The sequence below is a fragment of the Halichoerus grypus genome, chromosome 14, assembly GCF_964656455.1.
Source record: "Halichoerus grypus chromosome 14, mHalGry1.hap1.1, whole genome shotgun sequence".
Lineage (NCBI taxonomy): Eukaryota > Metazoa > Chordata > Mammalia > Carnivora > Phocidae > Halichoerus > Halichoerus grypus.
Genome location: NC_135725.1, coordinates 47,390,153 through 47,533,328, shown reverse-complemented (window position 1 = coordinate 47,533,328; position 143,176 = coordinate 47,390,153). Strand labels below are relative to the sequence as shown.

General features: G+C 41.7%; 13 protein-coding genes and 1 pseudogene across 13 annotated transcripts; 2 read left to right on the top strand and 12 right to left on the bottom strand.

Annotated features, from left to right (window-relative positions):
• The first annotated feature begins 35,964 nt into the window (after positions 1-35,964).
• Positions 35,965-36,603, top strand: IFNE (interferon epsilon). The gene has a single exon (XM_036082656.1). It carries the CDS (start codon positions 35,977-35,979, stop codon positions 36,601-36,603), a length of 627 nt encoding a protein of 208 aa, XP_035938549.1. The 5' UTR covers positions 35,965-35,976.
• Positions 36,604-48,141: 11,538 nt separating this feature from the next.
• On the top strand, positions 48,142-48,474 carry LOC118529715 (protein S100-A6). The gene has a single exon (XM_036082657.2). It carries the CDS (start codon positions 48,192-48,194, stop codon positions 48,462-48,464), a length of 273 nt encoding a protein of 90 aa, XP_035938550.1. The 5' UTR covers positions 48,142-48,191; the 3' UTR covers positions 48,465-48,474.
• Positions 48,475-50,811: 2,337 nt separating this feature from the next.
• Positions 50,812-51,590, bottom strand: LOC118529736 (interferon omega-1-like). The gene is given in 2 exon segments (XM_036082687.1): positions 50,812-51,173; positions 51,176-51,590. Coding segments are annotated over 2 exon segments (777 nt in total).
• A 3,883-nt stretch (positions 51,591-55,473) lies between these two features.
• Positions 55,474-56,037, bottom strand: LOC118529713 (interferon alpha-1/2-like). The gene has a single exon (XM_036082655.2). The coding sequence runs from the start codon at positions 56,035-56,037 to the stop codon at positions 55,474-55,476; it is 564 nt and encodes a 187-aa protein (XP_035938548.1).
• Positions 56,038-61,185: 5,148 nt separating this feature from the next.
• LOC118529710 (interferon alpha-1/2-like) lies at positions 61,186-61,748 on the bottom strand (annotated as a pseudogene).
• An 8,070-nt stretch (positions 61,749-69,818) lies between these two features.
• LOC118529711 (interferon alpha-1/2-like) lies at positions 69,819-70,382 on the bottom strand. Its single transcript, XM_036082653.2, has one exon. It carries the CDS (start codon positions 70,380-70,382, stop codon positions 69,819-69,821), a length of 564 nt encoding a protein of 187 aa, XP_035938546.1.
• A 5,128-nt stretch (positions 70,383-75,510) lies between these two features.
• On the bottom strand, positions 75,511-76,074 carry LOC118529712 (interferon alpha-1/2-like). Its single transcript, XM_036082654.2, has one exon. It carries the CDS (start codon positions 76,072-76,074, stop codon positions 75,511-75,513), a length of 564 nt encoding a protein of 187 aa, XP_035938547.2.
• An 8,789-nt stretch (positions 76,075-84,863) lies between these two features.
• On the bottom strand, positions 84,864-85,427 carry LOC144380124 (interferon alpha-1/2-like). Its single transcript, XM_078062178.1, has one exon. The coding sequence runs from the start codon at positions 85,425-85,427 to the stop codon at positions 84,864-84,866; it is 564 nt and encodes a 187-aa protein (XP_077918304.1).
• A 5,111-nt stretch (positions 85,428-90,538) lies between these two features.
• LOC144380146 (interferon alpha-1/2-like) lies at positions 90,539-101,748 on the bottom strand. Its single transcript, XM_078062204.1, has 2 exons — positions 101,648-101,748; positions 90,539-91,196 (listed from the first exon to the last, which is right to left on the bottom strand). Exons 1-2 carry the CDS (start codon positions 101,746-101,748, stop codon positions 90,539-90,541), a joined length of 759 nt encoding a protein of 252 aa, XP_077918330.1.
• Positions 101,749-105,880: 4,132 nt separating this feature from the next.
• Positions 105,881-106,444, bottom strand: LOC144380123 (interferon alpha-1/2-like). The gene has a single exon (XM_078062177.1). The coding sequence runs from the start codon at positions 106,442-106,444 to the stop codon at positions 105,881-105,883; it is 564 nt and encodes a 187-aa protein (XP_077918303.1).
• A 5,106-nt stretch (positions 106,445-111,550) lies between these two features.
• LOC144380145 (interferon alpha-1/2-like) lies at positions 111,551-122,769 on the bottom strand. The gene is made up of 2 exons (XM_078062203.1): positions 122,669-122,769; positions 111,551-112,208 (listed from the first exon to the last, which is right to left on the bottom strand). The coding sequence occupies exons 1-2, from the start codon at positions 122,767-122,769 to the stop codon at positions 111,551-111,553; spliced, it is 759 nt and encodes a 252-aa protein (XP_077918329.1).
• A 4,129-nt stretch (positions 122,770-126,898) lies between these two features.
• On the bottom strand, positions 126,899-127,462 carry LOC144380122 (interferon alpha-1/2-like). Its single transcript, XM_078062176.1, has one exon. It carries the CDS (start codon positions 127,460-127,462, stop codon positions 126,899-126,901), a length of 564 nt encoding a protein of 187 aa, XP_077918302.1.
• Positions 127,463-132,786: 5,324 nt separating this feature from the next.
• LOC118529706 (interferon alpha-like) lies at positions 132,787-136,912 on the bottom strand. Its single transcript, XM_078062202.1, has 2 exons — positions 136,812-136,912; positions 132,787-133,484 (listed from the first exon to the last, which is right to left on the bottom strand). The coding sequence occupies exons 1-2, from the start codon at positions 136,910-136,912 to the stop codon at positions 132,827-132,829; spliced, it is 759 nt and encodes a 252-aa protein (XP_077918328.1). The 3' UTR covers positions 132,787-132,826.
• A 4,128-nt stretch (positions 136,913-141,040) lies between these two features.
• Positions 141,041-141,604, bottom strand: LOC144380121 (interferon alpha-1/2-like). Its single transcript, XM_078062175.1, has one exon. The coding sequence runs from the start codon at positions 141,602-141,604 to the stop codon at positions 141,041-141,043; it is 564 nt and encodes a 187-aa protein (XP_077918301.1).
• Between the last annotated feature and the right edge of the window lie 1,572 nt (positions 141,605-143,176).

Genomic DNA, 143,176 nt, shown 5'->3' with positions numbered 1-143,176 from the left:
TATTATTGAAGACATTTATATTATCTGCCACCTAATGTTTTATTTTACTTTTTTTTTTTTTAATTTTACTTAGTTAACATACAGTGCAATATTGGTTTCTGGAGTAGAATTCAGTGATTCATTGTTTACGTTTTAAATGAAGAGCAGTGAGTTGTTATTTTTGATTTACATTTTCTTTTTACCAACAGTTTTATGAAATCCAAACATCCTTGGTTCTACTCTGCCCATCCATTGTGTTTGAAAAGCGCCTTGTCACCTATTTGCTTTTTCCAAGTACAACCCAGGCCACTGCTTTGTTTCAGGTCTTTAAAAAGTCATCCTTGCAATACCAGATATTTTGCAATTTAGTAAATGGAACAGTTTGCATTCTCTTCTGGATACCAAACATGACAGAACCAGAGTTGAACCTCGTTAAAATATTCTTCATCCCTTTTTGAGTATTTTTTCTTGCTAAAGGCCAGCACAAGATTTCTAGATTCTAGAAAACTAATTGCAAATTAATAAGGAAAAAGATTGTTCTTATATCTCTGTCTTAAAAGGGTAGCATGTGTCTGTTTGTCTTAGAATTCCATGCACTAATTAAATCCATTAATGGCTGTCATCAAGATTTGAAATTATTTTGATTTTTGTGTTGCTTGCTTTTCAGAGTGAACATTCTCAGGGTGACATCAGTGATCAAGACATCAGGCTTTTAGTAAAAGATAATTCCTATCAATGCAAGTAGAAACATAATTAAGAATATGTAAATGGATCTTCACTGTCATAAAAAATAAACATATTTGTAGGAACCTAGTCCTGTGAAAAACAAAAATCCCAAGGGCAGGGGCTTTCTCACCATCTGGGGGATGAGCACTTTTTCCTTGTGGTTACATCACATTACCAAGTGCTGGTAGAAGAGTAGCATGAAAAGCTAGTGATGACCATTTGAGGATGATGCTGCTCCTGTGGCACAGACAGCAGCCCTCTTAGTGCACTGCCAAGTTCATCACTGGGTGGACTCGCCTCCTCTTCACCCGAGCTGGGCTTGTGTCTTTACTTCTCCAGGTTTTCTTTCAGTCTCCTTGTTTGTGCTCTTCTGTTTCTTGAGTTTATTTGAGATTGTTGCAGGCTTTTACTGGGAAAATGATTTATACCCTTGAAAAGTATTTCCAGAACACTTCGAGTTGTTTAGAGGAAATATCTAAAAATGCACACATTTACTCTTTTTCTTGTTTCCATCTATTAACATTTATCTTTCCTTGGTGAATATTAAAATTAAAGAATTTTAGCCCTAGACAGGACCTTGGTGATACATTTAATGAAAGGGTAGCATAACTGGGCAAAGTGCAGAGGAAAAACACGGTAGATTTCCTCGTGAATCATATTTGAGTTGTAAAGCATCAATTCTGCACATTCTCTGCAAAGAGAATGAAATAGGAGTGATGATGCTTACCTTGCAGGGAATTGGGAGGATTAGAAATAATCCAATAACATGCATAAAAGCCTAAAGTAGAAACAAATGACAGCCATTGTTGTCTCTCCTGCAAACTGTCCACCTCTCCTCCCCTAATCCCAGGTTACTTGTGCAGAATGACCTTCACTTCAGTGTCCTTGATGTGGTCAGTCCATATTCCTTCCTAAAGCCTCCTTCTGTGTTCTAGCTCTTCTTGGAGCCTTATAGTCTCTGGATCAGAAAACTGCCCTGTCATCATTAGTTGCTCAAGGCATTAGATTTTAATTAGGACAAAAGCCTTGGCAAAAGCCTATAGAGGTTGGGCCCAGTTTGCCAGTGTGCCTTCATCAGCAGCACCAAAATTACCTGCAAGGGAAAATTTGAAAAACAAAAACGCAGCCTCCAGTAAATATAACTGAGCATGCCTTAGTCTGTTCCTTTGTTAGAATAGGGCATGTATCATCAGCGCCATCGTCATCATCGTTGCCATTGTCATGGCACTGCCTGAGCAGAGTCTTGAAGATGAATTCTGGTTTGCCAGATAGAGCAGGGGCATGTTAGGAGGGTGTTACAGGTAGGGAACAACAGTTGCAAAGGGCTAGAGACTCAGCATTCCAAGGGAGTGCCTCTTAGGTGATGGAAATGCTCGGGAGCCCTTGGTTTTAGGATTACTTGGGAGATTCCCCCACCACGTGTGCTTTGTCTGACTTTGGTGGTATTTGGCTCACAGGTGACCATCTAGTCGGATAATAAAATGTTTTACATTTTAATTATATGTTTAGACAGTATTCCAAATATTACTGACAAATAGGGAAATGGAGTCATTTACAGTTTTGCTGTGAATCAACATGGTGGATCATTCCTTTGAGTTCAAGATGCTTCCTTTTGGATGGATCTTTTTGGGTTCATGAGGCAGAATGGTCATTTAGAGGAATATGTGAGGGGCAGGAGAAAAGGTACGAACAAAGTGGAGCTGGGGATGTATCTGACATGCCAAGGAGATGGTGAGGACATAAATCTAGCCCCAGAGGGAGAGCCACGTTGGTGAGTAGAAAATGAGGCTGGTGAGATTGTGTGTGTTAGTATGGGGACAAAGACAGCATGCAGACCTCAGGGAAGATATGCTGAATTTTGACTCTGACATTTACTGGCAGTATAATTATAAATTAATCACTTAACCTTTCTGAGGTTTCATTTTCTCAGGTATAAAATGGAGATAATTTTCCTCAACAGCTCTTCAGTTTAGAGTTAGGATTTAATAACAAGATAGATGTAAAGTGTTTGACACTTAATATAGTCTAAATTCATCTTCCCTTTGGTTTAGGCTTTTGAATTCAATGGGAAACTCAGTCATTACAAATATTTAAGATATTTGTACTTTAAGATACGCACTATACCAGACCGTTAAGGGTGGTGGCTATCCAGTGATTAAAGGGGTACCCTTGTGCTTAGCTGGGCTTTGGGAGGCACCATGTACTACTGATAAGTCACTCAGCTCCACCTGTGATTCACAATAGCCCCACATTCTCTACATTTTCACACATGAAAGTATCGCTCACCCACAATCAGAGTGCTTTAGTTTCTTTCCAGAAGTGCTGACAGGGTTGCACACATCTGTCCCGTCTCTCACAGCCCTGGCCCCTGTAAGACCAACAGCACACATTTTTTAGGTGACTAGCTATGATTGAAGTGATGGTCCATGGCCATGAAGTCCAGAGAAAGAAGACATAGAAGAAAGACTCATAAACAAAGTCATGACCCTACTGTAGAATAAACATTTCAATTTAATAAAGTACTTATTTGTAAAGGCCTGATTAAGGGCCAAAATCTTTAGGAAAAGATGCCAGTTGTCAATCCAAGCCAATGCTTTTACACTGACATAGACCACAGGGTGGTGGCTATAACAATCTTCAAAAGGATAATTGAATCATAACCTGAAACAATTGGATTTTTAGTAAGTAATGGCATTAAATGAAATTCTAGGAATATGGAGTTTAGGATGAGCATAAGGTAGCAAAGCAGGATTTCATATTCCATGTGTATGGAATGTTCTAAAATCTAGTTTAATTTTTAGGTCTGTAGAAAATTTGTTTTTTCAGGGCGCCTGGGTGGCTCAGTTGGTTAAGCGACTGCCTTTGGCTCAGGTCATGATCCTGGAGTCCCGGGATCGAGTCCCGCATCGGGCTCCCTGCTGAACAGGGAGCCTGCTTCTCCCTCTGACCCTGCCCCCTCTCATGCTCTCTCTATCTCATTCTCTCTCTCAAATAAATAAATAAAATCTTTGAAAAAAAAAAAAAAGAAAATTTGTTTTTTCAGAAAACTGATTTTAAATGTGGCATGTACACTTTTTCCTTCTTAAGCTTAATTTTCTTTTAAGGTTTAATATAGTTTAAGAAGTCTTCACAGTGGGGCTGTCTTTTGCCCTCTTAGAAAGAACCAGCACAGCCTTCCTTCAGACCCCTTCAGCCCCATAAGGCAAATGAACTTATCCAGTGTCACAGGGTACAATTCAGTGTTCAAGGAACATCAATCCTCAAGTAAATTGATGCCACAGATTCTTTAAATTGAAGTTCCAGGTGGTGGCTTTAGACAAGGATTAACTCAAGATCTCTCTAATCAGGAGTCTACATTTTTAAAATATTTGTCCTCTTCCAGAGTTCCCTATTTCAGTGAAAGTCGCCTCCGCCTATCCAGGAGCACAGACTGGAAAACTGGGTTTTTGTTGTTGTTGTTGTTGTTGTTTTTCTTGGTTCCTCCATTTCCTTAGGCCCTCAAGTCCTCAAGCAAGTTTTTTCTGTTCTGCCTCTCAAATATATCTCAAATCTTTTCTTTCTCAATCAGACTGACGCTGTCTCTGCCTGGACAGCCTTGGTGGCCTCTGATTAGTCTCTGTGCATCCACTCTGGCCCCTCCTGTCTGTTCACCATGCAAGAGCAATCCGGTCAAAAGACAAGTCTTAAAAGTAAAGCGATACAACATGTTGAAATTTAAAACACATGCACATACACACACAAGTCTTGTCCTGTTGCTTCCTTATAGCCCTCTGGCGGCTTCCCATTGATCTCGGTAAAATAACCCAAATCTTTATTCTTCTCTCATTTAACAGATACAGATTGGCCTTTCTGCTAAAAAGCCTTTTTCATCCCATTGTGTCCTGGGGATGCAGAGACAAATCAGTCTTGTCTTCGACCCTCAAGGAGCCCATAGTCTAGCAAAACAGTGCTTGATCGAAGTTTACTTGTTTATTCATAAATATTCACTGGTATCTTATAATTTACCAGCATAGTTGCAGAATGAACTTAGGTGTCCGTTGACTTTGTTATGCCTTTTAGTGAAATGGGCGGCTTGAGCAAACATGGCCTATACTGCTCTAAGGATAATTTTGATCCAGTCAGTCTGAATCCAGAGCACATAGTTCTTTCTTAATCATTATGCTATGTGAGTCATCTTTCTACAGTAATACTGTGTAGCAAGCAACCAGAAAACCCGAAGGAGTTCAGCACTAAGTGTTTATTTGCTTACACATTGGAGTGGTCGGCTGAGCAGCTCTGTTCGTCTTGCTTGCTCGCACGTCGGGGTTGGCTGGCTGTCGGTTGACCAACGCTGGCCTTGGCTGGGGTGACCAGGGAGACTTTGCTGTGCTATCTGTGTCTTATTTTTCAGTACAGTAGCTGGGATATGTTCTCATAGTGATGGCTAAGGCTCAAGATAGAGCAGGTCAGTTCAGTCTCACAAGTGCTTTCTAAACTCTGCTTGCATCATATCTTGCTGACATTACAAGCTGAATAAAGTGAATTACACAGCTAACTCCAGAGTCAGAACAGGTACTGCAAAGTTACGTGGCCAGGAGTGGATTCAAGGAGAATTGAGGCCGTAATTGTAATCCATCACAATGCCATGATTTCTCTTAATATACCTTGTGTGCAATTTGAGCATAGGACTTACCAAATTAAGTGGAAATATATAATGTGTTAAGGGTTTACCCTTTCTTCAATGTCCGACTTGGAAAATCCACTATGGACAGAGACCCTGTCTTCAGCACAATGCTTGGCATAAAATAGATGCCCAACAGATGTTAAACTAGCAGAATTATTAGCAGGCTGGTGACCTTGGGCTGTTGACTTGAGATAATTAAATGTACTCAGCCTCAGCTTAATCATTTATAAATAGGAAATAATAATAATACCAACTGCAACCACTTTTCTGAGGATTAAATAGGGGGAAAAATGTAAAAGCACATACTGTTTTCTCAAAAAAGACAGTTGCTTCTTCCCCTCCTGTCACCTTCCTTCCTTACTGGGAAAATAGTAAATGGTTTAATCTTGGCCTACTTTAGGCAAGAATTTGTAGGATAGAACCTATTGAACCCACCTATTGAAAATACCTTCCATATCTTCCAACTAAAAAGTATTTTTGTATAATACCCATTCTCTAAACAATTTAGGTCCCCTTGAAGGCTTACACCTGTTAAGCATTTGCAGTTTGTCTTAAATTATTATAATGAAGGGGTAGGTGTCTTCTTTTTCATTCCCATAGAAAACATATGAAAAGAGGAAAGGAGAGTTTAGAATAGGTAGAGGAGTGTGATTTGGGGCAGTGGGGCTCTTTGAGGGAGAACAAATCTGGTAGGCACCACAGTGCATGGGGCGCAGGGGGTGCATTGGACAGACAGATGGGAGGATAAGGCTTCCCAGCAGGAATGACAGGGCCACTGGGGAGGGCAAGAAATAAAAACCTAACCCTTTTTGCCAGTTCCTCTGCACTTTAACAGGGCTTAGAGGTTGTTTCTGATGCCTGATCTAAATATTCAATTGTGCTTTATTAATATACCTAAGTTAAAATATATATAATTTTAGTTTGTATTTAGTTGTATATATTTATTTTTATTTAATTTTTTATATTTAGTTTTTATATATAGTAATATAGTTAATTATATATTGCTATGTAAATTAATATATATCAATTATGTACAAATAAATATGTATTAAATTATATCTATAACTTTACTCTTTCCTGTAACCCCCAGATTTAGGGCAAACACACATCTGGCTTCTATCAGTTAAGGAGTAGCTTTAAGCACATCCTGTCAAATTGTCTCTTCCCAAAAGCAATACCAACACATTCAGTGGATGTTATTTTTTTCCCCACAGTTATGTTCTTGATTGGACCACAAATTTTTCCATAATACTGTACTTGAAAAATAGGACATTCTAGCTCTTTATACATAATCAGCCCCCTACCTCCAGCCTTTTTTAGAGAACATTTTTTTTTTTTAAATGAGGCATTATGTAAATTGTATTCCAGCTCTGGAAAACCATTGAGTATTAGTTAAGCCATTTTTTAATGGTTTGATTGCTGTGATTGAGTTGTTCTCATTCTTTATATCTTTGTACTAATTGGGGCTGATATAGCTAACTACCTCCTGTCCCCCACATGTCTGGGACATGCTGAATTTTCTGCCAGGGTGGTTTTAAATCAGCTATTCACAAATTGAAATCAGATTATTCATTTATAATGAATTTAAAGTTAGTTAAAATTCTTTGAAGAATTCTAGACTTGAACTTTATTTTGTTAATTACACACTTAAAGGTTTAAGATGTTTTAACAGTTTTTTTTTAAACTTTTAGGAAAAAAATTATAAATAGTCCCTGTAATCTCCAGGACATTTTACTGAGTGTTTTTCAAAGTTGAACCTTAACTGCTAAAAGCTATAATTAGGTACCCATAATATTTTTCCAGTTGTAACATGATTCATGGATAGGTTGTATTTTTGCAAGAAATTTGTCTGAGGCATATGTGGTGAGGAGGTGCATTTTATCAGTGACCTGATAGAAACCATGATTCACTGGATACATCAGAGAAATTAATGGAAAGAACCCAAGTTTCAACAGCATCTTTAATAGGGGAAGGGTATGGTCTTCTAGATTTTTAAATTATACATTGAGAAATTACCTGGTAACTTACAAAGTAAGTTTCTTTTTTAAATTTGCAAGTGAATAGGAAGAGGAATGTAGTGCATCCTATCTTTTATCCTTTAAGTGATCCCCATATGAAATAGCCTATATAACTTCTCAGAAATCTTCTGGATCTGCTGGGATCTGGCTGGTAAATCAGATAATCGCTAGGGTTCAGTTTTCTTTTGCATATGCAAAATGAACCTGAAAAAGTCACAAAAAGTATTGTTTTCAAATATGTATACCTTCTAAAATGATGCAACCTACATCTGCCTCTCAATTATGAACATTAGGAATATAAAAAAATGAAGTTTTGGGAGAAACTTTGATTCAATTAAATCTTGATTCAATGATATATTTTTTACCTGTATTTTGTAATCTATTTGTATTTGCCTTTAATTTTGATCCAATGTTCTGCTCTTGATGAACCAAAAGTTCCTAAATACCTTTACATTAATAGATCATGTTAATCAATTTGTACAAGAGCTGTATTCTGGGAAGTCAACTAGTACCTCTTCCACCAGTTACCTTGCCCCAGCACAGGTTTTTACAGGGTCTTGTACGATAGAATCCTCATAACCTCCTGTCCTCCCACAAGAAATATATACCACATATGGCATGTGTGTAAGAGAATGACCGTGTGTGTATATACACATATATATGGTTCCAGACTTAGGAAACATTGAAACTTTTGCTTCTGGTAAATGCAACTGATAATTAGCCCTGTTGAAGTGAGTGTGCTTCTTCTTATATGTACCTTGATAGGCTATGTAACTAATAAATGTTTTATCCTTATAGGTATATCTTAGGTGCATTTCTGTTTGTAAATAACATTTATTAGTATATTTATCAGAAACATAAAAAGAGGAAAACAAAAATAATTTATAACAATGTCATCCAATTATTTTTGAAATAATAAACCACTATTTGAAATAATAAATCACTCATGTATCCTTCAAGAAAAATTTATATGTATCAGCCAGGATATGTGTGTGTATATACATACTTTCATACTTAACAGTTGACCTTTAAACAATGTGGGGTCTGGAGGTGCTGACCCCCCCATGCAGTCAACAATGCGCATATAACTTTTGACTCCCCCAAAACTTAACTACTAATGACCTACTGTTGACTGGAAGCATTATCAATAACATAAACAATCAAGACATATTTTATATGTGTAGGGGTGCCTGGCTGAGTCAGTGGGTAGAGCATGTGACTCTTGATCTTGGGGTTGTGAGTATGAGCCCCACATTGAGTGTAGAGATTACTTAAAAATAAAATCTTTTTTAAAAAGACCCATTTTGTATATGTATTATATATTCTATTATAATAAAATATGCTAGGGATGCCTAGGTGGCTCAGTTGGTTAAGCGTCTGCCTTCAGGTCAGGTTGCGATCCCAGGGTCCTGTGATTGAGTCCCGCATCAGGCTCCCTGCTCAGCGGAGAGCCTGCTTCTCCCTCTCCCTCTGCCTGTCACTCCCCCTGCTTGTGCTCTCTCTGTCAAATAAATAAATAAATTCTTTTAAAAAATTAATTAATTAAAATATGCTAGCGAAGAGGAAATGTTATTAAGAGTATCATAAGGCATGAACTTTGACCTTAGCAACATAATTATGGATCTGTCTCTTCAGGCAAAGGAAACAAAAGCAAAAATAAACTATTGGGACTACACCAAAATAAAAAGCTTTTGCACAGCAAAGGAAACGATCAACAAAACAGAAGTCAACTTAAGAGAATGGGAGAAGATATTTTCAAATGATATATCCAATATGGAGTTAATATCCAAAATATATGAAGAACTTATACAACTCAACACCAAAAAAATACAAAGCAGTCAAAAAATCTGATTAAAAAATGGGCAGAGGACTTGAATAGACCTTTTTTTCAGAGAAGACATACAGATAGCCAATAGACACATGAAAAGATGCTAAACATCACTAATCATCAGAGAAATGAAAATCAAAACTGCAATGGGATATCACCTCATACCAGCCAGATTGGCTAATATAAAAAAAAAAAAAAAGAAATAATGACTTGGTGAGGATGTGGGCAAAAGGAAACCTTAGCGCACTGTTGGTAGGAATGTACATTGGTGCAGCTACTGTGGAAAACAATATGGAGGTTCCTCAAAAAATTAAACATAGAAATACCATATGATTCAGTAATTCCACTACTGGGTATTTACCCAAAGAAAACAAAAACACTAATTCAAAAAGATATATGCACCCCTATGTTTATTGCAGCATTATTTACAATAACCAAGATATGGAAGCAACTCAAGTGTCCATCCAGAGATGAATGAATAAAAAAAGATGTGGTATATATGCATGATGGAATATTACTCAACCATAAAAAAAGAATGAGATCTTGCTATTTGTGACAACACAGATGGACCTAGAGGGTATTATGCCAAGTGAAATAAATCAGAGAAAGACAAATACCATATGATTTCACTTATATGTGAAATCTAAAAAACGAATGAACAAACAAAACAAAAAAAATTCTTCAATACAGAGAACAAACTTGTGGTTGACAAAGGTGATAGGTAGGTAGGTAGGTAGGTAGGTAGGCAGATGGATAGATAGATAGATAGATAAAAGGGATTAAGAGGTACACACTTCCAGTTATAAAATACATAAGGCATGGAGATGAAAAGTACAGCATAGGGAATATAGTCAGTAATACAGTAATAATGTTGTATACTGACTGATCGTGACTACACTCATCGTGGTGGGCATTGAGTAACATATGGCATCGTTGAATCAATATATTGTACCCCTGAAACTAACACTAATGTACTCCAATTTAAAATTTGTTTAAAAGAATGTCATAAGGAAGAGAAACTACATTGACAATACCGTATCTATTGAAAAAAAATCTAACTATGAGTGGACCTGCACATTCAAACCCATGTTGTTCATGAGTCAGCTGTACACAGAAGTACTCTTACACAGCGTCATTATTCTGATGCCTTAAGCTTTGGTGAGGATGATAAAATACTCTATTGTGAGATTATATCATAATTTATAGTCATAATTTAGCCAATAGCAATCGTATTGATGGACACTCGGGTTGTTTCCAGTTCTTTGGCTATTTAAAAACAGTGTCACAGTGAACATCCTTGGACATAAACCTAGCGGCGCTTTTGCAAATGTACTTGTGGAATAAGTTCCTCGCTGGGAATTGTTGGAGCAAAAGAGCACTACTTTTAAAGGCCCGTAAAGCAGTGAACTCCACACTGCAGGATGACAGTTTGTTACTCTTCAAGTACCTCGGAGTGCAGAAATTGACCAATAGAGTTATGAGAGGAAAAATGAAACTGTAAGAAGTCGTCACTGGGATGTACAGTGGGCTGTAAATACGGTGGTAGTAGCCCGTAATTAACTTTCATCAGCTTTAGACTTTACTGACTTAAACTTTATGTCAGAATTTTTCCCCTGTCGTTTGACAAAGCAATCAGTACACATTCTCAGGCTTCATTTTAGATCAAAGGCCACGAAACAAAGAGGCCACAACCTTCCTGTGCTTAACTCCTTCTTCCAAATCGACCACGCCAAGAAGACTTTTGTGATGCTCAGAAACAAACTTGCATTTTTAATTAACGAGTGTGTTTTCCCTCCCTCAGGTGGAAGGGAAGATTTTGGAGAAGTAAACCACCGAAGAGGCCTGGCATTGCTCCCGTGACTTAGCGCTGGAGAGGAGGCAAGATGCTGGCATAGCTGTTGGACTGAGAACCTGCTATGCCAACATATTGCCATCTTTCTTGTCTGACAGCGGCCGTGGCCACTGCCTGCCACCCCTCACGAGTCGCCACGGATGTGCGCCCTTCCTTGCATGTGGGTTTCCATGACCTGGCCCTGCTCACCTCTCTGACCTCTCTTCTGCCATGCTGCCTGTCTCTCCATTTTAGCCCCAACTGGCCTTTCTGGACGTGCCTGCCTCTTTCTCATCGTCTGGGTCTCGGTGAGGGCATCAGCTCCTGAGAGAAGCCTTCCTTGGCCATGTTGTCTCAAATAGCTGTCACATGCCTTGGTTGCCCTTCGCCCCTGTACCCTGCCTTACTTTTTCAAAATATTGGTCACTCCCTGGAACATATTCGTTGATTTAAGTGTCTTCATCTCTCACATTAGAGTGTAAGCCCCTCGAGGGTTAGGGACCTTGTTTGTCGTGTTCAACCACGGAATCCCCAGAGCCTGACACACAGGAGGCCCTCGGTACATACTTTTGAAACTCCACCCTGACTTTTATGGTGCAAGAAAGATGTCAAGTGATTATATTTTCCCCATTACAAATGGCTTTGGTGAAACTCTGACTCACAAGTAACAATATAAAGAACTAAACAGTTGTTGAGTTCTGGACCTGCAACCCTCACTCCTTAGAGTCGTCAATATGGTATCATTGGGTCCACAGATTATATCCGTATATCATAATGAGAAAAGCGCGAGCTTCAAAATAAAGCCTCTGTGAGACTCTCACACTGGAGTTGCCTATCTGTGTGTTCTTGGACAAGTCATTTAACCTTTGAGCCATGGTTTTCTCAATTGTAAAATGAGGCTAATAATACTAATCCCAAAGGATTCTTGAGTCAAAGAGATAAGATGCTTTACCCAAACGACTCTTACTTCATGTCTGAAAAGTTAGTGTCTATAAAATTCCTGATACACATGTAGGAGTAGGCACCCAACAAATTTTAATTATTTTATTACCAAGAAAAAAAAAGTTAATTTTTTGGGGGCGTCTGGGTGGCTCAGTTGGTTAAGCGACTGCCTTCAGCTCAGGTCATGATCCTGGAGTCCCAGGATCGAGTCCCGCATCGGGCTCCCTGCTCAGCGGGGAGTCTGCTTCTCCCTCTGATCCTCTTCCCCCTCACGCTCTCTGTCTCTCATTCTTTCTCTCTCAAGTAAATAAATAAAATCTTAAAAAAAAAAAGTTAATTTTTTTTAATTAGACACAAGTAATCTGACATGAAATGAGTGGAAGTGCTATTTCAGAACCATAGCACAGGTGGAATTCTGTGTTAAGACACAAGAGCTCTTGAGACGCCAAGGAGTTAATTGTTCAAGTATCTCAAATTCTTCTCCTCTCTTGGTTAGTTCTCACTCCTCTACCTTCCTTTATTCCTGGAGTTACTGGTCTTTGGATCTCTTTTATTTTCTTTATTTCTTTTTTCTTCTCCCTCCCTTCCCCCCTTTGGATCTCTTTTAAAACAACTTTCATAGACTCAATTTAAAGAGTAAGAATATTTAATAAATACTATTTGTTGTTCATGTTTTTAAGCATTGAAGCTTTAGTAAAATGTTTTGCTTTTAATAAACTAAATTTTATTTTAATTTTGATGCTTTTCCAAGAAATAAAATAACTATTAGTACTCTTGACTCTCATTATTTATTGCCACTCATGGTATTATAAGTCTGAAGTCCAGAAAATGTGCATTAAGCTTTTATATCATGCCTCTGAGAGTATATTAATATGAACTATTAATTTAACAAAAACATATAGCACGAAAGTATGGCAATTTTAGTCCACAAGTTTTATATGCGTTCTCTTTATAGCTGAGGATGATTAGTTTAGAGACATCATTTAAAACTCAATACGATAATTAAGTACTGTAAGCAGTATCATGCTACTTTTCTAGTCTGAAGTATCTAACAGATTTATGGTTTCTGTCTTGATGGTCTGTGTATTCATTACCTTGTTTTGTTCTTTTAATTCTTGAAGAAATCAATACACAGAACACCAGCCCTGGGGGGTGGGTCACTGCATAAGCTGATGTTGCCCATGAAGATCCCACGCAGTAGCTGTAGCTGACAATTGACATCTGCATTGCCTTATTCATTCCCTGTCTTGCTGGTAAAAACATTGGTGCACAATCAATAGACCAGGACATACTGCTTATTTTAAGAACTGTTATTTAATACTTTTTTTTTTAACCTACAACTTTGTTCTAAAACTTGTTTCATGAGCTTGTTTGGGCCTCTTTCACCTTTTGCAGAGTTCCGTTCACCCTCATCTACATCAGTTGACAGAGCTATCCACTGCCCATTGACCTCAATAAAAGGTGAGCTGGACCCAAGCATGGAAATGAACATGGAGCTCACTTGGATCAATCCTCCACATCTTAATGTTGTTTTACTGTAACTTGCTAAACACCTGAACCTTCCTTTTTGATTCCAAGTGGTCGTTGGGACGCTGGGGCGGCGGGGGGGGGGGGGGGGGGGGGGCGGCGTGCAACAGAGGGATGACTTAGGCAACTTAGGACATAGGAAGAGCAAAGTGGAAGACTAAGAAATTACTATTCTCCTGTATCCAGTAATTTCCTTAAGTCTGTGGTTTTCAACCTTCAGCATTCATTATCAGTTACCTGGAGAGCTTGTTAAGAAATGCAGATCCCAAACCATCCCCCAGACATTTCTGATGTAATGGGTCTTGACTGAGACGCAGGTATCTTCACTAACAAGTCCCTTGATAGTTTGACAGTGTACTACACTTTGAGAACACTTGTCTTCAGTCTGAAATCAGAGGGCAAGTTTTTAAAAATCTCATACAGTTCCCAGTATGGAACTTGGGCGTGGTCTTGAAAGCAACCTGCTTTCCTGCTGCATCTGTGCTTATGGAAAACTGGAACAGGGTTTTGTGATTGTGTTTTCCTTATGCTCTGGGCTTCCTTATACACAAACAGCCCATATCACTGCACACAGGAGCACCATGGGCTGTGGCTGTGCAGCCTTGTTTTTAATTCAATCTTTTCTCCGCTGGTTCACATTATGATTTCCAAGATGTTTTATGTTCTTTTCTGATTGACTTGCTATCGACCCAAATCCTTTACCTCTAAATATATATTCTTCTTTAGAATTTATGTCACATTGTAAATGATATATGAGCTCCTCGAGGCTAGAGACTAGGTCTAATTATGCAGAAGGGGAGTTTTCAACATTATTGGACTCCCTACAGTGACAAACCTTTCCATAAATGAAAGGATCACATCTTAATTGATCTCTTTCTTAAGTTTAGATTTTTGTGGCTTTTTAAAAAGTGGGACTTTTCCTTTGTGAGACAGTGTGTATAGTAGAAACAACTTCAGAATGAAATGCGAAAACATCTAGGCTGTAGTCCCAGACCTGTCATTTTCTAACTCTATACATGAATTTGGGCAGAGCGTTTAATCTGTCATCTTATTTGGAAGTAATAGCGAGAGAGACTATATGATATATTACAAAGAAAAAAAGGGAAAGCAAAATACAGCTGTGAAAACAGCATGTAGGCAAACTGGGAGGGAATCTGCAAGAAGAAAGTAGTTGGAGATTTTTAGTAGTCATTACTTTTATTTTAAAATTTTTACAGTGTTTTACTGCTTTGTGTTGTTATTATCTAATTTAAATATGAGTAAAAAATATTGAGTTTTGGTTAAAAGGCAGAACTTTGTTCTTATCCAGCCTGAACCATTTATTTGCTAACTAATCCCAGTCAAAGGAGAAGAAATGTGATATTTTAGTTTTATCTTGAGGAAAGGTCCAGCTTCTTTTATGCTGTTGAAAGCCTAGAAATAGCTTATTGGCTTTTAAATAATGATGATACTGATTCTGTGACTCATATACCTTTTTTCTATGTCATTGGCTTATTATGAGATTCAAATTATTTAAGGTATATGAAGTTGCTTTGAAAATGGTTGGCAGTGGGGATGCCTGGGTGGCTCAGTGGGTTAAGCATCAGCCTTCAACTCAGGTCATGATCCCAGGGTCCTGGGATCAAGTCCCACATCGGGCTCCTCGTTCAGCAGGGAACCTGCTTCTCCCTCTGTCTGCTGCTCCCCCCGGCTTGTGTGCTCTCTCTCTCTCTGACAAATAAATAAAATCTTTAAAAAAAAAGAAAATGGTTAGAAGTTATATGAATTCCTAAGATATTGTTATTACATCCTTTCGGCGCCCCCCTTTCCCTTCACCACTACAAACGTTTACTTTTGAAGTGATTGAAATTGAAGTAGTTTATTCTAAACTGGCTATAAAGTTTCCATTCATAAGGTTCCAGTCATTTACCATTATACTTGTAGCAGCTAAACTGACAGGAGCTGTGGGCCCATCTTCTTTTAGTTCTGCTCATCTGGGAATGCAGAAGCACAAAAGTGGGAGGCCTGGAGCCTCCACTACACGGGATTTCCTACTCTATCTACACGTAGCTCGAAACCACATTCAAACCAAAGTACTACTTTTAGTTTCACTGAAACTAAGATGATGTTTTTATTGCCATATAAACATTTTATGTATTTATTTAATGTATGTTAGAAAAATATATGTTAGAGTCTACTTTTGAAAGTAAATTTATTTAGGGTGCCTGGGTGGCTCAGTCGGTTGAGCAGCTGACTCTTAATTTTGGCTCAGGTCATGATCTCAGGGTCATGAGATCAAGCCCTTCATTGGGCTCTGCCCTTAGCACAGAGTCTGCTTGAGATTCTCTCTCTTCCTCTCCTATGGCTCCTCCCCCCCTAAAAAAAATATTGAAATAGTAATTAAAAAAAAGAAAGTAGGGCGCCTGGGTGGCTCAGTCATTATGCATCTGCCTTCAGCTCAGGTCATGAGCCCAGGGTCCTGGGATGGAGCCCCGCACGGGGCTCCCTGCTCGGCGGGGAGCCTGCTTCTCCCTCTCCCACTCCCCCTGCTTGTGTTCCCTCTCTCGCTGTGTCTCTCTCTGTCTCTGTCAAATAAATAAATAAAAATCTTTAAAAGAAAGAAAAAGAAAGAAAGAAAACTTGTTTTAATATTATAAAAGTTAATTAATTTAAATAAAATGTTCACAAACTTATGGTAAGCAAAAACAAGAAAAATTATGAAAGTGGGCCCACATAGCCAAACTTTGGGGAATAGGAATTTAGGTGAGCAAGATCCTGCTGTGGAGAAGCAGGGAGAGCTTTATGGAATGGGATAGATGTTTCCTAAAGTTGCTTCAATGTACAGTTCAAATTGAGAAGTTGATATATTATTCTTGGATGAAGAACATTTTTGGTTTAAGTGAGAATGAATGGACTTCACCTGTGCATTGCATATATGGTCATATATTTAATTGCTTTTGAGAGTTACTTATATTTCCCTGATGTAAAGATCTTGCATCTTCTGTCTTTGAAAACAAAGCCCAGTTGGTAAATAAGGAAGTCTATTCATAAATGATTAGTCAATCTGAGCAAGTATTTGAGGATAGGTGTGTGGCCTTTTGTGGAGATAAGAGGGTCCTCAGTGCCAAACTGTGGCAGTTTCCACTGACAAAGCAGGAACATAATCTGCATATATACAAGTAAAGCAGATACTCTTTCTTAAATAGTCTAGAGAACTTTCAAAGTCTCATATGAGAAAATAACAGTGGGAGATTTGCCTTACAGTGCCTACACAATGTCATGAGAAATGCAAATTAGAAAACGTCAGCAAAAATAATTTGCTAGATTTGAAATTTAAAATCTAGAAGTCCAAAAAGATCTGTACAGAGGAGAACCATCAAGCATGCATGAGGAAACGAAACCAGGATGGCCTTACAGGAAGGTGATGTAGTTACTGGGAAGCAGGCCACCCTCATAGTTTGCATACTTTGGAAATATGTTCTATCTAAATGCCTAACTTCCCAGAAAAATGAGTGGTTTGACTTGCTGGTTCCAAAGTAATTACCTGGTCATGGAGATAATTTATAGGAGCGCACTCATGGAATTTGTGAGACCCAAATTACCTGCTCGTGTTTCCTGATCTGCCTTTTCACTTGCAAACCTTTCCTGATTTCTAAAACTGTCTAAGGGACCCACATACTGGACTGGAAGACTAGTCATAAAAAATTAGGTTGACTCTTTTGGTCGATTGTGGCGGTGGGGCATGGGTGGAGGAGGAAGAGAGAAAGAGAAAGGAGATCATCTTGGGAAGATTAAGGTCTAGTATATTTTTTAAAAGATTTATTTCTTTGAGAGAGAGAGAGGGAGAGTGGTGGGGAGGGGCAGAGGGAGAGAGAGTCTCAAGCGGGGAGCCTGATGCAGGGTTCGATCTCACAACCAGGAGATCACAACCTGAGCTGAAATGAAGAATTGGATGCTTAACCAGCTGTGCCACCCAGGCGCCCCAAGGTCTAATATTGAAAGAAAGATGAGCACTTGACAATGAAGAAAAGGTAAAAACAAAGCAAATATAACTAGTGGCAAGGCCACAGCCTGAAAAATAATTGAAATCCTACCTTGTAAAATTCAAATGATTATAGAGTCTTTCAATGAATACTTTTTCTAAATTTAATACATTCAAAATAATTGTATAGTGTTTATAATTATTTTGAATGATATGACTCTTGTTTGCATCATTACAGTATAAGAGGTCTATCAGTTTTTTGAGAATTATAGAAGTCCTTTACTCAACTTTCTATATCATGGCTTAGTTTTTTGCACTTATTTATTCATCATTCAATATTTGTTAAGCACGTTCCATGTTCCAGGAACATCATACCTTCCCATGGCTTGCTGTCTAAGAGAAGAGATAAGCTTTTGCAAGTATGATTATGACAAGGAAGTACTTTTGTGTGTGTGGAAACATAACAAGGCAACCTGATTTAGACAGGAAATGATGAAGGAAAATCATTCCAAGGAAGAGGTGTTTTAAGTTAAGTTAGGTCCTCCTAAGAGTGTTTTGTCAGGGGGAGAATGTATGTCTTACTTCTTTGTATATCTTCATGGTACCCAGGACAAAACCTTGCACATACATCTGATGAATATCTGTCATGATGATTATCAAGTGTTGTTTGATGTACAAAGTACTTCAAAGGGATTGGCTTTTATTGACTTGAGTTCTCTCTCTCTCTCACACACACACACACACACACACACACACGCGCGCGCGCGCGTATGAAATGCCGCAGTCCATTTTGCTCAGTGAGACTCCTTTCGCTGCTTAGGCTCTTCAGGAGTGCTGGATTACAGAAGCTGCCGCTGCTGCGGTTAAGCTCTGTTGAGTTCAAGGATCAGAATCTTGCCCAAGTTACCTGTGCGAGAAGGGTCCAGTGTGAAAATTCATGGCTAGAACTAGAAGGTGTCAAGAACCAAAGCAGCTCTGAGGAAACGCTGTTCGGCCACCTGGCGCTCCCTGTGTAGCTATTGCTCATGGCTTCCCTACTCCGCTCTGACAGGCAACTCCATTTTCTTCTTCAGGTCACATTTGTATTTTTACTCATTTTCCTCTTTCTCGTATCCTTGGCTTAGAAGGGGCTCTTACAAGTACCACCACCCACTTTTATGGACTCTGTCCCTGTCTCAGCTTCACCTCTCACTGTTAAATTCTCCATGTATTCCAGTTCCAATCACCAACACTGAGAAGCTGATGGGCCCAGCTCTTCTATGCCAGACCACATCGCGGGGTTCTACCATAGGCAGTCCCTGGGTCATGTACCACCTCTGGCGCATTCACCTCTAGCCTGGTTACCTAGGTCACAGGTATTGTGGACAGGGGTCCCTCTTTGTAAAGAGTGTGAACGGTGTTTACCTAAGTTCACCAAATGCCATCACTGAGTATCCACATACACTTACAAATTTAGAATTACTTTCCTACTCTCACATATCCTAATCAAACTTCCACAAACACTAAAATAACTTTATTAGTTAAAAAAACATAACCCCAGTTCTTGTTTTTCCCTTCTGTTTCTCCTCTTTTCCATGATGTGCTTTGTTCTTCAAACCATTCATTTATTGGACTTTCTCATACACACATAAGATTTAAGTATGCTGATGATGTTCCAGAAAAGATTAAATCTTAGAGATTCCTTTTTTTTTAAGATTTTATTTATTTATTTGACACAGAGAGAGATAGCACAGGGAGGAGGGTCAGAGGGAGAGAGAAAAGCAGGCTCCCCACCCCCAGCAGGGAGCCCGACGCAGGGCTCAATCCCAGGACCCTGGGATCATGACCTGAGCTGAAGGCAGACGCTTAACTGACTGAGCGACCCAGGCGCCCCTAAATCTTAGAGATTCTTTGTCTCTCCTCTTTCTTAACTTTTCATGATAGAGCTCACATAAATTCCCAATTGTTGGTGTTTGCCCTCTCTTTTTCCATCCCTTATTGCATTGCTTCCAATAATTTTTTTAAAGATTTTGTTTTTATTTGAGAGAGAGAGCAAGCACAAGTGGGGGGGGGGGTCAAGGGACAGGAAGAAGCAGACTGAGCAGGGAGCCTGATACAGGACTCAAACCCAGGACCCTGACATTATGACCTGAGCCGAAGGCAGATGCTTCACCAACTGAGCCACCCAAGTGCCCTGCCTCCAAGAATTTTGTATTTTTACTCATTTTCCTCTTTCTCGTATAAACTGTTTGGAGAACACATGAGACTCAATCTCTTCATTTCACATTCTACTTTAGGCCAGGTTCTTTTGACATTTACCCCACAAATGAATTCAATGTTCAGTGATTTGCTGAGTTAGAGAAGTCATGAGAAAAAAGAAGCACTTTCTAGATTAAAGGAATCAAGTCTGAGATCTTGTGAAATTTCCAAGATCTTTCAACTTTGATTTAAATCTGAAGTTATGTAATACACAGTATCTCAGTAAAATACATTATGACCATAGCATAAATAGCCCACATTTTTAATTTAATCTTTAATTTAATTTAATTTAACTTTTCTTCATGTGCTCTTCAAGACATCCTTTTATGGTTGTAGCAGAATCAGATTAAAGCATCTCTTTATTTTGACCTTCTTTAATTTTTTAATTTAATTTTTTTAGAGAGAGGAGGGAGGAGCAGAGGGAGAGAGAGAGAGAGAATCTCAAGCAGTCTCCACACCCAGCGCAGAGCCCGATGCGGGGCTCAATCTCACAACCCTGAGATCATGACCTGAGCCAAAATCAAGAGTCAGATGCTTAACCAACTGAGCCACCCAGGCACCTGGCATTCTTTAATTTTTTTAAATGTTAATGGACAAGTTTTTTAAAATAGAAATAAAGCAGTGTGCTGATATGCACTCTGAGGCTGTTATGGCCTCTTGCCTTTAGCTAATATTTGTAATTCGTTGTTAATGTGTTTTGGTATGTAGGTTTATTCCCCAGCTCTTCTTACAAAAAAACATTACAAGAGAATCTAAAAGCTAACAACATGTTCTTTCTCTTGGAAAAGCCAAGAGGAATAGTGATAATTTAGAAAAAGTTGTAATGTAACATTCAAAACCAACCTTTAGGAATCCCATGAGGAGTATCTACATTTCACTGCTAGCTTTGATAGGTATTCAGTAAATATTTGTAAAAATGACCAACAATCTTCATTATTAAATCTAAAAAGTTTATGGTCATTTCAAACCCTCATAATCTAGATTTTAAAGGATTAACAAATACTTAAAAATCAAGTTTCCTTTTGGAGGAACATAAAGAGTAATTAATGACAGCACTGCCTTCCAGAAAAGTCTCAAAATTAACTGTGTAGCACTTGCTGAAACTTCATCCTTTGGAAAGACTGACAGAGGTATCCCCCTTGCCTTACATGCAGTGACCCCCTTTTCCACAGACCACATGCAGGGTCTCCAGTTTTATTTGGGTCAATAAACATACCTGAACTCCTTTCTCTTTATTTATTCAAGCTTAAATTTGCTTATCTACCAATAGATCAATGGTCTTAGTCTCTTGTTTTCTAACATCTTCAAGGGAAAAAAACATCTAGCAGTCATGGTGTTATTAAAAGAACACCATGAATTATTGCTATGACAACTTTAATTGTATGTTATGAGCAAATCAGATACCATCTTGAGAAGTTAAGGTAAATCATTGCCACATTAATGGTTTAAGACCAATTCATGAGGACAATGCTTACAAGGTAGAAAGTTCTTCCATTATTTGTCTATGAATTGGGAAATGCTTGCTAGAATTTGATTTTAGCAATAGATCATCTAGCTTCAACTTGGAAAACCTTTGTTCCACTGAGAACCAATGGTCTTAATTATTAATCTCTTAATAAATTGAAAAATAACATGTCAGTGTAATGTAAAGTCTGATGTAAAATTTTTAGAGTCAGAAAATTTAACAATGCTTTTCTTATTTTAAAAAAAGTGGTTGTGGGGTGCCTGGGTAATGCAGTTGGTTAAACCTTCGCCTCTTGGTTCCAGCTCAGGTCGTGATCTCAGCGTTGTGAGATTGAGCATCGGGCTCAGCACAGAGTCTGCTTGAGATGCTCTCTCTCGTTCTCCCTCTGCCCCTCCCACTTGTGCATGCTCTCTCTTTCTCTTTAAGAATAAATAAATATTTTTTTTAAAAAGTGGTTGTGCATGTACTTATATCTCAATAAATTACAAAATGCTTTGTTTGCAATGTTCTACTGCCCATCTTTTAATGCTCTCAGCTTCCTACCATCCTCCTTCCCTGTCATACGTATATGCAGTTTTTCTTCTCACATTTGTGTGTGATCTTCTAATTATGGCTGAATAGTCATGAATTAGAGATGGAAAATTTCAATTTTGCTAAAATCTAAAATTAAGCACTATACTGTGCAGGATCATACTTTTCTTTAAAAAGAAATCACTGTCCTTAAACTGGCTGGGATGGTAATGTGAAAGTACAAAGGATGTGGCCATGAGTTACTATTCAGAATTACATGTATTTTTTTTTTAATCCATGTAATGAATATAAAATGATCTCCTCCTTGGTCTCTGAAATTCCAACAAATAACTTCAAAGTCTTGTAGTACTACAATGCTTTGTATTCAGCACTCAATCCTGAATAACAGCTGACCAGCAACATTTCATAGTGCCCATTTCCCCCTTTGATGATATAAGGTGTTTTCTTTAAAAATGTTCTTTTCTTCTTGGTACATGAAGATCATGCCTGCTGATGGTTCAAAAAGAAACACAATTCTGAGAGCCTCGGAAACTGATGTAACTAAACCATCTTGAAAGTGTCAGTGCACCACCAGCCAGGCAGTCCATTCATTTCAGGGTGATCTTAATCTTGTTCTGACCTTCAGAAAGGGTGAGATGAATAGGAAGAGGATCCATTTATATTCCCAAAGTGAATGAATGGTTTCATTATATGACCTGACTGGATCTGCTGCCCAGTCATAATGACAAAGAGCACATTTGTTTCTGTGCCTAAAGACTTCTTTTAAAAAAACCTTTATTAACCTGCCCCAAATGGGAGAACTGTCACCACACAGGATGCTTATCAGAGGCATTGTCGTGGTTCCAGCGTCCCCCACCCGTGCCCCAGTTGCTACCTGTTGTTGGGTGTGTGTCACCATTTCCAAGCCATCTTTTCTTAGATTTCAAGAGAGGACACTCTAGGCAGCTGTCTCTCAGTTTTATATCTTTAGAATGACCTTCCTCACCTTGCGTTCACACATGACCCAAGGAACATAACACACAGATTGGGTTTCCTGGCTTCTAAGTTTAGCCAGAATAAAGTTTGACACTGATAGATGGGGTCAAACTAAGGCACCCTCAGGAAGTTCATCATGAAGATACATTGACCCAATGAATGTTAATAAGTGTAATTATGCCCCCCAAAATTGAAATTTAATTTAAGTAAATCTGTTAAATACTCCTCCCTCTTTGAGCTCCAGGCAAAGGTGTTTATTCTTTATAAAGAACTTTATAAATCTGCTGCACCTTTAATAAGATTTTTTTTAAGCAGTGATATCTTGTCTTAGTTTTTAGTTTATTTATTTAGAAGAACATCTTGTTTATTTGAGACAATAATTCTTATCCTAGGCCCAAGAGTATTTTTATCTGGAATTGAGGTGAACTTGGATTCCTGGCATGGCAGTCTATAGATCATTTGCTATTCTCCCATCTCACGGGTCTTTTGATAATAATCTGAGAACTTCCTGGAATCCCTTTAGGCCATAGTCTTCCCACTGGTGATCCTTCCAGTCCTGGTTATTGACTGTGTCAAGAGGAATGTGTGACTAGGTAGTCAGACTAAGTTACTTAGCAAACTCATTAATCTCTAGACCAGCTCAGGCACCAGTCTTCATATCTGCTTTCTGGTGGTTACACAAGGTAGCAGTATTGATTTTAGACAACTCTGTCACTTGATAATTGCTTAGAGCCCTGAGAAATGTCTGCTAGATTAAGAAGGCAAAGGGCAAAGTTTACAGCTCTTTAATATTTTATAGTGTACTGATTTATTTTTCTCTTTGCTCTACCAAGGAGTGAAGCCTGTTGAGATTGTCTCAAAACTCAGAGAATAATGAATCCCAAATGTGAAGAGCCCCGTGAGGTTACAGTGGTTTCTCCAGTGTTTTTCTTTTTTGGTACCTCAAATGTTTCTTCAGGAAAGGAAGCAGTGACAAATCTAAACTGAGAGAGTTGACATCAGGGACCAGTGGTATGGAATCTTAGTTCAGTCCCCATATCAGGAAGATTTCATAATATCAAATAAAATAAATATGAATTGGAGGAGGGGGAAGGACTCCAGAAGGACAGGAAACAAATTTTACCAATACTAGACAGTTTATATATGTTACTTTATTTAATCCTTATAACTGCTCTGCAAGGTTATTATTACACACCTATTTTATAAAAATGGCGGCTTACTGCAGTTAACTGGCTCTCCAAGAACTGGGCAGCTCACGTGCTACTTCAGAGCCAGGACTATCTCAGTGCAAACACAGATTCTTTCAAATATATCATTTTGTCCCAAAGAAACAAGACAGCATTCATTACAACAATGTGAAGTCCACTGGCACATTTCCTAAAATATATATTTTGGCAGATCTTTTTCTATAATGATTTCCATCTAGAATCCTTATTAACTTTTTTAGGTCAAAAGAGTAGTATCCATTAAGACATTGTATACTATTCTGGAAGAAATATGTTCACTCACATTATGTGGCCCATTAGATATAAATGTGGCAAAAGTTTGGTGCAAAAGGACCCAGGACCCCTTGGCACCCAGGACCACCCCCTTAAATACACACACACACACACACACACACACCACAGCTTTTCCTGAGCCTGGTTCAGGCCTTCCAAACAGTCATATTTACTTTCTTGAGCATAAGTAAGAATTTTAGGATTCTCACCTACCAGCTATTGACAAAAGAGTTATGTGCCTATGTGCCAAGGATATGATAAATAACTTCTCACATGTTATCTCAATTATTGCTATGTATTGTTATGTATCAGGCCTTCTCTCTATCTCAATTTTACAGATGGGGCAATGAGCTCAAAATTTTAGAGATGTGTGCAAGTTCACCTAGCTAAATTACAGAGCTAGAATTCGAGCCTGTGTCTATCTTGGTTCTAAAATTGTTCTCTTCCTTGTGACATGTTTACATTTGCCCTTCTACTCACAGTCCCTCTGCTTGGATGATATTTCTACCTTAGTTGTTAGCTGTGGTTTTCTTAAGACGCTGTAAAATGAGAAGCAATCAGGGAAATGAGAATACCTTAGAGTCACGTGGAGCTGGGTTTTAATTCTACTTATGACCTAACCATCTTTGTTGTGTCTTTGTTGTTTAGTTGTTAATCCTATCTAGTGACATTTTCAGATACTGTATTTTTCAAATCTTGAATGTCTCTTTGGTTCAGTTTTTTATTTTCCATTTCCCTTCTCATTGTATTTATGTTCATTTTCCATGTGGATCTTATTTATAATAGCTGCTTTAATATCTTTGTCTGCTAATTCCATCATCTCTCAGTCCATTTCTGTTAACCCATTTTTTTCCTGAATATAGGTCACATTTTCCTATTCCTCATAGGTATGGTAGTTTTATATTGAATGCCAGACATTGTGATTTTATGTTTTAGTGTGCTGGATTTTGTTGTATTTCTTTAAAGAATTTTGGGTTCTGTACTGGCAGGCAGTCATTGGTTGTAGATTAGTTGGGTTTTTTTTTTTTTTTTCCAGTCTTGTTCTTAAGCTCTTTCCAGACAGGTCTAGATGAGTCTTAAGGATTAATTTAGCTTCCTATTTGAGAGTGGCTCTTTTGGGGTTCTTTATTGAATGCCCTATGTGTTCAAGAAGGTCTCTTCTAGGTGGCTGGTGGGAACTTGAATGATTTCTGACCCCGATTGTGCTCTTTTGCTTCAAGCTCCATGATAATTATTTTCTTCCTCTGGACATTATACTTGTTGGGCCTTGTAGGGCTTCACCTGATGTGTGCACAGACTAGGATTCACCAAAGACTCAAGAGTACCCCTATGAAAATTTCTGGAACTTCTTCTCTGGATAGCTAGCTCCCTCATTTTGGGTACTCTACTCTGCACGTTCTGGCTGCTTTGGCCTCCCCAAACTCTGATCTCTGTTTCTTCAACTCAGAGAGATTGTCTAGGGAGGCTCCTCCTCCCTGCTGCCTAGTCTAGAAATTGCCTCCAATCAGAAAGCCTCATTTGCTGCTCATCTCCCAGGAATCACAATCTTAAACTACCTATCATTCAGCGACTACAAATAGTTGTTGCCTATATTTTGTCTAGTTTTCTAGTTGTTTACTGCGGGAGGGTAATTCTTGATCCTATTACTCCCTCATGATCAGAAGTGTAGGTCCCTGTGGTTGGAAATGTTATTTAACTTCTTTAAATCACAGGTGCTTTTTTTCTTTTCATTTTTAAAGAGGAGATAAGACCTACCTCTCAAGCATATTATAAAGATTAGAATTAATATTACTGTATTCTCTTTGTACTGCACAACATTTGGATTTAATATGTCTGTGTCTTGATTTCCTTATTTGTGCTGTGGGGATTGTAATAAGACTTAAATCATAGAGTAATTGTGTGGATTAAATGAACTAATATCTGTATTACATGGTTCTAATGTAACTTTGCCAAAAGTAATGCCTTGCACACAGTAAGAGTTATAAGTGTTAGCTAAATAAATAATTTTAAACAATTGTGGAGATGTTGTCTGCTGTCAGAAAGAAAATAATCCTACCATTAGCCAACAGCAAACACACGTGGAGTTCAGAGGACATACAAGAAATTTCTTAATTTTCCCCACTGAGATACTTTTCAGTTTATAGAGACCATTTTCATGGTTGTCCAGGGCTCCATCTCTCTTCTCCTGCCCTTCATTTTCCCTTGGTCTTAACCTCTTTTGCCTTCCCTGCACAGTTACCTGGTTCACTACTGGCTGCATGATGAAATGTTCCCAAGATCATGATGACCATACTTGCGTGCATCTTTGAAGAGCTTTGGTGTACCTTTTACTGTTGATCTTAGAAAAGATTAGGTTGTTTTAATTTTGTCAGAATGGATCATATATAGCAGAAATCTTTCTCTTGTTATCAGGACCACTTCTTATAACTTTGATGTGTTTGATGTGCTAAGCAATAGATGTTGCCTTACAATATTTTATCAAAGAATCCTGCTGAGGGTGGGGGGTAAAGAAAAGAAGGAAGTGATAAATACCAAATCCACAAAGCTTTCTGAGAAAATATGTATGTAGCGTATGTAATATATATTAAGTGGTGGCTATTATTTGGATATTGCCATGTGAGTGGATATGTAAGTAGCATTGTTATCTAACCAAGTAGTAATATAAGACTAGAGAAAATAGGAAGTCATTTGTGAAATATGATCAGGGAAATTTAGGTGGACTATATTGCCCCTGAAATTGATCATTTAGGTATAATCCAGACTCACCTGTTATCAATTCCAGGGTTGAATACTTCCACTACTCTCTTACTAATATCTTAGGGTCCCTTGTTTCATTGTCATTCAGTTGAACACCCCTGACAAAGTCCCAATCCTGGATGGACTGTGGCCCTTCTCTGCTTCTATTCAAAGCAAGGTAAATTGATGTTATCATTAACTAGGGTCACTAAGCAACCTAACCAGGTATATTAGTTAACTAATACACACATATACATTAAATATGTAATATAATTATATATTATTTTGATGCCTACCTTTTTGTCCATCCTTCCTGCTAAAGACCAAGCCTGCCATGAGTTCCATCTCTTTTTCCTCTCTCTACTGGCTTCTTCCAGTCAACAGGTTGTCTTTCTTACCCTAAAAACAAACCAAAATAAAAAAATAACAAAGCCTTCCAAGATTGAACATCCCATTCTTGTTTTCACTTTATTTTTCTCCTCCATGGAGTGATCAAATTTTGGATGGCATCACCTAATTGTTTTTTCCATTTCATCTTAAAAGCATTAAAATCTGTCTCTCACCCAGACTACTCTGTTGAAAATTCTATTTACGAAAGTCACTAATGACTTCCATGTCATTAACTCCAATGTATGCTTTCAAGTACTTTCTTTGCTTATCCACTCAGCAGCATTGGACACTGTTAGACTATCCTTCTTTCTTGAAAACTGGTTTCCCTTCTACTGATCTAGATACTCTATTTCCCTTTGTCATATCCTCTTCTCATTCCTTAAATACTCCTGTTCCTCGGGGGTTGATCTTAGGCTACTTGCTTTTGTCACTCTGTATATGGAAATTCTAAGCCAGGCGGTCTATAAATGGAAAGAAAAGATGCTCCCAACTGATCTTATTCTGATCCACTTTTTTTTTTTTAAGATTTTATTTTTCAACAGAGAGAGAGGGAACACAAGCAGGGGGAGTGGGAGAGGGAGAACAGGCTTCCCGCGGAGCAGGAAGCCCGATGCGGGGCTCCATCCCAACACCCTGGGATCATGACTTGAGCTGAAAGCAGACGCTTAACGACTGAGCCACCCAGGCACCCTATTCTGATCTACTTTTATGTTATGTTATGTGATACAAATTTTTATACATTACTGTTTTTCCCTTCTCATCCTACCTAATCCAATTCAGCTCTATTCCAGGGATCTTAATCGCTGGCTCACAGAATAGGCCTAAATAGTGATAGGAAGATAATAAGCAATCAATAAAAATTTGTTGAATGAATTAACGTCATGATGTCCAGTACATGTTGTGTAAGTGCTTTTAGAGCATGCACCCACTTGATCCTTCTTTCTTTGGATTAATTGACATTTATTGAAAAAAAACATTGATAGAAGATAGGCTTCATCTTATTTCCATCTGTGATTGATTAACAGGGGACTGTGCTTGGAGAGCTATGTTGAGCGTACTTGTCCAGGGGTCAGTGGAAAAAGGTGTTGCAATCTATTAATATTGTTATGCCTCATACAACATAATAATATCATTTATTGAGCATGGACCATGTGCCAAACACTGATAAGCACATTATTTCAATTAGAGGTCACAACAGCTGCATGAGACACTGTTATTACCCTTGTCTTTGCATTGATATAACTGAGATACAGAGATGTTAATAACTTGCCCAAGACCACACAGCAAATGGCAAAGTTGAGATTTAAATGTAGTCTGTCACACTTTGGAGGCCATGGACTTAAGCATCATGCTATACTCATAATGTGGAGTGGTGGTCTTTTCTTTCCCTGTATTTTTGCCATTCTTGGCCTAAATTAAACTATGAAGAGAGGACAGAAGAACAGTATAGGTGATGTTAGTATGGAGAAAGGTTACTCTGTCCTATGAGGCCTCAGTTATCACCTCTCAAAAATGAATTATTTCATTAAAAAATACATGCACACTCAAACACACACATACTTTTTTCCCCTTTTGAAATAGTCACAAAAGTTGCCAATATAGGAGAGAGAATCTTGGTTTTGTAACCAGTTCAGAGTAAGCTGCCAGTCTGATGCCCCAATATTCTCACATACTTTAATGTGTATTTCCTATAAAGAGGGACATTTCTCCTGCATAACCACAATGTCATCATCAAAACTAAGAAATTAACATCCTAGGGTACCTGGGTGGCTCAGTCAGTTAAGGATCTGACTCTTGTTAACCGTCCAGCTCGATTTCGGCTCAGGTCATGATCCCAGTTGTGAGATTGAGCCCCAAGTCAGGCTCCATGCTGAGCATAGAGTTTGCTTAAGATTCTCTCTCTCCCTCTCTGTCTTCCCATCCCCCACACTCACACACTCTCTCTCTAAAAAAAAAAATTATAAAAAAGGGAAATTAACATCATTACATTAGAACCATGTAATACTCAGCCTTCACGTTTAGATTTGTCCAGTTGTACCAATAATATCCTTAATAGCAAATGGACACTGTTAAAAATCACACTGTGGGGGCGCCTGGGTGGCTCAGTCGTTAAGCGTCTGCCTTTGGCTCAGGTCATGATCCCAGGGTCCTGGGATCGAGCCCCGCATTGGGCTCCCTGCTCCACGGGAAGCCTGCTTCTCCCTCTTCCACTCCCCCTGCTTGTGTTCCCTCTCTCGCTGTGTCTCTGTCAAATAACTAAATGAAATCTTTAAAAAAAAAAATCACACTGTGTGTTTAGTTGACATATTCTTTAGTTTCACAGAGCCTCCAGCAATCCACCAACTACAGTTCAGGTTTCCTACCCCAACACTGGTTCCCACAATGGTTTCCACTTGTGACTCTCTCCTTTGGAAAACTGTTAGTCCCTGGATTCTCCTGCCTCTCTCCCAAATATAGGGGGCATTGGTTTGCCCTGCATCTTCCTCTGTCTTATGGATCCAAAAAGAGTGATTGATTTTTCAGTCTGCTCAGCTTTTTTACTTAATAGGATAGAGTAATGACTTCTAAGCTCCTTAAATGCAGAACTGGAAACCAGAGTCCCTTTAGTCTCCTTTAATCTGGAACAGTTCCTGTCTTTCTTTGACTTTCACAACCTTAAACTGTTACAGGGCAATTATTCTGTAGAATGTTCCTTAATTTTGGTTTAAGTGATGTTTCCTCATGATTAAATTCAAGTTATTGGTGGAAATAGCCCAGAAGGGATGTTGTGTTATTTTGATTGCATCTTATAAAGTGGTGCATGATTTCAATTTGTCCCATTATTGATGAGGTTCACTTTGATCCTTTGAATAAGGATGGCATCTAGGCATTTTTTTAAAAGATTTTATTTCTTTATTTTGATAAAGAGAGACAGCGAGAGAGGGAACACAAGCAGAGGGAGTGGGAGAGGGAGAAGCAGGCTTCCCGCTGAGCAGAGAGCCCTATGTGGGGCTCCATCCCAGGACCCTGGGATCATGACCTGAGCCGAAGGCAGATGCTTAACGACTGAGCCACCCAGGCGCCCCGACATCTAGGCATTTTGATGTGACTGCCAGGCTTTCCACTATTTAACTCATTAAAACTAGTAAGTATTTAGGTAGCTATGTGAGGTAATGAATATATTAATTAGCTTGGCTATAGTAATCATTTCACAATGTACATGTATATCAAAACATCATGTTGTATACCTTAAATATATACAACTTAAATAAATAAATAAATAATAATCGAGTAATTTCTAAGGCAGTATTTTGAAACTTTGTCCACAAGAACTTTGCCTTCCTCACCCCACTTTGGCTGTGACTCTTCACAGAAACTGTACCCCCACAGATACTCTACTCACTTTTCTCAGGCTCCAGCACCACATGCCAGGTTAGCTCTCCATATGGACGCTTACCTCATCCTCTTTGAACCCTGGCATCCTGCTCCGGACTACCATGCATCCCTGCCCCTTCCAGCACAATGCTTATTTTTTTTCTGCCCATGTATTGGCTTTAGGACTAAATTTTTCAGGAAGGGAACAGGAAGCAGAGATTATAGGTCATTTAAGATCACTTCTAACTACAGCATTCTAGGACAGATAAATTAATATGGTTAAATATTTGCAAGTTTATGCTCAGAAAATGGGGATAAATGTGTGTTGAGACCACTGGGACAAAGGCCCATTCCTGAAATAATCACTGAAGCTGGGGAAAGTGAGGCACTGAGTAGCCTGGACAGGGCTAGATGTGTCAGATGGGGACTCAGGCCAGAAGCACAAGATCCAAGAGGAGGCAGAGAAGTCAGGCCATCCATAACAATAACCCTCAAAAAGGGAGAGGTGATGACAGTGAATAGCCAGAAAGCAACAAATATCCATTAAAGCAGTCAAGGCAGCAAAAGGGAAATACTTAACAATACTTTAATATGAGTTAGAGTGATTAGTAATCTTATGCATTATGGGAACAATTCATTTTTTCAAAGTAATAATGTGTTGCTGACTACATGTTATTAAACCACTAGATGCCATGAACTTTTTGATTTCTCTTGCCAACAGTGCAAGTTGATGCCAGGCTCTAAGTAATTGATGTTATGCTGCCATCCTTTGGTCGACTTTAAAATGTCTCCCTTACTAATGAACGATTTTGGTATGTTTTTAACATACAGAGGTAACCAGAATTTTAATTACAGCATTATATTTTTTAGATTGACAGTGTTAAATTTGTGAAAAAAGGTGAATAGGTAAAAATGTATACTTGTGCAATAAACTTAAAAGTCATTTACGAAGTCCATTCTAGTCAGATAGATTGCCACTGTTAGTTTATTCCATTTTCTTCAAAGACTTTGTCTTTTTTTTTTTAGACAGCTGACTGAGCCACCCAGGCGCCCATAGCTATACCACTTTATTTTTATAGTAGTTTCTTTAGGGCTTAAAGTATATATATCTTTATTTAGCATATTACAATTTATTTTCAAATAATATTACATATGGCTTAAAGTTCAGTGCAGAGGATATTACAACAATATATTTCTTTCTCCTTCCTCTCATCCTTTTTGCTATTGTTGTCACACATTTTCATGATTTAAACCCCACAAACATTGATACTATATTTATTTTAAATAGTCGATTACCTTTTAAAGAGATTTTTAAAATGAGAAAATATTTCATCTATATTGACTGATTATCAAGTATTTACCCACATAGTTACCCTTTCTGGTCTTGTTCATTCCTTTTGGTAAATCTAAATTTCTGTTTGGTATCATTTTTCTTGAATAACTACTCTTCTTCTTGAATAACTTCCTTTAATAATTCTTGTATCTCAGGTCTGCTGGCAATGAATTCTCTTGGCTTTCTCTTTGTCTGAAAAAGTATTTTGTCTTCAGTTTGGAAATATATTGTTGCTGAGTACAGAATTCCATGTGGAGATAGTTTTTTCGTTCAGTACTGTAAAGATACTGTTCCACTGTCTTTTGGCTTGCATGATTTTTGAAGAGAAGACTGCTGTCATCTTAATCTTATTTCTCTGTGCATCATATGTCTTCTTTTTCCCTGACCAATTTTAAGGTATTCTTTCTACCATTATATTTCAGCAATTTGATGATAATGTGCCTTGGTGTGATTTTCTCCTTGTATCTTCTATTAGGAGTTTCTTAAGCTTCTTGAATCTGTGGTTTTATCATTTTAATTAAATTTGGAAAAGTTTCAGACATTTTTTATTTCAACATTTTTTATCTCCTTCTGGGACTCTACAGAAATATCAGACCCATTCGGTATGACCATACAGGTGACTGATGTTCACTTAGTCTTTTTCTCTTTTATTTTTGATAGTTTCTATGGTGATGTCTTCGAGCTCACTGATACTGTTTTCTGCAGTATCTTATCTGAATGTTAATCCATCTAGTGTATTTATCGCTTTAGGTATCATGTTTTTCATCTCTAGAAATTCACTTTGCTCCTTTTTGATATCTTTCATTCTTTCCTCATCACATTCATCTTTTTTCCTATCTTGTTTAGCTTATGAGGTATATTTATAATACGTGTTCCAACCTCCTTGTCTGCTAATTTTGTCATTTGTGTCATTTCCAGGTCTTGTTTCTTGATTATCTTTTCTACTGTTTTTAGGTCCTATTTTCCTGCTTCTTTGTATGTCTGATAGTTTTTGACTGGATTCAGAACATTGTAAGTCCGACACTACTGGATTTGTGAAGTCCTTCATATATGGTTGGGCTTTGTTTTAGGACATAGTTGAGTTACTATGAGGACATAGTTGAGTTACTCTGTTTGATTCCTTTGGGGCTTGCTTTTACATTTTGTTAGTATGGATGGAGCAGACTTCATAGTCTAGGGCAATGTCCTCTCACTCCCAAGGGACTATCCTCATAAGGACTCTACTCACTGGTCCCTATTCTAGGAAATCTGCACTTTGCCTGGTGGAAACATGAAATATTCCCAGCCTTCTGTCCACCCTGGGGATAGTTGGCCCATTCCTTTCTGAGCATTCTTTCCCTGGTCCCCAGATCCTAAGTGACATGTGCTCTAGATATTCTTTAAAAACGTGTGTATGCATGTGTGTGTGCATGGGTTTGAGTGTGTATCTGTACACATGGCTGTGCATGTGGGGGGTCATGAATGGCATTCAGAGCCCATGAGACGGTAAAGCCTGGTGCGTGGGTCCCTTTTGTCTAAATCTAAGGATGGTATTAAGGGAATCCACTGCAAGCTTACACTACTTTAGAGAAAAACAATGGAGAACTATCATGATAGTGAAAAAAAAAGTGCTAAGTATTAAGCATCAGTGATTAAGACAAAGTCTTTGGGGACACCTGGTGGCTCAGTCGGTTAAGCATCTGCCTTTGGCGCAGGTCCTGATCCCAGGGTCCTGGGTTCAAGTCCCATGTTGGGCTCCCGGCTCAGCAGGGAGCCTGCTTCTCCCTCTGCCTGCTGCTCCCCCTGCTTGTGCACTCTCTCTCTCTGACAAATAAATAAAATCTTTTTTTAAAAGTGGTATAGCTGATAAACCAATAGTGGAGATAAAATGGAATCATTTTTTGTAATCAATCCCAAAAAAGGGGAAAAAATGAACAATTAAAAAATAAATAGCAATATGGTAGATGTAAATCCTGCCGTAGTACATTAATTATATTTACCTATGTGCATAATCACATTAAATGTAAATGTGACAAGTAAAAAAATAGTCATATATGAGACAGAACAAGAAAGGCATTTTTAAAAAGATATACAGTGCTGTGAGGATCCAGAAGAGAGATTATAGCTTCTTTTTTTTTTAAGATTTTATTTATTTATTTATTTGACAGAGAGAGGCAGTGAAAGAGGGAACACAAGCAGGGGGAGTGGGAGAGGGAGAAGCAGGCTCCCCGCTGAGCAGGGAGCCCGATGCGGGGCTCGATCCCAGGACCCTGGGATCATGACCCAAGCCCAAGGTTTGACTGAGCCACCCAGGCTCCCTGAGAAATTATAACTTCTTAAAAATAAACTCTAGGCTGTAAAGAAGAAGTAATCCTTAGTCCTTGCACAGACAGGTACTGGGGGTGAAGGAGGTGTGGGTGATGTTTCTGAGAGAGAAAGCATCCAATAAACACACACACACACACACACACACACACACACACACACACACACACACACCCTGGCTAGCTGTATTAAGGAAATAGTGAGTCATTAACCTTATCTGGAGTTCAGGTTCCCTCACACAACATTTGGAGCAACAGTGGGAGATAAGATTGGAAAGGTAGATTGGAGGCATATTCAGGAGGATTTAGAATATGGAACTGGGTATTTGCCATTCAAGAGGCATTATTTATTTAAAGATATTGATGTAAAATTTACCATAGTTATAGGTACCCTAGGGAATATACACTAGCCAACTGCCCCCGATCTGTTTACATATAACTTTATTATTTATAATGGTTACATAGCGGGGCACCTGGGTGATGCCGTTGGTTAAGCATTAGACTCTTGGTTTCAGCTCAGGTCTGATCTCAGGGTCGTGAGATCGAGCCCCGAGTAGGGCTCTATACTCAGTACGGAGTCTGCTTGGGCTTCTCTCTCCCTCTCCCTCTCCCCCACGGTGCGCATGCTCTCTCTCTCTCTCCCTCTCTCTTTCTCTCAAATAAATTTTAAAAATCTTTTTTAAAAATGGTTACATAGCATTTTTTTTTAAATTTTATTTATTTGAGAGAGAGCGGGCACAAGCGGGGGAAGGTGGAGGGAGCAGACTCCCCACTGAGCAGGGGGCCCGATATGGGACTCGATCCCAGGACCCTGGGATCATGACCTGACCCGAAGGCAGATGCTTAACCCACTGGACCACCCAAGCACCCCTACATAGCATTTAATTATATGGATTTACCAACATTGATCTAACCCTTCCCTTATTTTTGGGCCTATAGGCCATTTCTAATATTCTGCAGTTGCAATAATTTTATAACAACCTTCTTTTGCTAATTTTTTTCTCTTTCACATTACCTTTCATAGGCCAGAAACTTAGATATTCAACTGCTTGAATAAGATATGAAACAATTTAAGATTGCTCATATGTATTTTAAGGTTAATTTGCTCAAACATTTGTGCATTTTTAAATGTACAGTTCTACTTGAGGTTTTAAATTTAGTAGTCTGTATAGATTTTAATTTTCTCCCCCGAGTGCCCTATAGGGGCTGCTAAACCTCTGATAAATATTACTCAGATATATATTTAATATAGATATTAAAAGAGTACTCCTTTAAAAAATACTCTCAGTAAAAGAACTTTAATAAGCTTGACTAAATATTTAGAAAGCATATTGTGTTGAGTGAAACTTTGTATGTAATAATGAGGGTAATAGAAAATCATATTGGATGACTAGTCTGTAATTATCTGAAGGAACACATACAATGAAACAAGTTCTTTTGATTACTTCATCAAACAGCCAACACAATGGGGGAAGTGGAGGAAATGTCCCATAAACACTATGAAAAGGGAACCAGAAAACCTAACATGTAATCTTAGAGTAATGACAGCATTAGAAAACAAACCTACAAGAGAGAACACCTTCCAGAACTATCTGAGATGCGTGAAAAGCCAACATTCACTAAAGCTGGAGCTGTACTAAGTCTGTACAAAGATAAGTGGCATATTTGACCTTCACCATGATTAACAAGCATTTCTTTGAAATTGTGTTGGTGCTGCTGGCCTCTTCTACTCTCTTCTCCATCGGATTGAAACTGGCTCTCATCCAACAAAGAGTAAACAGAGAGAGTTTAAGACTCTGGAATAAATTGCAAAAATCATCAATTCAGCAGTGTCTACCACACAGGACAAACTTCCTACTTCCCCAGCAGTCTATGAATCGTCACTGGGACCAGAGAGGACAGGCACTGGTCATTCTTCATGAGATGCTTCTGCAGATCTTCAACCTCTTCAGGGCAGATATTTCTCTGCATGGTTGGGAGGAAAGGCACAGGGAGAATTTCCTCACTGAACTTCATCAACAGCTGGAATACCTAGAAGGGCTTAGAGGCCTGGAAGCAGAGCAGAAAAGTGGCATTCTGAGTGGTGAGAACCCTAGGTTGCAGGTTAAAATGTACTTCTGGAGGATCCATGATTACCTGGAAAACCAGGAGTACAGCCACTGTGCCTGGACCATTGTTCGAGTAGAAATCGACCGGTGTCTGTTCTTTGCCTTCCAACTGATAAGAAAGCTAAGAAAACAAGAAATGGATTCCTTGAAGAATGTAGAGCAAGAGCCAACTGCAGGCTTTAAAAGCATAGGGTAGGTGGAGGGGTGGGAGGACTTTTCCAGACACTATTACTCCTTTTTTTCATAAGTTGGTAGTATTGTTTGGGTTTTAAGTGTATATATATATATTTTTTTAATCTGTCCTTTAAGATTATGCATATTGACTACAATTGTCTGTATCTTGTAATGTCACTTTGTATTTTCTATTCATCTTAAGTTTTATGAGTTAAAGTAGATTCATTAACGTTTCATAATTGGTTCTTCAAATGGGTATATTTTCATCAAAGTTGACCAGGTAAATAAAATGAAATACGTCTCCACTGTAATAATACTTTTCTTAACATAGAACATCCATTCCAGTGATTCCTTTGCCAGAAATTAGTAGACACAATGAGAAATACTAGGGATAATGTGCACTGCGAGATTTGAAAATATCAATACACACTGAGTATTTGTTACAGGTGACACAATAGAAATAGGGCCAAAGGATGTGAGCAAGCAGATTGCAGAGGGAAAACAAATGCATGAGAAGAGATTCAACCTCACTCATAATAATAAAAAATGCAAATTAAAAGTGAATAACATGCCATTTATAACAGATAGGTGAAGGCCCACACTCTCTGGAGATTTGGGAGAGGGATGCTCTTATAATTTGCCAGAGCACTGAAAATTGGTAGGATCACTACAGAGGCAAATTGGGGATACCTATTAAAATTATAGTCTTTGATCCATAAATTTTGGGTTTGAAATTTATCTTATAAAAACACTTGCACATGTGTGTAATGGCTTATGTACAATATTATTCATTGCATCATTATTTATAATATCCAAAAACAGGAAACCACACAAACTCTTTTAATTAGAGACAGTAAAGTATATTCACACAAAGGAACACTACTCAGCTAGAGAAAATGATGAGGATGCTCTTCCTATACTGAAAAAAAAAGTAAAAAAAATAGGCAAGATGCAGAACGGTGTATATAAAATGCTATATTTGACATTAAAATGTAAAACAAATTTTACATTTGCCCTAACTTGTGTATGAACAAATAAAGAATATATAAGAAGTAAATTACAATGATAACCTGTATTTTGGGGAGGAGACACTAAGGGAAGAGGACAGGGCAGAGGTCGTTTTACAGCTTATTTTTATATTTTAATTTTTAGTCCCATGAACATTACAAAGTAAAATAATAAACTAAAATGCATCTAACAAGTGCCCAGTTATTAGAAATATGCATGAAGGAGGGGCGCCTGGGTGGTTCAGTCATTTAAGCATCTGCCTTCAGCTCAGGTTGTAATCTTGGGGTCTTGGGATCAACCCTGCTGGGGGCTCCCAGTGGGGAGCCTGCATCTCCCTCTGCCCCTCCCCCTGCTCATGCTCTCTCTCTCTCTCTTAAATAAATAAAATCTTAAAAAAAAGAAAAGGAAATATGCATGAAGGAGTCTTACCGGCAAAAGGAAGTGTTAGATGAAGATTAGAAGAAACAGAACTGCACCAGGCTTACCTTGGCGGGGAAGGGAGTGGCTGGGAGGAAGAGAGCCGGACAGAAGGGCCCCCACACCAACCAAGGGAGAGGGCTTCCACTCGCCAGAGCTGCCGGTGATGAAGGCAGTCCAGCTCCTCCAACCAGGAGCTCTCAGAAATCCTCATGGAACAACTGTGGGGCCAGAGAAACTGCCATTCAGTGAGACTTGGTGGCTTTCCTACAGTCACAGTGACTTTCGCCCAATGTAAGAAGCAGAGCCACGGCCCAGAAGTCTGGGTCTAGTTCCACTACTTGACGTCATGTTCTGCTTTAGATTCATTGCATAATTTGAGATGAAATGGATCCCTGAATGTGAAAACTTGCTGAAGAACAAAACCTATTTCATCCCTGTTTAATTAGTGTAAGTGTATTATTATTTCGTACATTTCCTTGACAAGTCTTGGACAAGACCTTTAAGGGGAAGTAACTTGCTCAAAGTAACGTAACAAGCCATAGAGCCAGCCAATGCCAGAACAAAGATTCTCAACCAGATCCACCTGACTCAGAAGGCTGCACTGTGTTCCAGACCCCACAAACCCGAACAACACTGTGCAATATCTCTGCAAAATAATAATGATAACAAGAATGATGATAATTTGCTCTGGCTTTCCTTATTCAAGTTCACACACTGTCTGCAGCCTTAAATTAAAGAAAGAATATTTTCTCTCCCTGGACATTTCTTTCCTCAGAATTGAGGGAAACAGAATGGAGGAGGTGCCAAGTAGAAATTCATAGCAGATAATACATACTCATATTTAGAAGCTAAAACCGATACTGTATATGCTAATGTTTCCCCAAACATTTAGCTTTATTAAGTTGACATCCTGCTTCTATAACTGTCTTCACTGCCTAATACAAAATAAACGTTGCTTGCTTTTAAATATATGTGCCATCTTAAAACTTTAAAACCAGAGCTCTACACTTGGAGATATTGAGGAAGATAAATACTTTAAAGAGACTAGATGAAAAAACAAACAAACAAACAAATAAATAAAAATAAAGAGACTAGATGCCCTGCTAGCAGGGCATAGGTGGGCTCAGAGTAAAGGTAAGATCATTTGTACTCACAGGCTGGGTCATCTGAGTTATCCTTGTTACACCTACATGTACTGAGCTAAATAGATTATTAAATGAAAAAGCAGGTTACAAAATAAACAAGTATAGTATCATCACATTTTCTATAAATAAAAATGTCTGAAAAAATGCGCTAAAATGTTCGCAGTAGTGCTACCTGGGTGATAGAATTTTCATTGTCTTATACTTTTTGAGTTTTAAACATTTCTCCCATGAATATGGATTCATTTTAGAATCAGGAAAAAAATTAAATGATTTTATTTTTGAAATTTAAAAAAAGAACAATAAATATGGCTCCTTGTAGAGATTTGGCTTAGGATACTTATCACCTACAATAAATTAAACCCCACCTCCAGTATGTATCAGAAACATCTGGAGAGCTTGTTAAAACAGATGGCATGGCTTCACGCCCAATGTTTTTGATCCAGTAAGTCTGTAGTGGGGCCTGAGTGTTTGCATTTCTAACAATTTCTAGATGATGCTGATGCTGTTGGTCCTAAGACTCCACATTACAAACCATGTCTCTTGTTTCTTGATAGCGTTGGTAGACTTTTAACAGATAAAGGCCTGGTCTCCTTCAGATTACTGATCTCATATTTTCCCACAATACCATCCTAGGTGGGAGATAGCTGATGAGGAGGGTTTTTTCTTTTTCTTTTTACTGCCTTTTCACAGCAGCAGATTCGATGGTCTTTCTCCTTCTTAAAGAAGCTGGATATAGAGATTATGATACCCCAAGTGCACCCCGTGACAGGAACTGTCTTCTCAGGAAAATGACCCAAACCAAGTTTTTGTCTGAAAGGGTTTCTGTTCCTCATACCTGTGATTGTATGAAATCAAACCTACAACCATAATCTGACTGGATGAGGAATATGATGTGAACACAAAGGAAATCAAACCTCTGAAAGATGGAGGTTTCTAAGGTAAAAGATGGCAGACTGGTTCAATAATCCAGAAGTATAGATGTTTGGTAAATACAGAGATTTGGGGGGCATTCTTGGAATTGCCTTTGGCTGAAATGAGTCATTTAGCCCAAGTTTTCTCCCCTGTATCCAATGACTGGATGTGGGAGGAAAAAGGCTCAGACCCCTCACTCCATCTCTGAAGGGTCATTGCAGCTTCATAGCCCCGTCCCTCACCCAGGTTTTGACTAAAGCCATGTTGTGACTGGCCTGCATTTCAGCTTTTCCTCTGTTCCACCTCTGCCTTCTCTTCTTACATGTGTTGTGCCCATAGCCCTCCCTAATAAACTCCTTGCATGGCAATTTTGTCTTGGAGTCTGCTTTCTCAGCACCTGACTTCCAAAAGCATAACCCACAGACCTTCCATTTGGGGCCATAGCAAACCCAAATTCAGGGACGCCTGGGTGGCTCAGTTGGTTCAGCATCTGCCTTTGGCTCAGGTCACAATCCCGGGGTCCTGGGATCAAGTCCCGCATTGGGTTCCCTGCTCAGCGGGGTGTCTGCTTCTCCCTCTCCCTCTGCTGCTCCCCTTGCTTGTGCTCTCTCTCTCTCTGATAAATAAATAAAATCTTTAAAAGAAAGAAAACCCTAATTCACATATTGCCTTGGTCAAGTACATATTAGCTTCCTAATATGTGTTACTATCTTATTCTTGCTATTTATGACTCCTTAAAATTTGTCACTTCACAGAAAACCCTTAGAGTCTGATTTGTCTAAATCTGTTTGCCTCTCCAGAGCACAACTCCTATCATGTCACAAACCACACTGGACTATGAGGGATTACTTCTCTTTCAACAAAAGTGTGACCTACTTCAGGGTGGGGAAAGGACTTCTTAACTCTTTGCCTAGCATATTCTTGAACACATAAAGGGACAATCTAAATATTGAATGAATAAGGACATTTAAAATGCAGTGTTAACAGAAAGAAGAGATAGACAGGGGCACCTGGGTGGCTCAGTCGGTTAAGCATCTGCCTTTGGCTCAGGTCATGACCCTGGGGTCCTTGGGCTCCCTGCTCAGTGGGGAATCTGCTTCTCCCTCTCCCTCTGCTGCTCCCCCTGCTTGTGCTCTCTCACTCTCTCTCTTTAAAAAATGTTAAAAAAAAAAAAAAGAAAGAAAAGAAATATGTAAATACCATATTGTCATGGTCATTTATATGTGTGAGAAGACACTCTACCTAGAGATGAGGAAGTCTTGTTTATGTGTCTGCTAAGAGGTTAAGTTCTTATTTTTGTTTTTCAGTTTCTCTACTTTTCCTGGATGGACAATTTGGATAAGCTATGTCTTGCAGTAAAAAATAAAGTATCTTTCTTTATCTAACGAAAGATTGTTTTTTATCCTTGTATGGTATGTGTACAATAAGATAATGACATGATATGTAGAGCAGAAGTGCTGGTGGGAGCCCTTCTTCTAATTGTTCTGCTTATCTGAGAAAATCCTTTCCTGAACCCACTCTTCATGGGCCTTTGGCCCCTGTCTGATGGTGATGGTTAGTCATGTTTTCAACTGCCAATTAATACAGAAACCATTGACACCAAACTTGAATGTTTCCTATTTTTGGTTCAGTTAAAAAAAAATGCAGTAGAAAAATATAAAACAATACATGTAAATAGTGTAAATGGCTCACTTTTACAGTTGTATAAAGTGCAACACTTCTCTCATTGTTCTGTTCAAAAGACCACTTGTCTTGTTATTGTCCAAAGTGGGTGGCTGCTAAATTAGTTTTTCCACCCACGATTACTAGAGATTTGATGACAAAATTCCTTATTTCTTTGGCTTGTATACTTGAAACATTATGGGTAAGGAAGATAGCCAGCATGTAGTATCTGGAGACTAGTAGCCAGAGTCACATTACAACGATGCAGGGAAGTGATCATAACACAAAAATGGTCCCATGGTTTTACCTTCAATGCAAGAAGAATCCATCTTCTTAGAAACCTGTTCAGACAAGTTTCAGTCACTGGAGGTGGAGATGTGTACCTCTTGGGAAGGGTGAAGCAAGGTTCAAGGAGAACAAAGAACAAGGTTAGCCTTGACCCATAAATCATGTGACTTTTTCTACCTAAGAGAGCTAAGTGCACATTGTTGTAGTGAAATTTATTCCAAGTTTCAACATAAGCCTTATAATTAATAAGGTATTTCCCTAGGAGAAAATTTAATTATTCCAAATAACAGAAATTCATGTGGGTTCTTGTCAGATGAACAAGGTAGTTATCAATGTGGATAAAAATATTTATGATCAAAATGGAGTTAATTTGAGAGCATTAAAAATTGAATTCTTAGCTGGTATATTATTCAGTATAGTGGACTTATTTTAGTAACAGCTCCTAATCTATTGTCACTCCTTGGGAGGAAGGTTTGAGTGGAAGAGAAAGAGGCTCACTGAAACTGGGAAGGAAATAAGCATATTTCCAGAGCAAATTATGGGATTACATGAGAAATACCTTGAAGGACCTATTTGTGCCCACTAGAGGGGGAAGAAAAAGAAGATGCACTCTCTGTGGGTGGGATAGGGTTCAGGAGCTGAAACAAAAAAGTCCTCAAAATACCTCTGACTAAGTGGATTTCTACTATGGGTTGAAATTAGAAGGGCAAAGGGAGGTGTTCGGACATTTCAGGGTTTCAGCTGTAGCCCTCTACAGGGAAATTGTCTCAGAAGACACACAAACTAGGGTCCTATGCAGGAAGGATGTTAGAGATTTCACCAACAGACTCATCTCTAAGTTCTGGGCAAAAAGTTCCTTGGAACACTTGGGTCCAGATCTGAGGCATTAAACATCAAAAACCACATGTGGCATTATACATACATGGGGTAGAGCACACGGTTCCAGAGGAAAGATTTCTTCCCTAAAGCATCTCTCTCAGATTGTTGTGTGCAACTAATGCCTAATATATTAAAAATAAACAAAACATAACAAAAAAACACTAACTGTCCTCATGACCCTGAGGTCAGACCTGAGCTGAAACCAAGAGCCGGTTGCTTAACCGACTACACCACCAACATGCCCCAATACATAATTTTTTTAATTTTTTAATTTTTTTAAAAATGATCAGCTTTTTTTTTTTTTTAGGATTTTATTTATTTATTTGACAGAGAGAGAGAGCACAAGCAGGGGGAGCAGCAGACAGAGAGAGAGGGGGAGGGAGAAGCAGGCTCCTCACCGAGCAGAGAGCCTGACGTGGGACTCAATCCCAGGACCCTGGGATCATGACCTGAGCCGAAGGGAGACGCTTAACAACTGAGCCACCCAGGCGCCCAATACATAAATTTTTTTTTAAAAGTCTGTCCAGTAAAGAACTATCAGGAAAATAAAAAGACATATAAAAAAATCTCAAAAAATATATTGATATTAATATTTTCAATATAAAAAACTCAAAAAAGTTTAACAATGCAATAGCAATGTCAGCAAGAAATACAGAAGCAATTTACAAAAGCAGATATAGCTACAAGTAGATAATATACATAGATAGCCTTCCTAGGGATCATACATATAAATGAAAAATCTGATAAACAAGATGGTTTGGAGATGGTTGGGCTAAGAGCACACACCTATACACAGGAGAAGTGTAAAATTTTCCAAACATGGGTGGTCATTTTGGTAAAATCTACCAAAATTTTTAAACCACTGGACCCAGCAAATGCAGTTCTGGATATTTATATTACAGAAATACTCTGTCCATACACCTGCCTAAATGTGTGCCTAAATTTATTTATTGCAGCATTATTTTTATAAAAGATAATTGCAGCCAAATTAATGTGCTCTTATAAAAGATTAGATAAGTAAACAATGGGCATTCCATATTATAGACTACTGTACAGCCATTAAATTCATTTACATAAAGAATATTCACCTGCATCCAGGCTCATGTTAAATACTAATGAATAGATTGTTTTGAATTTTTCCCAGTAGTTTGTTAACCTTAAAAAAATAAAACTGCCAGTTATTTACCAGAATAGATAGATTTATTCAGGAATAGCACAGAATTGCCATCAGGCACAGCAAGGTATAGCAAAACAGTAGGCAAGTTTGGAATAAAAAGAAGGAATGTAGGGGTACCTGCGTGGCTCAATAGGTTAAACGTCTGCCTTCGGCTCAGGTCACGATCCCAGGGTCCTAGGATCAAGTCCCCCGTAGGGTTCCCTGCTAAGTGGGGAGTCAGCTTCTCCCTCTACCCCTCCCCCCCGCTTGTGCTCTCTCTCTCTCTCTCTCTCTCTCTCATGCTCTCTCTCTCAAATAAATAAACAGAACCTTTCAAAAAAAGGAATGTAGTTTTATAGAGAAAAGTGGTGGGGGGAATGGGGGGAGCTGTTATAAACAAAATTCCATTGGAAAAAACCGGGAGCTCAAAGTATAGTGGCTTCTCATTGGCTGAATTGTGACTTATCTCTCATTGGCTGGGCTTTTGCCGGGGGGAAGAAAGTTTTCTTCCTCCTGCTGAAATAGTAAAGTAGTATTGGCTTACAAGGTCCATCTCCTCCGGTTGGATTTGCAATTGACTGAGTGGTCGCGATGGTAAGGCATGAAGAGTTGCCTGTGTCCGACCTCCCAGCTCCATTTTGGTGAGGTTTCTCTTTATTAATTTTCACATGTTGTATAGAAAAATCCGTGTTACTGATCACATTATTGATTGTGATAACTAGCTTAGAAACAATGTGTACAAAAATGTTCTGTCATTTTATTTAAACAGCAAACGTATTTATGGGAATCTAGAATAAGTACATAGTGCAAAATAAAGGAAAGGCAGGCTTTAAAATGGTGATGTCAGCCTAATACCAGTTCTGTGTTGTTATTTACTATCTAATCTGACACATCACACCATCCAATATAATTGGTTTTTAAGGGAATTTGGGGAACTTTTTTTCCATCCTGATTTTAATGACTTTGTTCTCTGGTGTCCCTTTGCTAAGAAGCATATTGGAATGGCTTAGGGCTGGTTAAAAAAAAAAAAAAAAAAAGCTTTATCTGTCTTCATTAAGGATGAATAGAACATGGTGCTATGTTAATTAACCAGATGCACTAAGGCATATGAATACCTAGAGTTACTTTATTTCTCAATGTTGACACACGGAGCAAACCATTCTAGTGACTGATGTTATTCTGCCCTCTAGTGGTTAAAATTGAAAATCCCTGTTTGACTACATTCCAGGAAAATAGCTTTAAGGCAGGATCTTTATGAAATTTTCCCCTTAAAAGGACAAGCCAAAAATGAAAGACAGCATGGAAAACTTGATGTATATACATCATCAAATAATCAGAGCAGAAATATTTTGATCTCATCATATTTCAGATTTGCATTGTTTTGCCCATTACATCATTCAAAAATTTTCAAAACTGCAAAATTTCAACTCGATTTTAAGCATTCACAACCAACAGTGGAGTTCTACAGATGCTTCCCCATGCCATTTCCTGAACAGAGTACCATATCTTCAAGCCTTAAGAGAGTAAGGTTTTTCAAAGGCAGAGAAAAGAGACCACACAACATATCCAAACATAAATAAAGCTGACCAAGTCTTAGTATTTTAAGTGCTTTTTATACACTATTTCCTTGAAGTCACTAGAATCTTTGCTGCTTTAGTTCAATAGCTTTCATCCAGTTCAGGCAAACACATTCACAGGCATACATGTATGAATGACACAGAATGGCTTCTGGACCAGCTAACCCAGATTCTCCCAGTGTTCACAGATGTTTCAACCAAGGTTATTTGTTGACCTTCTAAATAGTCAAGTGGCATTGACTACATCCCCCCATTCTCCAGCCCATTCTCTCGACATTGTTCTCCTATACTAAGCATTGCCTCACTTAGGATGGATGTGGCTGTAAACACATGTGCTATTCCGTGGTGCTTCCTAAACCTCAGCTTGCCTGGACATATTTCCATCTTTCTTTTGTAGATATGACCGAAGGAATAGTTTAAATAAGAAGCAGTATCAGAATGAGATCGATATACATCAGCTGAGAGCTTGCCAGGTCTATGACTCAAGCTGTGCAATTTTATTATGCACAGTCTCCTTTTCTAGTTCTTGTCTATAAAAGCATGTCCAGCTCTTTACTGGTCCATGTTCCCAAACTGTTACAATAAAAATGGGGGCTACTCATTCTTTGACTTACTCCAGCCAAGGGCCAGTCAACAGCTTTGGGGATAAGGATGAGGAGGCTGGGGGAGGGAGATTATACTTACTATTGATTCATCTACTTTATCTTAGTAAGTGGGGAAAGTGTAATACTCAGAAATCAAAATATTCTTTAAGTCAAAATTTAGCCACCAATAAGAAATTTTCTCTAACTCAGTGTGATTTTAATTTAAAAAACTCAATATTAACTCATAATTCACAATCCTTGCAAATCTTGCTTCTTCCACCAGGCCTAATGTTTACTCCATTTTTTCTGTCATCCCCTCTGCCCACACACGTACACCTTCCTCAAGATAATAATTACAAACTTTACTTCAAGAAATATCCTATATTTTGTATATATCAACACTAACCTGGGGAGGTCACCTTATTTTAGTTCAAGGAAAAAGACAGACATAAGGTCTCCTGCCCAGGGCACAGGTGAGCACACCGAGCATACCCTTGCTCTTTTGGATCCATTCTTCCTACTTCTTTGCCCAAAATATTCCCTCCTGTCCAACATAAAAATCCCATTGGCTTGCTTTAGCTTCTTTCCAGTTCTGCTTTTCTTTCTAGGCAATGCATCATCCTGAACACACAGGATAAAGAATCAATCAGACAAATTCAAGATTTTCTTTGGAGAGAGTCCCTAAGATAAGAAAGAAAGTGAATGAATTTTCCCATGTTAGTAATTTCTGTTTCTGTTGCTACCTAATAAGCTTTTTTCCCTTTTGTGTCTTTATGTACAACACATAATAATTATGTGTTGTTGAATGAATGAATGAATGAATGAATAAATACAAATAAATGAGGAGTATCAGGATCTTGGCAGGAGTGGTGGTGATTAAGCACTGCACATGAACTGACAACCTTTGAAGGCCACCGCTTGTAGATGCTGAAGATACTCGAGGAGATTTTTCTAGTAGTCTGCCCATGTTCTCTGAGATTTCAGAGTATCAGGGGAGGCCATTCCGTGCTACAGCATCTCTGGTATGGGAGAAACCTCTCAGGTGGTGGTAACATTCTTGGAATTGTCAAAATGAGCCATCTCTTTTTGCCTTTAAGTGAGTTCAATCTTCATCTTCAAATACACTTAGAGCTCTCTTAGAGCTAGAATATTTTGTTACAGCATTTATGTTAAGTGCCTGGAGATTCTCCCTCATCCTAAGAACTTAATGTATCTATTGGTCCTGAACAAAAATGCTTCACTGAGATTCCACCCCAGAATCAGTCTGGGAAATATAAGTGTTTCTGGTTTCTCGTGTAGGTCTCTCCTGGAAAAACATCACCTCTCTTGCACTTTATGTTTTCATTGACTCAGATACAAAAATTGAACACATGAACACATAACTTTTGAGAAATTCCATGCATTGGGATGGCTGGGTGGCTCAGTCAGTTAAGTGTCTGCTTTCGGCTCAGGTCATCATCCCAGGGTCCTGGGATCGAGTCCTGCATCGGGCTCCTTGCTCAGCAGGGAGTCTGCCTCTCTCTCTGCCTTCCGCTCCCCCTGCTTGTGCGCTCTCTCCCTCTCTTTCTCACTCCCTCTCTGACAAATAAATAAATAAAATCTTTTTTAAAAATTGCATGCATTGTTACAAAATAAAGTTATTATACATGGTAATGAAAACATTGTTCTATAAAATATAAATACCAAGCGCAAAATAAAATATGTAAAAACAAATTTAAACCTGTCAGATAATTCATATTTCTCTGCTCTTAAGGTCACTATTATTGATTCCAGGCTTCAGTTTTCGGTTGGTAGCGCACCTTCTAAAATGCATAACCACCTGGACTTTGTATAAAATCATTTGTCGCTGTTTTGTGAGAGCCTAGTTCTCTTCTGTTTTTCCTTAGTTTTCTTTTTTTTTTTTTTTTCCAAATAAAAGGTGGGTTTTGTGGGTCCCTGGACGCTCTCCCAGTCAAGCGCTCTGAGCCCAGTGCCCAGCCATGGCGTGCCCCCTGGATCAGGCCATTGGCCTCCTCGTGGCCATCTTCCATAAATACTCGGGCAGGGAAGGTGACAAGAACACTCTGAGCAAGAAGGAGCTGAAGGAGCTGATCCAGAAAGAGCTCACCATTGGTGCGAAGCTGCAGGATGCTGACATTGCAAAGCTGATGGACGACCTGGACCGGAACAAGGACCAGGTGGTGAACTTTCAGGAATATGTCACCTTCCTGGGAGCCTTGGCTTTGATCTACAATGATGCCCTCAAGGGCTGAAAATAAATCAGGAAGGTGGAGACACCCTCCATGTCTAAGTCAACTCCAGTGGTGGGTAACTGTTCAATAAATATCTTTTTTTTGGTCAAAAAAAAAAAAAGATGGGTTTTGTTTTTTTTTCTTAAGATCCTATTTATTTATCTGAGAGAGAAAGCACAAGTCGGGGGTGGGGGAGTAGACTCTCCTCGTAGCAGGGAGCCCGACGTGGGGCTCAATCCCAGGACCCAAAGATCATGACCCAAGCTGAAGCCATATACGCAACCAACTGAACCACCCACGCGCCCCTTCCTTAGTTTTCTTTACAGGTTTGTTAATGAAGAGAAAGCACCTGCTGATTACCACTGTGACAATTGCTTAAACACAGAGATGTTAACCCACATTTTCCCGGAAGTAACACCTTATTTCTCTCCTCCACAAACAAGCTTAGAGAGATAATCTTCTATACATGGTATCCCTAATTCTCATTCTTGTGTTTCCTCTTCAACCTACACCTATCTGGTTTCTGCCCCATTAAGTCCACTAAACCAGAACCATGCTAAGGTCACCAGTGGTGTCTGCTTGCAGGTCCACTGGGACAGTTCATCCGCACCTGCCCCACAAGCAACACTCTGACCTGTATTCCCTTCAGGAGTCTTGTCCCCATGTGACCTTTCAACTGCACTGGCCCCTCCTGCCTCAGTGCCCTTGCAGACTTTCCTCTGCCTGCCCGTTAAATGTTGAGGGTCTGCAAGACTACATTTGGGTCTCTTCTCATTGTCCTCTCTACTTAGAAAATGACTACATCCATTCCCTTGCCCTCATTCGCAGATACTCAATAAAGAATCGCAAATTGACACCTCCCTCATGGCATTCCTGTAAATTCTAGACCCACATTCCCAAATGCCAGTGAGACTTCTGCATTTATATGTCTCCCGGGCACCTTAGAAAGGACATCTAATATTATTTTTCCTTTCCAGCGTCATTTGTATCTAAAGCTTCTTGTGTAGGGACGCCTGGGTGTCTCAGTCAGTTAGGTGTCTGACTCTTGATTTTGACTCAGGTCATGATCTCAGGATTGTGAAATGGAGCCCTGGGTCAGGCTCTGCGCTGGGTGTGGAGCCGGCTTGAGATTCACTCTCTCCCTCTCACTCCGCCTCTACCCCCTTCTCCCGCTCTAAAAATAAATAAATAAATACATAAAAATAAAGTTGCTTGTGTAAGAACATCATTTTCCTTTGCTTCTCTTTGTAGTTTTTAACATAATTGAAAATGAAATAAACATTAGTACCATTTTTATGTATCCCTCCCTGTGAGACTAAGTTTCAACACAGCAAGAACTACATGTGCTTTATCTCTAGTTTTTTTTTTTTCATTTTTTAAAAAAATTATTTATTTATTTATTTATTTATTTATTTATTTATTTATTTATTTAAGGAGGGTACACAGGCAGAGGGAGGAATCTCAAGCAGACTCTGCTGAGTGTGGAGCCTGACCTGGGGCTTGATCTCACAACTCTGAGATCATGACCTGAGCCAAAATGAAGAGTCTGAGGCTTACTGACTGAGCCACCCAGGTGCCCTTTTTCCCATTTTTTTTTTTAAGATTTTATTTTTAAGTAATCTCTACACCCACCGTGGGGATTGAACTCACAACTCTGAGATCAAGAGCTGCCTTTCTTCTGACTGAACAAGCCAGGTGCCCCAGTTCACCTCTAGTTCTCGACCACAATTACACATTTGTCGTTTAGATACTCTATTTTGACATATACTCTGAATGGAATGAATGAGTAAATAAATTTTACTATCTGTTCTTCAATAACATTTACAAAACGATTTGGATTTGGATTTTAGAACAATCCAGTAAGTTTTCTTGGTAAGTATTTAATATATAAAACAAAGTGCAAATTTAATAACATGAAAAGGTAAATACATTTTGTAAATTTTAATGCAGTGAAAAGATAAACATTTCGTTATATATCATTTCTGATCTATAAATATGATAGGTGCAAGAAGAAATGAATGAATGAATGAATGAATGAGCCAGAAAGTATCAGGGCAGTCATCTCTTAGGAATTAATGATCCTGAAGCTGGATTTTTTAACATTTTTTTTTAAGATTTTATTTATTTATTTGACAGAGAGAGACACAGCGAGAGAGGAAACACAAGCAGGGGGAGTGGGAGAGGGAGAAGCAGGCTTCCCGCCGAGCAGGGAGCCCGATGGCGGGGCTCGATCCCAGGACCCTGGGATCATGACCTGAGCCGAAGGCAGACGCTTAATGACTGAGCCACCCAGGTGCCCCTTTTTAACATATTCTTGCTTCATACTATTAACGAAATATTTGCTGAATTAAATTCAATAACTTCTCTACTAAGGCAGAAATGAGAGCCCCTGGCAGTGGTGACCAGACATAGGTGCAGGGCGGGATATGGCAAATTTGTCCGTGAGAATCATTTCAAGATGACCCCAGGTCCCTTCCCTAATTCCTAACCTATCTTGGAAGTTGGCGGATGAAGACAAGGATCTCATGATTTCCGCTCTGACAATTTCCCAGGCGCAGTCGCTGTACTTCTTCTCTTCCAGGAGACGGATTTCCCGGAAGTACCTCTTCAGGGCCAGTGTCGGGCGGTCCATTCCCAGGGCGGAATCTTCCCGTCCCACAGCCCGCAGCAAACAGGTGTCCAGGTCTGGCAGCCGCCGATGGAGGCCAGAACGCAGCTGGTCCAGCAGGGGGAGCTCCAGGCAGCCGAGGAGTGCTCCGTGAGGAAGAGGTTGAAGGTCGGCGGGAGTAGCTCCTGGAGGACGGACGTAGCCTGGGCCTTCTGCAGCTGGCTGCCCTCCACCATCTCCCGCGGGAATCTGAAGGCGTTTCTGTCCTGCAGACAGAAGAAAGGGGACAGTCTCCTTACGTGGCTCAGAAGCGCGAAGTGCTCCCTGCTCACCAGCGCGTGGCTCTGAGGCAGGGCACAGCCCCGAGAGCCCTCAGGGCCGCAGGTGAGCACCCCCAGGGCCGCAGGTGAGCACCCCCAGGGCGGGGAGCAGACAGTGCAGGAGGGCCATGGGGAAGACGAGGCTGCTGTGGTCTGGCCGGGCTGGGCGTCTGGGGAACCTGGGAGCCGAGGTGCTCTGAAGACAGGCTTTCCCAGCATGGCTTTTCAGTGGGGAACACAGAAATTTTCACTTTCTGAACGTTCCTCTTCGCTTTTACTTCCTTTTTTTGTTTGTTTGTTTGTTTGTTTTCATTTATGTATTTTCCCTATTATCTAAGAAGATGTGTTCCACCTAGATCATTACTTTCACAACAGAAGCTTATTTTCCCAGTAAACTTACAATGGGTCCATCCACGTGGATACTCCTCGGCCAAATGAGAGACATCTTTGTCCTAAAGACTGAGGTGGTGTAGGTATGTAAGGACCGAATACACACACACCTACACACATATCTATTTTACTATAGAACTTTGCTCTTCTTTGTGTGAGGACAAAATTTGGCCTTGATTCTGGACGAAGTGTTTACCCTCCTTCCCTTACATAGGGAGACGGGCTCCTTGGTCTCTATGGATTTGAATCTTGTTAGGTACCGACCAAACGAGGTATGGTACAGAAGCTCTCTAGAACCAGAACTGAGTTTTAGTTACTGTTATATTCACAACAGAGGCTTATGGTAATGAGTGAAAGAGTCTCCAATTTTTCTCTTATTCTAGAAATAATTCATGCAGGTCCATGTGGTTATGGTTCACTGGGGCCTCAGGGGCAGGACTAGTACAGACACTGTCCTTTCTCTGTCATTTTATAAACTGTCTACACTGCTCCTAGGCTGTGCCAGTGTCCCCAGCAGGAAGCCTGGTTCTTGTCTGGGTGTGGAGGTGTGAAGGTTCTAATTCCTGATAAATGGATTTTCCCAGCCACACCTCCCTGACAAGGTACTTATCACCTCTACTAACATCTTTCCTCTGGAGTGACTGAGTGTCTTCCACCCAAGCTCTCCTGGACTCACTCCCTGAGCACTCTAGATGCCCCTACTGTGGAGGGCCTGGTTTCCTTGTCAGCAAAGCAATGACTGGCCCTAGATCCTTGCCCTTGCCCCTGGAGTGTTTGTGCTGGGGACCCTAGCACTCGGTGCTGACCTCCTCCTCTCCTGACCAGGTAGCAAAAGTGTCAACAGCCCTTAGATGCTGAGGGTGAATGTGTGTTTTGTCAAACTGGAGGAAAGACCCAATTGTAATCATTTTGCCTTGAGTAAGGGAATACATTTATTTGCCACCACAGTTCTTACTTTTCAATTTTTTCATTTTTTTAAAGTAGGCTCCACACACAGGGCGGAGCCCAACGTGGGGCTTGAACTCACACTCTGAGATCAAGACCTGAGCTGAGATCAAGAGTCGGGTGCTCAACCAATTGAGCCACCCAGGTGTTCGTATTGTTCAATCTTTTACTTAAATTCCTGAACACTCATTAGTCTCCCCTTTGGAGGTCAGTTACTGAAGCATAGGACACACAGTTCTGAAGAATTTTGTAGAAAGAGACAAATAATATTCTCATATATAGCTGTCAGAAGAAAAATAAGAGGATACCTACCACATTTTAAGTCGTTCCTTTATGGAAGATGCAACGCTAGGTGCCTTTAAAGATTTTATTTATTTATTTGAGAGAGAGAATGAGACAGAGAGAGAGAGAACATGAGAGGGGGGAGGATCAGAGGGAGAAGCAGACCCCCTGCTGAGCAGGGAGTCCAATGCAGGACTCGATCCCGAGACTCCAGGATCATGACCTGAGCCAAAGGCAGTCGCTTAACCAACTGAGCCACCCAGGCGCCCCCAACGCTAGGTGCCTTTAAAGTGCATGAGTTCAGTTAATATTCACAATCTTCTGTTATACTTGTTAAATCTGTTTTTACTCCTGAGTTATATACAACTCACTCTTCTATGGATTTCCATGACTCATGTTGTATTTTCAGCTGATTTTGACCAATTTTTTTTCTTTGCTTTAAATATTAAGAAAGAGAATGTCTGAACAGCTTGCCACTCTCATATTTGAAGAAAGTCTGTCAGTCTTCATGTGCATGAGTACTTTGTTATTCGGAGATGCACTAAAGATTGTGATGTTCATAAAATTAGGTAACATTACCAGTGAGTAACAGAAAAAAATTCTTATCACATCAAACTCTCTAGAAAAAGAAATGGGGTATAATGCTGCTGTAGTAAACAGGGTCACAATGAGAACTTAAGGAACATAATTAATAAAGCCAGTCATTCCAGGAACATTTTTTTTATCAGTAGTAATAGATAATTTGATGAAGGATTGAATGAGTTATCTATTCCTGCCTAGTGAATTCTTAAAGCTGAGCAACTTTGATATACAAGGTAGTAAGAACCAAGACAGGATAAACCATTGTCAGTAATTTAAGTCATGATTCACACTAAATACAATATTAAACCCATTAATAAGATTTGCCAGAACATCAATTCCATGAAATCACTCTGGAAGAAACATATGGCATAAAAGGGCAAACTATGCACAGAAAAACAAACCCCATTATTCCCAGATCCCATGCTATATTCTTCTCCACTTCAGACACACTGACTTCTCTTATTTATGCTCCCATTGGCCCCAGTGTGGTCTCTGCTTATGATTCCACCCAACCGACTCTCATGAGGTCGGCAAAGGCATCTAGTTTTCTGACACGCCAGGCAGTTTCAATCCACATCTCCCAGGAATCCACTGATGGTCTTCGAAGCACATTTATGTCCTTAAATATACTCATTGGCATCCTCTCTTGTTATCTGTGTACTGTATGGCCATGAGTCCACTGTCTCTTTGTGGCTCTTCTCTCCCCTCCCTTTAATGGTTACAGAGCCTCAGAATCAAGTGTGTGTTTGTTTCTCACACTACACAGTCTCCCCGCATGAACACCTCTATTTCTGGCACTCCCTGCTAGATATGGACCTCAGCCATGGCATTTCTTGTCAAATGCAAGATCACCTCTCCCCTGACACTGGACATTTGTGCCTCCATGTCTACCAGTCACCTGTCGAGGGGTCCCCAGCTTTTATGTGTACTTCCTGACCTTCTCCATTTTGGCAGCAGGTGAGAGAATTCACTTCCTTCCCATCTTCATTATAACACTAAGTCTGAGGAATGTTTTTAGATTCCTATCCCTACAATAATGAAAGATATAGACATCAGGAACTGTATTTATTGTGTCCTATAGCCTAAGGATAACGTGCAAGTTGTCTTACAGGAAGTGAGTTGTTATTTCCAATGTTAATGTAGTACAATGGGTAAATGCATTGCCATCCAATTTTCAATCAAGTTGCACAATTACACTTAGTGTTACTCTTTTAAAAGAATGCCAGTAGTAAAAGTTCAATAAAGAGGGGCACCTGGGTGGCTCAGTCGATTAAGTGTCAGGCTTCGGATCATGTCATGATCTCGGGGTCCTGAGATGGAGCCCTTCCTTGGGCTCCCTGCTCAGCGAGAAGTCTGCTCTTCCCTCTCCCTCTCCCCCTTGCCCCTGCTTCTGATCTCTCTCTCTCTCTCTCTCTCTCTCTCACTCTCAAGTTAATAAAATCTCGGGGTCCTGGGATCGAGCCCCACATAGTCTCCCACTAAGAGGGGAAACTGCTTCTCCTTCTCTGTCTGTGTGCCCTCTCTCTGTCTCTCTCTCTCAAATAAATAAATAAAATCTTTAAAATGAATAAATAAATAAAACACCCATTCAATAAAGAAAAAAGTGATAAACTGATTAAATATTAAAAATATATTTTATTATATTCTGCAATGTAAAGGTGCACATATTATATGAAAATCTGAATCTTATAAATATTAACATAAATAAATATTTAAATATATAAATACATGAACATGGTCATCTGTAAGCAAATACTGCTTGTATGGTTCACATGTTCAGAAAAAACTTGAAAAATTGACTGTTCATGTCACCATAACAGCAGAAGTGACAGTCTTTGACACAGCAGAACAAGGGAAAGTGTGATTATTAGTCAATGAAAATCATTTTATGTTGAAATGGGTCTCATTTCTTGCTCCTTAATCTTTCTTGCAAGATCGTTGATGAAAACAAGGAGCTCGTGATTTCTGCTCTGACAATCTCCCAGGCACAAGGACTGTATTGCTTCTCTTGCAGATAGAAGGAGATTCTTTGGAAGTAGTTCCTCAGGATGGAGTCCACCTTCATGAGGGGAGGCTCTCCCAGCCCCGCCTCCTGCATGGGACAGGCTTCCAGGTCAGTCAGCTGCTGATAAATTCCCGAGCAGAATTCCTCTAGGAGGGTCTCGTTCCAAGCAGCAGATGAGGCCTCTATGCAGAAGAGGTGGAAGATCTTCTGGTTCATCACATGGACGACAGAGAGGGCTTGAGCCTTCTGCAACTGCTTGCCCTCCAGCACCTCCTGGGGGAAGGCAAAGTCACTTGTGTACTTGTCACAAGAGCTAGCAGACATTCTCCTCATTTGTCCCAGGAGCGTCAAGGCCCTCCAGGCGAACAGGCCATGGTTCTGAGGCAGGTCACATCCCAGAGAGCAGAGGGAGTTGCAGCTGAGCACCACCAGGGCCACCAAGAAGGAAATTGGTAGGGCCATTGGGGATCCTGCAGATGCTGCTGGCCTGGCTGCGGTGGGCAAGTCTGGGAACGGTGGCTCTAGGTTCTCTGAACATCTTCCCTTGTGTGTGTGGCTTAAGTAGGGGACATGGGAGTTTTCAATTTCTGAACGTTGCCCTTACTTTCTACTTCTCTTTTTGCTTTCCTTTCTGCACTTTCTCCTTGGGTTTGGAGCATGGGTTTCTCAACCGATTCTTTTTCTTATTGCCCCCTCCCTTTACAGTCTTTTCAATGTTATGTAATAGAACCTTCCAAGAAAACTCGGTAACACGGACCTGCAGTCTATATAGTTATGTATGTATAGCTCTGCTTTGTATATAAAAAAGAAACTGTCCATTTTACTGCGTTTATTTAATTCAGGGTGAAGAATGACTAGAAAGCTCAAATAAAGCTCAATTTTAAATCTCCTGAACCTTCACTGGATAACTAAATTTGATTAGCGACCTCTAATTTTTTACTTATTTCAATGGCAATATAAAAGTACAATGGAAATTAAGAATTTCTACAAAGACATAATAATGATATCAATATACTTAAATATTTAGAATCATTCCAAATTGCTAACAGCCAATGAAAAATTAAATCGTTTATTGGACATTTGTTTTTAGTGCACTGTATTTACGTGGCCTCAATAAAAAAATAATTTTTAACATCATTTGCTGCTTAATACTCATCAAGTTATTCTCAAAATATTTTTTTCTATTTAACACTAGATAGAATTACTGATGTGTTGAATAAGTTTTTCAGAATTAAATCATAAAGTATAATCTATTTGTATTTATTTCCAAAGCTGACATCACTACAAGGCTCAAACATCTGCAATGTCCACCAGGTAGCTATGGCAGCTCACAAGTAAGCAAAGATCACCTCTCCAGGTAAGACATCGATTTCCAGGAAATGATGGAGAAAAAGTGCTCCAATCCCAAATTATTCCTGTTATTCCTAGGTGGGGCATTATCTTGCAGGCATTTCATGTATCTTCCACAAATTCCATGTCCATGCTTCTTGTGTGATACCCAAGAAAACCCAATGACAGACAATAAATACTGAGGATAAGGTTTTGTGAGACCGCTCCAAGGCTGAGCTTTGGCATACCACACACCTTGGAATACTGAAGACTTGATCCCAACCCTGAGAACTACTTGGTACATTGTTGGAAGCAACTGTAACACCTGTTCCGTCTGGTGCGGGGATGCTGGTGATGGGAGAGACTGTGCAGCTACAGAAACAGGGAGGATAGGAAAAAACTCAGGACCTTCTACTCACTTTGGCTGTGAACATAACTGCTCTTTTAAAAAAAAAGTATATTTTTGTAAAAGTTCATAAAAAGCTATGGAAATTGGCTTATTCCACTCACAGAGTCAGTTCATTCCGGAAAGAGCTGTTTTTTGCCCCAGAGGAAACTCTCCCACCAGGGACAGACTTCTACATACAAGACAAGCCCAGTCTCCAGACTTGGTCACTGTCTAGCTCACCTTGCCCACTCGCTGGCAGCCCCCCCTCCCCCATAAAGACTGTGATGGGCCATGGAACAGCAACCTTCCACTCCTGTTTCCCCTTTGCTACAGCCACTGTTACATCACTGCAGCGGGGACATTCCCTTGGGTCCAGAAATAGTCACCAGGAGAAAGGAAGAGAGTTTCAAAAAAACCTAGAAACTTCAAAGAACATTTGCTCTTCCTTGGTGGCCTTGTACTAGGAAGTAAAATGGCCAGACAGAAACCACAAAGTAAAAGGAAGCAGCTGTATGAATGGGCAGGAGAGGCTACTGAGGAGGGAGGGAGGAAGGCAGAGCTCACTGGGGGTTTCTACCATGGGGGAGAGGGAAACACTATGATTTCGGAGTGAAAGGATCGGATCTGGGGAAGGAGGGAGGAAGGGGAAATGTGCTGTAACAGAAAGTCCAGAGTATGTGTAGGTCAGTATAGTGTATATGGATACATATGATATTATTATGTCCATAATTACATTCCATTCATGGGCCACCCCTGTTCCCAATTGGGTGTTTTAGAGGATCAGCAGTTTGCAGTCAGTTACAGAGAGAAGGCTAGGAGAAGATCACCTTTCGCTTAGAGACATCTATGAAAAAAAATAATAGTCATCATCTGTTAAACTCTCACTTAGTGGAAGATACTAGATACATTTAAACGTGCTATTCTGTTATTACAACAACTCTAGGAATATTCCCACCCCACTTTACATTTGGGAAACCTGAACTTCAGAGATCTCAAGTGAGTTTCTCAGGATGAAACAACTAGATCGAAAGCAGAATCTAGAAGCAGTGGGTAGTCCTATAGCCCATGTGATAAATTACTACCTCAGGTTCATCTTGGGAAATTCTGAACCCTCTCGTCTTCCAAACTTTCTGGAGATCATTCTTCCCTGGTTGTGTCCCACCTGCACTGGCCGCCCCATCTCTGTGCCCTTTGCAGGCTCCCCTTCTCTTTCTCAGCCTTAAAAGTTAAAGGTGCTCCAAAGCCTTAGGGCATTTTCTCATTCCACACTCATTCACACAGAAGGACTTTCAATACCATGCCTCGATTTCCAAATATGCAACAAACAATTGGGATTGAATGTCTCCAGGACGTGAAATGTTGGAGATTCCAGATTCACATATGCATCTACCAGTGGGAAGTCAGCTTTCCCCTCTTCTCGACATCTCTCCTTCAAGATCCTGGTGACAGAATCCCTTGTCCTCTACTTCTCTGAAGAGGTAGACTCAGACTATTTTAGAAGGATTCCTTTCCCCCTCCTTCTGCTGGAAAAGCCAGCAGATTTTTCACTGATCTTCACAGAGGGAGCCTAGTGGGGATTCTGAAGGTAAAACTCATAAACCTGTGGGCTCCAGTAACTAGGGAGCCCTGGAGTTGGTAACTCTGCAGTGTAAGCACACAGAGCCTCAAGCAATGCTTCAATTACAGCTCATGTTCCTCCCAATCCCTGCTCCTGGTAAGGTGTGATTGTCTGCATGCTCCTTTTTCTCTGGTTACCAGTGCTGAGGCTGGCCCTGGGACCTCAGCTGTGAATGGATCTAAGAAGAGTTGTTGTTTTCAATTGTCTTGCATTTTGTGGTTGTTTCTGTTGTTGTTGCTCCTGCTGTGAGGTCAGGAAACAGTCCAAGTGGTTCAGTGTTGGACAGGAAACCAAGGATCCTGTAATACACGAACCCGTGAACAGCTTCAGTATAGCTCTCCCCCACGGAGGGATGTCCTTAGAGATACTCATGTTCACAGACACATTTTAACCACAATTTTGAATAATTTAACTCAATGCCTTCTATGACTGAAGCAGAAAGAAGAGTCCTTAGAAAGATGGAACACATGGGCATGTTACTTAATGTTGTAGGTCAAGAATATCACTTTCAGGTCCTTTTCCTGCTTTCTTCTTTTTTTAATTTCCCTTTCCTTAGTTCTTCATTTGAATATGAAGAGATGGGTCTCCTGATTTTGACTCAGAGGGTGAAGGTCTGCAGGAGCATCTCATGAAAGACAAAGATGGTCCAGCCCTCCTGGACCTGGAGGCCACCCACCATGTCCCAGAGGAGATGTCCCTCAATCAGGGGAAGGGACAGACCCTCCTCCTCTGTGTCAGAAGCAACAAGTCCTCCTGTGTAGCCGCCCAGGGCCTGGAGGCAGGTCACAGCCCAGAGCTGAGAGGCTGCCACAGGGAACCAGCCAGAGCCCCGCAGAGGGACTAGGCACTGCACCTGAGAGCTTCTGGTGGCCTGGGGGATCAGTGGGGGCCGCTGTGACCCCCAGATCCTCTCCCGTTCTTTCTACTCATGACTCTTAAATACAACAGGGTAGTTTTCATTTGCAGAATGTTCCTGTACACTTGCATGTCTTTAATTTTTGTTTGCTTTTTTATATTTGCTTTTCATTCATTAGAAGAGATTAGAATACATCATTCATATCAATTATTTTTTTCGTTTTTTCATCAAAGTTTAATATGCCCAAAAAAGTTAAATCTCCCAAAACTATTTCCTATCTATACTCACTAGCTTCCCTTCTGTTCCTCACCTTTCCTCCTCATCCGGTATGGTTTTTCGAGATTAATTCAGTCAAACCAGTGCCCACCTGGGTCACACCCCTCTACTTCCAGCCTTGGGACACTTCCCATTCACCTTTTGCTATGATGCAATTCCTTGAAGCCTTTTTCCGCTTTGAAATAGACTCCTAACCAATATTCGCTCTACCCTACTGCCTTAGGGCCATTCCTCCTTTGTTTGTAGTGTGGCTCTTTTCTCCCTTAACCACTGGACCTTGAGGCATCACTTTTAAGTCCTTTTCTCATTCTACATCTCTTCCCCTTGGACCATTTCCTTGGCGGGGCTTTAAGTGAATGTAATGGCTTATAAATGGCAGACTCAAGAATCCACTTTGTAAAGAATATTCACTCTTGGATGTCTACCAGTCTAGTGTGGAAGCTATCTAGCGCTTTTGATTCTATGTCCTGATGTGTGTGTTTCCTCGTCTGCTTCTAGAATTCATATTTTCCCTTCTTCTCATTCTACCCTTTAATTTAACTGGTATTACTTCCCTATGATTATCGTTTGGAGGTTGGTTTTTCTACAAACCTCAAGATACAGACGGCATTGATTTGTTATGTCTGCCTTTATCCTGATGACAACCTACAAACTGGCTTCAAGGAAGTCTATGGTTTTACTTCTAATGTGAATCACTAAATAATGGGTCAATGAGTTCTACAATGCATTTCTTTCATCAGGTTGTAATTGGACTTGTTTCCTCATTCAATAAGAAACAAATACAAGAATTTTTCTCTACAAACATTTAATGAACAAAAAAATAAAAAATGTAATAACTGTAAAGCATATATATTTCTATTAACCACAAAGTGAAGGTACACGTAATATTATACAGTATAAAATAATTTAAATCTTATAAATAGTGAAATACATATATAGTTAAATAGGTAGATCAGCATGGTCATCTGAAATCGACCAGTGTTTCTAGAGTTGACTTGATGTTGCTTAATACTCCTAAGATAATGTGACAAATTGATTCCATTCATGTCACCAGGACAGCAAAAGTGATAGTTTGACATGGCAGAACTCCGGAGAGTGTGATATTATTAGTCAGAGGGAATCATTTCCACGTTGAACCGGGTCTCACTTCTTGTTACTTAATCTTTTTTGCAAGGTTGTTGATGAATACAAGGCTTTCATGATTTCTGCTCTGACAATCTCCCAGGCACAAGGGCTGTATTGCTTCTCTTGCAGATAGAGGGAGATTCTTTGGAAGTAGTTCCTCAGGATGGAGTCCACATTCACGAGGGGAGTCTCTGTCACCCCTGCTCCTGTATGGGACAGGCTTCCAGGTCGGTCAGCTGCTCAGAAAGTCCGGAGCAGAATTCCTCTAGGAGGGTCTCATTCCAAGCAGCAGATGAGGCCTCTGTGCAGAAGAGGTGGAAGATCTTCTGGTTCATCACATGGACGACAGAGAGGGCTTGAACCTTCTGCAACTGCTTGCCATCAAGCACCTCCTGGGGGAAGGCAAAGTCACTTGTGTACTTGTCACAAGAGCCAGCAGACATTCTCCTCATTTGTCCCAGGAACGTCAAGGCCCTCCAGGTGAACAGGCCATGGTTCTGTGGCAGGTCACATCCCAGAGAGCAGAGGGAGCTGCAGCTGAGCACCACCAGGACCACCAAGAAGGAAAAGGGCAGGGCCATTGGGGATCCTGCAGATGCTGCTGGCCTGGCTGGGGTGGGCAAGTCTGGGAACTGTGGCTCTAGGCTCTCTGTCCATCTTCCCTTGTGTGTGTGGCTTAAGTAGGGGACATGCAAGTTTTCAATTTCTGAACGTTTCCCTTACTTTCTACTTCTTTTTTGCTTTCCTTTCTGCACTTTCTCCTTGGATTTAGAGCATGGGTTTCTCAAACATTTATTTTTTTTCCCAATATTATCTCTTGCCTCCAGAGTCTTTGTTGATGTTTTTAATTGGACCTTCCAAGAGAACTTAATAGCATGGATACACAGTATATATAGTTACATATTGTATTTATTTCTGTGCTTTATAGGTAAAAAAGAAAGTAGAAAGTATATCCACTTCAGGGTTAAGAATGACTAAAAATTTTAGCTAAAAGTTAAATTTTAAAGCTATTGATGCTTAAGTATATAAGTAAATTTGATGAGTGACTAATTTACTTACATATATAAATTGTAATACATAAAGTACATATGCAAATTAACAATGTCTAAAAGGACATAATAATTTTAGTGTAATTAAACAGGTAAAATCATTCCAAATTGCTAAAGCAAGTGAAAAAATAAACTAATATTATTTTTTAAAGATTTTATTTATTTATTTGAGAGAGAGAGAATGAGAGAGAGCATATGAGAGGGATTAGGGTCAGAGGGAGAAGCAGACTCCCTGCTAAGCAGGGAGCGCGATGCGGGACTCAATCCAGAGACTCCAGGATCATGACCTGAGCCAAAGGCAGTCGCTTAACCAACTGAGCCACTGAGGTGCCCAGTTAAATTATTATTAACATCTGTTTTTAGTGTACTGAACTTTAATATTGCTCATATGACAAAATCATTTTTAACTTCACCTGCTGCTACATACTCTTGAAGACATTGTCAAAATATGTTTTCTGTTTAGCACTAGGTAATTACTGATGTGCTGAATAAGTGTTGTACAACTAAATCATAAAACATCATCTCTTTGTATTTTATTGCAAAGCCTGCATCACATCAGGGCTCAGACAACCAATATCCACAAGACATCGGATGGCAGCTCACAAGTAAGCACAGATCCCCTCTCCAGGTCAGACTTTGAGATGTAGGAAATGATGGAGAGAAAATCCTCCAATCCTAAATTATTCCTCTTATTCCTAGGTTTGTCGTCCTCATCTTGCAGACCGTTTGGGTATCTTCCAAGAATTCTATGTCATTGTTTCTTGTGTCATACCGAAGAAAACCCAATGAGAGACAATAAATACTAAGGTTTTGTTAGACCGCTTCAAGACTGTGCCAGTGTCCCCAGCAGGAAGCCTGGTTCTTGTCTGGATGTGGAGGTGTGAAGGTTCTAATTCCTGATAAATGGATTTTCCCAGCCACACCTCCCTGACAAGGTAGTTATCACCTCTACTAACATTTTTCCTCTGGAGTGACTGAGTGTCTTCCACCCAAACTCTCCTGGACTCACTCCCTGAGGGCAGGCTCAGCATGTCCTGAGGACTTTAGATGCCCCTACTGTGCAGGGGCTGGTTTCCTTGTCAGCAAAGCAATGACTGGCCCTAGATCCTTGCCCTTGCCCCTGGAGTTTTGGGCTGGGGACCCTAGCACTCGGTGCTGACCTCTTCCTCTCCTGACCAGGTATCAAAAGTGTCAACAGCCCTCAGATACTGAGGGTGAACGTTTGTTTTCTCCAAGTAGACGAAAGAGCCTACTGTAATCATTTTACCTTGAGTAAGGGAATACATTAATTTTGCCACCACAGTTCTTACTTTTCAATTTTGAAAATTTTTTTAACTAGGATCCACATACAGGGTAGAGCCCAACATGGGGCCTGAACTCACAGTGTGAGATCAAGACCGGAGGTGAGAGTAAGAATCAGATCCTCAACGGACTGAGCCACTCAGGCTCCCCTAGTGTGCTAATTTTACTTAAACTATGGTACACTTCTTGCCTCAAAATTTCTGGACTGGGCACGGGGGATTCACTGATTGTGTCTCTCAGGAGAAACATCCAGCACAGAAAGTAATGACTTTCAGTAGTTCATTCAGTCTGCGTGTTTCTATTGGCCATCTTAGTCTGGTCATCTGTCTGGTGCTCAGAATGCAGGGGGGTGAGGCCCAGGCTATGATGTCAGGGAGAAATAGCCTTCTTGCCTTTCCTTATTCATGATATTGCATTTTCAGTTAAAGTAACAACAAAAAGAATTTGAATATCTTCATTTTTCCACACTGCGTTACTGGACACACTCCGAGTTGATGCTCCTGCATCATGTTCTACATCATCATGAGGATCATACAAAGGGAAGTAAAAGAAAGGTCTAGGGGCTGCCTTGGGTTTCTCTATCGTTTTCAAGACATCAGTTTTCTGTTTCTCATTTCAACTTTCCTAGAAAGCAAAACATGACTGCGGTGTATGGGGCAGGGGGGGAAGACAAATGTTACATCTGAATGTCAGAATGTGAAAGACTGGCGTCTCCTGAGAAAAATGACAGAGTGTACATCAGCAAAATTCAATGCAGCAACACTGGAGACCAGCAGCCCTGGCAGAGGGGGAGAATGAAGGCTGTACTGAATTACCCCAAGTCAGGACAGTGGATACCCCAGCCAGAGGCTCACACAAGAGCAACTCCGGGGTCCCAAGCAGCCCTCAGCTTTGCAAGACCAGCCACCTGATTTTTCTTTCATTCAATCCACATATGCTCAGCTCTGAGGAGAGATGAGAGGAGTCACACCAACCAGCTCACAAGAGAATGGCGACCAGAACCCCAGCTGCTCACCCTCTGAGGAAGGAGAGGGGATACTCGCCCTGCCTGAGCGCTCTACCTAGTTGATAAATCCACTCAGGCCAGGAAAAGATTGCCTTGAGAAATCCAATATTAAGACAGAGGAAACTGGATGATCCTAAAAGATTCTGCTCTTCATCTGGATAAGAATAATGATGATGATGTTTTATGATGGTAACACCCAAAGCTGAATTCAGACTAACTCTTCGGAGATCCTTGAAATCATTAAGTCATTCCTATCAACATCCCCATTTGGATTCCACTTATTTATACAGCTGTTTGGAGAGAAATAGAAATGCGGAGGGATGAATTATTCTGAAGCTACCAAAGATCCAAAGAACATGAGCAGTTGTGAGATACTGGCTTGTCCGGAAGCACCGGTTGAAAGGGGTGAAGGATAGAAATGGAGAGAGGATTTAAGAACCAGGAGAGGCCATGGCATGAAATCAGTCAGGAGGGGAGGGTGAGGGATCAAGGAGTCCAGATTCCACTTCAAATGTAAAGTGCTGTGGTTGTGGATGGCAACTGGGGGTGTGGTGTGAGTCAACTGAACTGATGGACTTGAAGTTCTCAGAAAAGTTGACAGACTCCCTTTTAAATACTCATAAGGCAGGAGACTTTTCTGCCAACGAAAGAGAACTTGCAGCTGGTACTGGAGTAACCCTCCTCCTTGCAATACCCTGCAGGCTGCTGTCGCGTCAGTGTCACCCGTGCTGGGGACACTGCTGTGGGCCACGTCTGCGTAGGAGAACGCTGTGCTCGCAGAGTCCACTTGAATCATCTCAGTCTCGGGAAGGATATGGAGAGACAGTTGACTCGATGCTGCCCATTCCTACTGTTCCACCTCCTGAGGACAAGTCGCTGATCCAGTGGAAATTTCCACATTTCTCTTCTCCGCACAGGTTCCGAAGTTGCTACTGACCTTCCACACCTTCATGTTTCCATGCTGTGGCTTTTTGAGCAAAGGAGCATCCTGCGCCTAGTTTAATCAGAGCATAGGAGACCTCAAGCACAGGCATGGCTGAGCTCCTGGATTTCTTGGGTGTAGGCGTGTGGGCAGGGTTCCCAGTATTTAGTGTATTTCTGTGCAGGACTGGATGTCTGGGGGACCTTCAGCTCCGCAGCGCACGAGTCAGCTGGCAGGCAGGGTGGAGGTAGGCCGCGTATGTTCCCTTGTCCTAAAGCTGCCAAACCTTGGCTCCTTGTGACCAGTAAACTGCACGGTGATCTCTCGCAGCCCATCAGTGGGCACCTGGCCCCGAGGCCTGCCTCCCCCACATCCCCTGACAGGCTGACCAGAAGCACCTGCGGATGGAAAGTTGATGGTGGTGCTCACTCCCCTCACCCTTGTCCCTGTCCCTGCCAATTGGTTCTCCAACACTTTTCAGTATTTAATAATCCATAATACTGGGATCAAAACTGAAGGTGGCTATAGGGATTTTCAGGAGAAGACTTACTCTTTATCATAGAGTAAGGAAACAGATTTATGACAGCATTAGAATCTCTGGTTGTCTACAAGTAGCCTTTTTGTAGCTTGAAGGGACATCCTCAGGAAGAGGTCCCATTTCTGCAGCTATACCAAGCCTGGCCTCCATCTTGGTCGCCACCATGGTCATACATGGCACCAGCGGGCAGTCCTCCTGGAGAAGAACTTCATTAGTCCACCCTTCAACCTGATCCTGCTTTCTGTTTCCTTTTAGCCACAGCTACTATTATATCACATTGGATGGAAATCAGAACAAAGTCTCTCTTGCAGGTGTTTCTGCAAAATCTATAGATTTCATTTCAGTTTTGCGTTCTACTTGCGATGTGCTGCCCTCTAGGGAAACCTTTAAGCTGTGACCACAACAGAACAGAAAGCTGTTGTGTGAGGAAACGACAGATGTTGGCGAGGATGCGGAGAAAGGGGAACCCTCCTACACTGTTGGTGGGATTGTGAGCTGGTACAGCCACTCTGGAAAACAGTATATAGGATCCTCAAAAAGTTGAAAATACAACTACCTTATGACCCAGCAATTGCACTACTGGGTATTTACCCCAAAGATACAAATGTAGGGATCCGAAGGGGTAGGCGCACCCCAATGATTATAGCAGCAATGTCCACAATAGCCAAACTATGGAAAGAGCCAAGATGTCCATCAACAGATGAATGGATAAAGAAGATGTGGTATATATATATATATAATGGAAAATTATGCAGACATCAAAAAAAAACAACAACAACAACTAAATCTTGCCATCTGCAACGACGTGGAAGGAACTAGAGGGTATTATGCTAAGCGAATAAGTCAATCAGAGAAAGACATGTATCATATGATCTCGCTGATATGAGGAATTGTTAATCTCAGGAAACAAACTGAGGGTTGCTGGAGTGGGGGAGTGGGAGGGATGGGGTGGCTGGGTGATAGACATTGGGGAGGGTATGTGCTATGGTGAGCGCTGTGAATTGTGTAAGACTGTTGAATCACAGACCTGTACCTCTGAAACAAATAATACATTATATGTTAAAAAAAAAAAAAAGAAGAAGAAGATAGTAGGAAGGGAAAAATGAAGGGTGGGAAATCGGATGCGGAGACGAACCGTGAGAGACTATGGACTCTGAGAAACAAACTGAGGGTTCTAGAGGGGAGGGGAGTGGGAGGATGGGTTAGCCTGGTGATGGGATTTAAGAGGGCACGTATTGAATGGAGCACTGGGTGTTATACGCAAACAATGAATCAGAGAACACTATATCAAAAACTAATGATGTAATGTATGGTGATTAACATATATAATAAAATAAAATTAAAAGAACAATAAAGCTGTTGCATGAACAGACTGAGAGGTCAAGAGAGTGAATGCCAAGGATACTCTCAGGACTTCTGCCTTAGAGAGGAAGGAAACCATTAGGAGGGCAATGTGTCCTAGAATGCGGAGGGGGAGGACTGGGGCGGGTGCCAGAAGGTTAAAGAAATAGCATGTTCTTCTACACTTCCACCTAGATTTTATTCTCAACTCTCAGATATTCATACAAACCACCCTTTCATCACTGAATATAAATAGGAACCCTTCTTGGCAATGGGGAATGAATTGGTCAGCCTTCTCTAGAATTCGAGATAGAATTCCGGTATTGGAGGCTGCCCCATTTGGAAGTCAGTTACTGAAGCATAGGACACACTATTCCCAAGAATTTTGTAGAAAGACACAAACAGTATTCTCATATGTAGCTGTCAGAATTAAAACAAGAGGATATGTACCATATTTAAGTCGTTCCTTTATGGAAAATACAATGCTGAGTGCCTTTAAGTGCATGAGTTCTGTTAATCTTCACAATATTCTGTTACAATTGTGAATCATATCAAACACTGGAGAAAAAGAAATGGGGTATACTGCTGCTGTAGGAAACAGGGTCACAATGAAGAGTTAAGGAACCTAATTAATAAAGCCAGTCATTCCAGGAAACATTCTTTTATCAGTAGTAACAAATAATTTGATGAAGGATTGAATGAGTTATCTATTCTTGAGTAGTGAATTTTTGAAGCTGAGCAGCTCGCTGATATACAAGGTAGTAAGAACCAAGACAGGATGGGCACCTGGGTGGCTCGGTCGTTAAGCGTCTGCCTTCAGCTCAGGTCATGAACCCAGGGTCCTGGGATCGAGTCCCACATCGGGCTCCCCGCTCGGCAGGAAGCCTGCTTCTCCCTCTCTCACTCCCCCTGCTTGTGTTCCTGCGCTCGCTATATCTCTCTCTCTGTCAAATAAATAAAATCTTAAAAAAAAAAAAAAGACAGGATAAACCATTGTCAGTAATTAAGTCATGATTCAAAATAATACAGTATTAAACCCATTAATAAGATTTGCCAAAACATCAATTCCATAAAATCACTCCAGAAGAAACATACGGCATGAAAGGACAAACTATGCACAGAAAAACGAACCCCATTATACCCAGATGCCATGCTATATTCTTCTCCACTTCAGACGCACTGACTTCTCTTATTTATGCTCCCATCGGCTCCAGTGTGGTCTCTGCTTATGATTCCACCCAACCGACTCTCATGAGGTCAGCAAAGGCATCTAGTTTTCTGACACACCAGGGAGTTTCAATCCACATCTTCCAGGAATCCACTGATGGTCTTCAAAGCACATTTATGTCCTGAAATATACTCATCGGCATCCTCTCTTATTATCCATGTACTGTGTGGCCATGAGTCCACTGTCTCCTTGTGGCTCTTCTCTCCCCTCCCTTCAATGGTTGGAGAGCCTCAGTATCAAGTTTATGTCTGTTTCTCACACTACACGGTCTCCCCGCATGAACACCTCTGTTTCTGGCATTCCCTGTAGATACGGACCTCAGCCATGGCATTTCTTGTCAAGTGCAAAATCACCTCTCCCCTGACACTGGACATTTGTGCCTCCATGTCTACCAGTCACCAGTCGAGGGGTCCCCAGCTTTTATGTGTACTTCCTGACCTTCTCCATTCCAGCATCAGGTCAGAGAATTCACTTCCTTCCCTTCTTCATTATAACACTAAGTCTGAGGATTGTTTTTAGATTCCTATCCCAACAACAACCAAACATGTAGACATCGAGACCTGTATTTGTCATGTCTTATAGCCCAAGTGCAACGTACAAGTTGTCTAAGTGAAAGTCAGTTGTTGCTTCAGATGTACATAATCTGATGGATAAATGCATTCTGCTGACCATTTTCTTTCTTTCTTTTTTTTAATAGATTTTATTTATTTACTTGAGAGAGAGAGCATGAGACAAGAGAGGGTTAGAGGGAGTAGCAGACTGCCCACAGAGGAGGGATCCTGACTCGGGACTCGATCTTGGGACTCCCGGATCATGACCTGAGCCAAAGGCAGTCAGTCAACCAACAGAGCCACTGTGGAGCCGATCTGCCGAACATTTTTCAACCAAGCTGCAATTAGACTCTTTGAACACTTCCAGTAGTGAAAGTTCAATAAAAAAAAAAAATGGTAAACTGATTAAATATCAAGAATACATTTTATTATATTGCTGACACATACAGGTGCACATAATAATATATGAAATACAAATCTTATAAATATTTCCATAAATAAATATTTAAATAGATAAATAGACATGAGCATGGTCAACTGTAAGCGACGACTGCTTGTAGAGTTGACATGTCGCTTAATACTTCTGAAAACCTTTAAGAAATGGATTCTGTTGATGTCACCATAACAGCAGCAATGAGAGTCTTTGACACGGAAGAACAAGGGAAAGTGTGATATAATTAGTCAGAGGGAATCATTTCCATGGTGAACCGGGTCTCACTTCTTGCTCCTTAATCTTTCTTGCAACATCGTTGATGAAAACAAGGAGCTCGTGATTTCTGCTCTGACAATCTCCCAGGCACAAGGGCTGTACTGCTTCTCTTGCAGATAGTGGGAGATTCTTTGGAAGTAGTTCCTCAGGATGGAGTCCACCTTCATGAGGGGAGTCTCTGCCACCCCAGCCTCCTGCGTGGGACAGGCTTCCAGGTCGGTGAGCTGCTCAGAAAGTCCGGAGCAGAATTCCTCTAGGAGGATCTCGTTCCAAGCAGCAGATGAGGCCTCTATGCAGAAGAGGTGGAAGATCTTCTGGTTCATCACATGGACGACAGAGAGGGCTTGAGCCTTCTGCAACTGCTTGCCATCCAGCACCTCCTGGGGGAAGGCAAAGTCACTTGTGTACTTGTCACAAGAGCTAGCAGACATTCTCCTCATTTGTCCCAGGAGCGTCAAGGCCCTCCAGGCGAACAGGCCATGGTTCTGAGGCAGGTCACATCCCAGAGAGCAGAGGGAGTTGCAGCTGAGCACCACCAGGGCCACCAAGAAGGAAAAGGGCAGGGCCATTGGGGATCCTGCAGATGCTGCTGGCCTGGCTGGGGTGGGCAAGTCTGGGAACCGTGGCTCTAGGTTCTCTGAACATCTTCCCTTGTGTGTGTGGCTTAAGTAGGGGACATGGGAGTTTTCAATTTCTGAACGTTTCCCTTACTTTCTACTTCTCTTTTTGCTTTCCATTATGCACTTTCTACTTGGGTTTGGAGCATGGGTTTCTCAACCGTTTCTTTTTCTTATTGCCCCCTTCGTTTACAGTGTTTTGAATGTTTATGTAATTGAAACTTCCAAGAAAACTCACTAACACAGATCTGCAGTCTATATAGTTATGGATGTATAGCGCTGCTTTATAGATAAAAAAGAAAGTGACAATTTTACTCTGTTTATTTAATTCAGGGTGGAGAATGACTAAAAATTTCAAACAGAAAGCTCAATTTTATACCTTTGATTCTTCACTGGATAACTAAATTTCATTAGCGACTTCTAATTTTTTACTTATTTCAATGGAAATATAAAAGTATGCAAATTAAGAATTTCTACAAAGACGTAAAAATGATTTCAATATAGTTAAATATTTAGAATCATTCCAATTTGCTAACAGCCAATGAAAAATTAAATTATTTATAGGACATTTGTTTTTAGTGTACTGTATTTAGGTGGCCTCAATGAGAAAATAATTTTTAACTTCACTTGCTGCTTGATACTCATCAAGTTACTATCAAAATATTTTTTCTATTTAGCACTAGATAGAATTACTGATGTGTTGAAAAAGTTTTTCAGAATTAAATCATAAAGTATAATCTATTTGTATTTATTTCCAGAGCCTGATTCACAGCAAGGCTCAAACATCAGCAATGTCCACCAGGTAGCCAATGGCAGCTCACAAGTAAGCAAAGATCACCTCTCCAGGTAAGACATTGAGATCCAGGAAATGATGGAGAGAAAGTCCTCCAATCCCAGATCATTCCTGTTATTCCTAGGTGGGGCACTATCTTGCAGACATTTCGTGTATCTTCCACAAATTCCATGTCCATGCTTCTTGTGTGATACCGAAGAAAACCCAATGACGGACAATAAATACTGAGGATAAGGTTTTGTGAGACCGCTCCAAGGCTGAGCTTTGGCATACCACACACCTTGGAATGTTGAAGACTTGTTCCCAACCCTAAGAACTACTTGGTACATTGTTAGAAGCAACTGTAACACCTGTTCCGTCTGGTGCGGGGATGCTGGTGATGGGAAAGGTGGTGGAGCTACAGAGCAAGGAGGCTGGGAAAAAACTCAGGACCTTCTACTCACTTTGGCTGTGAACATAACTGCTCATTTTTTTAAAATATATATTTGTGTATAAGTTCATAAAAAGCCATGGAAATTGGCTTATTCCACTTGCAGAGTCAGTTTATTCCTGGAAAGAGCCTTTTTTTGGCCCGGAGGAAACTCTCCCACCAGGGACAGACTTCTACATGCAAGACAAGCCCAGTCTCCAGACTTGGTCACTGTCTAGCTCACCTTGCCCACTCGCTGGCAGCTTCCCCCCCAGAAAGATTGTGACGGGCCACGGAACAGCAACCTTCCACTCCTGTTTCCCCTTTGCTACAGCCACTGTTACATCACTGCAGCGGGGACATTCCCTCGGGTCCAGAAATAGTCACCAGGAGAAAGGAAGAGAGTTTCAAAAAAACTTAGAAACTTCAAACAACATTTGCTCTTCCTTGGTGGCCTTGTAATAGGAAGTAAAATGGCCAGACAGAAACCACAAAGGAAAAGGAAGCAGCTGTATGAATGGGCAGGAATGCTCCTGAGGAGGGAGGGAGGAGGGTAGAGCTCACTGGGGGTTTCTACCCTGGGCGAGACGGAAACACTGTGATTTGGGAGTGAAAGGATCAGATCTGGAGAAGCAGGGAGGAAGGGGAAATGTGCTGTAACAGAATGTCTAGAGTATGTGTACGTCAGTAGAGTGTATATGGATACATATGATATTATTGTGTCTATAATTACATTCCATTCATGGGCCACCTGTTCCCAGTTGGGTGTTTTAGAGGTTCAGCAGTTTACAGTCAGTTACAGAGAGAAGGCTAGAAGATACCTTTCGCTTAGAGATGTCTATGAAAAAAATAATAGTCACCGTCTGTTAAACTCTCACTAGTGGAAGATACTAGGTACATTTAAATGTGCTACTTCATTATTACAACAGCTCTAGGAATATTTCCACCCCACTTTACATTTGGGAAAACTGAATTTCAGAGAGTTCAAGTGAGTTTCTCAGGATCAAACAACTAGATCAAAAGCAGAAGCTAGAAGCAGTGGGTAGTCCTATACTCCATGTGATAAATCACTCTAAGGTTCATCTTGGGAAATTCTGAAACTTCTCTTCTTCCACACTCTCTGGAGATCATTCTTCCTGGTTGTGTCCCACCTGCACTGGCTGCCCCATCTCTGTGCCCTTTGCAGGCTCCCCTTCTCTTTCTCAGCCTTAAGGGTTAAAGGTGTTCCGAAGCTTTAGGGCATTTTCTCATTCCACACTCAATTCAAACAGAAGGATTTTCAGTACTGTACCATGATTTCCAAATATGCAACAAACACTGGTTTTGAATGTCTCCAGGACGTGAAATGTTGGAGATTCCAGATTCACATATGCATCTACCAGTGGGAAGTCAGCTTTCCTCTCTTCTTGACATCCCTCCTTCAAGATCGTGGTGACACAATCCCTTGACCTCTACTTCTCTGAAGACGTAGACTCAGACTCTTTTAGAAGGATTCCTTTCCCCCTCCCTCTGTTGGAAAAGCCAGCAGATCTTCCTCTGATCTTCACAGAGAGAGCCTAGTGGGGATTCTGAAGGTAAAACTCACAAACCTGTGGGCTCCAGTAACTAGGGAGCCCTGGAGTTGGTAACTCTGCAGTGTAAGCACACAGAGCCTCAAGCAATGCTTCCATTACAGCTCGTGTTCCTCCCAATCCCTGCTCCTGGTAAGGTGTGATTGTCTGCACGCTCCTTTTTCTCTGGTTACCAGTACTGAGGCTGGCCCTGGGACCTCAGTTGTGAATGGATCTAAGAAGAGTTGTTGTTTTCAATTGTCTTGCATTTTGTGGTTGTTTCTGTTGTTGCTCCTGCTGTGAGGTCAGGAAAAAGTTCCAAGTGGTTCAGTGTTGGACAGGAAACCAAGGATCCTGTAATACACGAACCCGTGAACAACTTCAGTATAGCCCTCACCTATGGAGGGATGCCCTTAGAGATACTCAGGTTCACAGACACATTTTAACCACAATTTTCAATAATTTAACTCAATGCATTCTATGACTGAAGCAGAAAGAAGCGTCCTTGGAAAGACGGAACACATGGGCATGTGACTTAATGTTGTAGGTCAAGAATATCATTTCCGAGTCCCTTTCCTGCTTTCTTTTTTGTTTTATTTTCCCTTGCCTTATTTCTTCATTTGAATATGAAGAGATGGGTCTCCTGATTTTGACTCAGAGGGTGAAGGTCTGCTGGAGCATCTCGTGAAGGACAGAGATGGCCCAGGCCTCCTGGACCTGGAGGCGACCCACCATGTCCCAGAGGAGATGTCCCTCAGTCAGGGGAAGGGACAGACCCTCCTCCTCTGTGTCAGAAGCAACAAGTCCTCCTGTGTAGCCACCCGGGCCTGGAGGCAGGTCACAGCCCAGAGTTGAGAGGCTGCCACAGGGAACCAGCCGGAGCCCCACAGAGGGGCTGGGCACAGCACCTGAGGGCTTCTGGTGGCCTGGGGGACGAGTGGGGGCCGCCGTGCCTCCAGATCCTCTCCTGTTCTTTCTACTCGTGACTCTTAAATAGAACAGGGTAGTTTTCATTTGCAGAATGTTCCTGTACACTTGCATGTCTTTAATTTTTGTTTGCTTTTTTATATTTGCTTTTCATACATTAGAAGAGATTAGAATACATCATTCATATCAATTATTTTTTCATTTTTTCATCAAAGTTTATTTTGCCCAAAAAAGGTAAATCTCTCAAAACTATTTCCTATCTATACTCACTAGCTTCCCTTCTGTTCCTCACCTTTCCTCCTCGGCCAGTATGGTTTTTGGTGATTATTTCAGTCAAACCAGCTTGCCCCTGGGTCACACCCCCTCCACTTCCAGCCTTGGGGCACTTTCCATTCACCTTTTGCTATGATGCAATTCCTTGAAGCCTTTTTTGGCTTTGAAATACTCTCTTAACCAATATTCGCTCTTACCCTACTGCCTTAGGGCCATTCCTCCTTTGTTTGTAGTGTGGCTCTTTTATATCTTTACCACTGGACCTTTGAGGCATCACTTTTAAGTCCTTTTCTTATTCTACACTCTCTGCCCTCGGGACCACTTCCCTTGCTGGGCCTTAAATGAATGGAATGGCTTGTAAATGGCAGTCTCAAGGATCCATTTATAAAGAATTGTCACACTTGGATGTCTACCAGTCTACTGTGGAAGCTATCTAGCGCTTTTGATTCTATGCCCTGACGTGTGTGTTTCCTCGTCTGCTTCTAGAATTCATATTTTCCCTTCTTCTCATTCTACCCTTTAACTTAACTGGTATTACTTCCCTATGATTATCGTTTGGAGGTTGGTTTTTCTACAAACCTCAAGATATAGACAGGGCATTGATTTGTTATGTCTGCCTTTATCCTGATGACAACATACAAACTGTCTTCAAGGAAGTCTATGGTATTATTTCTAATGTGAATCACGGAATAATGTGTCACTGAGTTCTACAATGCATCTTTCATCAGGTTATAATTAGACTTGTTTCCTCTATATAAGAAACAAATACAACAATTTTTCTATAGAAACATTTAATGAACAAAAAAATAAAAAATTTAATAAATGTAAAGCACATTTATTTCTATTAACCACAAAGTGAAGGTACACCTAATATTATATAATAAAAAATAATTTAAATCTTATAAATAATGAAATACATATATAGTTAAATAAGTATATCAGCATGGTCATCTGAAAGCGACGGTGTTTGTAGAGTTGACTTGATGTTGCTTAATACTCCTGAGAACATGTGACAAATTGATGTTGTTCATTTCACCTTAATAGCAGATGAGAGTCTTTGACATGGCAGAACAAGGGAAAGTGTGATATTAGTAGTCAGAGGGAATCATTTCCACGTTGAACTGGGTCTCACTTCTTGCTCCTTAATCTTTTTTGCAAGGTTGTTGATGAATACAAGGGTTTCATGATTTCCGCTCTGACAATCTCCCAGGCACAAGGGCTGTATTGCTTCTCTTGCAGATAGGAGGAGATTCTTTGGAAGTAGTTCCTCAAGATGGAGTCCACCTTCATGAGGGGAGTCTCTGCCCCCTCCGCCTCCTGCATGGGACAGGCTTCCAGGTCGGTCAGCTGCTCAGAAAGCCCGGAGCAGAATTCCTCTAGGAGGGTCTCGTTCCAAGCAGCAAATGAGGCCTCTGTGCAGAAGAGGTGGAAGATCTTCTGGTTCATCACATGGACGACAGAGAGGGCTTGAGCCTTCTGCAACTGCTTGCCATCAAGCACCTCCTGGGGGAAGGCAAAGACACTTGTGTACCTTTCACAAGAGCTAGCAGACATTCTCTTCAATTGTCCCAGGACTGTCAAGGCCCTCCAGGCGAACAGGCCATGGTTCTGTGGCAGGTCACATCCCAGAGAGCAGAGGGAGCTGCAGCTGAGCACCACCAGGGCCACCAAGAAGGAAAAGGGCAGGGCCATTGGGGATCCTGCAGATGCTGCTGGCCTGGCCGGGGTGGGCAAGTCTGGGAACCGTGGCTCTAGGTTCTCTGAACATCTTCCCTTGTGTGTGTGGCTTAAGTAGGGAACATGGGAGTTTTCAATTTCTGAACGTTTCCCTTACTTTCTACTTCTCTTTTTGCTTTCCTTTCTGCACTTTATCTTTGGATTTAGAGCATGCGATCTCAACCATTTGTTATTTTTTCCAATATTATCTCTTGCCTCCAGAGTCTTTGTCAATGTTTTTAATTCGACCTTCCAAGAAAACTTAATAGCATGGATACACAGTATATATAGTTACATATTGTATTTATATCTGTGCTTATAGGTAAAAAAGAAAGTATAAAGTTTATCCACTTCAGGTTTAAGAATGACTAAGACTTTTAAGCTAAAAATAAAATTTTAAAGCTATTGATGCTTGAGTATATAAGTAAATTAGATGAGTGACTGTAATTTACTTACATATAGAAATTGTAATATATAAATACATATGCAAATTAACAATTTCTAAAAAGACATAAAGATTTTGGTGTACTTAAACAGGAAAAATCATTCCAAATTGCTTAAAGCAAGTGAAAAATTAAATTATTATTAACATCTGTTTTTAGTGTACTGAACTTTAATGTTGCCTCATATGACAAAATCATTTTTAACTTCACCTGCTACTACATACTCTTGAAGGCATTGTCATAATTTGTTTTCTGTTTAGCACTAGGTAATTACTGATATGTTGAATAAGTGTTGTAAAACTAACTCATAAAACATCATCTCTTTGTATTTTATTGCAAAGCCTGCATCACATCAAGGCTCAGACAACCAACATCCACAAGACATCGGATGGCAGCTCACAAGTAAGCACAGATCCCCTCTCCAGGTCAGACTTTGAGATGTAGGAAATAATGGAGAGAAAATCCTCCAATCCTAAATTATTCCTCTTATCCCTAGGTTTGTCGTCCTCATCTTGCAGACCGTTTGGGTATCTTCCAAGAATTCTATGTCATTGTTTCTTTTTTTTTTTTTTTTTTTTTTTAAAGATTTTATTTATTTATTTGAGAGAGAGAGAATGAGAGAGAGAGAACACATGAGAGGGGATAGGGTCAGAGGACGAAGCAGACTCCCCGCCGAGCAGGGAGCCCGATGCGGGACTCGATCCAGGGACTCCAGGATCATGACCCGAGCCGAAGGCAGTCGCTTAACCAACTGAGCCACCCAGGCGCCCCTCTATGTCATTGTTTCTTGTGTCATACCGAAGAAAACCCAATGAGAGACAATAAATACTAAGGTTTTGTTAGACCGCTTCAAGACTGTGCCAGTGTCCCCAATAGGAAGCCTGGTTCTTGTCTGGATGTGGAGGTGTGAAGGTTCTAATTCCTGATGAATGGATTTTCCCAGCCACACCTCCCTGACAAGGTAGTTATCACCTCTACTAACATTTTTCCTCTGGAGTGACTGAGTGTCCTCCACCCAAGCTCTCCTGGACTCACTCCCTGAGGGCAGGCTCAGCATGTCCTGAGGACTTTAGATGCCCCTACTGTGCAGGGGCTGGTTTCCTTGTCAGCAAAGCAATGACTGGCCCTAGATCCTTGCCCTTGCCCCTGGAGTTTTGGGCTGGGGACCCTAGCACTCGGTGCTGACCTCTTCCTCTCCTGACCAGGTATCAAAAGTGTCAACAGCCCTCAGATACTGAGGGTGAACGTTTGTTTTCTCCAAGTAGACGAAAGAGCCTACTGTAATCATTTTACCTTGAGTAAGGGAATACATTAATTTTGCCACCACAGTCCTTACTTTTCAGTTTTGAAATTTTTTTTAAGTAGGCTCCACACACAGGGTAGAGCCCAACATGGGGCCTGAACTCACAGTGTGAGATCAAGACCTGAGGGGAGAGTAAGAATCAGATCCTCAATGGACTGAGCCACTCAGGCTCCCCTAGTGTGCTAATTTTACCTAAACTACGGCACACTTCTTTGCCTCAAAATTTCTGGACTGGGCACGGGGGATTCACTGATTGTGTCTCTCAGGAGAAACATCCAGCACAGAACGTAATGACTTTCAGTAGTTCATTCAGTCTGCGTGTTTCTATTGGCCATCTTAGTCTGGTCATCTGCCTGGTGCTCAGAATGCAGGGGGGTGAGGCCCAGGCTATGATGTCAGGGAGAAACAGCCTTCTTGCCTTTCCTTATTCATGATATTGCATTTTCAGTTTAAATAACAACAACAAAAAGAATTTGAATAACTTCATTTCCCACAGTGCGTTACTGGACACACTCCGACTTGCTGCTCCTACATCATGTTCTACATCATCGTGAGGATCATACAAAGAGAAGTAAAAGAAAGGTCAAGGGGCTGCACCGGTTTTCTCTACCATTTTCAAGACATCAGTTCTCTGTTTCTCATTTCAACTTTCCTAGAAAGCAAAACATGACAGTGGTGTATGGGGCGGGTGGGGTGGGGGGAAGACAAATGTTACATCTGAATGTCAGAATGTGAAACACTGGCCTCTGCTGAGAAAAATGACAGAGTGTACGTCAGCAAAATTCAATGCAGCAACACTGGGCACCAGCAGCTCTGGCAGAGGGGGGAATGAAGGCTGTACTGAATTACCCCAAGTCAGGACATGGCTGACTCGGCCAGAGGATCACACAAGACCACCTCCGGGGTCCCAAGCAGCCCTCAGCTTTGCAAGACCAGCCACCTGATTTTTCTTTCATTCAATCCACATATGCTCAGCTCTGAAGAAAGATGAGAGGAGTCACACCAACCAGCTCACAAGAGAATGGTACCAGACCCCAGCTGCTCACCCTCTGAGGAAGGAGAGGGGATACTCGCCCTGCCTGAGCGCTCTACCTAGTTGATAAATCCACTCAGGCCAGGAAAAGATTGCCTTGAGAAATCCAATATTAAGACAGAGGGAACTGGATGATCCTAAAAGATTCTGCTCTTCATCTGGATAAGAATAATGATGATGATGTTTCATGATGATAACACACAAAGCTGAATTCAGGCTAACTCTTCGGAGATCCTTGAAATCATTAACTCAATCCTCTCAATATCCCCATTTGGATTCCACTTATTTATACAACTGTTTGGAGAGAAATAAAAACGCGCAGGGATGAATTATTCTGAAGCTACCAAAGATCCAAGGTCGAACATGAGCAGTTGTGAGATACTGGCTTGTCCGGAAGCACTGGTTGAAAGGGGTGAAGGATAGAAATGGAGAGAGGATTTAAGAACCAGGAGAGGCCATGGCATGAAATCAGTCAGGAGGGGAGGGTGAGGGATCAAGGAGTCCAGATTCCACTTCAAATGTAAAGTGCTGTGGTTGTGGATGGCAACAGGGGGTGTGGTGTGAGTCAACTGAACTGATGGACTTGAAGTTCTCAGAAAAGTTGACAGACTCCCTTTTAAATATTCATAAGGCAGGAGACTTTTCTGCCAATGAAAGAGAACTTGCAGCTGGTACTGGAGTAACCCTCCTCCTTGCAATACCCTGCAGGCTGCTGTCGCGTCAGTGTCACCCGTGCTGGGGGCACTGCTGTGGGCCACGTCTGCGTAGGAGAACGCTGTGCTCGCAGAGTCCACTTGAATCATCTCAGTCTCGGGAAGGATATGGAGAGACAGTTGACTCGATGCTGCCCATTCCTACTGTTCCACTTCCTGAGGACAAGTCACTGATCCAGTGGAAATTTCCACATTTCTCTTCTCCGCACAGGTTCCAAAGTTGCTACTGACCTTCCACACTTTCATGTTTCCATGCTGTGGTTTTTTGAGCGAAGGAGCATCCTGCACCTAGTTTAATCAGAGCAAAGGAGACCTCAGGCACAGACACGGCTGAGCTCCTGGATTTCTTGGGTGTAGACGTGTGGGCAGGGTTCCCAGTATTTAGTGTATTTCTGTGCAGGACTGGATGTCCGGGGGACCTTCAGCTCCGCAGCGCACGAGTCAGCTGGCAGGCAGGGTGGAGGCAGGCCGCGTATGTTCCTTTGTCCTGAAGCTGCCAAGCCTTGGCTGCTTGTGACCGGTAAACTGCACGGTGATCTCTCGCAGCCCATCAGTGGGCACCTGGCCGCGAGGCCTGTCTCCCCCACATCCCCTGACAGGTTGACCAGTGCACCTGCGGATGGAAAGTTGATGGTGGTGCTCACTCCCCTCACCCTTGCCCCTGTCCCTGCCAATTGGTTCTCCAACACTTTCCAATATTTAATAATCCATAATACTGGGATCAAAACTGAAGGTGGCTGTAGGGATTTTCAGGACAAGACTTACTCTTTATCATAGACAGAGTAAGGAAACAGATTTATGACAGCATTAGAATCTCTGGTTGTCAACAAGTAGCCTTTTTGTAGCTTGAAGGGACATCCTCAGGAAGAGGTCCCATTTCTGCAGCTATCCCAAGCCTGGCCTCCATCTTGGTCGCCGCCCTGGTCACACGTGGCCACCAAGGGGTGGTCTTCCTGTAGAGGAGCTTCATTAGTCCACCCTTCAACCTGATCCTGCTTTCTGTTTCCTTTTAGCCACAGCTACTATTATATCACATTGGATGGAAATCAGAACAAACCTCTCTTGCAGGTTTTTCTGCAAAACCTAGAGATTTCATTTCAGTTTTGCTTTCTACTTGCGATGTGCTGTTCTGTAAGGAAACCTTTAATCTGAGACCACAACAGAACAGAAAGCTGTTGTGTGAGGAAACGACAGACGTTGGCGAGGATGCGGAGAAAGGGGAACCCTCCTACACTGTTGGTGGGAATGCAAGCTGGTACAGCCACTCTGGAAAACAGTATGTAGGTTCCTCAAAAAGTTGAAAATAGAGCTACCTTACGACCCAGCAATTGCACTACTGGGTATTTACCCCAAAGATACAAATGTAGGGATCCGAAGGGGTAGGTGCACCCCAATGTTTATAGCAGCAATGTCCACAATAGCCAAACTATGGAAAGAGCCAAGATGTCCATCAACAGATGAATGGATAAAGAAGATGTGGTATATATATATAATGGAAAATTATTCAGACATCAAAAAAAAAAAAAAACCAACACCTAAATCTTGCCATTGGCAACGACATGGAAGGAACTAGATGGTATTATGATAAGCGAAATAAGTCAATCAGAGAAAGACGTATCATATGATCTCACTGATATGAGGAATTCTTTTTTTTTTTAATTTTTTATTATTATGTTAATCCCCATACATTACATCATTAGTTTTAGATATAGTGTTCCATGATTCATTGTTTGTGCATAACACCCAGTGCTCCATGCAGAACGTGCCCTCCTCAATACCCATCACCAGGCTAACCCATCCTCCCACCCCCCTCCCCTCTAGAACCCTCAGTTTGTTTTTCAGAGTCCATCGTCTCTCATGGTTCTTCTCCCCGTCCGATTTCCCCCCCTTCATTCTTCCCCTCCTGCTACATTCTTCTTCTTTTTTTTTTCTTTCTTAACATATATTGCATTATTTGTTTCAGAGGTACAGATCTGAGATTCAACAGTCTTGCACAATTCACAGCGCTTACCAGAGCACATACCCTCCCCAGTGTCCATCACCCAGTCACCCCATCCCTCCCACCCCCCACCACTCCAGCAACCCTCAGTTTGTTTCCTGAGATTAAGAATTCCTCATATCAGTGAGGTCATATGATACATGTCTTTCTCTGTTTGACTTATTTCGCTCAGCATAATACCCTCAAGTTCCATCCACGTCGTTGCAAATGGCAAGATCTCATTCCTTTTGATGGCTGCATAATATTCCATTGTATATATATACCACTTCTTCTTTATCCATTCATCTGTTGATGGACATCTTGGCTCTTTCCACAGTTTGGCTATTGTGGACATTGCTGCTATAAACATCGGGGTGCACGTACCCTTTCGGGTCCCTACTTTTGTATCTTTGGGGTAAATACCCAGGAGGGCAATTGCTGGATCATATGGTAGTTCTATTTTCAACTTTTTGAGGAACCTCCATACTGTTTTCCAGAGTGGCTGCACCAGCTTGCATTCCCACCAACAGTGTAGGAGGGTTCCCCTTGATATGAGGAATTCTTAATCTCAGGACACAAATTGAGGGTTGCTGGAGTGGGGGAGTGGGAGGGATGGGTGGCTGGGTGATAGATATTGGGGAGGGTATGTGCTATGGTGAGTGCTGTGAATTGTGTAAGACTGTTGAATCACAGACCTGTACCTCTGAAACAAATAATACATTATATGTTAAAAAAAAAAAAAAGGAGAAGAAGATAGTAGGAAGGGAAAAATGAAGGGTGGGAAATCAGATGCAGAGACGAACCGTGAGAGACTTTGGACTCTAAGAAACAAACTGAGGGTTCTAAAGGGGAGGGGAGTGGGGGGATGGGTTAGCCTGGTGATGGGTATTAAAGAGGGCATGTATTGAATGGAGCACTGGGTGTTATCCGCAAACAATGAATCATGGAATACTACATCAAAAACAAATGATGGAATGTATGGTGATTAAAATACATAATAAAACAAAATTAAAAAAAAGAAAGCTGTTGCGTCAACCGGCTGAGAGGTCAAGAGAGTGAATGCCAAGGATACTGTCAGGACTTCTGCCTTAGAGAGGAAGGAAACAGGAGGGCAACGTGTCCTAGAGTATGGAAGAGCAGGACAGGGGCAGGTGCTAGAAGGTTAAAGAAATAGCATGTTCTTCTGCACTTCCACCTAGATATTTATTCTCAACTCTCAGATATTCATACAAGCCACCCTTTCATCACTGAATATAAATAAAAACCCTTCTTTGCAATGGGGAATGAATTGGTCAGCCTTCTCTAGAATTCGCGATAGAATTCCGGTTTTGGAGGCTGCCCCCTTTGGAAGTCAGTTACTGAAGCATAGGACACACTGTTCCCAAGAATTTTGTAGAAAGACACAAACAGTATTCTCATATGTAGCTGTCAGAATTAAAACAAGAGGATATGTACCATATTTAAGTCGTTCCTTTATGAAAAATACAATCCTGGGTGCCTTTAAGTGCATGAGTTCTGTTAATCTTCACAATATTCTGTTATAATTGTGAATCATATCAAACACTGGAGAAAAAGAAATGGGGTATACTGCTGCTGTAGTAAACAGGGTCACAATGAGGAGTTAAGGAACCTAATTAATAAAGCCAGTCATTCCAGGAAATATTCTTTTATCAGTAGTAATAGACAATTTGATGAAGGATTGAATGAGTTATCTATTCTTGAGTAGTGAATTTTTGAAGCTGAGCAGCTCGCTGATATACAAGGTAGTAAGAACCAAGACAGGATAAACCATTGTCAGTAATTAAGTCATGATTCAAAATAATACAGTATTAAACCCATTAATAAGATTTGCCAGAACATCAATTCCATGAAATCACTCTGGAAGAAACATACAGCATAAAAGGGCAAACTATGCACAGAAAAACGAACCCCATTATTCCCAGATGCCACGCTATATTCTTCTCCACTTCAGACACACTGACTTCTCTTATTTATGCTCCCATCGGCTCCAGTGTGGTCTCTGCTTATGATTCCACCCAGCCGACACTCATGAGGTTAGCAAAGGCATCTAGTTTTCTGACACGCCAGGCAGTTTCAATCCACATCTTCCAGGAATCCACTGATGGTCTTCGAAGCACATTTATGTCCTGAAATATACTCATCGGCATCCTCTCTTATTATCCATGTACTGTGTGGCCATGAGTCCACTGTCTCCTTGTGGCTCTTCTCTCCCATCCCTTCAATGGTTGGAGAGCCTCAGGAGCAAGTTTATGTCTGTTTCTCACACTACACGGTCTCCCCGCATGAACACATCTGTTTCTGGCATTCCCTGTAGATATTGACCTCAGCCATGGTGTTTTCTTCTCAAACGCAAGATCACCTCTCCCCTGACACTGGACATTTGTGCCTCCATGTCTACCAGTCACCAGTCGAGGGGTCCCCAGCTTTTATGTGTACTTCCTGACTTTCTCCATTCCAGCATCAGGTGAGAGAATTCACTTCCTTCCCTTCTTCATTATAACACTAAGTCTGAGGATTGTTTTTAGATTTCTATCCCTACAACAACCAAAGATGTAGACATCAGGACCTGTATTTGACATGTCCTATAGCCTAAGGGCAATGTACAACTTGTCTTAGAGGAACTCAGTTGTTGCTTCAGATGTTCGTAATCTGATGGGTAAATGCATTCTGCTGACCATTTTCTTTTTTTTAAGATTTTATTTATTTACTTGACAGAGAGAGAGAGCATGAGAGGGGGGAAGGGTTAAAGGGAGTAGCAGATTCCTCGCCGAGCAGGGATCCTGACTCAGGACTCAATCCTGGGACTGCAGGGTCATGACCTGAGCCGAACGCAGTCGCTCAGCCAACTAAGCCGCCTAGGTGGCCCACTGCCCTACATTTTTCAACCAAGCTGCAATTAGACGTGGTGTTACTCTTTGAACATTTCCCGTAGTGAAAGTTCAATAAAAAAAAAAAAAGATAAACCAATTAAATATCAAGAGTACATTTTATTATATTAATGACATGTACAGCTGCATATAATATATGAAAAATATAAATCTTATAGACATTTACATAAATAAATATTTAAATAGATAAATAGACATGAGCATGGTCAACTGTAATTGACGACTGCTTGTAGAGTTGACATGTCGCTTAATACTTCTGAAAACCTTTAAGAAATGTATATGTTGATGTCACCATAACAGGAGAAATGAGAGTCTTTGACATGGAAGAACAAAGGAAAGTGTGATATTATTAGTCAGAGGGAATCATTTCCATGGTGAACCGGGTCTCACTTCTTGCTCCTTAATCTTTCTTGCAAGATTGTTGATGAAAACAAGGAGCTCGTGATTTCTGCTCTGACAATCTCCCAGGCACAAGGGCTGTATTGCTTCTCTTGCAGATAGAGGGAGATTCTATGGAAGTAGTTCCTCAGGATGGAGTCCACCTTTATGAGGGGAGTCTCTGCCACTCCAGCCTCCTGCGTGGGACAGGCTTCCAGGTCGGTCAGCTGCTCAGAAAGTCCGGAGCAGAATTCCTCTAGGAGGGTCTCGTTCCAAGCAGCAGATGAGGCCTCTGTGCAGAAGAGGTGGAAGATCTTCCGGTTCATCACATGGACGACAGAGAGGGCTTGAGCCTTCTGCAACTGCTTGCCATCCAGCACCTCCTTGGGGAAGGCAAAGTCACTTGTGTACTTGTCACAAGAGCTAGCAGACATTCTCTTCATTTGTCCCAGGAGCGTCAAGGCCCTCCAGGCAAACAGGCCATGGTTCTGAGGCAGGTCACATCCCAGAGAGCAGAGGGAGCTGCAGCTGAGCACCACCAGGGCCACCAAGAAGGAAAAGGGCAGGGCCATTGGAGAACCTGCAGATGCTGCTGGCCTGGCTGGGGTGGGCAAGTCTGGGAACCGTGGCTCTAGGTTCTATGAACATCTTCCCTTGTGTGTGTGGCTTAAGTAGGGGACATGGGAGTTTTCAATTTCTGAACGTTTCCCTTACTTTCTACTTCTCTTTTTGCTTTCCGTTATGCACTTTCTACTTGGGTTTGGAGCATGGGTTTCTCAACTGTTTCTTTTTCTTATTGACCCCTCCGTTTACAGTGTTTTGAATGTTTATGTAATTGAAACTTCCAAGAAAGCTCACTAACACAAATCTGCAGTCTATATAGTTGTGTATGTATAGCCCTACTTTATAGATAAAAAGAAATTATCCATTTTACTCTATTTATTTCAGGGTGAAGAATTACTAAAAATTTCAAACTGAAAGCTAAATTTTAAAGCTCCTGATCCTTCACTAGATAACTAACACTGATTTGCAACTTCTAATTTTTTACTTATTTAAATGGAAATATAGGAGCACAATGCAAATTAAGAATTTCTAGAAAGACATGATAATGATATCAATGTGCTTAAATATTTAGAATCACTCCAAATTGCTAACAGCTAATGAAAAATTAAATCATTTGTTGGACATTTGCTTTTAGTGTACTGTATTTAAGTGGTCTCAATGAGAAAATAATTTTTAAATGCACTTGCTTCTTGATACTCATCAAGGTATTCTCAAATATTTTTTCTATTTAGCACGAGATAGAATTACTGATGTGTTAATTGTCTTTTGCAGAATTAAATCATAAAGTATAATCTATTTATATTTATTTCGAGAGTCTGATTCACAACAAGGCTCAAACATCTGCAATGTCCACCAGGTAGACAATGGCAGCTCACAAGTAAGCGAAGATCACCTCTCCGGGTAAGACATTGAGATCCAGGAAATGATGGGGAGAAAGTCCTCCAATCCCAGATTATTTTCTTATTCCTAGTGGAGCACTATCTTGCAGGCATTTCATGTATCTTCCACAAATTCCATGTCCATGCTTCTTGTGTGATACCCAAGAAAACCCAATGACAGACAATAAATACTGAGGATAAGGTTTTGTGAGACCGCTCCAAGGCTGAGCTTTGGCATACCACACACCTTGGAATACTGAAGACTTGATCCCAACCCTAAGAACTACTTGGTACATTGTTGGAAGCAACTGTAACACCTGTTCCCTCTGGTGTGGGGATGCTGGTGATGGGGGAGACTGTGCAGCTACAGAAACAGGGAGGATAGGAAAAAACTCAGGACCCTCTACTCACTTTGGCTGTGAACATAACTGCTCGTTTTTTAAAAATATATATTTTTGTATAAGTTCATAAAAAGCCATGGAAATTGGCTTATTCCACTCGCAGAGTCAGTTCATTCCAGGAAAGAGCCTTTTTTTGGCCCGGAGGAAACTCTCCCACCAGGGACAGACTTCTACATACAAGACAAGCCCAGTCTCCAGACTTGGTCACTGTCTAGCTCACCTTGCCCACTCGCTGGCAGCCCCCCCCCCCCGAAAGATTGTGACGGGCCACGGAACAGCACCCTTCCACTCCTGTTTCCCCTTTGCTACAGCCACTGTTACATCACTGCAGCGGGGACATTCCCTTGGGTCCAGAAATAGTCACCAGGAGAGAGGAAGAGAGTTTCAAAAAAACTTAGAAACTTCAAACAACATTTGCCCTTTGTAGGTGGCCTTGTAATAGGAAGTAAAATAGCCAGACAGAAACCACAAAGGAAAAGGAAGCAGCTGTATAAATGGGCAGGAGAGGCTCCTGAGGAGGGAGGGAGGAGGGTAGAGCTCACTCAGGGTTTCTACCCTGGGGGAGAGGGAAACACTGTGATTTGGGAATGAAAGGATCAGATCTGGAGAAGCAGGGAGGAAGGGGAAATGTGCTGTAACAGAATGTCTAGAGTATGTGTACGTCAGTAGAGTGTATATGGATACATATGATATTATTGTGTCTATAATTACATTCCATTCATGGGCCACCTGTTCCCAGTTGGGTGTTTTAGAGGTTCAGCAGTTTACAGTCAGTTACAGAGAGAAGGCTAGAAGATACCTTTCGCTTAGAGATGTCTATGAAAAAAATAATAGTCACCGTCTGTTAAACTCTCACTAGTGGAAGATACTAGGTACATTTAAATGTGCTACTTCATTATTACAACAGCTCTAGGAATATTTCCACCCCACTTTACATTTGGGAAAACTGAATTTCAGAGAGTTCAAGTGAGTTTCTCAGGATCAAACAACTAGATTGAAAGCAGAAGCTAGAAGCAGTGGGTAGTCCTATACTCCATGTGATAAATCACTCTAAGGTTCATCTTGGGAAATTCTGAAACTTCTCTTCTTCCACACTCTCTGGAGATCATTCTTCCTGGTTGTGTCCCACCTGCACTGGCTGCCCCATCTCTGTGCCCTTTGCAGGCTCCCCTTCTCTTTCTCAGCCTTAAAGGTTAAAAGTTTCCCGAAGCTTTAGGGCATTTTCTCATTCCACACTCAATTCAAACAGAAGGATTTTCAGTACTGTACCATGATTTCCAAATATGCAACAAACACTGGTTTTGAATGTCTCCAGGACGTGTAATGTTGGAGATTCCAGATTCACATATGCATCTACCAGTGGGAAGTCAGCTTTCCTCTCTTCTTGACATCCCTCCTTCAAAATCCTGGTGACAGAATCCCTTGACCTCTACTTCTCTGAAGACGTAGACTCAGACTCTTTTAGAAGGATTCCTTTCCCCCTCCCTCTGCTGGAAAAGCCAGCAGATCTTCCTCTGATCTTCACAGAGAGAGCCTAGTGGGGATTCTGAAGGTAAAACTCACAAACCTGTGGGCTCCAGTAACTAGGGAGCCCTGGAGTTGGTAACTCTGCAGTGTAAGCACACAGAGCCTCAAGCAATGCTTCCATTACAGCTCGTGTTCCTCCCAATCCCTGGTCCTGGTAAGGTGTGATTGTCTGCATGCTCCTATTTCTCTAGTTACCAGTGCTGAGGCTGGCCCTGGGACCTCAGTTGTGAATGGATCTAAGAAGAGTTGTTGTTTTCAATTGTCTTGCATTTTGTGGTTGTTTCTGTTGTTGTTGCTCCTGCTGTGAGGTCAGGAAAAAGTTCCAAGTGGTTCAGTGTTGGACAGGAAACCAAGGATCCTGTAATACACGAACCCGTGAACAACTTCAGTATAGCCCTCACCTATGGAGGGATGCCCTTAGAGATACTCAGGTTCACAGACACATTTTAACCAAAATTTTGAATAATTTAACTCAATGCATTCTATGACTGAAGCAGAAAGAAGCGTCCTTGGAAAGACGGAACACGTGGGCAAGTGACTTAATGTTGTAGGTCAAGAATATCATTTCCGGGTCCCTTTCCTGCTTTCTTTTTTGTTTTATTTTCCCTTGCCTTATTTCTTCATTTGAATATGAAGAGATGGGTCTCCTGATTTTGACTCAGAGGGTGAAGGTCTGCTGGAGCATCTCGTGAAGGACAGAGATGGCCCAGGCCTCCTGGACCTGGAGGCGACCCACCATGTCCCAGAGATGTCCCTCAGTCAGGGGAAGGGACAGACCCTCCTCCTCTGTGTCAGAAGCAACAAGTCCTCCTGTGTAGCCACCCGGGCCTGGAGGCAGGTCACAGCCCAGAGTTGAGAGGCTGCCACAGGGAACGAGCTGGAGCCCCACAGAGGGGCTGGGCACAGCACCTGAGGGCTTCTGGTGGCCTGGGGGACCAGTAGGGGCTGCCGTGGCCCCCAGATCCTCTCCTGTTCTTTCTACTCATGACTCTTACATAGAACAGGGTAGTTTACATTTGCAGAATGTTCCTGTACACTTGCATGTCTTTAATTTTTGTTTCCTTTTTTATATTTGCTTTTCATACATTAGAAGAGATTAGAATACATCATTCATACCAATTATTTTTTCATTTTTTCATCAAACTTTAATTTGCCCAAAAAAGGTAAATCTCTCAAAACTATTTCCTATCTATACTCACTAGCTTCCCTTCTGTTCCTCACCTTTCCTCCTCGGCCAGTATGGTTTTTGGTGATTATTTCAGTCAAACCAGCTTGCACCTGGGTCACACCCCCTCCACTTCCACCCTTGGGGCACTTTCCATTCACCTTTTGCTTTGATGCAATTCCTTGAAGCCTTTTTTGGCTTTGAAATACACTCTTAACCAATATTCGCTCTTACCCTACTGCCTTAGGGCCATTCCTCCTTTGTTTGTAGTGTGGCTCTTTTCTCGCTTAACCACTGGACCTTTGAGGCATCACTTTTAAGTCCTTTTCCCTCGGGACCACTTCCCTTGCTGGGCCTTAAATGAATGGAATGGCTTGCAAATGGCAGACTCAAGGATCCATTTATAAAGAATAGTCACACTTGGATGTCTACCAGTCTACTGTGGAAGCTATCTAGCACTTTTGATTCTATGTCCTGACGTGTGTGTTTCCTCGTCTACTTCTAGAATTCATATTTTCCCTTCTTCTCATTCTACCCTTTAACTTAACTGGTATTACTTCCCTATGATTATCGTTTGGAGGTTGGTTTTTCTACAAACCTCAAGATACAGACAGGGCATTGATTTGTTATGTCCGCCTTTATCCTGATGACAACATACAAACTGTCTTCAAGGAAGTCTATGGTATTATTTCTAATGTGAATCACGGATAATGTGTCACTGAGTTCTACAATGCATCTTTCATCAGGTTATAATTAGACTTGTTTACTCTATATAAGAAACAAATACAACAATTTTTCTATAGAAACATTTAATGAACAAAAAAATAAAAAATTTAATAAATGTAAAGCACATTTATTTCTATTAACCACAAAGTGAAGGTACACCTAATATTATATAATAAAAAATAATTTAAATCTTATAAATAATGAAATACATATATAGTTAAATAAGTATATCAGCATGGTCATCTGAAAGCGACGGTGTTTGTAGAGTTGACTTGATGTTGCTTAATACTCCTGAGAACATGTGACAAATTGATGTTGTTCATTTCACCATAATAGCAGAAATGAGAGTCTTTGACATGGCAGAACAAAGGAAAGTGTGATATTAGTAGTCAGAGGGAATCATTTCCACGTTGAACCGGGTCTCACTTCTTGCTCCTTAATCTTTTTTGCAAGGTTGTTGATGAATACAAGGGTTTCATGATTTCCGCTCTGACAATCTCCCAGGCACAAGGGCTGTATTGCTTCTCTTGCAGATAGAGGGAGATTCTTTGGAAGTAGTTCCTCAGGATGGAGTCCACATTCATGAGGGGAGGCTCTCCCAGCCCCGCCTCCTGCATGGGACAGGCTTCCAGGTCAGTCAGCTGCTGAGAAAGTCCCGAGCAGAACTCCTCTAGGAGGGTCTCGTTCCAAGCAGCAGATGAGGCCTCTGTGCAGAAGAGGTGGAAGATCTTCTGGTTCATCACATGGACGACAGAGAGGGCTTGAGCCTTCTGCAACTGCTTGCCATCAAGCACCTCCTTGGGGAAGGCAAAGGCACTTGTGTACTTGTCACAAGAGCTAGCAGACATTCTCCTCATTTGTCCCAGGAGCATCAAGGCCCTCCAGGCAAACAGGCCATGGTTCTGCGGCAGGTCACATCCCAGAGAGCAGAGCGAGTTGCAACTGAGCACCACCAGGGCCACCAAGAAGGAAAAGGGCAGGGCCTTTGGGGAATCTGCAGATGCTGCTGGCCTGGCTGGGGTGGGCAAGTCTGGGAACCGTGGCCCTGGGTCCTCTGAACATCTTCCCTTGTGTGTGTGGCTTAAGTCGGGGACATAGGAGTTTTCAATTTCTGAAACATTGCCCTTACTTTCTACTTCTCTTTCTGCTTTCCTTTCTGCAATTTCTCCTTGGGTTCAGAGCATGGTTTTCTCAACCATTTGTTGTTTTTTCCAGTATTATCCCCTGCCTCCAGACTCTTTTCCGATTTTTTTTTATTGTTATGTTAATCCCCATACATTACATCATTAGTTTTAGATATAGTGTTCCATGATTCATTGTTTGTGCATAACACCCAGTGCTCCATGCAGAACGTGCCCTCCTCAATACCCATCACCAGGCTAACCCATCCTCCCACCCCCCTCCCCTCTAGAACCCTCAGTTTGTTTTTCAGAGTCCATCGTCTCTCATGGTTCTTCTCCCCCTCCGATTTCCCCCCCTTCATTCTTCCCCTCCTGCTACATTTTTCTTCTTCTTTTTTTCTTTCTTAACATATATTGCATTATTTGTTTCAGAGGTACAGATCTGAGATTCAACAGTCTTGCACAATTCACAGCGCTTACCAGAGCACATACCCTCCCCAGTGTCCATCACCCAGTCACCCCATCCCTCCCACCCCCCACCACTCCAGCAACCCTCAGTTTGTTTCCTGAGATTAAGAATTCCTCATATCAGTGAGGTCATATGATACATGTCTTTCTGTGTTTGACTTATTTCGCTCAGCATAATACCCTCAAGTTCCATCCACGTCATTGCAAATGGCAAGATCTCATTCCTTTTGATGGCTGCATAATATTCCATTGTATATATATACCACTTCTTCTTTATCCATTCATCTGTTGATGGACATCTTGGCTCTTTCCACAGTTTGGCTATTGTGGACATTGCTGCTATAAACATCGGGGTGCACGTACCCTTTCGGGTCCCTACTTTTGCATCTTTGGGGTAAATACCCACGAGTGCAATTGCTGGATCATATGGTAGCTCTATTTTCAACTTTTTGAGGAACCTCCATACTGTTTTCCAGAGTGGCTGCACCAGCTTGCATTCCCACCAACAGTGTAGGAGGGTTCCCCTTTCTCCGCATCCACGCCAACATCTGTCATTTCCTGACTTGTTAATTTTAGCCATTCTGACTGGTGTGAGGTGGTATCTCATTGAGGTTTTGATTTGGATTTCCCTGATGCCGAGCGATATTGAACACTTTTTCATGTGTCTGTTGGCCGTTTGGAAGTCTTCTTTAGAAAAATGTCTGTTCATGTCTTCTGCCCATTTCTTGATTGGATTCTTTGTTCTTTGGGTGTTGAGTTTGATGAGTTCTTTATAGATTTTGGATACTAGCCCTTTATCTGATATGTCATTTGCAAATATCTTCTCCCATTCTGTCGGTTGTCTTTTGGTTTTGTTGACTGTTTCCTTTGCTTTGCAAAAGCTTTTTATCTTGATGAAGTCCCAATAGTTCATTTTTGCCCTTGCTTCCCTTGCCTTTGGCGATGTTTCTAGGAAGAAGTTGCTGCGGCTGAAGTCGAAGAGGTTGCTGCCTGTGTTCTCCTTTAGGATTTTGATGGACTCCTGTCTCACATTGAGGTCTTTCAACCATTTGGAGTCTATTTTTGTGTGTGGTGTAAGGAAATGGTCCAGTTTCATTCTTCTGCATGTGGCTGTCCAATTTTCCCAACACCATTTGTTGAAGAGACTGTCTTTTTTCCATTGGACATTCTTTCCTGCTTTGTCAAAGATCAGTTGACCATATAGTTGAGGGTCCATTTCTGGGCTCTCTATTCTGTTCCATTGATCTATGTGTCTGTTTTTGTGCCAGTACCATACTGTCTTGATGATGACAGCTTTGTAGTAGAGCTGGAAGTCCGGAATTGTGATGCCGCCAGCTTTGCTTTTCTTTTTCAACATTCCTCTGGCTATGCGGGGTCTTTTCTGGTTCCATACAAATTTTAGGATTATTTGTTCCATTTCTTTGAAGAAAGTGGATGGTATTTTGATGGGGATTGCATTGAATGTGTAGATTGCTCTAGGTAGGATTGACATCTTCACAATATTTGTTCTTCCAATCCATGAGCATGGAACGTTTTTCCATTTCTTTGTGTCTTCCTCAATTTCTTTCATGAGTATTTTATAGTTTTCTGAGTACAGATCCTTTGCCTCTTTGGTTAGATTTATTCCTAGGTATCTTATGGTTTTGGGTGCAATTGTAATTGGGATCGACTCCTTAATTTCTCTTTCTTCTGACTTGTTGTTGGTGTATAGGAATGCCACTGATTTCTGTGCATTGATTTTATATCCTGCCACTTTACTGAATTCCTGTATGAGTTCTAGCAGTTTTGGGGTGGAGTCTTTGGGATTTTCCACATAAAGTATCATATCATCTGCAAGGAGTGAGAGTTTGACTTCTCCTTTGCCAATTTGGATGCCTTTGATTTCTTTTTGTTGTCTGATTGCTGTGGCTAGGACTTCCAATACTATGTTGAATAGCAGTGGTGATAGTGGACATCCCTGCCGCGTTCCTGATCTTAGGGGGAAAGCTCTCAGTTTTTCCCCATTGAGAATGATATTCGCTGTAGGTTTTTCATAGATGGCTTTTATGATATTGAGGTATGTACCCTCTATCCCTATACTCTGAAGAGTTTTGATCAAGAAAGGATGCTGTACTTTGTCAAATGCTTTTTCTGCATCTATTGAGAGGATCATATGATTCTTGTTCTTTCTTTTGTTAATGTATTGTATCACGTTGATTGATTTGCGGATGTTGAACCAACCTTGCCGCCCAGGGATAAATCCGACTTGGTCGTGGTGAATAATCCTTTTAATGTACTGTTGGATCCTATTGGCTAGTATTTTGGTGAGAATTTTTGCATCCATGTTCATCAGGGATATTGGTCTGTAATTCTCCTTTTTGATGGGGTGTTTGTCTGGTTTTGGGATCAAGGTAATGCTGGCCTCATAAAATGAGTTTGGAAGTTTTCCTTCCATTTCTATTTTTTGGAACACTTTCAGAAGGATAGGTATTAATTCTTCTTGAAATGTTTGGTAGAATTCCCCTGGGAAGCCATCTGGCCCTGGGCTTTTGTGTTTTGGGAGATTTTTGATGACTGCTTCTATTTCCTTAGTGGTTATAGGTCTGTTCAGGTTTTCTATTTCTTCCTGGTTCAGTTTTGGTAGTTGATACATCTCTAGGAATGCATCCATTACTTCCAGGTTATCTAATTTGCTGGCATAGAGTTGCTCATAATATGTTCTTATAATTGTTTGTATTTCTTTGGTGTTGGTTGTGATTTCTCCTCTTTCATTCATGATTTTGTTGATTTGGGTCATTTCTCTTTTCTTTTTGATAAGTCTGGCCAGGGGCTTATCAATCTTGTTAATTCTTTCAAAGAACCAGCTCCTAGTTTCGTTGATCTGTTCTACTGTTCTTTTGGTTTCTATTTCATTGATTTCTGCTCTGATCTTTATTATTTCTCTTCTCCTGCTGGGTTTAGGCTTTATTTGCTGTTCTTTCTCCAGCTCCTTCAGGTGTAGGGTTAGGTTGTGTACTTGAGACCTTTCTTGTTTCTTGAGAAAGGCTTGTATTGCTATATACTTTCCTCTTAGGACTGCCTTTGCTGTATCCCAAAGATTTTGAATAGTTGTGTTTTCATTTTCATTGGTTTCCATGAAGTTTTTTAATTCTTCTTTAATTTCCTGGTTGACCCATTCATTCTTCAGTAGGATGCTCTTTAGCCTCCATGTATTTGAGTTCTTTCCGACTTTCCTCTTGTGATTGAGTTCTAGTTTCAAAGCATTGTGGTCTGAAAATATGCAGGGGATGATCCCAATCTTCTGGTACCGGTTGAGACCTGATTTATGACCTAGGATGTGATCTATTCTGGAGAATGTTCCATGGGCACTAGAGAAGAATGTGTATTCCGTTGCTTTGGGATGGAATGTTCTGAATATGTCTGTGAAGTCCATTTGGTCCAGTGTGTCATTTAAAGTCTTTATTTCCTTGTTGATCTTTTGCTTAGACGATCTGTCCATTTCAGTGAGGGGGGTGTTAAAGTCCCCCACTATTATTGTATTGTTGTCAATGTGTTTCTTTGCTTTTGTTATTAATTGCCTTATATAATTGGCTGCTCCCGTGTTAGGGGCATAGATATCTACAATTGTTAGATCTTCTTGTTGGATAGACCCTTTAAGTATGATATAGTGTCCTTCCTCATCTCTTATTACAGTCTTTGGTTTAAAATCTAATTTGTCTGATATAAGGATTGCCACCCCAGCTTTCTTTTGGTGTCCATTAGCATGGTAAATGGTTTTCCATCCCCTCACTTTACATCTGGGGGTGTCTTTGGTTCTAAAATGAGTCTCTTGCAGACAGCATATCGATGGGTCTTGTTTTTTAATCCAATCTGATAGCCTGTGTCTTTTGATTGGGGCATTTAGCCCATTTACATTCAGGGTAACTATTGAAAGATAGGAATTTAGTGCCATTGTATTGCCTGTAAAGTGACTGTTACTGTATATTGTTTGTGTTCCTTTCTGGTCTATGTTGCTTTTAGGCTCTCTCTTTGCTTAGAGGACCCCTTTCAATATTTCTTGTAGGGCTGGTTTCGTGTTTGCAAATTCCTTTAGTTTTTGTTTGTCCTGGAAGGTTTTTATCTCTCCTTCAATTTTCAATGACAGCCTAGCTGGATATAGTATTCTTGGCTGCATATTTTTCTCATTTAGTGCTCTGAATATGTCCTGCCAGTCCTTTCTGGCCTGCCAGGTCTCTGTGGATACGTCTGTTGCCAATCTAATGTTTCTACCATTGTAGGTTACATATCTCTTCTCCCGAGCTGCTTTCAGGATTTTCTCTTTGTCTCTGAGACTCGTAAGTTTTACTATTAGATGTCGGGGTGTTGACCTATTTTTATTGATTTTGAGAGGGGTTCTCTGTGCTTCCTGGATTTTGATGCCTGTTTCCTTCCCCAAATTAGGGAAGTTCTCTGCTATAATTTGCTCCATTATACCTTCTGCCCCTCTCTCTCTTTCTTCTTCTTCTGGGATCCCAATTATTCTAATGTTGTTTCGTCTTATGGTATCGTTTATCTCTCGAATTCTGCCCTCGTGATCCAGTAGTTGTTTATCTCTCTTTTTCTCAGCTTCTTTATTTTCCATCATTTGGTCTTCTATCTCACTGATTCTTTCTTCTGCCTCATTTATCCTAGCAGTTAGCGCCCCCATATTTGATTGCACCTCATTAAGAGCCTTTTTGATTTCTACTTGGTTCGATTTTAGTTCTTTTACTTCTCCAGAAAGGGTGTCTCTAATAACTTCCATGCTTTTTTCAAGCCCAGCTAGTATCTTTAAAGTGATGATTCTGAACTCTAGATCTGACATCGTACGAATGTCCGTATTGAGTAGGTCCCTGGCAGTCGGTACTACCTCTTGTTCTTTTTGTTGAGGTGTTTTTTTCCGTCTTGTCATTTTGTGCAGAGGAGAATAGATTAATGAAAGAACAAAATGCTAGCAGGGTAACAACGTCCCCAGAAAATATACTCTAAACAAATCAGAAAAGACCTGAAGCAGTGGGAAAAGAAAGGGAGAGAGAGAAAAAAGAAAAAGAAAGAAAAAAAGAAAAAAGATAAAGATAAAGATAAAGATAAAAACAAACAAAAGCAGAACAAAACAAAACAAAACAAAAACAGAATGTGATCAAATATGATCAGGCTGGTTTATAGATCAGTGCCACACACTAGATTTTGGGTGTATTTTGGTCTGTTAAAAGAAAGTCCCTCCCAAAATTTTAAAGAAAGAAAAACTTATATATGTACAGAAATAAGGGTTGATATGATGAAGGGATGGAATATGACTGTAAAGATGGAAATTATAAAAAATTTTAAAAAAGGATTTGATAAGTTGTTTGAAAAAAGAAAGAAGAGGATTTAAAAAAAAAAAGAAAGAAAAAAGGGAGAGAGTGTGATCAGGCAGGGGAGTAGAAAAAAACCATACACTAGAGATTTAGAGTATATTTTGATCTGTTAGAAGAGACTATCTCAAAATTTTAAAGAGAGAACAACTTATATATATATGCCAAAAATACAGGTAACTACTATAAAGGGATAGATATGACTTTAAAAATGAAAAATAAAAATGTTTTTTTTTTTAAAAAGGGATTGATAAGATGTTGGTTGAAAAAGGGAAAAAGAAAAATTCAAAAAAAAAGAAAAAAAGAAAAAAGAAAAAAAGACAGTTAAAAAAAATAATTAACTTTGAAAGACTAAAGAATCATGGTAAAAAAAGCCATGGATTCTATGTGCAGTATTCCCCTAGCGCTGGAGTTCTGCCGTTCTCACTGATCGGTAAACCTGGTCTTGGCTGGCTGTTCTCGCTGATCTTCTGGGGGAGGGGCCTGTTGCCGTGGTTCCCAAATGTCTTTCCCGGAGGCAGAATTGCCCTGCCCTTGCCGGTCCGGGCTAAGTAATCTGCTCGGGTTTGCTCTCGGGAGCTTTTGTTCCCTGCAAGCTTTCCGTTCGGCTTTGGAGGCGGAGAGTGAAAATGGCAGCCTCCCAGTCTCCGCCCCGGAGGAGCCGAGAACTCGGGGCCCCGCTCCTCAGCGAGCCCCCAGAGAAAAGCAGTCAGTCACTCCCGTCTCCCCGGTCTCCAGCCACACTCCGCGCTCACCCGGCCTGTGACCGTGCCTTTCTATCCGGCACCCGACCCCGGGTGGAGTCTCCAAACCCAGCAGATCCCCGCGGTGTGCTCCCGCACCTCTCCTCCCGGGGGAAGAAGGTGAGTCTCCCCGGATCTGCCGCTTGTTGGGTCCCTGCTGGAGGAGCAGTGGCCCGACTGTGCCGAGGATCACGGTTTATAGGAACCCCCAGCTGAGAGCCCGCACCTGGGCTCCGTCTCTGCAGCCGGCTTCCCTGCTCCGATACCTGGGAGCTCTGCCGCACTCAGGCACCCCCGGGCTTTCTGTGACCCCGAGGGTCCTGAGACCACACTGTCCCGCGAGGGTTCCACCCCCCACTTCGCCACCAGAGTGACGTCCCTCAGCGGAGCAGACTTCTAAAAGTTCCGATTTTGTGCTCCGTGGCTCTATCACTTGCCAGAAGCGGCCTACGGAGGCCCCTCCCCCGCCATCTATCCTCCTGAATAACGCCTCGGATTCACTTCTCCGCACGTCCTACCTTCCAGAAAGTGGTCGCTTTTCTGTTCAGAGAGTTGTTGCTATTCTTTTCTTCGATCTCCTGTTGCGTTTGTAGGTGTTCAGAATGGTTTGATCCCTATCCAGCTGAATTCCTGAGAGGAGACGAAATCCAGGTCTCCTACTCCTCCGCCATCTTGCTCCGCCCCCCCCAATGTTTTTTAATTGAACCTTCCAAGAAAACTTAATAGCATGGATACACAGTATATATAGTTACATATTGTATTTATATCCGTGCTTTATAGGTAAAAAAGAAACTGTAAAGTTTCTCCACTTCAGGGTTAAGAATGCTTAAAAATTTTAAGCTAAAAGTTAAATTTTAAAGCTATTGATGCATAAGTATAACAGTAAATGTGCTCAGTGACTTGTAATTTACTTACATAGATAAATTGTAATATATAACGTACATATGCAAATTAACAATTTCTAAAAAGACATAACGATTTTGCTGTACTTAAAAGGTAAAACCATTCCAAATGGCTAAAAGCAAGTGAAAACTTAAATTATTATTAACATCTGTTTTTTGTGTACTGAACTTTAATGTTGCCTCATATGACAAAATCATTTTTACCTTCACCTGCTGCTACATACTCTTGAAGACATTGTCAAAATTTGTTTTCTGTTTAGCACTAGGTAAGTACTGATGTGCTGAATGAGTGTTGTACAACTAAATCATAAAACATCATCTCTTTGTATTTTATTGCAAAGCCTGCATCACATCAAGGCTCAGACAACCAATATCCACAAGACATCGGATGGCAGCTCACAAGCAAGCACAGATCCCCTCTCCAGGTCAGACTTTGAGATGTAGGAAATGATGGAGAGAAAATCCTCCAATCCTAAATTATTCCTCTTATTCCTAGGTTTGTCGTCCTCATCTTGCAGACCGTTTGGGTATCTTCCAAGAATTCTATGTCATTGTTTCTTGTGTCATACCGAAGACAACCCAATTAGAGACAATAAATACTAAGGTTTTGTTAGACCGCTTCAAGACTGTGCCAGTGTCCCCAGCAGGAAGCCTGGTTCTTGTCTGGATGTGGAGGTGTGAAGGTTCTAATTCCTGATAAATGGATTTTCCCAGCCACACCTCCCTGACAAGGTAGTTATCACCTCTACTAACATTTTTCCTCTGGAGTGACTGTCTTCCACCCAAGCTCTCCTGGACTCACTCCCTGAGGGCAGGCTCAGCATGTCCTGAGGGCTTTAGATGCCCCTACTGTGCAGGGGCTGGTTTCCTTGTCAGCAAAGCAATGACTGGCCCTAGATCCTTGCCCTTGCCCCTGGAGTGTTGTGCTGGGGACCCTAGCACTCAGTGCTGACCTCCTCCTCTCCTGACCAGCTATCAAAAGTGTCAACAGCCCTCAGATACTGAGGGTGAACGTTTGTTTTCTCCAAGTAGAGGAAAGAGCCTACTGTATTCATTTTACCTTGAGAAGGGAAAACATTAATTTTGCCACCACAGTCCTTACTTTTCAATTTTGAAATTTTTTTTAAGTAGGCTCCACACACAGGGTAGAGCGCAACATGGGGCCTGAACTCACAGTGTGAGATCAAGACCTGAGGGGAGAGTAAGAATCAGATCCTCAATGGACTGAGCCACTCAGGCTCCCCTAGTGTGCTAATTTTACCTAAACTACGGTACACTTCTTTGCCTCAAACTTTCTGGACTGGGCACGGGGGATTCACTGATTGTGTCTCTCAGGAGAAACATCCAGCACAGAAAGTAATGACTTTCAGTAGTTCATTCAGTCTGCGTGTTTCTATTGGCCATCTTAGTCTGGTCATCTGTCTGGTGCTCAGAATGCAGGGGGGGGAGGTCCAGGCTATGATGTCAGGGAGAAACAGCCTTCTTGCCTTTCCTTATTCATGATATTGCATTTTCAGTTTAAATAACAACAACAAAAAGAATTGGAATAACTTCATTTCCCACAGTACGTTACTGGACACACTCCGACTTGCTGCTCCCACATCTTGTTCTACATCATCGTGAGGATCGTACAAAGGGAAGTAAAAGAAAGGTCAAGGGGCTGCACCGGTTTTCTCTACCATTTTGAAGACATCAGTTTTCTGTTTCTCATTTCAACTTTCCTAGAAAGCAAAACATGACAGTGGTGTATGGGGCGGGTGGGGGGGGAAGACAAATGTTATATCTGAGTGTCAGAATGTGAAAGACTGGTCTCTGCTGAGAAAAATGACAGAGTGTACGTCAGCAAAATTCAATGCAGCAACACTGGGCACCAGCAGCTCTGGCAGAGGGGGGAATGAAGGCTGTACTGAATTACCCCAAGTCAGGACATGGCTGACTCGGCCAGAGGATCACACAAGACCACCTCCGGGGTCCCAAGCAGCCCTCAGCTTTGCAAGACCAGCCACCTGATTTTTCTTTCATTCAATCCACATATGCTCAGCTCTGAAGAAAGATGAGAGGAGTCACACCAAACAGCTCACAAGACAATGTTACCAGAACCCCAGCTGCTCACCCTCTGAGGAAGGAGAGGGGATACTCGCCCTGCCTGAGCGCTCTACCTAGTTGATAAATCCACTCAGGCCAGGAAAAGATTGCCTTGAGAAATCCAATATTAAGACAGAGGGAACTGGATGATCCTAAAAGATTCTGCTCTTCATCAGGATAAGAATAATGATGATGATGTTTCATGATGATAACACACAAAGCTGAATTCAGGCTAACTCCTCGGAGATCCTTGAAATCATTAACTGAATCCTCTCAATATCCCCATTTCGATTCCACTTATTTATACAACTGTTTGGAGAGAAATAGAAACGTGGAGGTATGAATTATTCTGAAGCTACCAAAGATCCAAGATCGAACATGAGCAGTTGTGAGATACTGGCTTGTCCGGAAGCACCAGTTGAAAGGGGTGCAGGATAGAAATGGAGAGAGGATTTAAGAACCAGGAGAGGCCATGGCATGAAATCAGTCAGGAGGGGAGGGTGAGGGATCAAGGAGTCCAGATTCCACTTCAAATGTAAAGTGCTGTGGTTCTGGATGGCAACAGGGGGTGTGGTGTGAGTCAACTGAACTGATGGACTTGAAGTTCTCAGAAAAGTTGACAGACTCCCTTTTAAATACTCATAAGGCAGGAGACTTTTCTGCCAATGAAAGAGAACTTGCAGCTGGTACTGGAGTAACCCTCCTCCTTGCAATACCCTGCAGGCTGCTGTCCCTGTGCTGTGGACACTGCTGTGGGCCACGTCTGCGTAGGAGAATGCTGTGCTCGCAGAGTCCACTTGAATCATCTCAGTCTCGGGAAGGATATGGAGAGACAGTTGACTCGATGCTGCCCATTCCTACTGTTCCACCTCCTGAGGACAAGTCACTGATCCAGTGGACATTTCCACATTTCTCTTCTCCGCACAGGTTCCAAAGTTGCTACTGACCTTCCACACTTTCATGTTTCCATGCTGTGGTTTTTTGACCAAAGGAGCATCCTGCACCTAGTTTAATCAGAGCAAAGGAGACCTCAGGCACAGGCACGGCTGAGCTCCTGGATTTCTTGGGTGTAGACGTGTGGGCAGGGTTCCCAGTATTTAGTGTATTTCTATGCAGGACTGGATGTCGGGGGGACCTTCAGCTCCGCAGCGCACGAGTCAGCTGGCAGGCAGGGTGGAGGGAGGCCACGTATGTTCCTTTGTCCTGAAGCTGCCAAGCCTTGGCTGCTTGTGACCGGTAAACTGCACGGTGATCTCTCGCAGCCCATCAGTGGGCACCTGGCCCCGAGGCCTGTCTCCCCCACATCCCCTGACAGGTTGACCAGAGCCCCTGCGGATGGAAAGTTGATGGTGGTGCTCACTCCCCTCACCCTTGCCCCTGTCCCTGCCAATTGGTTCTCCAACACTTTCCAATATTTAATAATCCATAATACTGGGATCAAAACTGAAGGTGGCTGTAGGGATTTTCAGGACAAGACTTACTCTTTATCATAGACAGAGTAAGGAAACAGATTTATGACAGCATTAGAATCTCTGGTTGTCAACAAGTAGCCTTTTTGTAGCTTGAAGGGACATCCTCAGGAAGAGATCCCATTTCTGCAGCTATCCCAAGCCTGGCCTCCATCTTGGTCGCCGCCCTGGTCACACGTGGCCACCAAGGGGTGGTCCTCCTGTGGAGGAGCTTCATTAGTCCACCCTTCAACCTGATCCTGCTTTCTGTTTCCTTTTAGCCACAGCTACTATTATATCACATTGGATGGAAATCAGAACAAACCTCTCTTGCAGGTTTTTCTGCAAAACCTAGAGATTTCATTTCAGTTTTGCTTTCTACTTGCGATGTGCTGTTCTGTAAGGAAACCTTTAATCTGAGACCACAACCGAACAGAAAGCTGTTGTGTGAGGAAACGACAGACGTTGGCGAGGATGCGGAGAAAGGGGAACCCTCTTACACTGTTGGTGGGAATGCAAGCTGGTACAGCCACTCTGGAAAACACTATGTAGGTTCCTCAAAAAGTTGAAAATAGAGCTACCTTACGACCCAGCAATTGCACTACTGGGTATTTACCCCAAAGATGCAAATGTAGGGATCCGAAGGGGTAGGTGCACCCTAATGTTTATAGCAGCAATGTCCACAATAGCCAAACTATGGAAAGAGCCAAGATGTCCATCAACAGATGAATGGATAAAGAAGATGTGGTATATATATATAATGGACAATTATGCAGACATCAAAAAAAAAAAAACAAAAAACCAACACCTAAATCTTGCCATTTGCAACAACGTGGAAGGAACTAGATGGTATTATGATAAGCGAAATAAGTCAATCAGAGAAAGACATGTATCATATGACCTCACTGATATGAGGAATTCTTAATCTCAGGACACAAATTGAGGGTTGCTGGAGTTGGAGAGTGGGAGGGATGGGGTGGCTGGGTGATAGATATTGGGGAGGGTATGTGCTATGGTGAGCGCTGTGAATTGTGTAAGACTGTTGAATCACAGACCTGTACCTCTGAAACAAATAATACATTATATGTTAAAAAAAAAAAGAAGAAGATAGTAGAAGGGAAAAATGAAGGGTGGGAAATCGGATGCGGAGATGAACCGTGAGAGACTATGGACTCTAAGAAACAAACTGAGGGTTCTAAAGGGGAGGGGAGTGGGGGGATGGGTTAGCCTGGTGATGGGTATTAAAGAGGGCATGTATTGAATGGAGCACTGGGTGTTATCCGCAAACAATGAATCATGGAATACTACATCAAAAACAAGTGATGGCATGTATGCTGATTAAAATATATAATAAAACAAAATTTAAAAAAAAGAAAGCTGTTGCGTGAACCAGCTGAGAGGTAACGAGAGTGAATGCCAAGGATACTGTCAGGACTTCTGCCTTAGAGAGGAAGGAAACAGGAGGGCAATGTGTCCTAGAGTATGGAAGAGCAGGACAGGGGCAGGTGCTAGAAGGTTAAAGAAATAGCATGTTCTTCTACACTTCCACCTAGATATTTATTCTCAACTCTCAGATATTCATACAAACCACCCTTTCATCACTGAATAAAAATAAAAACCCTTCTTTGCCATGGGGAATGAATTGGTCAGCCTTCTCTAGAATTCGCGATAGAATTCCGGTTTTGGAGGCTGCCCCCTTTGGAAGTCAGTTACTGAAGCATAGGACACACTGTTCCCAAGAATTCTGTAGAAAGACACAAACAGTATTCTCATATGTAGCTGTCAGAATTAAAACAAGAGGATATGTACCATATTTAAGTCGTTCCTTTATGAAAATACAATGCTGGGTGCCTTTAAGTGCATGAGTTCTGTTAATCTTCACAATATTCTGTTACAATTGTGAATCATATCAAACACTGGAGAAAAAGAAATGGGGTATACTGCTGCTGTAGTAAACAGGGTCACAATGAGGAGTTAAGGAACCTAATTAATAAAGCCAGTCATTCCAGGAAACATTCTTTTATCAGTAGTAATAGACAATTTGATGAAGGATTGAATGAGTTATCTATTCTTGAGTAGTGAATTTTTGAAGCTGAGCAGCTCGCTGATATACAAGGTAGTAAGAACCAAGACAGGATAAACCATTGTCAGTAATTAAGTCATGATTCAAAATAATACAGTATTAAACCCATTAATAAGATTTGCCAGAACATCAAATCCATGAAATCACTCTGGAAAAACATACAGCATAAAAGGGCAAACTATGCACAGAAAAACGAACCCCATTATTCCCAGATGCCATGCTATATTCTTCTCCACTTCAGACACACTGACTTCTCTTATTTATGCTCCCATCGGCTCCAGTGTGGTCTCTGCTTATGATTCCACCCAACCGACTCTCATGAGGTCAGCAAAGGCATCTAGTTTTCTGACATGCCAGGTAGTTTCAATGCACATCTTCCAGGAATCCACTGATAGTCTTCAAAGCACATTTATGTCCTGAAATATACTCATCGGCATCCTCTCTTATTGTCCATGTACTGTATGGCCATGAGTCCACTGTCTCCTTGTGGCTCTTCTCTCCCCTCCCTTCAATGGTTGGAGAGCCTCAGAATCAACTTTATGTCTGTTTCTCACACTACACGGTCTCCCCGCATGAACACCTCTGTTTTTGGCATTCCCTACTAGATATGGAGCTCAGCCATGGCATTTCTTGTCAAACGCAAGATCACCTCTCCCCTGACACTGGACATTTGTGCCTCCATGTCTACCAGTCACCTGTCAAGGGGTCCCCAGCTTTTATGTGTACTTCCTGACTTTCTCCATTCCAGCATCACGTTAGAGAATTCACTTCCTTCCCTTCTTCATTATAACACTAAGTCTGAGGATTGTTTTTAGATTTCTATCCCTACAACAACCAAAGATGTAGACATCAGGACCTGTATTTGACATGTCCTATAGCCTAAGGGCAACGTACAACTTGTCTTAGAGGAACTCAGTTGTTGCTTCAGATGTTCGTAATCTGATGGGTAAATGCATTCTGCTGACCATTTTCTTTTTTTTAAGATTTTATTTATTTACTTGACAGAGAGAGAGAGCATGAGAGGGGGGAAGGGTTAAAGGGAGTAGCAGATTCCTCGCCGAGCAGGGATCCTGACTCAGGACTCAATCCTGGGACTGCAGGGTCATGACCTGAGCCGAACGCAGTCGCTCAGCCAACTAAGCCGCCTAGGTGGCCCACTGCCCTACATTTTTCAACCAAGCTGCAATTAGACATGGTGTTACTCTTTGAACACTTCCCGTAGTGAAAGTTCAATAAAAAAAAAAAGATAAACCAATTAAATATCAAGAGTACATTTTATTATATTAATGACATGTACAGCTGCATATAATATATGAAAAATATAAATCTTATAGACATTTACATAAATAAATATTTAAATAGATAAATAGACATGAGCATGGTCAACTGTAAGCGACGACTGCTTGTAGAGTTGACATGTCGCTTAATACTTCTGAAAACCGTTAAGAAATGGATTCTGTTGATGTCACCATAACAGCAGAAATGAGAGTCTTTGACATGGAAGAACAAGGGAAAGTGTGATATAATTAGTCAGAGGGAATCATTTCCATGGTGAACCGGGTCTCACTTCTTGCTCCTTAATCTTTCTTGCAACATCGTTGATGAAAACAAGGAGCTCGTGATTTCTGCTCTGACAATCTCCCAGGCACAAGGGCTGTATTGCTTCTCTTGCAGATAGTGGGAGATTCTTTGGAAGTAGTTCCTCAGGATGGAGTCCACCTTCATGAGGGGAGTCTCTGCCACCCCAGCCTCCTGCGTGGGACAGGCTTCCAGGTCGGTGAGCTGCTCAGAAAGTCCGGAGCAGAATTCCTCTAGGAGGGTCTCGTTCCAAGCAGCAGATGAGGCCTCTGTGCAGAAGAGGTGGAAGATCTTCTGGTTCATCACATGGACGACAGAGAGGGCTTGAGCCTTCTGCAACTGCTTGCCCTCCAGCACCTCCTGGGGGAAGGCAAAGTCACTTGTGTACTTGTCACAAGAGCTAGCAGACATTCTCCTCATTTGTCCCAGGAGCGTCAAGGCCCTCCAGGCGAACAGACCATGGTTCTGAGGCAGGTCACATCCCAGAGAGCAGAGCGAGTTGCAGCTGAGCACCACCAGGGCCACCAAGAAGGAAAAGGGCAGGGCCATTGGGGATCCTGCAGATGCTGCTGGCCTGGCTGCGGTGGGCAAGTCTGGGACCGTGGCTCTAGGTTCTCTGAACATCTTCCCTTGTGTGTGTGGCTTAAGTAGGGGACATGGGAATTTTCAATTTCTGAACGTTTCCCTTACTTTCTACTTCTCTTTTTGCTTTCCATTATGCACTTTCTACTTGGGTTTGGAGCATGGGTTTCTCAACCGTTTCTTTTTCTTATTGCCCCCTCCGTTTACAGTGTTTTGAATGTTTATGTAATTGAAACTTCCAAGAAAACTCACTAACACAAATCTGCAGTCTATATAGTTGTGTATGTATAGCCCTACTTTATAGATAAAAAGAAATTGTCCATTTTACTCTATTTATTTCAGGGTGAAGAATTACTAAAAATTTCAAACTGAAAGCTAAATTTTAAAGCTCCTGATCCTTCACTGGATAACTAACACTGATTTGCAACTTCTAATTTTTTACTTATTTAAATGGAAATATAGGAGCACAATGCAAATTAAGAATTTCTAGAAGGACATAATAATGATATCAATGTGCTTAAATATTTAGAATCACTCCAAATTGCTAACAGCTAATGAAAAATTAAATCATTTGTTGGACATTTGCTTTTAGTGTACTGTATTTAAGTGGTCTCAATGAGAAAATAATTTTTAAATGCACTTGCTTCTTGATACTCATCAAGGTATTCTCAAATATTTTTTCTATTTAGCACTAGATAGAATTACTGATGTGTTAATTATCTTTTGCAGAATTAAATCATAAAGTATAATCTATTTATATTTATTTCGAGAGTCTGATTCACAACAAGGCTCAAACATCTGCAATGTCCACCAGGTAGACAATGGCAGCTCACAAGTAAGCGAAGATCACCTCTCCGGGTAAGACATTGAGATCCAGGAAATGATGGGGAGAAAGTCCTCCAATCCCAGATTATTTTCTTATTCCTAGTGGAGCACTATCTTGCAGGCATTTCATGTATCTTCCACAAATTCCATGTCCATGCTTCTTGTGTGATACCCAAGAAAACCCAATGACAGACAATAAATACTGAGGATAAGGTTTTGTGAGACCGCTCCAAGGCTGAGCTTTGGCATACCACACACCTTGGAATACTGAAGACTTGATCCCAACCCTAAGAACTACTTGGTACATTGTTGGAAGCAACTGTAACACCTGTTCCGTCTGGTGCGGGGATGCTGGTGATGGGGGATGTTGTGGAGCTACAGAAACAGGGAGGATAGGAAAAAACTCAGGACCCTCTACTCAATTTGGCTGTGAACATAACTGCTCATTTTTTAAAAATATATATTTTTGTATAAGTTCATAAAAAGCCATGGAAATTGGCTTATTCCACTCGCAGAGTCAGTTCATTCCAGGAAAGAGCCTTTTTTTGACCCGGAGGAAACTCTCCCACCAGGGACAGACTTCTACATACAAGACAAGCCCAGTCTCCAGACTTGGTCACTGTCTAGCTCACCTTGCCCACTCACTGGCAGCCCCCCCCCCCCGGAAAGATTGTGACGGGCCACGGAACAGCACCCTTCCACTCCTGTTTCCCCTTTGCTACAGCCACTGTTACATCACTGCAGCGGGGACATTCCCTCGGGTCCAGAAATAGTCACCAGGAGAAAGGAAGAGAGTTTCAAAAAAACTTAGAAACTTCAAACAACATTTGCTCTTCCTTGGTGGCCTTGTAATAGGAAGTAAAATAGCCAGACAGAAACCACAAAGGAAAAGGAAGCAGCTGTATAAATGGGCAGGAGAGGCTCCTGAGGAGGGAGGGAGGAGGGTAGAGCTCACTGGGGGTTTCTACCCTGGGGGAGAGGGAAACACTGTGATTTGGGAATGAAAGGATCAGATCTGGAGAAGCAGGGAGGAAGGGGAAATGTGCTGTAACAGAATGTCTAGAGTATGTGTACGTCAGTAGAGTGTATATGGATACATATGATATTATTGTGTCTATAATTACATTCCATTCATGGGCCACCTGTTCCCAGTTGGGTGTTTTAGAGGTTCAGCAGTTTACAGTCAGTTACAGAGAGAAGGCTAGAAGATACCTTTCGCTTAGAGATGTCTATGAAAAAAATAATAGTCACCGTCTGTTAAACTCTCACTAGTGGAAGATACTAGGTACATTTAAATGTGCTACTTCATTATTACAACAGCTCTAGGAATATTTCCACCCCACATTACATTTGGGAAAACTGAATTTCAGAGAGCTCAAGTGAGTTTCTCAGGATCAAACAACTAGATTGAAAGCAGAGGCTAGAAGCAGTGGGTAGTCCTATACTCCATGTGATAAATCACTCTAAGGTTCATCTTGGGAAATTCTGAAACTTCTCTTCTTCTACACTTTCTGGAGATCATTCTTCCTGGTTGTGTCCCACCTGCACTGGCTGCCCCATCTCTGTGCCCTTTGCAGGCTCCCCTTCTCTTTCTCAGCCTTAAAGGTTAAAAGTTTCCCGAAGCTTTAGGGCATTTTCTCATTCCACACTCAATTCAAACAGAAGGATTTTCAGTACTGTACCATGATTTCCAAATATGCAACAAACACTGGTTTTGAATGTCTCCAGGACGTGTAATGTTGGAGATTCCAGATTCACATATGCATACCAGTGGGAAGTCAGCTTTCCTCTCTTCTTGACATTCCTCCTTCAAGATCCTGGTGACACAATCCCTTGACCTCTACTTCTCTGAAGACGTAGACTTAGACTCTTTTAGAAGGATTCCTTTCCCCCTCCCTCTGCTGGAAAAGCCAGCAGATCGTCCTCTGATCTTCACAGAGAGAGCCTAGTGGGGATTCTGAAGGTAAAACTCACAAACCTGTGGGCTCCAGTAACTAGGGAGCCCTGGAGTTGGTAACTCTGCAGTGTAAGCACACAGAGCCTCAAGCAATGCTTCCATTACAGCTCGTGTTCCTCCCAATCCCTGCTCCTGGTAAGGTGTGATTGTCTGCATGCTCCTTTTTCTCTGGTTACCAGTGCTGAGGCTGGCCCTGGGACCTCAGTTGTGAATGGATCTAAGAAGAGTTGTTGTTTTCAATTGTCTTGCATTTTGTGGTTGTTTCTGTTGTTGTTGCTCCTGCTGTGAGGTCAGGAAAAAGTTCCAAGTGGTTCAGTGTTGGACAGGAAACCAAGGATCCTGTAATACTCGAACCCGTGAACAACTTCAGTATAGCCCTCACCTATGGAGGGATGCCCTTAGAGATACTCAGGTTCACAGACACATTTTAACCACAATTTTGAATAATTTAACTCAATGCATTCTATGACTGAAGCAGAAAGAAGCGTCCTTGGAAAGACGGAACATGTGGGCAAGTGACTTAATGTTGTAGGTCAAGAATATCATTTCCGGGTCCCTTTCCTGCTTTCTTTTTTGTTTTATTTTCCCTTGCCTTATTTCTTCATTTGAATATGAAGAGATGGGTCTCCTGATTTTGACTCAGAGGGTGAAGGTCTGCTGGAGCATCTCGTGAAGGACAGAGATGGCCCAGGCCTCCTGGACCTGGAGGCGACCCACCATGTCCCAGAGATGTCCCTCAGTCAGGGGAAGGGACAGACCCTCCTCCTCTGTGTCAGAAGCAACAAGTCCTCCTGTGTAGCCACCCGGGCCTGGAGGCAGGTCACAGCCCAGAGTTGAGAGGCTGCCACAGGGAACGAGCTGGAGCCCCACAGAGGGGCTGGGCACAGCACCTGAGGGCTTCTGGTGGCCTGGGGGACCAGTAGGGGCTGCCGTGGCCCCCAGATCCTCTCCTGTTCTTTCTACTCATGACTCTTACATAGAACAGGGTAGTTTACATTTGCAGAATGTTCCTGTACACTTGCATGTCTTTAATTTTTGTTTCCTTTTTTATATTTGCTTTTCATACATTAGAAGAGATTAGAATACATCATTCATATCAATTATTTTTTCATTTTTTCATCAAACTTTAATTTGCCCAAAAAAGGTAAATCTCTCAAAACTATTTCCTATCTATACTCACTAGCTTCCCTTCTGTTCCTCACCTTTCCTCCTCGGCCAGTATGGTTTTTGGTGATTATTTCAGTCAAACCAGCTTGCACCTGGGTCACACCCCCTCCAATTCCAGCCTTGGGGCACTTTCCATTCACCTTTTGCTTTGATGCAATTCCTTGAAGCCTTTTTTGGCTTTGAAATACACTCTTAACCAATATTCGCTCTTACCCTACTGCCTTAGGGCCATTCCTCCTTTGTTTGTAGTGTGGCTCTTTTCTCGCTTAACCACTGGACCTTTGAGGCATCACTTTTAAGTCCTTTTCCCTCGGGACCACTTCCCTTGCTGGGCCTTAAATGAATGGAATGGCTTGTAAATGGCAGACTCAAGGATCCATTTATAAAGAATAGTCACACTTGGATGTCTACCAGTCTACTGTGGAAGCTATCTAGCACTTTTGATTCTATGTCCTGATGTGTGTGTTTCCTCGTCTACTTCTAGAATTCATATTTTCCCTTCTTCTCATTCTACCCTTTAACTTAACTGGTATTACTTCCCTATGATTATCGTTTGGAGGTTGGTTTTTCTACAAACCTCAAGATACAGACAGGGCATTGATTTGTTATGTCTGCCTTTATCCTGATGACAACATACAAACTGTCTTCAAGGAAGTCTATGGTATTATTTCTAAAGTGAATCACGGATAATGTGTCACTGAGTTCTACAATGCATCTTTCATCAGGTTATAATTAGACTTGTTTCCTCTATATAAGAAACAAATACAACAATTTCTCTATAGAAACATTTAATGAACAAAAAAATAAAAAATTTAATAAATGTAAAGCACATTTATTTCTATTAACCACAAAGTGAAGGTACACCTAATATTATATAATAAAAAATAATTTCAATCTTATAAATAATGAAATACATATAGAGTTAAATAAGTATATCAGCATGGTCATCTGAAAGTCACGGTGTTTGTAGAGTTGACTTGATGTTGCTTAATACTCCTGAGAACATGTGACAAATTGATGTTCATTTCACCATAATAGCAGAAATGAGAGTCTTTGACACGGAAGAACAAGGGAAAGTGTGATATTAGTAGTCAGAGGGAATCATTTCCACGTTGAACCGGGTCTCACTTCTTGCTCCTTAATCTTTTTTGCAAGGTTGTTGATGAATACAAGGGTTTCATGATTTCCGCTCTGACAATCTCCCAGGCACAAGGGCTGTATTGCTTCTCTTGCAGATAGAGGGAGATTCTTTGGAAGTAGTTCCTCAGGATGGAGTCCACCTTCATGAGGGGAGGCTCTCCCAGCCCCGCCTCCTGCATGGGACAGGCTTCCAGGTCGGTCAGCTGCTCAGAAAGTCCGGAGCAGAATTCCTCTAGGAGGGTCTTGTTCCAAGCAGCAGATGAGGCCTCTGTGCAGAAGAGGTGGAAGATCTTCTGGTTCATCACATGGACGACAGAGAGGGCTTGAGCCTTCTGCAACTGCTTGCCATCAAGCACCTCCTTGGGGAAGGCAAAGTCACTTGTGTACTTGTCACAAGAGCTAGCAGACATTCTCCTCATTTGTCCCAGGAGCGTCAAGGCCCTCCAGGCAAACAGGCCATGGTTCTGCGGCAGGTCACATCCCAGAGAGCAGAGCGAGTTGCAACTGAGCACCACCAGGGCCACCAAGAAGGAAAAGGGCAGGGCCTTTGGGGAATCTGCAGATGCTGCTGGCCTGGCTGGGGTGGGCAAGTCTGGGAACCGTGGCCCTGGGTCCTCTGAACATCTTCCCTTGTGTGTGTGGCTTAAGTCGGGGACATAGGAGTTTTCAATTTCTGAAACATTGCCCTTACTTTCTACTTCTCTTTTTGCTTTCCTTTCTGCAATTTCTTCTTGGGTTCAGAGCATGGTTTTCTCAACCATTTGTTGTTTTTTCCAGTATTATCCCCTGCCTCCAGAGTCTTTTCCGGTGTTTTTTTTTTTTTATTATTGTTATGTTAATCCCCATACATTACATCATTAGTTTTAGATATAGTGTTCCATGATTCATTGTTTGTGCATAACACCCAGTGCTCCATGCAGAACGTGCCCTCCTCAATACCCATCACCAGGCTAACCCATCCTCCCACCCCCCTCCCCTCTAGAACCCTCAGTTTGTTTTTCAGAGTCCATCGTCTCTCATGGTTCTTCTCCCCCTCCGATTTCCCCCCCTTCATTGTTCCCCTTCTGCTACATTTTTCTTCTTCTTTTTTTCTTTCTTAACATATATTGCATTATTTGTTTCAGAGGTACAGATCTGAGATTCAACAGTCTTGCACAATTCACAGCGCTTACTAGAGCACATACCCTCCCCAGTGTCCATCACCCAGTCACCCCATCCCTCCCACCCCCCACCACTCCAGCAACCCTCAGTTTGTTTCCTGAGATTAAGAATTCCTCATATCAGTGAGGTCATATGATACATGTCTTTCTCTGTTTGACTTATTTCGCTCAGCATAATACCCTCAAGTTCCATCCACGTCATTGCAAATGGCAAGATCTCATTCCTTTTGATGGCTGCATAATATTCCATTGTATATATATACCACTTCTTCTTTATCCATTCATCTGTTGATGGACATCTTGGCTCTTTCCACAGTTTGGCTATTGTGGACATTGCTGCTATAAACATCGGGGTGCACGTACCCTTTCGGGTCCCTACTTTTGTATCTTTGGGGTAAATACCCAGGAGTGCAATTGCTGGATCATATGGTAGCTCTATTTTCAACTTTTTGAGGAACCTCCATACTGTTTTCCAGAGTGGCTGCACCAGCTTGCATTCCCACCAACAGTGTAGGAGGGTTCCCCTTTCTCCGCATCCACGCCAACATCTGTCATTTCCTGACTTGTTAATTTTAGCCATTCTGACTGGTGTGAGGTGGTATCTCATTGAGGTTTTGATTTGGATTTCCCTGATGCCGAGCGATATTAAACACTTTTTCATGTGTCTGTTGGCCGTTTGGATGTCTTCTTTGGAAAAATGTCTGTTCATGTCTTCTGCCCATTTCTTGATTGGATTCTTTGTTCTTTGGGTGTTGAGTTTGATGAGTTCTTTATAGATTTTGGATACTAGCCCTTTATCTGATATGTCATTTGCAAATATCTTCTCCCATTCTGTCGGTTGTCTTTTGGTTTTGTTGACTGTTTCCTTTGCTTTGCAAAAGCTTTTTATCTTGATGAAGTCCCAATAGTTCATTTTTGCCCTTGCTTCCCTTGCCTTTGGCGATGTTTCTAGGAAGAAGTTGCTGCGGCTGAAGTCGAAGAAGTTGCTGCCTGTGTTCTCCTTTAGGATTTTGATGGACTCCTGTCTCACATTGAGGTCTTTCAACCATTTGGAGTCTATTTTTGTGTGTGGTGTAAGGAAATGGTCCAGTTTCATTCTTCTGCATGTGGCTGTCCAATTTTCCCAACACCATTTGTTGAAGAGACTGTCTTTTTTCCATTGGACATTCTTTCCTGCTTTGTCAAAGATCAGTTGACCATATAGTTGAGGGTCCATTTCTGGGCTCTCTATTCTGTTCCATTGATCTATGTGTCTGTTTTTGTGCCAGTACCATACTGTCTTGATGATGACAGCTTTGTAGTAGAGCTGGAAGTCCGGAATTGTGATGCCGCCAGCTTTGCTTTTCTTTTTCAACATTCCTCTGGCTATGCGGGGTCTTTTCTGGTTCCATACAAATTTTAGGATTATTTGTTCCATTTCTTTGAAGAAAGTGGATGGTATTTTGATGGGTTTTGCATTGAATCTGTAGATTGCTCTAGGTAGGATTGACATCTTCACAATATTTGTTCTTCCAATCCCTGAGCATGGAACGTTTTTCCATTTCTTTGTGTCTTCCTCAATTTCTTTCATGAGTATTTTATAGTTTTCTGAGTACAGATCCTTTGCCTCTTTGGTTAGATTTATTCCTAGGTATCTTATGGTTTTGGGTGCAATTGTAAATGGGATCGACTCCTTAATTTCTCTTTCTTCTGACTTGTTGTTGGTGTATAGGAATGCCACTGATTTCTGTGCATTGATTTTATATCCTGCCACTTTACTGAATTCCTGTATGAGTTCTAGCAGTTTTGGGGTGGAGTCTTTGGGATTTTCCACATAAAGTATCATATCATCTGCAAGGAGTGAGAGTTTGACTTCTCCTTTGCCAATTTGGATGCCTTTGATTTCTTTTTGTTGTCTGATTGCTGTGGCTAGGACTTCCAATACTATGTTGAATAGCAGTGGTGATAGTGGACATCCCTGCCGCGTTCCTGATCTTAGGGGGAAAGCTCTCAGTTTTTCCCCATTGAGAATGATATTCGCTGTAGGTTTTTCATAGATGGCTTTTATGATATTGAGGTATGTACCCTCTATCCCTATACTCTGAAGAGTTTTGATCAAGAAAGGATGCTGTACTTTGTCAAATGCTTTTTCTGCATCTATTGAGAGGATCATATGATTCTTGTTCTTTCTTTTGTTAATGTATTGTATCACGTTGATTGATTTGCGGATGTTGAACCAACCTTGCAGCCCAGGGATAAATCCGACTTGGTCGTGGTGAATAATCCTTTTAATGTACTGTTGGATCCTATTGGCTAGTATTTTGGTGAGAATTTTTGCATCCATGTTCATTGGGGATATTGGTCTGTAATTCTCCTTTTTGATGGGGTGTTTTTCTGGTTTTGGGATCAAGGTAATGCTGGCCTCATAAAATGAGTTTGGAAGTTTTCCTTCCATTTCTATTTTTTGGAACACTTTCAGAAGGATAGGTATTAATTCTTCTTGAAATGTTTGGTAGAATTCCCCTGGGAAGCCATCTGGCCCTGGGCTTTTGTGTTTTGGGAGATTTTTGATGACTGCTTCTATTTCCTTAGTGGTTATAGGTCTGTTCAGGTTTTCTATTTCTTCCTGGTTCAGTTTTGGTAGTTGATACATCTCTAGGAATGCATCCATTACTTCCAGGTTATCTAATTTGCTGGCATAGAGTTGCTCATAATATGTTCTTATAATTGTTTGTATTTCTTTGGTGTTGGTTGTGATTTCTCCTCTTTCATTCATGATTTTGTTGATTTGGGTCATTTCTCTTTTCTTTTTGATAAGTCTGGCCAGGGGCTTATCAATCTTGTTAATTCTTTCAAAGAACCAGCTCCTAGTTTCGTTGATCTGTTCTACTGTTCTTTTGGTTTCTATTTCATTGATTTCTGCTCTGATCTTTATTATTTCTCTTCTCCTGCTGGGTTTAGGCTTTATTTGCTGTTCTTTCTCCAGCTCCTTCAGGTGTAGGGTTAGGTTGTGTACTTGAGACCTTTCTTGTTTCTTGAGAAAGGCTTGTATTGCTATATACTTTCCTCTTAGGACTGCCTTTGCTGTATCCCAAAGATTTTGAATAGTTGTGTTTTCATTTTCATTGGTTTCCATGAAGTTTTTTAATTCTTCTTTAATTTCCTGGTTGACCCATTCATTCTTCAGTAGGATGCTCTTTAGCCTCCATGTATTTGAGTTCTTTCCGACTTTCCTCTTGTGATTGAGTTCTAGTTTCAAAGCATTGTGGTCTGAAAATATGCAGGGGATGATCCCAATCTTCTGGTACCGGTTGAGACCTGATTTATGACCTAGGATGTGATCTATTCTGGAGAATGTTCCATGGGCACTAGAGAAGAATGTGTATTCCGTTGCTTTGGGATGGAATGTTCTGAATATGTCTGTGAAGTCCATTTGGTCCAGTGTGTCATTTAAAGTCTTTATTTCCTTGTTGATCTTTTGCTTAGACGATCTGTCCATTTCAGTGAGGGGGGTGTTAAAGTCCCCCACTATTATTGTATTGTTGTCAATGTGTTTCTTTGCTTTTGTTATTAATTGCCTTATATAATTGGCTGCTCCCGTGTTAGGGGCATAGATATCTACAATTGTTAGATCTTCTTGTTGGATAGACCCTTTAAGTATGATATAGTGTCCTTCCTCATCTCTTATTACAGTCTTTGGTTTAAAATCTAATTTGTCTGATATAAGGATTGCCACCCCAGCTTTCTTTTGGTGTCCATTAGCATGGTAAATGGTTTTCCATCCCCTCACTTTACATCTGGGGGTGTCTTTGGTTCTAAAATGAGTCTCTTGCAGACAGCATATCGATGGGTCTTGTTTTTTAATCCAATCTGATAGCCTGTGTCTTTTGATTGGGGCATTTAGCCCATTTACATTCAGGGTAACTATTGAAAGATAGGAATTTAGTGCCATTGTATTGCCTGTAAAGTGACTGTTACTGTATATTGTTTGTGTTCCTTTCTGGTCTATGTTGCTTTTAGGCTCTCTCTTTGCTTAGAGGACCCCTTTCAATATTTCTTGTAGGGCTGGTTTCGTGTTTGCAAATTCCTTTAGTTTTTGTTTGTCCTGGAAGGTTTTTATCTCTCCTTCAATTTTCAATGACAGCCTAGCTGGATATAGTATTCTTGGCTGCATATTTTTCTCATTTAGTGCTCTGAATATGTCCTGCCAGTCCTTTCTGGCCTGCCAGGTCTCTGTGGATAAGTCTGTTGCCAATCTAATGTTTCTACCATTGTAGGTTACATATCTCTTCTCCCGAGCTGCTTTCAGGATTTTCTCTTTGTCTCTGAGACTCGTAAGTTTTACTATTAGATGTCGGGGTGTTGACCTATTTTTATTGATTTTGAGAGGGGTTCTCTGTGCTTCCTGGATTTTGATGCCTGTTTCCTTCCCCAAATTAGGGAAGTTCTCTGCTATAATTTGCTCCATTATACCTTCTGCCCCTCTCTCTCTTTCTTCTTCTTCTGGGATCCCAATTATTCTAATGTTGTTTCGTCTTATGGTATCGTTTATCTCTCGAATTCTGCCCTCGTGATCCAGTAGTTGTTTATCTCTCTTTTTCTCAGCTTCTTTATTTTCCATCATTTGGTCTTCTATCTCACTGATTCTTTCTTCTGCCTCATTTATCCTAGCAGTTAGCGCCCCCATATTTGATTGCACCTCATTAAGAGCCTTTTTGATTTCTACTTGGTTCGATTTTAGTTCTTTTACTTCTCCAGAAAGGGTGTCTCTAATAACTTCCATGCTTTTTTCAAGCCCAGCTAGTATCTTTAAAGTGATGATTCTGAACTCTAGATCTGACGTTGTACTAATGTCCGTATTGAGTAGGTCCCTGGCAGTCGGTACTACCTCTTGTTCTTTTTGTTGAGGTGATTTTTTCCGTCTTGTCATTTTGTGCAGAGGAGAATACATTAATGAGAGAACAAAATGCTAGCAGGGTAACAACGTCCCCAGAAAATATACTCTAAACAAATCAGAAAAGACCTGAAGCAGTGGGAAAAGAAAGGGAAAGAGAGAAAAAAGAAAAAGAAAGAAAAAAAGAAAAAAGATAAAGATAAAGATAAAGATAAAAACAAACAAAAGCAGAACAAAACAAAACAAAACAAAAACAGAATGTGAAAAATATGATCAGGCTGGTTTATAGATCAGTGCCACACACTAGATTTTGGGTGTATTTTGGTCTGTTAAAAGAAAGTCCCTCCCAAAATTTTAAAGAAAGAAAAACTTATATATGTACAGAAATAAGGGTTGATATGATGAAGGGATGGAATATGACTGTAAAGATGGAAATTATAAAAAATTTTAAAAAAGGATTTGATAAGTTGTTTGAAAAAAGAAAGAAGAGGATTTAAAAAAAAAAAGAAAGAAAAAAGGGAGAGAGTGTGATCAGGCAGGGGAGTAGAAAAAAACCATACACTAGAGATTTAGAGTATATTTTGATCTGTTAGAAGAGACTATCTCAAAATTTTAAAGAGAGAACAACTTATATATATATGCCAAAAATACAGGTAACTACTATAAAGGGATAGATATGACTTTAAAAATGAAAAATAAAAAATTTTTTTTTTAAAAAAGGGATTGATAAGATGTTGGTTGAAAAAGGGAAAAAGAAAAATTCAAAAAAAAAGAAAAAAAGAAAAAAGAAAAAAAGACAGTTAAAAAAAATAATTAACTTTGAAAGACTAAAGAATCATGGTAAAAAAAGCCATGGATTCTATGTGCAGTATTCCCCTAGCGCTGGAGTTCTGCCGTTCTCACTGATCGGTAAACCTGGTCTTGGCTGGCTGTTCTCGCTGATCTTCTGGGGGAGGGGCCTGTTGCCGTGGTTCCCAAATGTCTTTCCCGGAGGCAGAATTGCCCTGCCCTTGCCGGTCCGGGCTAAGTAATCTGCTCGGGTTTGCTCTCGGGAGCTTTTGTTCCCTGCAAGCTTTCCGTTCGGCTTTGGAGACGGAGAGTGAAAATGGCGGCCTCCCAGTCTCCGCCCCGGAGGAGCCGAGAACTCGGGGCCCCGCTCCTCAGCGAGCCCCCAGAGAAAAGCAGTCAGTCACTCCCGTCTCCCCGGTCTCCGGCCACACTCCGCGCTCACCCGGCCTGTGACCGTGCCTTTCTATCCGGCACCCGACCCCGGGTGGAGTCTCCAAACCCAGCAGATCCCCGCGGTGTGCTCCCGCACCTCTCCTCCCGGGGGAAGAAGGTGAGTCTCCCCGGATCTGCCGCTTGTTGGGTCCCTGCTGGAGGAGCAGTGGCCTGACTGTGCCGCGGATCACGGTTTATGGCAACCCCGAGCTGAGAGCCCGCGCCTGGGCTCTGTCTCTGCAGCCGGCTTCCCCGCTCCAATACCTGGGAGCTCTGCCGCACTCAGGCACCCCCGGTCTTTCTGTGACCCCGAGGGTCCTGAGACCACACTGTCCCACGCGGGTTCCATGCCCCACTTCGCCACCAGAGTGACGTCCCTCAGCGGAGCAGACTTCTAAAAGTTCCGATTTTGTGCTCCGTGGCTCTATCACTTGCCAGAAGCGGCCTACGGAGGCCCCTCCCCCGCCGTCTATCCTCCCGAATATCGCCTCGGATTCACTTCTCCGCACGTCCTACCTTCCAGAAAGTGGTCGCTTTTCTGTTCAGAGAGTTGTTGCTATTCTTTTCTTCGATCTCCTGTTGAGTTTGTAGGTGTTCAGAATGGTTTGATCCCTATCCAGCTGAATTCCTGAGAGGAGACGAAATCCAGGTCTCCTACTCCTCCGCCATCTTGCTCCGCCCCCCCCAATGTTTTTTAATTGAACCTTCCAAGAAAACTTAATAGCATGGATACACAGTATATATAGTTACATATTGTATTTATATCCGTGCTTTATAGGTAAAAAAGAAACTGTAAAGTTTCTCCACTTCAGGGTTAAGAATGCTTAAAAATTTTAAGCTAAAAGTTAAATTTTAAAGCTATTGATGCATAAGTATAACAGTAAATGTGCTCAGTGACTTGTAATTTACTTACATAGATAAATTGTAATATATAACGTACATATGCAAATTAACAATTTCTAAAAAGACATAACGATTTTGCTGTACTTAAAAGGTAAAACCATTCCAAATGGCTAAAAGCAAGTGAAAACTTAAATTATTATTAACATCTGTTTTTTGTGTACTGAACTTTAATGTTGCCTCATATGACAAAATCATTTTTACCTTCACCTGCTGCTACATACTCTTGAAGACATTGTCAAAATTTGTTTTCTGTTTAGCACTAGGTAAGTACTGATGTGCTGAATGAGTGTTGTACAACTAAATCATAAAACATCATCTCTTTGTATTTTATTGCAAAGCCTGCATCACATCAAGGCTCAGACAACCAATATCCACAAGACATCGGATGGCAGCTCACAAGCAAGCACAGATCCCCTCTCCAGGTCAGACTTTGAGATGTAGGAAATGATGGAGAGAAAATCCTCCAATCCTAAATTATTCCTCTTATTCCTAGGTTTGTCGTCCTCATCTTGCAGACCGTTTGGGTATCTTCCAAGAATTCTATGTCATTGTTTCTTGTGTCATACCGAAGAAAACCCAATGAGAGACAATAAATACTAAGGTTTTGTTAGACCGCTTCAAGACTGTGCCAGTGTCCCCAACAGGAAGCCTGGTTCTTGTCTGGATGTGGAGGTGTGAAGGTTCTAATTCCTGATAAATGGATTTTCCCAGCCACACCTCCCTGACAAGGTAGTTATCACCTCTACTAACATTTTTCCTCTGGAGTGACTGTCTTCCACCCAAGCTCTCCTGGACTCACTCCCTGAGGGCAGGCTCAGCATGTCCTGAGGGCTTTAGATGCCCCTACTGTGCAGGGGCTGGTTTCCTTGTCAGCAAAGCAATGACTGGCCCTAGATCCTTGCCCTTGCCCCTGGAGTGTTGTGCTGGGGACCCTAGCACTCGGTGCTGACCTCCTCCTCTCCTGACCAGCTATCAAAAGTGTCAACAGCCCTCAGATACTGAGGGTGAACGTTTGTTTTCTCCAAGTAGAGGAAAGAGCCTACTGTAATCATTTTACCTTGAGTAAGGGAATACATTAATTTTGCCACCACAGTCCTTACTTTTCAATTTTGAAATTTTTTTTAAGTAGGCTCCACACACAGGGTAGAGCCCAACATGGGGCCTGAACTCACAGTGTGAGATCAAGACCTGAGGGGAGAGTAAGAATCAGATCCTCAATGGACTGAGCCACTCAGGCTCCCCTAGTGTGCTAATTTTACCTAAACTACAGCACACTTCTTTGCCTCAAAATTTCTGGACTGGGCACGGGGGATTCACTGATTGTGTCTCTCAGGAGAAACATCCAGCACAGAAAGTAATGACTTTCAGTAGTTCATTCAGTCTGCGTGTTTCTATTGGCCATCTTAGTCTGGTCATCTGCCTGGTGCTCAGAATGCAGGGGGGGGAGGTCCAGGCTATGATGTCAGGGAGAAACAGCCTTCTTGCCTTTCCTTATTCATGATATTGCATTTTCAGTTTAAATAACAACAACAAAAAGAATTGGAATATCTTCATTTCCCACAGTACGTTACTGGACACACTCCGACTTGCTGCTCCCACATCTTGTTCTACATCATCGTGAGGATCGTACAAAGGGAAGTAAAAGAAAGGTCAAGGGGCTGCACCGGGTTTCTCTACCATTTTGAAGACATCAGTTTTCTGTTTCTCATTTCAACTTTCCTAGAAAGCAAAACATGACAGTGGTGTATGGGGCAGGTGGGGGGGGAAGACAAATGTTATATCTGAGTGTCAGAATGTGAAAGACTGGTCTCTGCTGAGAAAAATGACAGAGTGTACGTCAGCAAAATTCAATGCAGCAACACTGGGCACCAGCAGCTCTGGCAGAGGGGGGAATGAAGGCTGTACTGAATTACCCCAAGTCAGGACAGTGGCTGACTCGGCCAGAGGCTCACACAAGACCAACTCGGGGGTCCCAAGCAGCCCTCAGCGTTGCAAGACCAGCCACCTGATTTTTCTTTCATTCAATCCACATATGCTCAGCTCTGAAGAAAGATGAGAGGAGTCACACCAACCAGCTCACAAGACAATGTTACCAGAACCCCAGCTGCTCACCCTCTGAGGAAGGAGAGGGGATACTCGCCCTGCCTGAGTGCTCTACCTAGTTGATAAATCCACTCAGGCCAGGAAAAGATTGCCTTGAGAAATCCAATATTAATACAGAGGGAACTGGATGATCCTAAAAGATTCTGCTCTTCATCTGGATAAGAATAATGATGATGATGTTTCATGATGATAACACACAAAGCTGAATTCAGGCTAACTCCTCGGAGATCCTTGAAATCATTAACTGAATCCTCTCAATATCCCCATTTCGATTCCACTTATTTATACAACTGTTTGGAGAGAAATAGAAACGTGGAGGTATGAATTATTCTGAAGCTACCAAAGATCCAAGGTCGAACATGAGCAGTTGTGAGATACTGGCTTGTCCGGAAACACCGGTTGAAAGGGGTGAAGGATAGAAATGGAGAGAGGATTTAAGAACCAGGAGAGGCCATGGCATGAAATCAGTCAGGAGGGGAGGGTGAGGGATCAAGGAGTCCAGATTCCACTTCAAATGTAAAGTGCTGTGGTTGTGGATGGCAACAGGGGGTGTGGTGTGAGTCAACTGAACTGATGGACTTGAAGTTCTCAGAAAAGTTGACAGACTCCCTTTTAAATACTCATAAGGCAGGAGACTTTTCTGCCAATGAAAGAGAACTTGCAGCTGGTACTGGAGTAACCCTCCTCCTGGCAATACCCTGCAGGCTGCTGTCCCCGTGCTGGGGACACTGCTGTGGGCCACGTCTGCGTAGGAGAATGCTGTGCTCGCAGAGTCCACTTGAATCATCTCAGTCTCGGGAAGGATATGGAGAGACAGTTGACTCGATGCTGCCCATTCCTACTGTTCCACCTCCTGAGGACAAGTCACTGATCCAGTGGACATTTCCACACTTCTCTTCTCCGCACAGGTTCCAAAGTTGCTACTGACCTTCCACACTTTCATGTTTCCATGCTGTGGTTTTTTGAGCAAAGGAGCATCCTGCGCCTAGTTTAATCAGAGCAAAGGAGACCTCAGGCACAGGCACGGCTGAGCTCCTGGATTTCTTGGGTATAGACGTGTGGGCAGGGTTCCCAGTATTTAGTGTATTTCTGTGCAGGACTGGATGTCGGGGGGACCTTCAGCTCCGCAGCACACGAGTCAGCTGGCAGGCAGGGTGGAGGGAGGCCGCGTATGTTCCTTTGTCCTGAAGCTGCCAAGCCTTGGCTGCTTGTGACCGGTAAACTGCACGGTGATCTCTCGCAGCCCATCAGTGGGCACCTGGCCCCGAGGCCTGTCTCCCCCACATCCCCTGACAGGTTGACCAGAGCCCCTGCGGATGGAAAGTTGATGGTGGTGCTCACTCCCCTCACCCTTGCCCCTGTCCCTGCCAATTGGTTCTCCAACACTTTCCAATATTTAATAATCCATAATACTGGGATCAAAACTGAAGGTGGCTGTAGGGATTTTCAGGACAAGACTTACTCTTTATCATAGACAGAGTAAGGAAACAGATTAATGACAGCATTAGAATCTCTGGTTGTCAACAAGTAGCCTTTTTGTAGCTTGAAGGGACATCCTCAGGAAGAGGTCCCATTTCTGCAGCTATCCCAAGACTGGCCTCCATCTTGGTCGCCGCCCTGGTCACACGTGGCCACCAAGGGGTGGTCTTCCTGTAGAGGAGCTTCATTAGTCCACCCTTCAACCTGATCCTGCTTTCTGTTTCCTTTTAGCCACAGCTACTATTATATCACATTGGATGGAAATCAGAACAAACCTCTCTTGCAGGTTTTTCTGCAAAACCTAGAGATTTCATTTCAGTTTTGCTTTCTACTTGCGATGTGCTGTTCTGTAAGGAAACCTTTAATCTGAGACCACAACCGAACAGAAAGCTGTTGTGTGAGGAAACGACAGACGTTGGCGAGGATGCGGAGAAAGGGGAACCCTCTTACACTGTTGGTGGGAATGCAAGCTGGTACAGCCACTCTGGAAAACAGTATGTAGGTTCCTCAAAAAGTTGAAAATAGAGCTACCTTACGACCCAGCAATTGCACTACTGGGTATTTACCCCAAAGATGCAAATGTAGGGATCCGAAGGGGTAGGTGCACCCTAATGTTTATAGCAGCAATGTCCACAATAGCCAAACTATGGAAAGAGCCAAGATGTCCATCAACAGATGAATGGATAAAGAAGATGTGGTATATATATATAATGGACAATTATGCAGACATCAAAAAAAAAAAAAAAAACCAACACCTAAATCTTGCCATTTGCAACGACGTGGAAGGAACTAGATGGTATTATGATAAGCGAAATAAGTCAATCAGAGAAAGACATGTATCATATGACCTCACTGATATGAGGAATTCTTAATCTCAGGACACAAATTGAGGGTTGCTGGAGTTGGAGAGTGGGAGGGATGGGGTGGCTGGGTGATAGATATTGGGGAGGGTATGTGCTATGGTGAGCGCTGTGAATTGTGTAAGACTGTTGAATCACAGACCTGTACCTCTGAAACAAAAAATACATTATATGTTAAAAAAAAAAAAAGAAGATAGTAGGAAGGGAAAAATGAAGGGTGGGAAATCGGATGCGGAGATGAACCGTGAGAGACTATGGACTCTAAGAAACAAACTGAGGGTTCTAAAGGGGAGGGGAGTGGGGGGATGGGTTAGCCTGGTGATGGGTATTAAAGAGGGCATGTATTGAATGGAGCACTGGGTGTTATCCGCAAACAATGAATCATGGAATACTACATCAAAAACAAGTGATGGCATGTATGCTGATTAAAATATATAATAAAACAAAATTTAAAAAAAAGAAAGCTGTTGCGTGAACCAGCTGAGAGGTAACGAGAGTGAATGCCAAGGATACTGTCAGGACTTCTGCCTTAGAGAGGAAGGAAACAGGAGGGCAATGTGTCCTAGAGTATGGAAGAGCAGGACAGGGGCAGGTGCTAGAAGGTTAAAGAAATAGCATGTTCTTCTACACTTCCACCTAGATATTTATTCTCAACTCTCAGATATTCATACAAACCACCCTTTCATCACTGAATAAAAATAAAAACCCTTCTTTGCCATGGGGAATGAATTGGTCAGCCTTCTCTAGAATTCGCGATAGAATTCCGGTTTTGGAGGCTGCCCCCTTTGGAAGTCAGTTACTGAAGCATAGGACACACTGTTCCCAAGAATTCTGTAGAAAGACACAAACAGTATTCTCATATGTAGCTGTCAGAATTAAAACAAGAGGATATGTACCATATTTAAGTCGTTCCTTTATGAAAATACAATGCTGGGTGCCTTTAAGTGCATGAGTTCTGTTAATCTTCACAATATTCTGTTACAATTGTGAATCATATCAAACACTGGAGAAAAAGAAATGGGGTATACTGCTGCTGTAGTAAACAGGGTCACAATGAGGAGTTAAGGAACCTAATTAATAAAGCCAGTCATTCCAGGAAACATTCTTTTATCAGTAGTAATAGACAATTTGATGAAGGATTGAATGAGTTATCTATTCTTGAGTAGTGAATTTTTGAAGCTGAGCAGCTCGCTGATATACAAGGTAGTAAGAACCAAGACAGGATAAACCATTGTCAGTAATTAAGTCATGATTCAAAATAATACAGTATTAAACCCATTAATAAGATTTGCCAGAACATCAAATCCATGAAATCACTCTGGAAAAACATACAGCATAAAAGGGCAAACTATGCACAGAAAAACGAACCCCATTATTCCCAGATGCCATGCTATATTCTTCTCCACTTCAGACACACTGACTTCTCTTATTTATGCTCCCATCGGCTCCAGTGTGGTCTCTGCTTATGATTCCACCCAACCGACTCTCATGAGGTCAGCAAAGGCATCTAGTTTTCTGACATGCCAGGCAGTTTCAATGCACATCTTCCAGGAATCCACTGATGGTCTTCAAAGCACATTTATGTCCTGAAATATACTCATCGGCATCCTCTCTTATTGTCCATGTACTGTATGGCCATGAGTCCACTGTCTCCTTGTGGCTCTTCTCTCCTCTCCCTTCAATGGTTGGAGAGCCTCAGAATCAACTTTATGTCTGTTTCTCACACTACACGGTCTCCCCGCATGAACACCTCTGTTTTTGGCATTCCCTACTAGATATGGAGCTCAGCCATGGCATTTCTTGTCAAACGCAAGATCACCTCTCCCCTGACACTGGACATTTGTGCCTCCATGTCTACCAGTCACCTGTCAAGGGGTCCCCAGCTTTTATGTGTACTTCCTGACTTTCTCCATTCCAGCATCACGTTAGAGAATTCACTTCCTTCCCTTCTTCATTATAACACTAAGTCTGAGGATTGTTTTTAGATTTCTATCCCTACAACAACCAAAGATGTAGACATCAGGACCTGTATTTGACATGTCCTATAGCCTAAGGGCAACGTACAACTTGTCTTGGAGGAAGTCAGTTGTTGCTTCAGATGTTCGTAATCTGATGGGTAAATGCATTCTGCTGACCATTTTCTTTTTTTTAAGATTTTTTTATTTACTTGACAGAGAGAGAGAGCATGAGAGGGGGGAAGGGTTAAAGGGAGTAGCAGACTCCTCGCCGAGCAGGGATCCTGACTCAGGACTCAATCCTGGGACTGCAGGGTCATGACCTGAGCCGAACGCAGTCGCTCAGCCAACTAAGCCGCCTACGTGGCCCACTGCCCTACATTTTTCAACCAAGCTGCAATTAGACGTGGTGTTACTCTTTGAACACTTCCCGTAGTGAAAGTTCACTAAAAAAAAAAAAGATAAACCTATTAAATATCAAGAGTACATTTTATTATATTAATGACATGTACAGCTGCATATAATATATGAAAAATATAAATCTTATAGACATTTCCATAAATAAATATTTAAATAGATAAATAGACATGAGCATGGTCAACTGTAAGCGACGACTGCTTGTAGAGTTGACATGTCGCTTAATACTTCTGAAAACCGTTAAGAAATGGATTCTGTTGATGTCACCATAACAGCAGCAATGAGAGTCTTTGACACGGAAGAACAAGGGAAAGTGTGATATAATTAGTCAGAGGGAATCATTTCCATGGTGAACCGGGTCTCACTTCTTGCTCCTTAATCTTTCTTGCAACATCGTTGATGAAAACAAGGAGCTCGTGATTTCTGCTCTGACAATCTCCCAGGCACAAGGGCTGTATTGCTTCTCTTGCAGATAGTGGGAGATTCTTTGGAAGTAGTTCCTCAGGATGGAGTCCACCTTCATGAGGGGAGTCTCTGCCACCCCAGCCTCCTGCGTGGGACAGGCTTCCAGGTCAGTCAGCTGCTCAGAAAGTCCGGAGCAGAATTCCTCTAGGAGGGTCTTGTTCCAAGCAGCAGATGAGGCCTCTATGCAGAAGAGGTGGAAGATCTTCTGGTTCATCACATGGACGACAGAGAGGGCTTGAGCCTTCTGCAACTGCTTGCCCTCCAGCACCTCCTGGGGGAAGGCAAAGTCACTTGTGTACTTGTCACAAGAGCTAGCAGACATTCTCCTCATTTGTCCCAGGAGCGTCAAGGCCCTCCAGGCGAACAGACCATGGTTCTGAGGCAGGTCACATCCCAGAGAGCAGAGCGAGTTGCAGCTGAGCACCACCAGGGCCACCAAGAAGGAAAAGGGCAGGGCCATTGGGGATCCTGCAGATGCTGCTGGCCTGGCTGCGGTGGGCAAGTCTGGGACCGTGGCTCTAGGTTCTCTGAACATCTTCCCTTGTGTGTGTGGCTTAAGTAGGGGACATGGGAGTTTTCAATTTCTGAACGTTTCCCTTACTTTCTACTTCTCTTTTTGCTTTCCATTATGCACTTTCTACTTGGGTTTGGAGCATGGGTTTCTCAACCGTTTCTTTTTCTTATTGCCCCCTCCGTTTACAGTGTTTTGAATGTTTATGTAATTGAAACTTCCAAGAAAACTCACTAACACAGATCTGCAGTCTATATAGTTATGGATGTATAGCGCTGCTTTATAGATAAAAAAGAAAGTGACAATTTTACTCTGTTTATTTAATTCAGGGTGGAGAATGACTAAAAATTTCAAACAGAAAGCTCAATTTTATACCTTTGATTCTTCACTGGATAACTAAATTTCATTAGCGACTTCTAATTTTTTACTTATTTCAATGGAAATATAAAAGTATGCAAATTAAGAATTTCTACAAAGACGTAAAAATGATTTCAATATAGTTAAATATTTAGAATCATTCCAATTTGCTAACAGCCAATAAAAATTAAATTATTTATAGGACATTTGTTTTTAGTGTACTGGATTTAGGTGGCCTCAATGAGAAAATAATTTTTAACTTCACTTGCTGCTTGATACTCATCAAGTTACTATCAAAATATTTTTCTATTTAGCACTAGATAGAATTACTGATGTATTGAATAAGTTTTTCAGAATTAAATCATAAAGTATAATCTATTTGTATTTATTTCCAGAGCCTGATTCACAGCAAGGCTCAAACATCAGCAATGTCCACCAGGTAGCCAATGGCAGCTCACAAGTAAGCGAAGATCACCTCTCCGGGTAAGACATTGAGATCCAGGAAATGATGGAGAGAAAGTCCTCCAATCCCAGATCATTCCTGTTATTTCTAGGTGGGGCACTATCTTGCAGACATTTCGTGTATCTTCCACAAATTCCATGTCCATGCTTCTTGTGTGATACCCAAGAAAACCCAATGACGGACAATAAATACTGAGGATGAGGTTTTGTGAGACTGCTCCAAGGCTGAGCTTTGGCATACCACACACCTTGGAATACTGAAGACTTGTTCCCAACCCTAAGAACTACTTGGTACATTGTTGGAAGCAACTGTAACACCTGTTCCGTCTGGTGCGGGGATGCTGGTGATGGGAGAGACTGTGCAGCTACAGAAACAGGGAGGATAGGAAAAAACTCAGGACCCTCTACTCACTTTGGCTGTAAACATATGCTCTTTTTTACAAAAAAAAAAGTATATTTTTGTAAAAGTTCATAAAAAGCCATGGAAATTGGCATATTCCACTCGCAGAGTCAGTTCATTCCAGGAAAGAGCCTTTTTTTGGCCCGGAGGAAACTCTCCCACCAGGGACAGACTTCTACATACAAGACAAGCCCAGTCTCCAGACTTGGTCACTGTCTAGCTTACCTTGCCCACTCGCTGGCAACCACCCCCCGCCCCCGGAAAGATTGTGACGGGCCACGGAACAGCAACCTTCCACTCCTGTTTCCCTTTTGCTACAGCCACTGTTACATCACTGCAGCAGGGACATTCCCTCGGGTCCAGAAATAGTCACCAGGAGAAAGGAAGAGAGTTCCAAAACACCTAGAAACTTAAAACAACTTTTGCCCTTCATAGGCGGCCTTGTAATAGGAAGTAAAATGGCCAGACAGAAACCACAAAGGGAAAGGAAGCAGCTGTATGAATGGGCAGGAGAGGCTCCTGAGGAGGGAGGGAGGAGGGCAGAGCTCACTGGGGGTTTCTACCCTGGGGGAGAGGGAAACACTGTGCTTTGGGAGTGAAAGGATGGGGTCTGGGGAAGCAGGGAGGACAGGAAAATGTGCTCTAACAGAATGTCTAGAGTATGTGTATGTCCGTACAGTGTATATGGATACATACGATATTATTGTGTCTATAATTACATTCCATTCATGGACCACCTGTTCCCGGTTTGGTATTTTAGAGAATCAACAGTTTGCAGTCAGTTACAGTGAGAAGGCTAGGAGAAGATCACTTTTCTCTTAGAGATGTCTATGAAAAAAATAATAGTCATCATTTCTTCAACTCTCAGTGGAAGACACTAGATACATTTAAATGTGCTATTCCATTATTACAACAGCTCTAGGAATATTTCCACCCCACTTCACATTTGGGAAAACTGAGCTTCAGAGTTCTCAAGTGAGTTTCTCAAGGTCAAACAACTAGATCGCAAGCAGAAGCTAGAAGAAGTGCCTAGTACTAGAGGCCATGTGATAAATTACTACCAAAGGTTCATCTTGGGAAATTCTGAAACCTCTCTTCTTCCACACTTTCTGGAGATCATTCTTCCCTGGTTGTGTCCCACCTGCACTGGCTGCCCCATCTCTGTGCCCTTGGCAGGCTCCCCTTCTCTTTCTCAGCCTTAAAAGTGAAAGGTGCTCCAAAGCCTTAGGGCATTTTCTCATTCCACACTCATTCAGACAGAAGGACTTTCAATACCATGCCTCGATTTCCAAATATGCAACAAACAATTGGGATTGAATGTCTCCAGGACGTGAAATGTTGGAGATTCCAGATTCACATAAGCATCTACCAGTGGGAAGTCAGCTTTCCCCTCTTGTCGACATCCCTCCTTCAAGATCCTGGTGACACAATCCCTTGTCCTCTACTTCTCTGAAGAGGTAGATTCAGACTATTTTAGGAGGATTCCTTTCCCCCTCCCTCTGCTGGAAAAGCCAGCAGATTTTCCTCTGATCTTCACAGGGAGAGCCTAGTGGGGATTCTGAAGGTAAAATTCACAAACCTGTGGGCTCCAGTAACTAGGGAGCCCTGGAGTTGGTAACTCTGCAGTGTAAGCACACAGAGCCTCAAGCAATGCTTCCATTACAGCTCGTGTTCCTCCCAATCCCTGGTCCTGGTAAGGTGTGATTGTCTGCATGCTCTTTTTCTCTGGTTGCCAGTACTGAGGCTGGCCCTGGAACCTCAGTTGTGAATGGATCTAAGAAGAGTTGTTGTTTTCAATTGTCTTGCATTTTGTGGTTGTTTCTGTTGTTGGTGCTCCTGCTGTGAGGTCAGGAAAAAGTTCCAAGTGGTTCAGTGTTGGACAGGAAACCAAGGATCCTGCAATACACGAACCCGTGAACAACTTCAGTATAGCCCTCACCTACGGAGGGATGCCCTTAGAGATACTCAGGTTCACAGACACATTTTAACCACAATTTTGAATAATTTAACTCAATGCCTTCGATGACTGAAGCAGAAAGAAGAGTCCTTGGAAAGACGGAACATGTGGGCATGTGACTTTATGTTTAGGTCAAGAATATCATTTCCGGGTCCCTTTCCTGCTTTCTTTTTTGTTTTATTATCCCTTGCCTTATTTCTTCATTTGAATATGAAGAGATGGGTCTCCTGATTTTGACTCAGAGGGTGAAGGTCTGCTGGAGCATCTCGTGAAGGACAGAGATGGCCCACGCCTCTGGACCTGGAGGCGACCCACCATGTCCCAGAGGAGATGTCCCTCAGTCAGGGGAAAGGACAGACCCTCCTCCTCTGTGTCAGAAGCAACAAGTCCTCCTGTGTAGCCACCCGGGCCTGGAGGCAGGTCACAGCCCAGAGCTGAGAGGCTGCCACAGGGAACCAGCCGGAGCCCCGCAGAGGGGTTGGGCACAGCACCTGAGGGCTTCTGGTGGCCTGGGGGACGAGTGGGGGCCGCCGTGGACCCCAGATCGTCTCCTGTTCTTTCTACTCGTGACTCGTAAATAGAACAGGGTAGTTTTCATTTGCAGAATGTTCCTGTACACTTGCATGTCTTTAATTTTTGTTTGCTTTTTTATATTTGCTTTTCATACATTAGAAGAGATTAGAATACATCGTTCATATCAATTATTTTTTCATTTTTTTCATCAAACTTTAATTTGCCCAAAAAAGGTAAATCTCTCAAAACTATTTCCTATCTATACTCACTAGCTTCCCTTCTGTTCCTCACCTTTCCTCCTCAGCCAGTATGGTTTTTGGTGATTGATTCAGTCAAACCAGCTTGCACCTGGGTCACACCCCCTCCACTTCCAGCCTTGGGGCACTTTCCATTCACCTTTGGCTATGATGCAATTCCTTGAAGCCTTTTTTGGCTTTGAAATACACTCTTAATCAATATTCGCTCTTACCCTACTGCCTCAGGGCCATTCCTCCTTTGTTTGTAGTGTGGCTCTTTTCTCCCTTAACCACTGGACCTTTGAGGCATCACTTTTAAGTCCTTTTCTTATTCTACACTCTCAGCCCTCAGGACCACTTCCCTTGCTGGGCCTTAAATGAATGGAATGGCTTGTAAATGGCAGACTCAAGGATCCATTTATTTTTTATTTTTATTTTTTTTAAAGATTTTATTTATTTATTTGAGAGAGAGAGAATGAGAGACAGAGAGCATGAGAGGGAGGAGGGTCAGAGGGAGAAGCAGACTCCCTGACAAGCAGGGAGTCTGATGCGGGACTCCATCCTGGGACTCCAGGATCATGACCTGAGCCGAAGGCAGTCGCTTAACCAACTGAGCCACCCAGGCGCCCTCAAGGATCCATTTATAAAGAATAGTCACACTTGGATGTCTACCAGTCTAATGTGGAAGCTATCTAGCGCTTTTGATTCTATGTCCTGACATGTATGTTTCCTCGTCTGCTTCTAGAATTCATATTTTCCCTTCTTCTCATTCTACCCTTTAACTTAACTGGTATTACTTCCCTATGACTATCGTTTGGAGGTTGGTTTTCCTACAAAACTCAAAGATACAGACAGAGCATTGGATTTGTTATGTCCGCCTTTATCCTGATGACAACATACAAACTGGCTTCAAGGAAGTCTATGGTTTTACTACTAATGCGAATCATTAAATAATGAGTCAATGAGTTCTACAATGCATTTCTTTCATCAGGTTGTAATTGGACTTGTTTCATCCTTCAATAAGAAACAAATACAAGAATTTTTCTATACAAACATTTAATGAACAAAAAATAAAAAATGTAATAAATGTAAAACACATATATTTCTATTAACCACAAAATAAAGGTACACCTATTATTATACAATAAAAAATAATTTAAATCTTACAGTGAAATACATATATACTTAAATAGGTAGATCAGTATGGTCATCTGAAAGCGACAAGTGTCTGTAGAGTTAACTTGATGTGCTTAATACTCCTGAGAACATGTGACAAATTGAGTCTATTCATGTCACCAGGACAGCAGAAGTGACAGTTTGACATGGCAGAACTCCAGGGAGTGTGATATTATTAGTCAGAGGGAATCATTTCCATGTTGAACCGGGTCTCACTTCTTGCTCCTTAATCTTTTTTGCAAGCTTGTTGATGAATACAAGGCTTTCATGATTTCTGCTCTGACAATCTCCCAGGCACAAGGGCTGTATTGCTTCTCTTGCAGATAGAGGGAGATTCTTTGGAAGTAGTTCCTCAGGATGGAGTCCACCTTCATGAGGGGAGGCTCTCCCAGCCGCGCCTCCTGCATGGTACAGGTTGCCAGGTCGGTCAGCTGCTCAGAAAGTCCGGAGCAGAATTCCTCTAGGAGGGTCTCGTTCCAAGCAGCAGATGAGGCCTCTGTGCAGAAGAGGTGGAAGATCTTCTGGTTCACCACATGGACGACAGAGAGGGCTTGAGCCTTCTGCAACTGCTTGCCATCCAGCACCTCCTGGGGGAAGGCAAAGTCACTTGTGTACTTGTCACAAGAGCTAGCAAACATTCTCTTCATTTGTCCCAGGAGTGTCAAGGCCCTCCAGGCGAACAGACCATGGTTCTGAGGCAGGTCACATCCCAGAGAGCAGAGCGAGTTGCAACTGAGCACCACCAGGGCCACCAAGAAGGAAAAGGGCAGGGCCACTGGGGAATCTGCAGATGCTGCTAGCCTGGCTGGGGTGGGCAAGTCTGGGAACCGTGGCCCTGGGTGCTCTGAACATCTTCCCTTGTGAGTGTGGCTTAAGTAGGGGACATAGGAGTTTTCAATTTCTGAACGTTTCCCTTACTTTCTACTTCTCTTTTTACTTTCCTTTCTGCACTTTCTCCTTGGGTTTAGAGCATGGTTTTCTCAACCATTTGTTATCTTGCCAGTATTATCCCCTGCCTCCAGAGTTTTTTCGATGTTTTTTAATTGAACCTTCCAAGAAAACTTAATAGCATGGATACGCAGTATATATCGTTACATATTGTATTTATCTCTCTGCTTTATACCTAAAAAAGAAAGTGTAAAGTTTATCCACTTCAGGGTTAAGAATGACTAAAAATTTTAAGCAAAAAATTAAATTTTAAAGCTATTGATGCTTAAGTATAAAAGTAAATGTGATGAATGACTTGTAGTTTACTTACATAGAATAATTGTAATATATAACGTACATATGCAAATTAACAATTTCTAAAAAGACATAACGATTTTGCTGTACTTAAACAGGTAAAATCATTCCAAATGGCTAAAAGCAAGTGAAAAATTAAATTATTATTAACATCTGTTTTTAGTGTACTGAACTTTAATGTTGCCTCATATGACAAAATCATTTTTAACTTCACCTGCTACTACATACTCTTGAAGGCATTCTCAAAATTTGTTTTCTGTTTAGCACTAGGTAAATACTGATGTGCTGAGTAAGTGTTGTACAACTAAATCATAAAACATAATCTCTTTGTATTTTATTGCAAAGCCTGCATCACATCAAGGCTCAGACAAGCAATATCCACAAGACATCGGATTGTAGCTCACAAGTAAGCACAGATCCCCTCTCCAGGTTAGACTTTGAGATGTAGGAAATGATGGAGAGAAAAATCCTCCAATCCTAAATTATTCCTCTTATTCCTAGGTTTGTCGTCCTCATCTTGCACCGTTTGGGTATCTTCCAAGAATTCTATATCATTGTTTCTTGTGTCATACCGAAGACAACCCAATTAGAGACAATAAATACTAAGGTTTTGTTAGACCGCTTCAAGACTGTGCCAGTGTCCCCAGCAGGAAGCCTGGTTCTTGTCTGGATGTGGAGGTGTGAAGGTTCTAATTCCTGCTAAATGGATTTTCCCAGCCACACCTCCCTGACAAGGTAGTTATCACCTCTACTAACATTTTTCCTCTGGAGTGACTGAGTGTCTTCCACCCAAGCTCTCCTGGACTCACTCCCTGAGGGCAGGCTCAGCATGTCTTGAGGACTTTAGATGCCCCTACTGTGCAGGGGCTGGTTTCCTTGTCAGCAAAGCAATGACTGGCCCTAGATCCTTGCCCTTGCCCCTGGAGTTTTGTGCTGGGGACCCTAGCACTCGGTGCTGACCTCCTCCTCTCCTGACCAGGTATCAAAAGTGTCAACAGTCCTCAGATACTGAGGGTGAACGTTTGTTTTCTCCAAGTAGAGGAAAGAGTCTACTGTATTCATTTTACCTTGAGAAAGGAAAACATTAATTTTGCCACCACAGTCCTTACTTTTCAATTTTGAAATTTTTTTTAAGTAGGCTCCACACACAGGGTAGAGCGCAACATGGGGCCTGAACTCACAGTGTGAGATCAAGACCTGAGGGGAGAATAAGAATCAGATCCTCAATGGACTGAGCCACTCAGGCTCCCCTAGTGTGCTAATTTTACCTAAACTACGGCACACTTCTTTGCCTCAAAATTTCTGGACTGGGCACGGGGGATTCACTGATTGTGTCTCTCAGGAGAAACATCCAGCACAGAAAGTAATGACTTTCAGTAGTTCATTCAGTCTGCATGTTTCTATTGGCCATCTTAGTCTGGTCATCTGCCTGGTGCTCAGAATGCAGGGGGGGGAGGTCCAGGCTATGATGTCAGGGAGAAACAGCCTTCTTGCCTTTCCTTATTCATGATATTGCATTTTCAGTTTAAATAACAACAACAAAAAGAATTGGAATATCTTCATTTTTCCACAGCGCGTTACTGGACACACTCTGACTTGCTGCTCCCACATCTTGTTCTACATCATCGTGAGGATCATACAAAGGGAAGTAAAAGAAAGGTCAAGGGGCTGCACCGGGTTTCTCTACCATTTTGAAGACATCAGTTCTCTGTTTCTCATTTCAACTTTCCTAGAAAGCAAAACATGACAGTGGTGTACGGGGCGGGTTGGGGGGGGAAGACAAATGTTACATCTGAATGTCAGAATGTGAAAGACTGGCCTCTGCTGAGAAAATGACAGAGTGTACATCAGCAAAATTGAATGCAGCAACACTGGGCACCAGCAGCTCTGGCAGAGGGGGGAATGAAGGCTGTACTGAATTACCCCAAGTCAGGACATGGCTGCCACCGCCAGAGGCTCACACAAGACCAACTCGGGGGTCCCAAGCAGCCCTCAGCGTTGCAAGACCAGCCACCTGATTTTTCTTTCATTCAATCCACATATGCTCAGCTCTGAAGAAAGATGAGAGGAGTCACACCAACCAGCTCACAAGACAATGGTACCAGACCCCAGCTGCTCACACTCTGAGGAAGGAGAGGGGATACTCGCCCTGCCTGAGCGCTCTACCTAGTTGATAAATCCACTCAGGCCAGGAAAAGATTGCCTTGAGAAATCCAATATTAAGACAGAGGGAACTGGATGATCCTAAAAGATTCTGCTCTTCATCTGGATAAGAATAATGATGATGATGTTTCATGATGATAACACACAAAGCTGAATTCAGGCTAACTCTTCGGAGATCCTTGAAATCATTAACTCAATCCTCTCAATATCCCCATTTCGATTCCACTTATTTATACAACTGTTTGGAGAGAAATAGAAACGTGGAGGGATGAATTATTCTGAAGCTACCAAAGATCCAAGGTCGAACATGAGCAGTTGTGAGATACTGGCTTGTCCGGAAGCACTGGTTGAAAGGGGTGAAGGATAGAAATGGAGAGAGGATTTAAGAACCAGGAGAGGCCATGGCATGAAATCAGTCAGGAGGGGAGGGTGAGGGATCAAGGAGTCCAGATTCCACTTCAAATGTAAAGTGCTGTGGTTGTGGATGGCAACAGGGGGTGTGGTGTGAGTCAACTGAACTGATGGACTTGAAGTTCTCAGAAAAGTTGACAGACTCCCTTTTAAATACTCATAAGGCAGGAGACTTTTCTGCCAACGAAAGAGAACTTGCAGCTGGTAAGCAGGAGTAACCCTCCTCCTTGCAATACCCTGCAGGCTGCTGTCCCCGTGCTGGGGACACTGCTGTGGGCCACGTCTGCGTAGGAGAATGCTGTGCTCGCAGAGTCCACTTGAATCATCTCAGTCTCGGGAAGGATATGGAGAGACAGTTGACTCGATGCTGCCCATTCCTACTGTTCCACCTCCTGAGGACAAGTCACTGATCCAGTGGACATTTCCACATTTCTCTTCTCCGCACAGGTTCCAAAGTTGCTACTGACCTTCCACACTTTCATGTTTCCATGCTGTGGTTTTTTGAGCAAAGGAGCATCCTGTGCCTAGTTTAATCAGAGCAAAGGAGACCTCAGGCACAGGCACGGCTGAGCTCCTGGATTTCTTGGGTGTAGACGGGTGGGCAGGGTTCCCAGTATTTAGTGTATTTCTGTGCAGGACTGGATGTCGGGGGGGACCTTCAGCTCCGCAGCGCACGAGTCAGCTGGCAGGCAGGGTGGAGGGAGGCCGCGTATGTTCCTTTGTCCTGAAGCTGCCAAGCCTTGGCTGCTTGTGACCGGTAAACTGCACGGTGATCTCTCGCAGCCCATCAGTGGGCACCTGGCCCCGAGGCCTGTCTCCCCCACATCCCCTGACAGGTTGACCAGAGCCCCTGCGGATGGAAAGTTGATGGTGGTGCTCACTCCCCTCACCCTTGCCCCTGTCCCTGCCAATTGGTTCTCCAACACTTTCCAATATTTAATAATCCATAATACTGGGATCAAAACTGAAGGTGGCTGTAGGGATTTTCAGGACAAGACTTACTCTTTATCATAGACAGAGTAAGGAAACAGATTTATGACAGCATTAGAATCTCTGGTTGTCAACAAGTAGCCTTTTTGTAGCTTGAAGGGACATCCTCAGGAAGAGGTCCCATTTCTGCAGCTATCCCAAGCCTGGCCTCCATCTTGGTCGCCGCCCTGGTCACACGTGGCCACCAAGGGGTGGTCTTCCTGTAGAGGAGCTTCATTAGTCCACCCTTCAACCTGATCCTGCTTTCTGTTTCCTTTTAGCCACAGCTACTATTATATCACATTGGATGGAAATCAGAACAAACCTCTCTTGCAGGTTTTTCTGCAAAACCTAGAGATTTCATTTCAGTTTTGCTTTCTACTTGCGATGTGCTGTTCTGTAAGGAAACCTTTAATCTGAGACCACAACCGAACAGAAAGCTGTTGTGTGAGGAAACGACAGACGTTGGCGAGGATGCGGAGAAAGGGGAACCCTCCTACACTGTTGGTGGGAATGCAAGCTGGAACAGCCACTCTGAAAACAGTATGTAGGTTCCTCAAAAAGTTGAAAATAGAGCTACCTTACGACCCAGCAATTGCACTACTGGGTATTTACCCCAAAGATACAAATGTAGGGATCCGAAGGGGTAGGTGCACCCCAATGTTTATAGCAGCAATGTCCACAATAGCCAAACTATGGAAAGAGCCAAGATGTCCATCAACAGATGAATGGATAAAGAAGATGTGGTATATATATATAATGGACAATTATGGAGACAAAAAAAAAAAAAAAAAAACCAACACCTAAATCTTGCCATTTGCAACGACGTGGAAGGAACTAGATGGTATTATGATAAGCGAAATAAGTCAATCAGAGAAAGACATGTATCATATGACCTCACTGATATGAGGAATTCTTAATCTCAGGACACAAATTGAGGGTTGCTGGAGTTGGAGAGTGGGAGGGATGGGGTGGCTGGGTGATAGATATTGGGGAGGGTATGTGCTATGGTGAGCGCTGTGAATTGTGTAAGACTGTTGAATCACAGACCTGTACCTCTGAAACAAAAAATACATTATATGTTAAAAAAAAAAAGAAGAAGATAGTAGAAGGGAAAAATGAAGGGTGGGAAATCGGATGCGGAGATGAACCGTGAGAGACTATGGACTCTAAGAAACAAACTGAGGGTTCTAAAGGGGAGGGGAGTGGGGGGATGGGTTAGCCTGGTGATGGGTATTAAAGAGGGCATGTATTGAATGGAGCACTGGGTGTTATCCGCAAACAATGAATCATGGAATACTACATCAAAAACAAGTGATGGCATGTATGCTGATTAAAATATATAATAAAACAAAATTTAAAAAAAAGAAAGCTGTTGCGTGAACCAGCTGAGAGGTAACGAGAGTGAATGCCAAGGATACTGTCAGGACTTCTGCCTTAGAGAGGAAGGAAACAGGAGGGCAATGTGTCCTAGAGTATGGAAGAGCAGGACAGGGGCAGGTGCTAGAAGGTTAAAGAAATAGCATGTTCTTCTACACTTCCACCTAGATATTTATTCTCAACTCTCAGATATTCATACAAACCACCCTTTCATCACTGAATAAAAATAAAAACCCTTCTTTGCCATGGGGAATGAATTGGTCAGCCTTCTCTAGAATTCGCGATAGAATTCCGGTTTTGGAGGCTGCCCCCTTTGGAAGTCAGTTACTGAAGCATAGGACACACTGTTCCCAAGAATTCTGTAGAAAGACACAAACAGTATTCTCATATGTAGCTGTCAGAATTAAAACAAGAGGATATGTACCATATTTAAGTCGTTCCTTTATGAAAATACAATGCTGGGTGCCTTTAAGTGCATGAGTTCTGTTAATCTTCACAATATTCTGTTACAATTGTGAATCATATCAAACACTGGAGAAAAAGAAATGGGGTATACTGCTGCTGTAGTAAACAGGGTCACAATGAGGAGTTAAGGAACCTAATTAATAAAGCCAGTCATTCCAGGAAACATTCTTTTATCAGTAGTAATAGACAATTTGATGAAGGATTGAATGAGTTATCTATTCTTGAGTAGTGAATTTTTGAAGCTGAGCAGCTCGCTGATATACAAGGTAGTAAGAACCAAGACAGGATAAACCATTGTCAGTAATTAAGTCATGATTCAAAATAATACAGTATTAAACCCATTAATAAGATTTGCCAGAACATCAAATCCATGAAATCACTCTGGAAAAACATACAGCATAAAAGGGCAAACTATGCACAGAAAAACGAACCCCATTATTCCCAGATGCCATGCTATATTCTTCTCCACTTCAGACACACTGACTTCTCTTATTTATGCTCCCATCGGCTCCAGTGTGGTCTCTGCTTATGATTCCACCCAACCGACTCTCATGAGGTCAGCAAAGGCATCTAGTTTTCTGACATGCCAGGTAGTTTCAATGCACATCTTCCAGGAATCCACTGATAGTCTTCAAAGCACATTTATGTCCTGAAATATACTCATCGGCATCCTCTCTTATTGTCCATGTACTGTATGGCCATGAGTCCACTGTCTCCTTGTGGCTCTTCTCTCCCCTCCCTTCAATGGTTGGAGAGCCTCAGAATCAACTTTATGTCTGTTTCTCACACTACACGGTCTCCCCGCATGAACACCTCTGTTTTTGGCATTCCCTACTAGATATGGAGCTCAGCCATGGCATTTCTTGTCAAACGCAAGATCACCTCTCCCCTGACACTGGACATTTGTGCCTCCATGTCTACCAGTCACCTGTCAAGGGGTCCCCAGCTTTTATGTGTACTTCCTGACTTTCTCCATTCCAGCATCACGTTAGAGAATTCACTTCCTTCCCTTCTTCATTATAACACTAAGTCTGAGGATTGTTTTTAGATTTCTATCCCTACAACAACCAAAGATGTAGACATCAGGACCTGTATTTGACATGTCCTATAGCCTAAGGGCAACGTACAACTTGTCTTAGAGGAACTCAGTTGTTGCTTCAGATGTTCGTAATCTGATGGGTAAATGCATTCTGCTGACCATTTTCTTTTTTTTAAGATTTTATTTATTTACTTGACAGAGAGAGAGAGCATGAGAGGGGGGAAGGGTTAAAGGGAGTAGCAGATTCCTCGCCGAGCAGGGATCCTGACTCAGGACTCAATCCTGGGACTGCAGGGTCATGACCTGAGCCGAACGCAGTCGCTCAGCCAACTAAGCCGCCTAGGTGGCCCACTGCCCTACATTTTTCAACCAAGCTGCAATTAGACATGGTGTTACTCTTTGAACACTTCCCGTAGTGAAAGTTCAATAAAAAAAAAAAGATAAACCAATTAAATATCAAGAGTACATTTTATTATATTAATGACATGTACAGCTGCATATAATATATGAAAAATATAAATCTTATAGACATTTACATAAATAAATATTTAAATAGATAAATAGACATGAGCATGGTCAACTGTAAGCGACGACTGCTTGTAGAGTTGACATGTCGCTTAATACTTCTGAAAACCGTTAAGAAATGGATTCTGTTGATGTCACCATAACAGCAGAAATGAGAGTCTTTGACATGGAAGAACAAGGGAAAGTGTGATATAATTAGTCAGAGGGAATCATTTCCATGGTGAACCGGGTCTCACTTCTTGCTCCTTAATCTTTCTTGCAACATCGTTGATGAAAACAAGGAGCTCGTGATTTCTGCTCTGACAATCTCCCAGGCACAAGGGCTGTATTGCTTCTCTTGCAGATAGTGGGAGATTCTTTGGAAGTAGTTCCTCAGGATGGAGTCCACCTTCATGAGGGGAGTCTCTGCCACCCCAGCCTCCTGCGTGGGACAGGCTTCCAGGTCGGTGAGCTGCTCAGAAAGTCCGGAGCAGAATTCCTCTAGGAGGGTCTCGTTCCAAGCAGCAGATGAGGCCTCTGTGCAGAAGAGGTGGAAGATCTTCTGGTTCATCACATGGACGACAGAGAGGGCTTGAGCCTTCTGCAACTGCTTGCCCTCCAGCACCTCCTGGGGGAAGGCAAAGTCACTTGTGTACTTGTCACAAGAGCTAGCAGACATTCTCCTCATTTGTCCCAGGAGCGTCAAGGCCCTCCAGGCGAACAGACCATGGTTCTGAGGCAGGTCACATCCCAGAGAGCAGAGCGAGTTGCAGCTGAGCACCACCAGGGCCACCAAGAAGGAAAAGGGCAGGGCCATTGGGGATCCTGCAGATGCTGCTGGCCTGGCTGCGGTGGGCAAGTCTGGGACCGTGGCTCTAGGTTCTCTGAACATCTTCCCTTGTGTGTGTGGCTTAAGTAGGGGACATGGGAATTTTCAATTTCTGAACGTTTCCCTTACTTTCTACTTCTCTTTTTGCTTTCCATTATGCACTTTCTACTTGGGTTTGGAGCATGGGTTTCTCAACCGTTTCTTTTTCTTATTGCCCCCTCCGTTTACAGTGTTTTGAATGTTTATGTAATTGAAACTTCCAAGAAAACTCACTAACACAAATCTGCAGTCTATATAGTTGTGTATGTATAGCCCTACTTTATAGATAAAAAGAAATTGTCCATTTTACTCTATTTATTTCAGGGTGAAGAATTACTAAAAATTTCAAACTGAAAGCTAAATTTTAAAGCTCCTGATCCTTCACTGGATAACTAACACTGATTTGCAACTTCTAATTTTTTACTTATTTAAATGGAAATATAGGAGCACAATGCAAATTAAGAATTTCTAGAAGGACATAATAATGATATCAATGTGCTTAAATATTTAGAATCACTCCAAATTGCTAACAGCTAATGAAAAATTAAATCATTTGTTGGACATTTGCTTTTAGTGTACTGTATTTAAGTGGTCTCAATGAGAAAATAATTTTTAAATGCACTTGCTTCTTGATACTCATCAAGGTATTCTCAAATATTTTTTCTATTTAGCACTAGATAGAATTACTGATGTGTTAATTATCTTTTGCAGAATTAAATCATAAAGTATAATCTATTTATATTTATTTCGAGAGTCTGATTCACAACAAGGCTCAAACATCTGCAATGTCCACCAGGTAGACAATGGCAGCTCACAAGTAAGCGAAGATCACCTCTCCGGGTAAGACATTGAGATCCAGGAAATGATGGGGAGAAAGTCCTCCAATCCCAGATTATTTTCTTATTCCTAGTGGAGCACTATCTTGCAGGCATTTCATGTATCTTCCACAAATTCCATGTCCATGCTTCTTGTGTGATACCCAAGAAAACCCAATGACAGACAATAAATACTGAGGATAAGGTTTTGTGAGACCGCTCCAAGGCTGAGCTTTGGCATACCACACACCTTGGAATACTGAAGACTTGATCCCAACCCTAAGAACTACTTGGTACATTGTTGGAAGCAACTGTAACACCTGTTCCGTCTGGTGCGGGGATGCTGGTGATGGGGGATGTTGTGGAGCTACAGAAACAGGGAGGATAGGAAAAAACTCAGGACCCTCTACTCAATTTGGCTGTGAACATAACTGCTCATTTTTTAAAAATATATATTTTTGTATAAGTTCATAAAAAGCCATGGAAATTGGCTTATTCCACTCGCAGAGTCAGTTCATTCCAGGAAAGAGCCTTTTTTTGACCCGGAGGAAACTCTCCCACCAGGGACAGACTTCTACATACAAGACAAGCCCAGTCTCCAGACTTGGTCACTGTCTAGCTCACCTTGCCCACTCACTGGCAGCCCCCCCCCCCCGGAAAGATTGTGACGGGCCACGGAACAGCACCCTTCCACTCCTGTTTCCCC

Coding starts and splice junctions, on each gene's coding strand:
- LOC144380124 (XM_078062178.1), bottom strand. CDS start 85,427: ATGGCCCTGCCCTTTTCCTTCTTGGTGGCCCTGGTGGTGCTCAGCTGC.
- LOC144380145 (XM_078062203.1), bottom strand. CDS start 122,769: ATGAAAGTGTGGAAGGTCAGTAGCAACTTTGGAACCTGTGCGGAGAAG. Junction 112,209..122,668: donor TGTCCTCAGGAGGTGGAACA/GTAGGAATGGGC, acceptor CCCCGACTTAAG/CCACACACACAAGGGAAGAT.
- IFNE (XM_036082656.1), top strand. CDS start 35,977: ATGATTAACAAGCATTTCTTTGAAATTGTGTTGGTGCTGCTGGCCTCT.
- LOC118529713 (XM_036082655.2), bottom strand. CDS start 56,037: ATGGCCCTACCAATTTCCTTCTTGGTGGCCCTGGTGGTGCTCAGCTGC.
- LOC118529706 (XM_078062202.1), bottom strand. CDS start 136,912: ATGAAAGTGTGGAAGGTCAGTAGCAACTTTGGAACCTGTGCGGAGAAG. Junction 133,485..136,811: donor TGTCCTCAGGAGGTGGAACA/GTAGGAATGGGC, acceptor CCCCTACTTAAG/CCACACTCACAAGGGAAGAT.
- LOC118529715 (XM_036082657.2), top strand. CDS start 48,192: ATGGCGTGCCCCCTGGATCAGGCCATTGGCCTCCTCGTGGCCATCTTC.
- LOC118529712 (XM_036082654.2), bottom strand. CDS start 76,074: ATGGCCCTGCCCTTTTCCTTCTTGGTGGCCCTGGTGGTGCTCAGCTGC.
- LOC144380121 (XM_078062175.1), bottom strand. CDS start 141,604: ATGGCCCTGCCCTTTTCCTTCTTGGTGGCCCTGGTGGTGCTCAGCTGC.
- LOC144380146 (XM_078062204.1), bottom strand. CDS start 101,748: ATGAAAGTGTGGAAGGTCAGTAGCAACTTTGGAACCTGTGCGGAGAAG. Junction 91,197..101,647: donor TGTCCTCAGGAGGTGGAACA/GTAGGAATGGGC, acceptor CCCCGACTTAAG/CCACACACACAAGGGAAGAT.
- LOC118529711 (XM_036082653.2), bottom strand. CDS start 70,382: ATGGCCCTGCCCTTTTCCTTCTTGGTGGCCCTGGTGGTGCTCAGCTGC.
- LOC144380122 (XM_078062176.1), bottom strand. CDS start 127,462: ATGGCCCTGCCCTTTTCCTTCTTGGTGGCCCTGGTGGTGCTCAGCTGC.
- LOC144380123 (XM_078062177.1), bottom strand. CDS start 106,444: ATGGCCCTGCCCTTTTCCTTCTTGGTGGCCCTGGTGGTGCTCAGCTGC.